Source organism: Podarcis filfolensis (genome assembly GCF_964270895.1).
Source record: "Podarcis filfolensis genome assembly, chromosome: 10".
NCBI lineage: Eukaryota > Metazoa > Chordata > Lepidosauria > Squamata > Lacertidae > Podarcis > Podarcis filfolensis.
Genome location: NC_139612.1, coordinates 75,006,894 through 75,128,789, shown reverse-complemented (window position 1 = coordinate 75,128,789; position 121,896 = coordinate 75,006,894). Strand labels below are relative to the sequence as shown.

At 46.6% G+C, this 121,896-nt stretch overlaps 6 protein-coding genes across 8 annotated transcripts in view; 4 read left to right on the top strand and 2 right to left on the bottom strand.

Annotated features, from left to right (window-relative positions):
• Nucleotides 1-598: 598 nt before the first annotated feature.
• LOC310742953 (uncharacterized protein) lies at nucleotides 599-85,498 on the top strand. Of its 2 annotated transcripts, none has more exons than XM_083572904.1 (8): nucleotides 599-778; nucleotides 1,707-1,879; nucleotides 3,402-3,540; nucleotides 4,678-5,056; nucleotides 5,142-6,348; nucleotides 58,047-58,482; nucleotides 83,335-84,357; nucleotides 85,315-85,498. In XM_083572904.1, the coding sequence occupies exons 5-7, from the start codon at nucleotides 5,191-5,193 to the stop codon at nucleotides 83,433-83,435; spliced, it is 1,695 nt and encodes a 564-aa protein (XP_083429030.1). In that variant the 5' UTR covers nucleotides 599-778; nucleotides 1,707-1,879; nucleotides 3,402-3,540; nucleotides 4,678-5,056; nucleotides 5,142-5,190; the 3' UTR covers nucleotides 83,436-84,357; nucleotides 85,315-85,498. The 2 variants fall into 2 exon arrangements, with proteins under 2 accessions (XP_083429030.1, XP_083429029.1); XM_083572903.1 differs by having other exon boundaries at nucleotides 1,707-1,884.
• Nucleotides 12,351-14,131, bottom strand: LOC310744071 (uncharacterized protein; the record flags this gene model as incomplete). The annotated part of the gene is made up of 3 exons (XM_083574814.1): nucleotides 12,351-12,561; nucleotides 12,593-13,643; nucleotides 14,128-14,131. 3 exons carry the CDS (start codon nucleotides 14,129-14,131, stop codon nucleotides 12,480-12,482), a joined length of 1,137 nt encoding a protein of 378 aa, XP_083430940.1. The 3' UTR covers nucleotides 12,351-12,479.
• Nucleotides 13,640-60,867, bottom strand: LOC310742938 (uncharacterized protein). The gene is made up of 6 exons (XM_083572821.1): nucleotides 60,802-60,867; nucleotides 18,073-18,503; nucleotides 17,793-17,874; nucleotides 17,466-17,548; nucleotides 16,585-16,711; nucleotides 13,640-15,293 (listed from the first exon to the last, which is right to left on the bottom strand). The coding sequence occupies exons 2-6, from the start codon at nucleotides 18,484-18,486 to the stop codon at nucleotides 14,131-14,133; spliced, it is 1,869 nt and encodes a 622-aa protein (XP_083428947.1). The 5' UTR covers nucleotides 18,487-18,503; nucleotides 60,802-60,867; the 3' UTR covers nucleotides 13,640-14,130.
• LOC310744070 (uncharacterized protein) lies at nucleotides 42,653-78,293 on the top strand (the record flags this gene model as incomplete). Its single annotated transcript, XM_083574813.1, has 4 exons — nucleotides 42,653-42,794; nucleotides 68,061-69,189; nucleotides 74,550-74,635; nucleotides 78,279-78,293. The coding sequence occupies exons 2-4, from the start codon at nucleotides 68,211-68,213 to the stop codon at nucleotides 78,291-78,293; spliced, it is 1,080 nt and encodes a 359-aa protein (XP_083430939.1). The 5' UTR covers nucleotides 42,653-42,794; nucleotides 68,061-68,210.
• Nucleotides 85,499-102,947: 17,449 nt separating the features above from the next.
• The window catches only part of LOC310743013 (uncharacterized protein), a 151,532-nt gene continuing 132,583 nt past the window's right edge, over nucleotides 102,948-121,896 (top strand). Inside the window, exon 1 of one of the 2 annotated variants that reach the window (XM_083573048.1) lies at nucleotides 102,948-103,108. The gene's annotated coding sequence lies outside the window, so the exon portion shown is untranslated. The remainder of the gene's footprint in view (nucleotides 103,109-121,896) is intronic. The other variant, XM_083573047.1, reaches the window with a different exon arrangement.
• The window catches only part of LOC310744092 (uncharacterized protein), a gene marked incomplete at its 3' end in the record, with an annotated part of 7,482 nt that continues 3,212 nt past the window's right edge, over nucleotides 117,627-121,896 (top strand). The window contains exons 1-4 of the mRNA XM_083574834.1: nucleotides 117,627-117,796; nucleotides 118,719-118,891; nucleotides 120,435-120,573; nucleotides 121,720-121,896. The exon at nucleotides 121,720-121,896 is cut by the window's right edge and continues 202 nt beyond it. The remainder of the gene's footprint in view (nucleotides 117,797-118,718; nucleotides 118,892-120,434; nucleotides 120,574-121,719) is intronic.

The window sequence follows — 121,896 nt, the reverse complement described above, 5'->3', positions numbered from 1 at the left end:
CAGGTGGGAGTCCTGTGGCGACAGTCTTCAATCAAGACCAAGCCTACTGGCTGCTCTTTTGCTCTGCTCTTCCTGGCTGGTCTCCTTGTTTCTTGTCCAGGGGATCCCTCAGATTTCTCCCTTAACACATGGAATCCGCTTCTGGCTCCAATTCTATAGGCTGCTTTGCTGAGCCTCTTGGCTGTTGTGCATGGACGGGGCCTGTGTCCACGGTCCTTGTCCTGGCCTTAGTCAGAGGCTGGGGTGGGGAGCTGGGATTTGGGGGGAGTCATTTAGCTGCCCCCCCATTCCTGGTTTGAACAGCGCAAAGACCTAAAACACGGAGGGATCTAAGCTCGTGGGGTGGGGGAGGGGAGGGTGTTGCAATGCAAACCTTGTAGGCGGGACGGGACCCACTTGGCAGCTGGATCTCTGGGATCAGCCCCTCCCCCGCTCTCCTGATCCAGAAGGAAGGGGGGAGGGGTAAACCTTCCTCCCCCCCTCAATTATTTCCCTCCCCTCCCGGCACATCCTCCTCTCACCCCGCCCCCACCATCCCAAATCCCTCCCCCAATACATTGCTCCTCCTCCTCCTCCTCCAATCCGGCTTCGCTCCGGAAATGAGGGGGGGAGCCCCCCTCCCAACCTGCCTGCTTCTCCCGCAAGTGGAGCTTCCACTCCGGATTGCTGCTCTGCCCCGTAGCTCTGGGGGGGCGCTTTCGGAAAGGGCAGGGAGGAGGCAGGGGACCCCCCCCCCGTGGATGTTGCAGGAAAGGAGAATCGGAGCGAGGACAAAGAGGTAAAGGGGCGGCGGGGGGCGGAGAGGGGAGAAAAGGACCCAGAGACCCGGCCAGCTCCCCCAAGCGCCTTCCGTGGGGCCGGGATCCCGGCACGCGGGCTGCGAAGGGGCGGAGATGGGGCGCCCACCCACGAGGACTCCCTGGCCCCGTTCCCCCCGCGCAGGCATCCCTGGGGCGCGGAGAGAAGCCAGGATAGAGACCCCCCCTGTCTTTCCCCGGCTCGTCTTGGGGGGGGCAGTAGGGGCGGAGAGATGGGTCGCGCCTGGCGAGGGGTGAGCCAAGAGGGCGTCTGGATGCAGGGGAGACTCCGGGAGAAAGAGAGGGGGTCATGGAAGTGGGGGGAGAAGGGAGGGGGCATCCCCGAGGCAGGGAAGCGCAGCATTGGCAGGGTGGGTGGGTGGGGGGATAGGAAGACCAGTCTTGCGGGGGCGGGGCGTCTCCATCGTGGCTTCCTCGGGGAATCTCCGGAGGGGCCGCCTTGGCTTCTCCCTCCCGCCCAGCAATCGACACCCCCCTTCAAGGCGACCAGAGAGGGATCCCTGGAAAGTGGGGGGTCCTGTCCCCCCACCCCTTCCGTCCTACAAGCTCCATCCTCTTCCCACCCCATAATCCCCTGCCCTGTCCAGACACAGCCATTCTGCCCAGTTCAACCATTGTTCCCCTGGAGAGGAGAGGAAATCCTGAGAGGAAGAGGGGAGGCGGGAGGCCTTCTCAGAAGCGGCTCTTGGTTTCCGAGATCCCACCCAGGAAGCAGCCAGAAACCTTTTCCTCTCTCTCAGCCTTCCATCTTTATTGTCTTTTCCGCTGAGGATGAGGATAATGTACACCTGTCATCAGAAACAGGGGTGCAGAGTCCATGGAATGGCTCTCAGGGCTGATATAGAAGTTGCACCTCAAAAGCATTTCTGTTCCTCTTATTCTTTGTAGGCAATGTCAGAGTGACTGACAAGCTGAGATACAACCCATCAGCACCTGATGACAGCGACTGCATGAATCTTCCCAGTCAAAGGGCCCATTTTCATGATAGACAGTGCCTGGGGCTGGAGGCTCTACACGCAGGGTGTGCCTGTGCAGGCCAAAGACTGCCAGTATTAGCACAGGTGAGGTGTGTGACCTCCCCAAATTTACAGACTGTATGTGAATGAGAGTTTGTGGGTGGGATTGTAGTTTATGGCAACCCTGTGATTTTCTCCACCCATAACATTTCGTGAGCTGATATGGCAGTACAAATTACAAAAATCTACAAAAACTAAAAAATAAATAAATCACATGATAATAATAATAATAATAATAGTACAGTGGTACCTCGGATTAAGAACTGAATTCGTTCTGGAGGTTCGTTCTTAACCTGAAACTGTTCTTAACCTGTGGTACCACTTTAGCTAATGGGGCCTCCTGCTGCCGCTGTCCGATTTCTGTTCTCATCCTGAAGCAAAGTGCTTAACAAAAGGTACTATTTCTGGGTTAGCAGACACTGTAACCTGAAGCATCTGTAACACGAAGTACCACTGTAAAAGTTATAGTATTCATCTTTCCCCCCAGCCACTCTGGGCAGGTTAACAGTACATATAGGTAAAGGTAAAGGGACCCCTGACCGTTAGGTCCAGTCGTGACCGACTCTGAGGTTGCAGCGCTCATCTCGCTTTATTGACCAAGGGAGCCGGTGTGCAGCTTCCAGGTCATGTGGCCAGCATGAGTAAGCCGCTTCTGGCGAACCAGAGCAGTGCACAGAAACGCCGCTTACCTTCCCGCCGGAGCGGTACCTATTTATCTACCTGCACTTTGACGTGCTTTCGAACTGCTAAGTTGGCAGGAGCAGGGACCAAGCAACAGGAGCTCATCCCGTCACGGGGATTCGAACCGCCGACCTTCTGATCGACAAGAACTAGGCTCTGTGGTTTAACCCACAATGCCACCCGCGTCCCTACAGTACATATACAAGACAGTAAAACATCCAAAAATTAAAAACCTCCTGATACAGCTGTCTTCTAAATGTCAGATGGTTGCCTACTTCCTTGCCCTCTGAAGGGAGGGCATTCCATGGGGCAGGAGGCCCTCTGCCTGGTTCCCTGGAACTTCACTTCTAACAGCAAGGGAAGCAGCAGAAGACCCTCGGAGGCGGACCTCCCTGTCCGGACTGAACGATGGGGGTGAAGATGCTCCTTCAGGTCCACAGGGCCGAGGCTGTTGAGGGCTTTGGGTTGCAGATCTTGCTCCTCCATAATGATCGATGTATAGTTAGCAGAGTAGGAGAAAACATTCAGAGGCAGAAAGAAAATAATTCAGCTAATAAATTTATTACTGAAAACAGAGAAGCATAACAGGATCCAAAAAAATAGGAAAAATGTAACTCACAGTAAAACCCTGACTTAGCATACCAAAACAGCACTCAAGTAAGAAACAGCCAAGCAGAGTAGTGTAATAGCAGAATATGAAGTGGGAGCAGGCGCATTTCAATACTGCAATTTATATATAATTCAATGTCAGAGTAATCCTGGGACTAGATAACAAGCCTCCAGGTGGACGTGCCCCACCTGCCCTTCACGTTCCTCTTCCGCACGGGCACAATCTGCCTTCTGGACTGTGGGATTCACGGTTGTTCTCCTCCTCTCTATCCACCAGGGCTTGACTTCAGGTGCAGCAGAATTCCCCAGCCCCCCAAGGATTTGAGACCCATCAGCTTTCCTCACCTGGTTTAGCCGGCCGGGTGAAGCCATTGCTTGAACCCCTGTTGCATGCTGACAGCTTCTGGAAGCCACAGGTGAGAGCTGAGTGCAGGGGGGGGACCAAGGGTGGAAAAATGACCCCAGAAGGTGTAGGACATGTCCCCCACCCAAGGAATTACTGCACCCCAACAGCCCATGACATCTAGATGCAGGTAGGGAGCTGTGTTGGTCTGACACAGTTGAAATAAAAAATTAAAAAATAGTCCAGTAGCACCTTAGAGACCAACTAAGATTGTCCTGAGTATAAGCTTTCGTCTGCATGCACACTTCTTCAGATACACTGACACAGATGTCACCAGACCCTTGTATATCGTGGGAGGGTGGAGTGGGGTTTTTCTCAGAAGGGTACTCCTACTACCATCTCCCACTGCCCAACACTATATGAAGTGTGCATGCACACAAAAGCTAGAACCAACTTAGTTGGTCTCTAAGGTGCTACTGGACTATTTTTTTACTTTTTTACTTCAACTGTGTCAGACTAATATGGCTACCTACCATTAACTACAGTTATCTCCTTGCCTTGAATATCCTGCTTTTCAGTGCCAGATTAGGATAGTCCTGTGTCAGAAGACAAACAGAGGATCAGGCAGCCCATCATTATTATAAGGAGCAATGGGGGTGGGTGTTTCTGTCTAGGATTCCCATGTGCCAGCTGCTTTCCTTCTGCTTCTCCTGCTCTCTCCATGCAATGTGAGGCATGTAGACAGAGGTCCATCTCCAAGAACAGGAGGTTCCCTGAGCACCCATTCAGCTGACCCCAAGCACCAAGCCTTGTCACTAGTTCTCTGACTTACCCAGACCACAGTCCCTGGAAAAGATGTAGACCTGGGTCTCACATAATCGTCCGTATGGACCTCCTGAGGCCAATGGCACTGTGCAGGTGATTCATTAAGAGATTTGAGGCGGAAACGGGGTCAACCACTTGATTTCAAAGGATTTCCCACAGGACAACAGTATTCCAAGGTCATGCAGTGTTATTAAAGATGAGTTGGGATTATGAAAGGTTGTTGATGCATTACTACCATTTGACATCATACCATTTACATTTCCTAAAAATTGGGAATATCGGTAGGACATAGGAGAATGTAGGAGATGTTGAAATAAGAGAAGGTGCTAATGGCGGTTGATGTGTCCTTTTCCCCCCTATGTTCTCTTTCCTGAAACCCAAACAGGATTTCCTTTCTGCCCACTCTAAAAAAGGTGATGGAGAAGACAGAATTGCAGGGGACAGGACACCTTTCGTTTCATTAGGAATAGCCATTAAAATGTGTGAAATGTGGAATATGCTTCACTGAATGAGCACACATAGTTCACATCAACGAACACAAAAAAGAAAGAACCCATTTAAAAGTATGGAGTGCGGAAAGAGCTCTTTCAATGCAAAACTTAGAACACACCAGCGGACTCACAAAGAGAGAAAATCTTTTAAGTGCAGGGAGTGTGGGAAGAACTTCAGTCAGTGTGTAAACCTTAAATTGCACAAACGGACTCACACAGGGGAGAAACCATTTAAATGTATCGAGTGTGGAAAGAGCTTTAGTGATAATGGAAGCTTTAGATCACATCAACGGACTCACACAGGGGAGAAACCATTTAAATGTGTGCAGTGTGGGAAGTGCTTCAGTTTCAGTGCAAGCCTTAGGACACATCAACGGACTCACACTGGGGAGAAACCATATGAATGTATGGAGTGTGGAAAGAGCTTTAATGATAGTGGAAACCTTAGAAGACATCAACGGACTCACACTGGGGAGAAACCATTTAAATGCATGGAGTGTGGAAAGAGCTTTAGTGAAAATGGAAGCCTTAGGAACCATCAACGGACTCACACAGGGGAGAAACCATTTAAATGCATGGAGTGTGGAAAGAGCTTCAGTTATAGTGGAAAGCTTAGATCACATCAACGGACTCACACAGGGGAGAAACCATATGAATGTATGGAGTGTGGAAAGAGCTTTAGTGAATATGGAAGCCTTAGAAGACATCAACGGACTCACACAGGGGAGAAACCATTTACATGCATGGAGTGTGGAAAGAGCTTCAATCAGAGTGGAGAGCTTAGATCACACCAACGGACTCACACAGGGGAGAAACCATATAAATGTATGGAGTGTGGAAGGTGTTTTCGTGATAGTGGAAGCCTTCAATCACATCAACGGGCTCACACAGGGGAGAAACCATTTCAATGTATGGAGTGTGGAAAGTGTTTTCGTGATCGTGGAAGCCTTAGATCACATCAACGGGCTCACACAGGGGAGAAACCATTTCAATGTAAGGAGTGTGGAAAGAGTTTTAGTGATAGTGGAAGCCTTAGATCACATCAACAGACTCACACAGGGGAGAAACCATATAAATGTATAGAGTGTGGAAAGAGTTTCCGTTGTAATACAAGCCTTAGATCACATCAACGGACACACACAGGGGAGAAACCATTTCAATGTATGGAGTGTGAAAAGAGTTTTAGTAATAGTGGAAGCCTTAGAAGACATCAACAGACTCACACAGGGGTGAAACCATATAAATGTATGGAGTGTGGAAAGAGCTTCAGTCAGAATGCAGACCTTAAAAAACATCAACGGATTCACACAGGGGAGAAACCATTTAAATGTATCAAGTGTGGAAAGAGCTATAGTATTAGTGGAAGCCTTAGATACCATCAACAGACTCACACAGGGGAGAAACCATATAAATGTATAGAGTGTGGAAAGAGTTTCCGTTGTAATACAAGCCTTAGAACACATCAACGGACACACACAGGGGAGAAACCATTTCAATGTATGGAGTGTGAAAAGAGTTTTAGTAATAGTGGAAGCCTTAGAACACATCAACAGACTCACACAGGGGTGAAACCATTTAAATGTATGGAATGTGGAAAGAGCTTCAGTCAGAATGCAGACCTTAAAAAACATCAATGGACTCACACAGGGGAGAAACCATTTAAATGCATAAATTGTGGAAAGAGCTTCAGTTATAGTCGAACACTTAAAAAACATCAACAGACTCACAGTGTGGAAAGAGTTTCCAGTGTAATACAAGCCTTAGATCACATCAACGGACTCATACAGGAGAGAAACCATTTACATGTGTGGAGTGTGGAAAGAGCTTCAGTGATAGTGGAAACCTGAGAATACATCAACAGACTCACATAGGTAAGAAACCATTTAAATGTATGGAATGTGGAAAGACCTTTGGTGATAATGAAAAGCTTAGAACACATCAACGGACACACACACGGGAGAAACCATTTCAATGTATGGAGTGTGAAAAGAGTTTTAGTAATAGTGGATGTCTTAGGAAACATCAACAGACTCCATTTCAGTGTATGGAGTACAGTAAATACTTCATTCAAAGTGGAAATCTAAGAAAACATCAGCAACACACAGGGGAGAAACGATTTAAAGGTATGGACTGTGGAAGGAGCTTCAGTCAGAGTGGAACCCTTGATTTATGTCAACAAACTCACACAAAAGACAAACCATATAAATATCAGGAAAGTAGATATAGGTTCACTCTTAGTGGAAGTTCAAAATCAACAGACTCACGGACAGGAAGAACTTTAAGAGTTGAAATCCTTCAAGCCATCAACAAACTCAGAGAGGGGAAGCAGTTTAAATGAAAAGACTGCAAAAAGTGCTTTATTTATAATGGAGTGATTAAGGAATATCTAGGGACTCTCACATGGGAGAACCCATTTAGATGTATGGAGTGTGGGACGTCTTCCTCTCAGAGTCCACTCTGAGCAATGAACTCAGTAGGAAATCATTCCTAAAAGCATGAGGTATATGTGAAGTTCTGGTGTTTATATGTAAAACATTATAATAATGAAATAAGGCAACATGTTCCCGACAAGTGTGTGCGCATAAGTGCATGCGTAGGCTGGAATTTGAACTGCTGAGGCTGGGAGGTTTGCAAAAGAAAACAAGGTGCAGGATGTCCAGTGGTAGCTGGCCAAGGGGATTGCTTGCAACTGAGACAGGAGGGTGCTTGGGTATGAAGGTCTCGCTGGACATGACTTTATAAGGGGATATGAAATTCTGTTAAGAAGCTCACTGGTACAATTAATGAGAACAAACCAACTTCGTATGAAACGTGAATAGGGCGCTGTCTTTGCTCTGTAATCTTTTGACTCAGGCATGGTTCCACACCACTCTCCCCCAAAACAATGATTTCTTTCTGAGGTCTCAGGTGATCCCAACTGGAGATGAGAATGTTGTGTGAGATGCACATGAAGAAGTTTCTCTGGTGATGCTTCAATCTAAGGGGTTTTGTTTTTCAAGCTCAGAATCTTAACTACTGAGCCTTGGAAGAAGTACGCTTGCAAATGATTATTGGGTAGTGAAGGTGTGGGGTGTAAAATTGTATTGCAGTCAAATGCAACATTCCTACAAGGCACATGCTGGGGAATGCTTGTGTCACTCAGGAGAAGACTTGCTAGTTCCTCCTGAGCTGGGACAGACTTCCTCTGCATGGCACTTCATGTAGGTGTGGCCTGTTCTTGGACAGAGGAGCACACGGCCTCCATGTTCTGCTCTTCTTCTTCTCCTTTTTGTGTTCCTACAAGTTAGGAAGAAGTGACTGCTCAGTTGCAGTCACTTGAGATTATTTCCCTTATGGGATAGTTCATGTCGATATATATAGAGTTATGTAACTTAAGTCTGCCTTCAGGGATCTTATTGTGAACTGGATGATTGTAAGTAAACTAGTTTTATGTTAACTTTAATCAGATAGTCGTGTCTATTCTTTTAGGAGGGATAGAAAAAGGGATCTTACCAGGAATCCTAAATAGTGAGGCTCACACGAGCCTGCAACTAGCTAACTGCTGTGTAATTTGAAAGAGGGATTGTTTAACAACTCTGCTAAGTTATAGAACTTGCCGACGCAAGTTAGGAAGGATGTCATAAAAGAATATATCCTCTCCTGCCTCCCTAAACATTCCCACAGAAAGAGCCTGGGGTTGGGTGTCACCTCGCCTTGGAGCGAGCGACCAGCAGGGATGCCTCTGAGCTGCCTCCGTGTGTTATGCTCAGCCCACGGTTCCCCATACAGACATCTCTGGCAATGGTTGCTGACGAGGGCTTACTGCCCATGCTGCCTTGTTTTGAATAGGATGGTGGGCAGTCCTCTGACAACTCACAGAGCTGTTTTCAGGATCTGGAGGGCAAGGACTGATGTAGTGTAGCAGTTAAAGTGTGAGATGTGAGTCAAACTCCTCTTCCTGCAACCTCACCTCTTCGTATGCATGGGGATTATAACACTGGACAGCCTTGCAGGGCCGTTGTTTAGATTACTGAGATAATATATGTTATATTTTGTAATGCTTTAAATGTGCTACATAAATGCTAAAGTATTCTTAAGTAAAGATGAGTATTGGTTGGTGCAGAGTGAAAGGGCCGAGAGGCAGAGCCAATAGAAGAAGACGAGATCCAACGAGTAATAAAAGAATCAAAAACCCAGGACCGGATGGATTTCCGGCAAAATATTATCCAAAAACTAAATCGAACCCTGATTGCACCCTTGAAAGAAGTACTGAACAGCATTTTAAGGAGGGGAGAAGTACCTGGCAGGTCAGGCTCAGAGGGAGGAGAGGAGGGGGCCAGGAGACCCAGAGGAGGCCGGCTGCTGAAGCATCCACAGAGACCCCCCCTCCTGCTGCGACCAGCTCCCCTCTCCCCTGGTCTCCTAGAGCACACAGGGAAACCCGGTTCAGACCCCATGAGCCTGTACATATTAAGGGGGGGGTTGTCCCAACATGCATCACTTTGATCTCATTGAGAATGAACTGTAATTACTGCCCATCCACTCCGTTTGGAGAGCTCTTTTTGGAGCTCCTTGCAATCGCTCTTTGTTTGAACTGTGGGGTGTGAAACACAGAGCAGTCAAATACAACATTCCTAGAGTGGACATAAAAGGGGATGTCTGGACCAGCCAGTCAGAACTTCCTGTTTCCTCCTGGGCTGGGACAAACTTCCTCTACATGTGACCAGAGGTGGGCGTGACCTCACCTGTGCAGGTAACAACATAGCACAGGGGAGGCAGCCATCTCTCTCTCTGACTCCATTCCTCAAAGAAGCAACATCTCCTTAGCCTGAGATGCTCTCTTGGCTTCAAGAGAGGACAAAGGAACTATTTCCTTATGGGATAGATTCCAGGTGTATATATTTTGTAACCTAAGTCTGCCTTCTGGGATCCTTCTGTGATCAGAATGTGAGTAAACTCTTTTATATACTTTTATTTTTTAAAAAAATATTTTTATTAGCAATTTAACAACATATCCAAACATATCATATTCATTATTTACCGCCTCTCTCCTCAAACCCCCCTCCCCTCCCCCAAAGACTTCCCTCAGCTCACCTTCCAATTATCAGCACAGGTTCTAATAAGTGTCCACCCACCATGAGGCAGAATTTCATTAGTGCCCCACAAGCTTCCTGCGCTTTAAGTTTTGCAGCCTCCAGGTGCCCCTTCCAGAAAAGTGTCTCAGTGAAAGGGACTCCCAGGGATCCGAAGGAGTGTATTGAACCAGGTTATTCATTGCTCCAAACTTTGGACTTCTGTCTGTCCGCTGGGAGAGGCTGGCCTGCCCCTTTTTAAGGGCAACTTCCTTCCCTCTGCTCCAGAATGAGGGCAGCATACATAGCTCACAGCCCCCTCTTAAATCCCGTCAACTATAAAAAAAGCAACCACTATCAAATACTTGACAATCCTAGACAGCATCTTAAAAAGCAGAGACCTCACCTTGCCAACAAAGGTCCGCATAGTTAAAGCCATGGTTTTCCCAGTAGTGATGTATGGAAGTGAGAGCTGGACCATAAAGAAGGCTGATCGCCAAAGAATGGATGCTTTGAATTATGGTGCTGGAGAAGACTCTTGAGAGTCCCATGGACTGCGAGAAGATCCAACCTCTCCATTCAGAAGGAAATCAGCCCTGAGTGCTCACTGGAAGGACAGATCGTGGAGCTGAGGCTCCAAGACTTTGGCCACCTCATGAGAAGAGAAGACTCCCTGGAAAAGACCCTGATGTTGGGAAAGATGGAGGGCACAAGGAGAAGGGGACGACAGAGGCAAGATGGTTGGACAGTGTTCTCGAAGCTACCAGCATGAATTTGACCAAACTGTGGGAGGCAGTGGAAGACAGGAGTGCCTGGCGTGCTCTGGTCCAGGGGGTCACGAAGAGGCGGGCACCACTAAACGACTAAACAACAACATCAAGTACTTTAAAAATCAGCACCTAGACTGTTTCAGTAAATGCCTGGGGACCTAAAACAGATGTGAATGGGCAGCGCAAATCAGAGCGCATTGTGTGTGTGCAACTTGCAAGAGGGCAGAGGGACAGAGTCTCTGCTTCACGCCCCTCTCTGCTCTCCTCCTCCTCTCTTTGACTTCCCACATTTATGTGGAAATGCTACAGGTCCACCTCATAGGGAGGTTGTAAAAACAGCAGAGTTGGTTTTTATGAAGCACTTTGAACTCTCCGAGTGCCCTCTAGTTTATCTCCCCACGTTGAGCCCCCACCTCCTTTGCTCAGAGGGGCTCTGGCCCTGCCCCCCATCCCTGGGCCACTTTCCCGTTTCATTCAAGGTGCACGGCTAGGAGATGGATCTTCTGCCAAACTCCCCTTTATTCCTGTTGCCACCACGGAGAACTCTTCAACACTTCACCCCAAACATAACAAAGAAGGAAGTGTGCATCGATTCATTAAACTGATTTATTTAAAAAATAGACATAAACATGTGGTTTCAAATGTTCTCTTTTCTTTTCTTTTTCTTTTGAAACTTTGCTACAGCTGCAACAACGGGGATTATAATGCTGTTTCTCTACTACAGGTCTAACCAGCCCTGCTCCACAATTGCCACCACTGTCCCATTCCATTCCACCCTCCAATGGTGGCAGCCAACCATCTTGGCTGCAAGTCCCAGAAGACGGGCTCTCTCCTTAGAGACCTTTTCCACCTAGCCTGGGAGGGGAGAGCCTGGATTGACTCCAGCTGCAAAAGCTGAGGCTGCTGAACAGACTCTTGAATTTGGGGTTTTTTTTCGGGGGTTGCTGCTGTTGGTATTTTGTTTTTATATTTTAGATCTTGTGATTTATGGGGAAATTGTTCAGTTCAATTGCTCGATCCCAGCATTCCAAACTCCAAACTACCCCTATCACCATCTAGCATTTCCTAAAATTTACTCTTCTACTGTAATTAAATAATTACCATTATTATATTAATGTCATTGATACATGCGTATAAAACTTTAAATACAAACACCAAGACATTGCACTGAAACTTTCGGTAAATGCGCATGCATGCACTTTCCAAGAGTCTCCTTCGAGAGCCAGTGGGGTGCAGTGCTTAAGAGTTTTGGACTAGGAACTGGGAGACCTGGGTTCCAATTTCCACTCAGTCACTGGGTGATGGCTTCACAGCCCAACCTACCTCACAGGGTTGTTGTCAGGATTAAACGATGAGGGGGAGAACGACTTAAGACCACACTGAGCTTCTTGAAGAAACAGGTGGTATAGAAAGGCATCCAATAAATTTCGCTAAGAAGAAAGGTAAGATTCTGCTCTTAGGCAAGACGAATCAGGTGCACAAATATAAGATGGGACATACCAGGCTTGTCAGTAGTACATATGGAAAAGACCTGGGGTCTTAGTGGACCACAAGACTAACATGAGTCAACACCAGCGAAATAGGCTGTTATTCTAGGCTGTGTCCAAAGACGTCAAGTGTCCAGATCAAGAAAAGTAATAGCCCGACTTTCTTCTGCCTTGTTCAGACCACACCTGGAGTCCTGTGTCCAGTTCTGGGTGCCCCAACTTAAGAAGGATTTTAACAAGCTGGAAGGGGTGCAGAGGGGGGTGAGCAAGACAATTAAGCGTTGGGAAACCAAGCCTTCTGAGGAACAGGAAGGACTATCATGTGGAAGCTTGAACAAGCTTGTTTTCACCGGCTCTGGAGGCTGGCACCCAAATCAATGGCTTCAAATTAGAGACGCCCTTGGTAGCTTGTGTACTCTCCTTCCTTGGAGGTTTGTAAGGAGAAGTTTGAAGGCAGTATGTCATAGAAGCTTTAGTTGAGAGTCCTGCAGTGGACTAGACGACCCAGAAGTCTCCTGCAGGTCTAAAATTCTATGATTCTCCCCTGTATGAACTCTTTGATGGGCCATGAGCTTGGTCCTCTTACCGAAGCTCTTTCCACATTCCAAGCACTGATATGGTTTCTCACCACTGTGAATTCTTTGGTGGGAAGTGAGGTTGTCCTTCCGGGTGAAGCTCTTCCCACATTCCAAGCACTGATAGGGTTTCTCCCCAGTGTGGGTTCTTTGATGGGCCATGAGGTTGGTCCTCTTACTGAAGCTCTTTCCACATTCCAAGCACTGATATGGTTTCTCACCACTGTGAATTCTTTGGTGGGAAGTGAGGTTGGTCCTCTTACTGAAGTTCTTCCCACATTCCAAGCACTGATATGGTTTCTCCCCAGTGTGGATTCTTTGGTGGGATGTGAGATGGGCTTTCTGGCAGAAACTCTTTCCACATTTCACACATTGATAGGGTTTCTCACCACTGTGAATTCTTTGGTGAGCCATGAGCTTGGTCCTCTTACCAAAGCTCTTTCCACATTCCAAGCACTGATAAGGTTTCTCCCCTGTGTGAATTCTTTGGTGGGAAGTGAGACTTTGCTTCTGGTTGAAGCTCTTCCCACATTCCAAGCAGTGATATGGTTTCTCCCCTGTGTGAATTCTTTCATGGCAAGTTAGATTGGCCCTTTGGCTGAAACTCTTTCCACAATCCAAGCATTGATAGGGTTTCTCACCACTGTGAGTTCGTCCATGGGCCATGAGCTTGGTCCTCTTACCAAAGCCCTTTCCACATTCCAAGCACTGATAGGGTTTCTCACCACTGTGAATTCTTTGATGGGAAGGGAGACTTTGCTTATGACTGAAGCTCTTTCCACATTCCAAGCACTTATAGGGTTTCTCCCCTGTGTGAATTCTTTGGTGGGAAGTGAGGTTGACTTTCTGGCGGAAACTCTTCCCACATTCCAAGCACTTATACGGTTTCTCCCCTGTGTGAATTCTTTGGTGGGAAGTGAGGTTGACTTTCTGGCGGAAACTCTTCCCACATTCTGAGCAGTGATAGGGTTTCTCCCCTGTGTGAATTCTTTGGTGGGAAGTGAGGTTGACTTTCTGGCGGAAATTCTTTCCACATTCCAAGCACTGATATGGTTTCTCTCCTGTGTGAATTCTTTGGTGGGAAGTGAGATCGGCTCTCTGGCAGAAACTCTTTCCACAATCCAAGCATCGATAGGGTTTCTCCCCGGTATGAATGCTTTGATGGGAAGGGAGACTTTGCTTATGACTGAAGCTCTTCCCACATTCCAAGCACTTATAGGGTTTCTCCCCTGTGTGAATTCTTTGGTGAGAAGTGAGATTGGCTCTCTGTAGGAAACTCTTTCCACATTCCAAGCACTTATAGGGTTTCTCCCCTGTGTGAATTCTTTGGTGGGAAGTGAGATTGGCTCTCTGGCAGAAACTCTTTCCACATTCTAAGCATTGATATGGTTTCTCATCACTGTGAATTCTTTGGTGGGAAGTGAGACTTTGCTTCTGGGTGAAGCTCTTCCCACAATTCACACATTAATAGGGTTTCTCCCCAATATGAATTTTTTGGTGGGAAGTAAGACCAGCGCTCACAGTGAAGCTCTTCCCACATTCCAAGCACTGATATGGTTTCTCCCCTTTGTGAATTCTTTGGTGAGAAGTGAGATCGGCTCTCTGTAGGAAACTCTTTCCACAATCCAAGCATCGATAGGGTTTCTTCCTGGTATGAATGCTTTGATGGGTAGTGAGATGGGCCCTGAGACTGAAGTTCTTTCCACATTCCAAGCACTGATAGGGTTTTTCACCTGTGTGAATTCTTTGGTGGGAACTGAGACTGGCTCTCTGGGAGAAACTCTTTCCACATTCCGAGCACTGATAGGGTTTCTCACCACTGTGAATTCTTTGGTGGGAAGTGAGACTTTGCTTCCGACTGAAGCTCTTCCCACATTCCATGCATTGATAAGGTTTTTCACCACTGTGAATTCTTTGATGGGAAGTGAGACTTGCCTTTTGGGTGAAGCCCTTTCCACAATTCACACACTGATATGGTTTCTCCCCGGTATGAATTCTTTGGTGGGAAGTGAGATGGGAGCTCACAGTGAAACTCTTCCCACATTCTGAGCACTGATAGGGTTTCTCACCACTGTGAATCCTTTGATGGACCGTGAGAGTCGTCCTGTGATTGAAGCTCCGCCCACATTCCGAGCACTGATAGGGTTTCTCACCTGTATGAATTATTTGATGGGCTGTGAGATGGGTTCTCTGACTGAAGCTCTTTCCACACTCTCGGCATTCAAATGGCTTCTCCCTCCTGTGAATTCTCTGGTGTTTACGGAAGGTTTTGCTTGTATTAAAGCTTTTCCTACATTCCAAGCACTGATAGGGTTTCTTGCCTGTATGAATTATTTCATGCGAAATGAGATGTGCACTCTTACTGAAGCTCTTTCCACATTCCAAGCATTTCAGTGGGTCTTCCCCTGTGGGAATTATTTCTTGTGAAGTGAGGCTTTCATTCCAACAGAAAGTTTTCCCCCATTCAGAGAACTGAGAGGGTTTCTTCCCAATAGCATTTCTTTGGTGGGTAGTCGAATGGGAGCTGTGACTGAAGCTCTCTCCACACTCCAAGAGTGGCAATGGCTTCTCCACTGTGTGCATTCTGTCATGGGCATCCTCGCTCTCAATTTCCAAATCATCACCACCTGCAATGAAGAAATGGATTAGAGCTGCAGGAAGAAATGGAGTGCCACTGTATTGAATATTGATCTCTAACCCTTGTGATAGAGGAAGAATTCCATGCATCAACACTGCTGACCACACACTAGAGGTGGTCAGTGTTAGAAACAGAGATAGGACAGCTAGAACATAAAGAGGACCTTAAACCTAGGTTATGGGCTCAAAAATGGAATGTCCATATGCACTCTCTTATGACAAAAATACAAAGCTGAAAAGGAATGAATAGCAGCTAAAATAATATGTTCATTTTTCACATGGTCTAGTCCTTCCCCTGCCCACCCCTCTGAGTTTTTAAGAAGGTCTCTCCTTCAGTCTTCAGAGAGTAGCTGGAACTGGGGAGGCAGAAAAAGGTCCTCCTTTCCTTCCACTCTGCAGTTTTAATCCGAAATCTTAGGTTGTGCGATCAGAGCTCGGAAACTGCTCGTGTCTATGACATTCCCTGTTGCAAAATGCGCCTAGCACCATGCGAGTTTCAGACACTGGAGGTGGTGGATGATTGTGTCTACCTAAGAAACCAACAACCTCTTCATTGATGCTGACCTGGACAAGTGTACTGGCGAGGCAGTTCCGGCAACGGCTCACCTCTCCAAAAGAGTACAGTGGTACCTCTGGTTAAGAACTTAATTCGTTCTGGGGGTCTGTTCTTAACCTGAAACTGTTCTTAACCTGAGGTATCACTTTAGCTAATGAGGCCTCCCGTTGACGCCGTGCCGCTGCTGCATGATTTCTGTTCTCATCCTGAAGCAAAGTTCTTAACCCGAGGTACTATTTCTGGGTCAGCGTAGTCTGTAACCTGAAGCGTCTGGAACCCAAGGGACCACTGTATGGGAGAATGGGATGCTAACCATTCAATACCAAGATGAAGGTCTACTAGGACTGTGTGTTGAGCAAGCTGCTTTGTGAAGTGAATTGTGAACAATTACAACCATCAGAAAAACCCCTCAATGCCTTCCACAAGCTCTGTGTCAGGAAGATTTTGGGCAATACAAGGCAGGACAGTGTCAAACAAAGATGTGCTTTCCTAACCTCAAATTCCCAGCATGTTCCCATTCCATTCTCAGCAAGGTCTATGCTGGCTTGATCATGTCCAAGGTCAAAACAGTCGATAGACCTCCATTTAAGGTGAGTTTAAGGGGTATTATAATCCCAGGTGCTGCAAGTGGCCCTGTAGAGCTCCCTCAAAACCAGGGAGGCTTATCACAGAGAGAGATGCATGGAATTTCCGAAGAGAGATTATGATGCACAAGGGAGCCTTACTGAGAGAGGCCACGATCCCACAATTCTCCTCCATGACTTCCTTATGCAGAGCTCTCTGGTCATGATCCAGCAACGCCCATTCCTCATCTGTGAAATGAACAGCGACATCTTCAAAGCACACTGGACCCTAAGAGAGAAAGGGAAAGATCCTCTTTAGACAGCACTAAGGTTGTCTGCTACACATTGCTCTGTTTCTTTCTGCTCATTAAATGGTGTTTTGTTTCAATGGGATCGTCCTGCTGCACATTTTAATTGTGGGTGCTCTTTTTAATGTCTTAGTGGAATTCTTTTCTTGTGTGATTTAGTGATGGACATTAATCTTAGTATAAATGGGTAGAATCCCACATTGTGTTCTTAAAATCCTTCTGTCTGTGCCAGATGGAAGGATCCCCTCTCTGCTCCCCATGTTCTGTTCTTGGGGTGGGGGTGGGGGAGACCCTTCTGATGCCCTAAAGACAACTTCCAGAAGTGCACTGGGGGAATGGAGGGAGGAGAAGGTGGGGAAACCCCATTGTGCAACTGATGTAACAGGATAGGTGAATCCCGGGAACTGTTTTTTAGGCCTGGTGAACTAACTACTTAGAAGTCTATTTTAGCATTCAATGATAACTCTAGAAATAAAATGACAATGACTTATGAATCATCCTATTGACCTTCAGAAGGTGAGTTAAGGCAAGGTGGCTGTTCCTTATTCTCAGCCCATTAAGCTTCTCGAATGGCATTCCCAGCCTCTTGGCTTCTGTCTAGGCTGCCCTTGACAAAGACGCCTTAAGAGAAGCTTGGACAGAAGCCAAGAGGAGGAGAGAGATTCCTTGGGGGCCAGAGGCACCCTGGCTGCCCCACCCCTCAGCCCCCTTTCCCAGAGGGCTCCCTCCCTCTACCTGAGCTGCTTCCACAGCCGTTGCTTCTCCTTCCCCACCAGGAATAGATGGAAGAGGAGGTCTTGCTGGCATCATCTGGTCACCTGCAAGAGACAGAGGTAAGTGGGAAGCCAGGAGTGCAGCTGCTCTTCAAAAAGTCTCACCTTCTGAGTGCATCTGGACATTTGGACCCATTTCATAATTTAGTTGGGTTAAAAAATACATCTCCCTCCTTGGTGCTCTTGGCCCCAAGTTTCTCCCCCCCCCCAAAAAAAGAGGAAAACAACCCATGGATTTGTTTTGATATCCACAGAAAGGAACCAAATGGAGAACGGACTCCTTCCTTACCCAGCAGCCTCTCTCTGGTGTTCAACCGAGTCCTTTTGGTCTCAGAGGAATCTGGGCCCATTTCTGCAAACAGATCCTGTCTCTGAAATAGCAACAAATATTCAAAACAGAAACTATGAAGAAGAGTTAGAAAAGGAATGACAGGCAAAAACTGAAGGGCAATCTGATAGCATTGAATGGCTGCTTTCCAAAAAAGGATGGTATATTAACAGAGAATTTTCAGATATTGTCACTCACGTTCGGAGCCCCTTTGGAGTATCTAGATGAAAGTCTCTCTCACCTGCTGCTCTGCCTGCTTTCTCTCCTCCGCCTGACTCAGTAGGAAACCTTCGGCCAGGGCCACCGCCTGGGAACTGCTCTCCGCTCCACATTCCCTCACCCAGCTCTCCATCTCCAGTGGAAGGACAGCCAGGAACTGCTCCAAGATCACCAGGTCCAGCATCTCAGCTTTCGTGTGCCTTTCTGGCTTCAGCCATTGATGGTAAAGGTGGTAGAGTCGGCTGCAAACCTCTCGAGGTCCTTTGGCCTCCTGGAAGCAGAACTGCCTCAATTGCTGGCTCTGCACCTCTGAGCGGAGAGTGTCCTCCTCACCCAGGATCTTCTGCACAGTTTTTCCCCAGAATCCCCCACTGCTCCCGGTTCTGATGGCATGGCCTCTTCCTGCTTCAGGGCCAGCTGAGTCTTGCTCATCCATCTGTGCTCTCAGGAAGCCTCCAAGAGAGATGAAGGAACCCCTTGATCTTCTGTCAAGTTCTGTCTGTCTGAATTAGAGATACTTGCAAATTCTACAAAGCAAATACATCACTCTGTTACAAAACTGACATATTGCCTGGAAGAGAAAAATATTCCGTGAGGAAGTATGTATGAGTATTGGAAGAGCCAGCTCTGGACTGCACCACAACCCAGACTCTTGAGGTTTCTTTAGAAAGGAGAAGGAAAACGTATTTTTCGCTCCATAAAATGCACCAGAGCATAAGGCGCACCTAGTTTTTAGAAGGGGATGCAAGAAAAAAAATATTTTTAAAGGGAGCTCTGAGCAGAGCCTGTATGCATCCCAGGCTCTGCTCAGTGCTCCCTTTCACGAGTCGCGTGGAGCGTGTGTGGGGCGCTTGCAGGCTTTTCCCCAGGAGGGAGAAGCCCCCAAGAGCCGCACACATGCTCCACGCGGCTAGTGAAAGGGAGTGTGGCTCTTGGGAGCTTTTCCAGGAGGTGGGGGAAGGGACTGAGGGGCTGCCCTCTGTCCCTTCCCCCACCTCCCACAAAAGCCAGCAAGAGCCACACGCTCATTAAAGGGTGCACGGCTTCTGCGGGCTTTTCTACGAGGAGGGAGAAGGGACTGACTGGCCACGTCAGTCCCTCCTCCCTCCTCGGGGAAAAGCCTGCAAGAGCCGGGCGGAGCGTATGTGCGGCTCTTGGGGGTGTTTTCTGCCTGCCTCCCGCCTGCATTCCCTCCATAAGACGCACACACATTTCCCCTTTTTAGGAGGGAAAAAGTGTGTCTTATGGAGAGAAAAATACGGTAAGTCTCCAGCCCTCCTAGAGGGAAAGTGACCATGCAAAATGTGCAGGGAACTGCTGGTCTTTCTGAGAGATGAATCAGCCTGGTTGCTGCTGCCTTTCAGAGTTTTCAATCAAGGAATGAAGTCAGAACTGTGATTGACAAGTGACTCATTTGTACTGAGTGTTATCTGAGCATTGGGTTATGGTGGAGGTCCTAACTCAGGACTCCTCAAGAGTTGTCTCCTGCCCAACCCCATTCAGAGCACATTTATTCCCTTATCTGGCTAACTTCTGAGGGCCAAATGACATGTGGGTGGGGTCAAAGGACAACAACACTCGAAAGCAAATAAAGTGGGACTCGCCTTTCTAAGCGTGTAATGTGTTTTCAAGTGTTCTTATTGCTGTTTTTTAAATTTTGTAATCTGCTCTTGGAAATTCGGGTGATGGGCAGGGAACAAGCAATAATGATGATGATGTTACATTGCTTAACATGCCCCCTCCCCAGTGATGAATACTTGAGGGCACTCCTGGGTCCATCATGGTCGCTTGAGGCTCAGGTGCCCATGTCCAGCTCAGGCTAGTTCCCCACCCCACAGACCTTCTGGGACAGAGAGGACATGGCCCTGGTCCTTCCTGCTCTGCACCAGATGGGATGGTTGCAACGCTCTCTGTGTGGAACTGCCCTTGAAGGTGACTCGGGAACTGGCCCAAAATGCAGCAGCCAGATGATTGGCTGGGCTGCCTCTCTTTATGAATGGCATTTCTCTCCCACCTCCTTGTCCAAGGAGATCAAGGTGGCATCCATGGGTCTACCCCTCCCCACTGAGTCCCCCCACAACAAACACATTGGATTCCTGTTTTAAAACAGTTGCACTGGTTGTTTCCTTTCCAGCAGGACCTCTCCTGCTCTCAATGCCTTGGCTTGTGAGACCTCCAGTGGTGCTTTCATGGAACTATAGAAGTGGATGGCACCCCAAGGATCATCTAGCTCAACCCCAGGCAATCTCAGAGGCCACGCTTGCATCTGGAGGAACTGAGCACTGGAGGAGAAAATGGGCCCTGCAGGATCAGGCCAGAGGCCTCCCTCCTATAGAGGAGACAGAGAAGAGGAGCCACCCATTGCCCTCTCCTCCTCCTACTCCACGGATTGGCCTCCTCCTCTTTTAACGCCACCTTTATTGGTGGCCTCTGCCTCTTGTGGGAGGGAGTTCCACAGGTTTTACTCTGTCCTGCAAGAGGAAACGCTTTCTCTTCTCTGCCTTCCTTCCTTCCTTCCTTCCTTCCTTCCTTGCACCAGTGAGGTTTTAGGGACCAGGGTATATTTCATGTCCGAATGTTTCCATCCGCGGACAACCTCTGTCATAAAAGGGGACTGATCCATACATCTGAATGGGGTTTCTCTGCATGCATTTCCCCACTCCTGGACCCAAGGGGTCAGCAGCGCATCCATGCAAAGGAAGCGCAGAGCTGCCGCCCTCCTGCAACCCTCCGCGCCCTGACTTGCCCCCCTCTTGCCATGCAGCGCTGGGACCCCCGCTCTCCCCATGGGCCCTATCCTGGGAGAGAGGAGACTCACCGGATCCCAGCAGGTGCCTCCAGGCAGCCTCTGCAGAGCCGAACCAACGGGACCCCCACACGCCCGACTTCTTGCAGGAAAGGGAGGGATTGGGCTTTCGCTCTGGAGGACCCTGCCCCCCCCCCCGTCTTACTTTCCTGTCTAGGAATCTAACTCGATTCCGTTTAACCCTTGGCAAGCCGAGCGCACCCAACTCACGCCTCTCCCTCTCTCGAGAGCCGGAGAATCGCGCAGCAATTGCATCCCGAGAAGGCGGAGCAGGAGAGGTTTATGGATTACTTCCGGCAAGGGATACATTCAGTTTTGGACCGCAGCTGAACAGCTGGCCCCCTAACAGCTGGTCCCTGAACACGGGTCCTAAGAAATCTTCACTGGCTCCCGGTCCGTTTCTGAGCACCATTCAAAGTGTTGGTGCTGACCTTGAAAGCCCCAAATGGTCTCAGCCCGAGGAAAACATTTCCGCAAAAAGATCAAAACATGTAGCCGCAGGTGATACAATAGGAGCCTTTCGGCAAATGGCCTTTGCAACTCAACTCACTGGGTGGTAACAAAGTATACACATTTGCCTCTTTTCAACGGATGCTTTCGCTTAGCCCCGTTTCCTCAATGAATCCACCCATTTCAGTAAAACCTGAGCTGAAATAGTAAGGAAAGCAAAAGAGGAGCCCTGTCTGACCCCCGTCAGCCTCCAGACTCCCCCAGTCACGCGGCAGGAGATTCTTCCTGAGCCCCCCCCCTCCGTGAGGTGGGTATGACATCATGGATGATCCAGTGATGATCCACATGATCCAAGCAGACTTGTCCAAAGAGCAGATCTCTAGGCCTGAATGAAACGGGTCTGCGATGATGGATTCGGGGGTCAAGAAATCCACCCTTTCCAATGCTATCTCAGGCTGGCCAGGAAAAGGCAGGGAGCAGGAATCGTCAGGCATCCCGGTTGACAGACAGACTTGTCATGTTGCCAAAACATGGAGTCTGAGCTGATTTCCATGTACAACTCATTTTGTGGCGCAACCGGGGATGTTTTCTACTCCACCCCCCTTTGTCAGCCCCACTTCCCCTTTGAAAGGATTTGCTGTGGCCACTTTGAAAACTTTGGTGTCTGTTGTTGTTGCTGCAGGTAATAGTCTTGTGGTGGCGAAGCTTTTCATTGGATCTGTAGTAACACATCTGTAGAAGTGATATCCTGTAAGGGGCAGGACTTAAAGACAGAGTTAGAAGGGGCAAAAAGGCAAAAAAGGATGTCCTTCAATTTACGTGGGAAGCTGCAAATAATAAAAATCTTAGCGGATTAAGCATTTTATTCATTCCAATATTATTATCACATTTCCATATAATTACTGTTATTATCTGCCAAGTTTGTTTGCTTTCCTTCACTTAGTTTGGCTGTGGAAGAAACGAAGGGACAAAACCTTTGTTAATTTGAACACAATTGGCAAGTTATTAAACTTTTTGCTTATGTGGGTCCGAGTTCACGTATCCTGTTTTAAAGGGAGAAACAAAATTTTTTCTTTCTTTCTTTGAAAATCTCTGTCAGGAATGCTGTTCCTATAATGCACACAAAGCCTGTTGTAAAAGTTAAATCCTGTGGGGGGGGGACTAGTCAAGAGTGGAACTCACAGTGGGAGCGTTTTGATGTTTACCTGTGAAAAGAATTTGGCATGTTAAGATTTGGAACCTGGAAAGCTCTTGACTTTTGATGGGCTAGGTTTTTGTTTTGTTGTTGTTGTTTTTTTTTTTTTTTTGTTTTTTTTTACCCTTTTGTCTTCCGTAGCCCCTGGGGCAAAAGACACATTAAGGGTAATTTCCCTCAATGGTTCCAAGTTTTACATAAGGAAATTTGGATAAGTTTCTCCCTGCAGCCCAAGCTCTCGAAACCTCCTCTTCCCCCTTACAGTTCCCCCCTTCTTCCTCTCTCTCTTTTGTGTGTGTGTGTGTGTTTTTTTTTTTTTTTTAAGCTGATCTAGCCTCTGTGCATGTACAGAGTTCATGTCTCAGTAAACCTTTTATACTATTGAAAATGTTGAATCTTTTGGCTAAATTACCATTTGAATAAGGGAAGGTGAGGGTAAGGAGTAGATTTTAAAATAGGGTTAGATTTTAAAACAAAAAAGAGAAACTCAGCAATTCAAGTATTCACCAAAGCTAGCAATTGTAGCCCAAGCAAAGGGACTGCTTCCTTTATGTACAGGAAAGGGCTAATATCCCTCTGGCCATTCGCGGAACAATGCCACGCCCTTATATATGGGGGAAAATGGCCAGAGAGTCAAAATTCATAGGATTTATTTTATTTATTTATTTTTTAATATTCTCAGTCATTTCAGCCTTACCATTTGCAGACAAAATATATTTTTTTTTTTCTGCCCTTTATTTACAGGATTGGTCAAGGCGCATATGTATTTTTATGTGCTTAAACTTTGAATTGACTTTGAAGTCTGATTTTTAAATAGTAGACAAAATGATAAACACTTTAATCACTCAAATGCTTGATATTACCAGTTGTGCTTCAAAACCATCAAGGCTTCACCTCTCACCTTTTAAAACTAAAGAGCAAAGCTAGGCTGAATTTCAACTACATCACCACACCAGAATTTAAGAATTACCCTCCAATGCTTGCAGACACATGTCCCTTCCACACAGCCACAAATTGGGAGAGTTGAAAGAGACCCTGGGGTCATCTAGTCCAACCCTCCAAAATATAGGGTTCACAGCAAGATTTCACAGCAAGATTTGTACTATCAAAGAGACATACCCATTTAAGTACAGATTTACAACTGAGAAAGGAAACATCTATGCTCCTATCATGTACTAATGAAGAGGAAAATAAAAGTACCCAACTTTACACAGAACCCTTTTAGCAGATCTTGAGATAGCTTGAGGGAGTTTACTTCCTTAGACTAAAGAATGCAAGTTCCTAGTGAAATGATATTTAAAGGAAGATTGAAGTGAACAGTTTTTTTTTTCTCTAAGATAGGGAGAGGATCTTTTATTAAGCATAGTTAAAACAGCCATAGATTGGATTTAAAGGGAATACAAAAGTGAACAATTTTTTTTTTCTGAACTTGCAGAGGAATAGTAAGCCTAATTTAGATTTTTTTTATTTTTTTTTTTAAATAACCACACATAGGAAAGTGAGATGCAGGGTACCTTAGGAAAGATTGCTCCCCCCCCCCTCTTTGCAGTTTCCTTTAAAGGAAGCTTACTCGGGAGTAAATTTACCTGGCACAGAAGTAAGAAGGGAGAAAAAAACTGAAAGAGACAGAATGGAACAAGGGGGGGCATTTTCTGAGAAAAGAGGCCAGGAAGTCTTATAGAGACTGATATCAGGAGCCTTACAATAACTCTTCTGTCCAACCAAATCAAAGTTAAAACTGGACTCACATATTTTTCTTAGAAGGAACACCATACTTTCATAGGCATATGCTTGATGAAATACATACACTGCATTTTAGCTTGAGAGAGCAATTGTGCTCAACTAGGCTTTTGCAGCAGAAACATTAGGTTAACTTCACATTCCAAAATAGACTGGAACACAGGTGTACTCACAAACTCAAAAGTTACAACAAAACATCATTTACCATTAGACTTAAAATCACCCTCCTCACTTAAACTAGAGGAAGGAGGTGGGGTAATCCTCCTTCCAGAACACAAGTAGCACGTATACAGGATTTTACCACTTGGGAGGAAAACTCTCTTTTAGAGCTTCTCTCAAAGAACAAACATTTGCATACTTCATTCTCCATTTTGTCTTGTTTCAGGTTGACAAGGCCCAACATGGCTTCCTTAGATTTAAAATTTTGAAGCAAGCTTGCAATTTTAAAAACTATGTGCATTTAAGAACAGTCTGTGGATGCCGAAGCCAATGTAAACACAAACCCTTTAAATATTTCTAGATCTTTGAGTACATCTCTTATTCATTTTTTTTTTTTTTTTTAAGAAACTAAGTTCTCTAATGTGTGGGCTCTCAGGCTGGGCTGTTATTATATCTACTGCCTTCTGAGCACCATTAAGTTTACGGTTTCATGTTTAGTTTTAGGTTATAGTTTAACAACACAAATTTGATATGTTCAGCTCTCCCTAAGGGTTCACACCCTGATTGTGTTGAAGGATCCCTGAGGTGGCCCAGGTGGTGGGCCTAAGCTACCCACTAAAAGTTACAACGGTCTCGTACTTTGTACTTGAAAGACCATTTTGCCCCTTTATTTTATTTTATTTTTCCAACTGGAGATGACAAGCTGGAGGGGCATATTAGAATCCTCTCTGGGGCAAAAAGGCTTCATGGAAGCTTTGTTGCCAGGAGGAGTCCAGCTAGGGTGTTTTAGTGAGCTCCCATTTCCCTCTAGTATAAAGGACAGAAAAGGACAGAAAGAATGGACACACAAGGGGGAAGACAAAGAGGGGGGAAAGGGTAGAAAGAAGAAAATAATATTCTTTCAGTATTTAAGGTACCTTTGATTATCTCTTTAACTCAATTCCTGCCTATCAACGAACCGCAAATAACTTATCATCTATAAAACCTCAAACATCAGCCTTAAAACCACGGGTCTCTCTCTCTACCCGCTACACAACCACGGATCCTGAAATTCTGCCTCAGTACTGCTTACACAACTAGTCCTAGTGTGGGGCCCCAATTCCCCCTCTACCACCCACGACAGCCTCCTGCCTAGCCTTTGAGACTAAGTTCGGACCCCTACTGAACGCCTGCGCAATGCCGTGCCAGATCGGGGTCCGAGAAAACACCCAAGGTTTGAAAGGAAGCAAATGACCTTGCGTTAAAATACTTTTGAAAAGACGCCTCTGGACGACTCCGAGAGAGGGACGTCAGAGAAAACAGTAAAGAGCCACGCTTTCCCGGACTCAATTCCAAGACGGAAAACGGGGGAGAAAAGGGGACAGAATAAGACGTCCCTGGACGACTCCGAGAGGTAACGCCGGAAAACAGTAAAAGTACCACAATTTCCCGGCCACGTTCCGAAAAAGAAATTGGGGGAGAAAAGGGAAAGTTTTAGACGTACCCGGACGACTCCGAGGGGTAATCGTCTGACAGTAAAGTTCCGCGATCTCCCTGGCCACACTCCGAGGGGGAAAATCGGGGGAGAAAAGGGGAGAGTTTAAGACGTACCCGGACGACTCCGAGGGGTAATCGTCAGAAATGAAAGAAGGAAAGTCTGGCTGTCGTGGGGACGCTGCTTCTTCCACCCCCCTCCCAATGTATTTACTTCAAACCATACTCACGTTCGAAGATGTCCCCCGCAGATCCCGGGATCCTTTCCCTTTAGCCGGCTTGACCTTGCCTTTGCTCCCCCTGGCTGGGCTTTTGGTGACGATTGATTACCGCCCACAAAGAGGAGGCAGGGAGAGGAAGAAGGATCCCTGGGCTAAGGTTGCCCAGTGGCGCCCGATCCCCTCTATCTCCCTCCTCACCTTCGCAGGAGAACCAAGTGTCCCTGAGCATGGTCGCCAAACTGTTGCCGGAAATATCCGAGGGCTCCCTTGGACAAAAAGTAAAGACACCAACCAGGATAACTTGGAGCAAAACAGCAGCCTGTAGGCTTGGCCTTTATTGAACTGTTGCAACAGGGTGTTCCCCTCACTTGCAAGAGAGAGGAAAGACCCAGAAAAATAGTGTGCAAGGTCTTATAAAACTTTTTTGAAATTCCCCTCCTCTAGGTCAAGCCCACCCCCAGAAACATCATGCATACATTACAGAAAGGAGGGGTTGAGGGAGGAGTTGGTGGTAACCTGAGTGTCTTGTCACCTGGCTAGTTCCTCCTTTCCCCCCTCCCCATGAGTCACTTCCAGGAGACAAAGGGGAGTTTGCAGTTTCCTGCCCCCAGAGGGAAGATCTGATCATTGTCCTTTGTTTCTGTTCATGCTGAATCCACTCCCATATGCAACTTCTTTGTGATCTTGATTGTCTTCTGTCTGGGATCATCAGGGTTGGCATAGCAACTGGGCAGGGCTCCTGTGGATGTGCTGAGACGGTGAAGGGATTATGGCTGACCAGGACCAAGGCACCCCCCTTTGATAGTTCTTGTCATATGGAGTAAAATAAAATGGAACAGTGCAAATCCGATGTATGGTTGATTTTCTATGAATTTATAACAGAAATGTGGCGAATGTAGTGTGTGAGTGTGTGTGTGTGTGAAGTTTGTACAAACAGAGTGATTGGGGTGGGGGGGGTTCCTGCTACACTGTGACGGGGGCGTCGATTATTTGAGGATGTACAAATTGCAACGCGCTTTAGTTCTGGGCTGCTTCACTCCTCGCATGGGGGGGGGGGGTGCTCTGCGCGCAAACAGATCAACAGCTGCCTTGCTTTCTTCCTGGCCCCATTGTGTTACCTCTGACGGAGACACAAAGGAAGAATTTTACCTGGGTGTGCAAAAAGCAAAGCCACTTTTTTTCCCTAACACAGGAGTCACAAAGCCTAACCCGCTGTTCAGTGTGCACCAATACCTAAAACCTGGAATGGATCTAAGATCATGGCGTGGGGGGCGGGGGGAGGGAAGGATTTTCAGTGTAAACATTGTAGGGGGGGCCGCACTTTGCAGCTGGATTGCCGGGATCAGCCCCTTCCTCGCTCTCCTCGTCCCCAGAAGGAAGAAGGAAGGGGGAAACCTTCCTCTCCTTCGCCCCCCTCAATTCCTCCCCTCCCGGTACATCCTCCTCTCACCCCGCCCCCACAACCCTCAACCCCTCCCCCCGTATGTCGCACCTCTTCCTCCTCCTCCCATCCGGCTTCTGTTTCCGGAATGAGCGGAGAGAGCCCCCCTCCCAACCTGCCTGCTTCTCCCGGACGTGGAGCTTTTGGGCCGGATTGCTGCTCTGCGGCGTAGCTCGGGGGGGGGCGCTTTTCGGAAAAGGGAAGAGGGGCGGCAGGGGACCCCCCGTGGATGTTGCAGGAAAGGAAAGGAGAATCGGGAGCGAGAACAAAGAGGTAAAGGGGTCACGGGGGGGGGAGAGGGGAGAAAAGGACCCAGAGACCCCCTCCAGCTCCCCCAAGCGCCTTCCGTGGGGTCTGGATCCCTGCGCGCGTGCTGCGAAGGGGGCTTTCCTTGGCCCCTTGGGTGCCTTGGCAGCGGCGGACATGGGGAATCTACGCAGGGGGTCCCCACGAGGACCCCCATTGCCCGTTTCCCCCGCGCAGGCATTCCTGGGGTCCTGTGGGCTCCGCACGGATAAAGCCAGGCCATGAAAGGGTTAACGGGCGTGAGGGACGCCTGGATAGAGACCCCCCGTCCCTAATCTGCTCGTCTTGGGCTGGACCCTCAGGATGGAAAGATGGGGGATGAGGGCTGAGGGCTGAGCCGCGCCAAGGGGGGCCTCTGGGTGCAGGGGAGACTCTGGGACAGAGGGAGGGAGTCGAGGAAGTGGGGAGGGGGAGCATCCCTGGGGCAGGGAAGGGCAGCACTGGTGGGGGGAGAGAGGAAGACCAGTCTTTGGGGACACGTCTCCATGGTGGCGCCTGCGGGGATTTTCTGGAGGGGCCGCCTAGGCTTCACCCTCCCACCCAGGAATCGGCCACCCCTTCAAGGCGACCAGAGAGGGATCCCTGAAAAGTGGGGGGTCCAGTCCCCCCACCCCTCCTTCCTGTAACCTCCATCCTCTTCCCACCTCATAAGCCCCCATAAGCCCCTGCCCTGTCCAGGAAGAGAGGAGGGGAGAGGCCTTCTCAGAAGCAGCTCTTCGTTTCCGCAATCCCACCCAGGAAGCAGCCAGAAACCTTTTCCTCTCTCTCAGGCTTCCATCTTAAGTTTCTCTTCCACTGCCTGGTTCCAGTACAAAGAAAAGACAGTAAAACATCAGACATTAAAAACCTCCCGATAGAGGGTTGCCTTCAGCTGTCTTCTAAATGTCAGAATGTTTTTTTTTTAATTTTTTTTTAATAAAATTTTTATTGGTTTTTCAACATATAATATAAAACAATACAAAAGACAAACACAAACAAACAAACATATAAACATGTATAATTTCATAAGTTTTTCATGTACCCAATTTCAGCGACTTCCCCATGCCTCCCTTTTCTGCATCCCTGTTTTGAACTTTTTTTCCAGCAACCCCTGGTCCCAATTACTTATTTAGTTCCTTTCTGTAACCTCTTTCTTTCCTATCCAATCATTTATCGCTGCAAATCTGTTATGCTTTACCCATGACATTTTAACACTCAATAATTTTACAAATTTTTTTAAGATAAAGTTTAAATTTCTTCCAATCTTCTTCCGCCGTCTCTTTCCCTTGGTCACGGATTCTGCTTGTCATCTCTGCTAATCCCATATACTCGATCACCTTCGTCTGCCACTCTTCCAGAGTGGGTAGTTCTTGTGTCTTCCAATACTTTGCTAGTAGAACTCTCGCTGCTGTTGTAGCATACATAAAGAACATCCTATCTTTCTTTGACACCAATTGGCCTACCATGCCCAGGAGAAAAGCCTCTTTTTTTTAATGAAAGGTACACTTAAGCACCTTCTTAATTTCATTATATATCATTTCCCAGAAGACCTTAATCCTTGGGCACGTCCACCAAAGGTGATAGAAAGTGCCTTCAGTTTCATTACATTTCCAACATTTATTATTGGGCAAATGGTAAATTTTTGCAAGCTTGACTGGGGTCATGTACCACCTATAAATCATTTTCATAATATTCTCTCTTAAGGCATTACATGCCGTAAATTTTATACCGGTGGTCCATAACTGTTCCCAGTCAGCAAACATAATGTCATGACGAATGTCCTGTGCCCATTTAATCATAGCTGATTTAACCATTTCATCCTGTGTATTCCATTTCAGCAGCAAGTTGTACATTCTAGACAGGTTCTTCCTATTGGGTTCTAACAGTTCTGTTTCTAACTTTGACTTCTCCACCTGGAAGCCGATTTTCCTATCCTGTTTGAAAACTTCATTTATCTGGTAAAAATGTAGCCAATCTCTTACTTTAAACTTCATTTTCTCATAACTCTGTAATTTCACATTTCCACCTTCTTGTTCTACAATTTCCCAATATTTTGGCCATTTAGATTCCATATTAAGTTTTTTAACTTCCTTAGCCTCCATTGGTGACAACCACCTAGGGGTTTTATTTTCCAACACATCTTTATAACGAATCCAAACATTATATAATGCTTTCCTAACAATATGGTTTTTGAAACTTTTGTGGATTTTTACCTTGTCATACCAGATATATCCATGCCAACCAAATCTATTATTGAACCCTTCTAGGTCCAAAATGTCTGTGTTCTCAAGAAGTAGCCAATCTTTCAACCAGCAAAAAGCTGCTGCTTCATAGTAAAGTTTTAAATCCGGCAGGGCAAACCCCCCTCTTTCTTTTGCATCAGTTAATATCTTAAATTTTATTCTGGGCTTTTTGCCCTGCCAGACAAATCTCGATATATCTTTCTGCCACTTCTTGAAACAGTCCATTCTGTCCACAATCTGCAATGTTTGAAACAAAAACAACATTCTTGGCAAAACATTCATCTTAATAACAGCAATTCTACCTAACAAGGAAAGTCTCAAATTTGACCATATTTCCAAATCTTTCTTAATTTCTGTCCAGCATTTCTCATAGTTATCTTTAAATAAGTTCACATTCTTAGTTGTTAGATTAACCCCTAGATATTTCACCTTATTTGCTAACATTAATCCAGTTTCACTCTGAAACTTCTCTCTTTCTTCCACCGTTAAGTTCTTTCCCAATACCTTTGTTTTTTGTTTATTTAACTTAAAACCTGCCACTGGACCAAAAACTTGTATTATCTCCAAAACTTTTTTCGTACTAGTGTCTGGCTCTTGCAGAGTTAAAACTAGATCATCTGCAAACGCTTTCAACTTGTATTGTTTAGCTCCGACCTGAATCCCTTTTACCAGCTGGTCTAAATGTCAGAATGTTGCCCATTTCCTCGCCCTCTGCCTGTTTCCCTGTAACTTCGCATCTCGCGGGGGGGGGGGGGATCAGCAGAAGACCTCCGAAGGACCACCTCCCTGTCCAGATTGAGCGATTTTGGGGGAGATGCTCCTTCAGGTCTACAGGGCCGAGGCTGTTGAGGGCTTTAGGTTGCAGATCTTGCTGCTCCATAACGATCTCATTCAGCAAATAAATTTATTACTGAAGGCAAAGAAGCATAACAGGATCCAAAAAATAGCAAAAACTTAACTTACGTAAAACCCTAACTCAGCATACCAAAACAGCACTCAAGTATGAATCACACAAGCAGAGTAGAGAAATAGCAGACTAGGAAGTGGGACCAGGTGCCTTTCGGCCTTGTAATTTATATTCTATTAAATGTCAGAGTAACCTTGGGACTGGATAACAAGCCTGGCTCACTCCAGTTTAAACCAGCTTCATCTGGTTCCCCAAAACAAGAAAGGTTCTTCATAACCTCATCGCAACTTATCCCACCACCAGCTCTCAGCAGAAAGGAAACTGCCAAGTTTCAGGAAGCCTGTATTAGATCAATATTTTTCTATGCCTGGAAAATGCAACCATGACAATTTAAAGATCAGCACTAACAATTTGAATTGTGCTTGAAAATGTGCTGGGAGCCAGGAAAGATCCTTTAGGAGCAGTGATATGTGGTCTCGGTGGCTGCTCCCATTCAGTTGCAGTTTTGGGTAACCTTCTAAGGTAGCCCCATGTAGACCACATAGCAGTAGTCCAAGCCGGAAACAACCAGAGCATGCACCACTCTGGCGAGACAGTGTGCGGGGAAGGAGGGTCTCAGCCTGTGTTCCAGATGGAGCTGCTAGACAGCTGCCCTGGACACAGAATTGAGCTGCGCCTCCATGGTCAGCTGTGAGTCCAAAATGACCACTAGGCTGTGCACCTGGTCCTTTAGGGCCATAGTTACCCCATTCAGGACCAGGGGGTCCCCCACACCTGCCCACCCCTTGTTCCCCAGGGACAGTACTTCTGTCTTGTCAGGATTCAACCTCAATCTGTTAGCCGCCACCCATCCTCAAACCACCTCCAGGCACCAACACAGGGCATTCACCACCTTCACTGGTTCCAATTTAAATGAGAAGAAGAGCTGGGTATCACCCACATACTGGTGAACACCCAGCCCAAAACCCCTGATGATCTCTCCCACCAGCTTCATATAGATATTAAAAAGCATGGGGGAGAGGACGGAGCCCTGAGGCACCCCACAAGTGAGAGCCCAGGGGTCTGAACACCCATGCCCCAACATCAATTTCTGGACATGGCCCAGGAGGAAGGAGCGGAACCACTGCATAACCATTTCCCCAGCTCTCCTCGAGGGTCCAGAAGGACACCATGGCCAAAGATCTCCAAAGCCACTGAGAGATCTAGCAGAACCAGGAAATAGCTTTCCCCTCAGACTCTAGCGCATCCGAGATTATCAACGAGCACAACCAGGGCAGTTTCTGTTGCATGATGAGGCCTAAATCCCAATTGGAAGGATAATGGTGGCAGAAGCTTTCCTGGTCCTGCACCCCCAAAAGCTCCAGGCACAAGACTTTCATTAGCTTTGAAGGGGCCATCGGATACTTGGTGGCCTTTTCTTCAAAAGACAAATATTCTGAATACTTTTTAATTGATGTACGATGTAAATAGTGCTTCTGTTTTACATATTCCACATTGGAGAGATTCTGATACACAGATCTGAGTTCATCGCTCCCCCTGAAACTGATGTGTTAGCAGCACTACAAGCCTGGGTAGTGTGTTTGGGGGCCCTGGGCTGCCTAGACAACAAGACACCCTTCTCAGCCTTGCTTATATGGTCCCAAGGAAAGCAGAGCAGTACGTTAGGCACCAGCTTGGCTGCAAGAGTGGCTGGAAGGAGGTGTGCAGGACACCATGTAACTATCTTAGAGACTCCACTCTGGATTTGTGTAGGTTTTCCTCCATAGCCTTTTCTTCTTCTGAAGATAACTCACGAGGCAGCAAAGTATTACGACCAGAGTTTTCCTTCTCGATGGGCTTCCTTCCCTGGTTGACGAGCCCCATCTGCCCTTCACTTTCCTCTGCAGCAGGGGCAGAATCTGCTTTCTTGACTGTGGGATTCACTGTTGTTCTCATCCTCTCCATCCACCAGGGCCTGCCTTCACCTGCAGCAGAATTCCCTAATAAACCAAGGATTTGAGACCCATCAGCTATCCTCACCTGGTTTAGCCGGCCGATTGAAGCCGTTCCTGGGATTGTGGCCTCTGTTGCATGCTGACAGCTTCTGGAAGCCACAGGTGAGAGCTGAGTGCAGGGTGGGGACCAATGGTGGATAAATTACCCCATAAGGTGCATGACATTTCCCCCACCAAAGGAACTACCGCTCCCCTAACACCCCATGACATCGTATGATTATGATATTTAAGACAGAACAGGAACAAATTCATGTCCCCAGAAATAACACAACCTCAGTCCATTAGTGAATCAATACTACATTTTCAAGGTACTACATATTCCACTAAGTACAGTTTATCATTTGGCCTTGAATATCCTGCTTTTCTGTGTCATTTTAGGATAGTCCTGCATCAGAAGATGGGCACGAGATCAGACAGGACATCATTCTTTAAAAAATCAAGCTGCTTTATGAACATTTGTTGAGGATTTTGATAGTTGCTCATGAATTATTATCATTTGATGACATTGCAACTCCACTTCCTAAAAAATGGGAACATGGGTAGGAGTTGAGGGAATGAAGGAGACATTGAAATAGGAGAAGGTGCTAATGGAACTTGATTTGTTCTCTTTCCCTTAGTTCTCTTCCTTGAAACCAAAACAGGATTCCCTTTCCTCCCACTCTGAAGAAGGAGATGGAGAAGGCAGTCAGAACTCCAGGGGATGGGTCACCTCCCCCCCGCCATTAGGAATAGAAATTAAAATGTGTGAAATGTGGACTATGTTCATTGAATGAGCACACATAGTTCACATCAATGACCTCCAACAGGGGAGAAACCATTTAAAGGTATGGAGTGTGGCAAACGTTTCACTCATAGTGGAAACCTTAGAACACATCAACGGACTCACACAGGGGAGAAACCATTTAAATGCCTGGAGTGCGGAAAGACCTTTACTGGTAATGGAAACCTTAGAAGACATCAACGGACTCACACAGGGGAGAAACCATTTAAATGCCTGGAGTGCGGAAAGACCTTTACTGGTAATGGAAACCTTAGAACACATCAACGGACTCACACAGGGGAGAAACCATTTAAATGCCTGGAGTGCGGAAAGTGCTTCAGTAGTAATGGATACTTTAAATTACACCAGTGGATTCACACAGGGGAGAAACCATATAAATGTATAGAGTGCGGAATGAGCTTCGGTGATAATGGAAGCCTTAGAACACATCAACGGACTCACACAGGGGAGAAACCATATAAATGTATAGAGTGCGGAATGAGCTTTAGTGATAATGGAAGCCTTAGAAGACATCAATGGACTCACACAGGGGAGAAACCATATAAATGTATAGAGTGTGGAAAGAGCTTTAGTGATAATGGAAAACTTAGAAGACATCAACGGACTCACACAGGGGAGAAACCATATAAATGTATAGAGTGTGGAAAGAGCTTTAGTGATAATGGAAACCTTAGAGGACATCAATGGACTCACACAGGGGAGAAACCATTTAAATGCCTGGAGTGTGGAAAGTGCTTCAGTAGTAATGGATACTTTAAATTACACCAGCGGACTCACACAGGGGAGAAACCATATAAATGTATAGAGTGCGGAATGAGCTTTAGTGATAATGGAAGCCTTAGAACACATCAACGGACTCACACAGGGGAGAAACCATATAAATGTATAGAGTGCGGAATGAGCTTTAGTGATAATGGAAGCCTTAGAAGACATCAACGGACTCACACAGGGGAGAAACCATATAAATGTATAGAGTGTGGAAAGAGCTTTAGTGTTAATGGAAGCCTTAGAACACATCAACGGACTCACACAGGGGAGAAACCATATAAATGTATAGAGTGCGGAATGAGCTTTAGTGATAATGGAAACCTTAGAACACATCAACGGACTCACACAGGGGAGAAACCATTTAAATGCATGGAGTGTGGAAAGAGCTTCAGTCAGAATGCAGACCTTAAAAAACATCAACGGACTCACACAGGGGAGAAACCATATAAATGTATAGAGTGTGGAAAGTGCTTCAGTAGTAATGGATGCTTTAAATTACACCAGCGGACTCACACAGGGGAGAAACCATATAAATGTATAGAGTGTGGAAAGAGCTTTAGTTATAGTGGAAACCTTAGGGAACATCAACGGACTCACACAGGGGAGAAATCATTTAAATGCATGGAGTGTGAAAAGAGCTTCAGTCAGAGAGGAACCCTTAGAAGACATCAACGGACTCACACAGGGGAGAAACCATATAAATGTATAGAGTGTGGAAAGAGCTTTAGTGTTAATGGAAGCCTTAGAAGACATCAACGGACTCACACAGGTGAGAAACCATATAAATGTATAGATTGTGGAAAGTGCTTCAGTAGTAATGGATACTTTAAATTACACCAGCGGACTCACACAGGGGAGAAACCATATAAATGTATAGAGTGTGGAAAGAGCTTCAGTCAGAGTGGACACCTTAGAAGACATCAGCAGACACACAGCGGAGAAACCATTTAAATGTATGGACTGTGGAAGGAGCTTCAGTCAGAGAGGAACCCTTGATTTATGTCAACAAACTCACACAAAACACAAACCTTATAAATATCAGGAAAGTAGATAGAGGTTGAGTCCTAGTGGAAATTCTAAATCAACAGACTCACGGACAGGAAGAACATTAGGAATTGAAACCCTTCAAACCATCCACAAACTCAGAGAGGAGAAGCAGTTTAAATGAAAAGATTGCAAAAGTGCTTTATTTACAATGGAGTGTTTAAGGAACATCCAGGGACTCTCACATGGAAGATCCCATTTTGGTGTCTGGAGTGTGGGACATCTTCCTCTCAGAGTCCACTCTTTTCTTCACAGAAATGAACTCGGCAGGAAATCAGTCTTGAACACATTTTGTGTATGTGAAGTTCTGGTATTTATGTGTAAAACTGTATAGTAATGAAATATTGAAGGCAATGTCAAACAATGTGATTATAATCTAAGATGTAAAGTACCTTTCAATAGAGAAGGGGTGAGGGTTTATCTGGATTGCTGGTGGTCAGTGAGGATTAAAGCTGGGCGACATATTGTTCCAAACTGGTTTCTAGACCACATCGTGATAACCTTTCAAAAACAACTGATATGGCAACACACCACAGATCACAGTGTGTGTTTCTGGGATGCCCATTTGCCTGGAAGCAGCCGGCAGAAAGCTTTCCTTTGTGAAGCCCCTGAATATGCCGAGTTGCTGACTTCCCTCCCAGAAGACAGGAAGCGAAAGACACACATCCATTGCCCTGTCTCCTTCCAGCCTCTTTCCTCCCTTGCTCCCTTCTGCCGGTTTGTGTGCCTGACTTAGATATCCTGTGTGCTCTATTTCTTTACGGCTGAAACTGGATTTCCTCTCAGGAGCTAAGTTTTGTGCCTCACTGGGGACCCAGTGAGAACTGTATGCTTTGAAAGCTCAGTAAATTATTACCGAAGAAGTCCTGCTGCTTCTCTGTGTGTTTTTGACCTGAGTGTGGGACTTGCTCTACACGTGGCCCCTACTCTCCTCCTGTCCTGGAGTTGCTTTACTCAAGCATGCAAGACGGGTGCATCTGTGTGCACTCAAAAGCAAATAAAGTAGGACTCGCCTTTCTATGAGAGTACAGTGGTACCTTGCGTTACAGACGCTTCAGGTTACAGACTCTGCTAACCCAGAAATAGTACTTCGGGTTAAGAACTTTGCTTCAGGATGAGAAGAGAAATCGTGCTCCGGCGGTGTGGCAGCAGCAGGAGGCCTCATTAGCTAAAGTGGTGCCTCGGGTGGGGTGCTGTCTTGCTTTGGACATGAGGGAGAGCAGAGATGATTCCTTGGTCCTGATGTGTGCTGAATAAACTGCTTGTAAATCTGCTCACATATGCCTCTCCAGCCACTTCTCTTGTGCCTTTACTCTGCTGAGTGTGCATGCCCGGCTTCTGAAGCTCAGCTTGCAGTTTCATGCTGATCCAAGGGCTGGAGATCGCCCAGCACAGCTGGGGGGCTGCCATTAGCCCCCAATTCCTTGGCTGCATCCCAACACTAAGCACTGGAGGAGAAAATGAGCCCTGCAGGATCAGGCCAGAGGGCTCCCTCCTAGAGGGGAGACAGAGCAGAGGAGCCACCCATCACCCTGTCCTCCTCCTCCTCCACCACAGATTGGCCTCCTCCTCTTTTAAACCACCTTGATTGGTGGCCTCTGCCTCTTGTGGGAGGGAGTTCCACAGGTTTTATTCTGCCCTGCTAGAGGAAGTGCTTTCTCTTCTCTGCCTGCCTTCCTTCCTTCCTTCCTTCCTTCCTTCCTTGCACCAGTGAGGTTTTAGGGACCAGGGTATATTTCATGTCTGAATGTTTCCATCTGCGGACAACCTCGACTTCTTGCAGGAAAGGGAGGGATTGGGCTTTCGCTCTGGAGGACCCTGCCCCCCCCCCCCGTCTTACTTTCCTGTCTAGGAATCTAACTCGATTCCGTTTAACCCTTGGCAAGCCGAGCTCACTCAACTCACGCCTCTCCCTCTCCCGAGAGCAGGAGCATCGCGCTGCAATGGCATCCAGAGAAGGCGGAGGACGAGAGGCTTATGGATTACTTCCGGCAACGGATACATTCAGTTTTGGACAGCAGCTGAACAGCTGGCCCCTGAACACGGGTCCTAAGAAATCCTCACTGGCTCTAGATCCGTTTCTGATCACCATTCAAAGTGTTGGTGCTGACCTTGAAAGCCCTAAATGGTCTCAGCCCGACGAAAACATTTCCGCAAAAAGATCAAAACATGTAGCCGCAGGTGATACAATAGGAGCCTTTCTGCAAATGGCCTTTGCAACTCAACTCACTGGGTGGTAACAAAGTATACACATTTGCCTCTTTGCAATGTAGCCCCGTTTCCTCAATGAATCCACCCGTTTCTTGATGAAATAGAACTTCTGCCAGGAAAACCTGAGCTGAAATAGTAAGGAGAGCAAAACAGCAGCCCTGTCTGACCCCCGTCAGCCTCCAGACTCCCCCAGTCACGCGGCAGGAGATTCTTCCTGAGCCCCCCCCCCTCCGTGAGATGGGTATGACATCATGGATGATCCAGTGATGATCCATATGACCCATTGATGATCCACATGATCCAAGCAGACTGGGCCAAAGAGCAGGTCTCTAGGCCTGAATGAAACGGGTCTGCGATGATGGATTCTGGAGTCAAGAAATCCGCCCTTTCCAGTGATCTCTCAGGCTGGCCAGGAAAAGGCAGGGAGCAGGAATCGCCAGGCATCCCGGTTGACAGACAGACTTGTCATGTTGCCAAAACATGGAGCCTGAGCTGATTTCCATGTACAACTCACTTTGTGGCGCAACCAGGGATGTTTTTGGGGTGCTCTCTCTGTGACGGGGGGGCGATTATCTGAGGGTGTCCAAATTGCAACGCGCTTTAGTTCTGGGCTGCTTCACTCCTCGCATGGGGGGGGGGGCTCTGCGCGCAAACAGATCAACAGCTGCCTTGCTTTCTTCCTGGCCTCATTGTGTCGCCTCTGAGGGAGACACAAGGGAAGAATTGTGTTGGGGTGTGTGTGTGTGTGTGCAAAAGCCCAAGCCCTATTTTCCCCGTAACACAGGAGTCACAGAGTCCAACCCGCTGCTCAATGTGCACAAATACCAAAAACATGGAATGGATCTAAAATCATGGCGTGGGTGAGGGGGAGGGAAGGATTTTGCAATGTAAACATTGTAGGGGGGGACCCCACTTTGCAGCTGGATTGCCTGGATCAGCCCCTCCCGCGCTCTCCTAGTAAGAGGGGAGGGGAAAAACAATTCTTTCCCTCGCTTCCCGTCACAACCTGCTTTCACGCCGCCCCCAAACCCTCAAACACCCCCCCCCCCGGTATGTTGCACCTTTTCCTTCTGCTCCTCCTCCCCGCAATCCGGCTTCTGTTTCTGGAATGAGGGGAGAGAGCCCCCCCTCTCAAACTGCTTGCTTCGTCCGCAAGTGGAGCTTCTACGCCGGATTGCTGCTCTGCTCCATAGCTCTAGGGGCGCGCGCTTTTGGAAAGGGAAGGAGGGGCGGCAGGACCCCCCCCTCCGTGGATGTTGCAGGAAAGGAAAGGAGAATCGGGAGCGGGGACAAAGAGGTAAAGGGGTCGCGGGGGGAGGGGAGAGAAGGACCCAGAGACCCCTCCAGCTCCCCCAAGCGCCTTCCGTGGGGCCTGGATCCCTGCGCGCGTGCTGCGAAGGGGGCTTTCCTTGGCCCCTTGGCTGCCTTGGCGGGGGGGGGCATGCACCACCCATTCAGGGGATCCCAACCGAAGAGCCCTCGCCCCATTTCCCCCGCGCAGGCATCCCTGGGGCGCTGTGGGTTCCGCGCGGAGAGAGGTGGGCCATGAAAGGGTTAATGGGAGTGAGGGACGCCTGGATAGAGAACCCCCGTCCCTCCCCTGCTCGTCTTGGGGGGCCCTTCTGGACGGAGAGATGGAGGCGCAGGGCGAGCGGTGAGCCGCGCCAAGGGGCCTCTGGGTGCAGGGGAGACTCTGGGACAGAGGGAGGGAATCGAGGAAGTGGGGAGGGGGAACATCCCTGGGGCAGGGAAGGGCAGCAATCCGGGGGGGGGGGAGAGCTAGGTAGACCAGTCTTTGGGGACACGTCTCCATCTTGGCGCCGGTGGGGATTGTCTTGGCTTCTCCCTCCCACCCAATTATCGGCCACCCCTTCAAGGCAACCAGAGGGATCACTGGAAAGTGGGGGGTCGTGTCCCCCCTCCCATTCCTTCCTGCAAACTCCATCCTCTTACTGCCCCATAAGCCCCTGCCCTGTGCAGACGCAGCGCTTCTGCCCAGTCCAACCATTGTTCCCCTGGAGAGGAGAGGAAACATTAAACATTAAAATCCTCCTGATACAGGGCTGCCTTCAGCTGTCTTCTAAATGTCAGTATGTTGCCCATTTCCTTACCCTCTGCCTAATTCCATGTACCCTCGCTTCTCGCCGGGAAGGAACCAGCAGAAGACCCTCAGAAGAGGACCTCAGTGTCCAGACTAAACCATGGGGGTGGAGACGGTCCTTCAGGGCAGAGGCTGTTGAGGGCTTTAGGTTACAGATCTTGCTCCTCCATAATGACCTCAAGAGCAAGTTTGACGTAAAATTTTTGAGTAGTAAAAAACCCTCAGAGGCAGCAAAAATTTTATTCAGCAAATAAATTCATTACTGAATGCAAACAAGCCTAACAGGATCCAAAACATAGCAAAGACCTAACTTAAATAAAAACCTAACTTGGCATACCAAAGCAGCACTCAAGTAAATAAAAAGAATTGTCCAGTAGCTCCTTAGAGACCAACTAAGATTGTCCTGGGTATAACCTTTGGTGTGCATGCAAACTTCTTCAGATACACTGAAAGTCCCCAGACCCTTATGTATAGTGGGAGGGTGGGGTGGGGGTTTTCTCAAAAGCGTAGTAGGAGATGGGTATGGTAAAGCTGTTGACGACTGTTAATGACTGCAATTAGTCCTACAGGAAAAAGCATGGGATAGTATGCATACTAACTAGCTTTAGTATGTGTAATGAGACAAGAATCCAATATCTCTATTCAGACCAGGTCTCTCCAGAGTTTTCAGTTTATTAATAAGTTGTAATTCAGCAACTTCTCTTTCAAGTCTATTTCTGAAATTCTTTTTTCATTAATTTTGACTGCGTCAGACAACACGGCTACCTGCCTGAATCTAGCACTCAAGTAAGACGCACACAAGCAGAGTATTGAAATAGCAGAATAGGAAGTGGGACCAGGCGCCTTTCAATACTGCAATTTATAAACAATTCAGTGTCAGAGTAACATTGGGATGGGATAACAAGCCTGGCTCACTCCAGTTTAAACCAAAATCAAGGAAGGTTCAGCATAGTCTCATAACAACTGATCCCACCACCTGCTCTCAGCAGAAAGGAAACTCCCTTATCAGCTAAAATGTTCCAGGTAGAGAAAACTCCAGCTTTGAATCACACAGAGTAGAACCTTCTTGAAGCAATAAACCAGGAATGATCTGTCTACATTAGATCAATACTATTCTATGCCTGAAAAATGCAACTATGTCACTTTAAAGGTCAGCACCAACAGTGTGAATTATGACTGGAAATGCCCTAGGAGCCAGGGAAGATCCTTTAGGACCAGTGATATGTGGTCTCGGCGGCTGCTCCGAGTTATTAGTCTAGCTGCCCCATTCTGGATTAGTTGCAGTTTCTGAGTCACCTTCAAAGGTAGCCCTACGTAGAGCACATTGCAGTAGTCCAAACTGGAGATAACCAGAGCATGCACCACTCTGGTGAGACAGTCCGAGGGCAGGGAGGGTCTCATCTGGTGTACCAGATGGAGCTGGCAGACAGAACTGACCTGTGCCTCCATGGACAGCTGTGAGTCCAAAATGACCCCCAGGCTGTGCACCTGGTCCTTTAGGGCAGGCATCCCCAACCTTCGGCCCTCCAGATGTTTTGGACTACAATTCCCATCATCCCTGATCACTGGTCCTGTTAGCAAGGGATCATGGGAGTTGTAGGCCAAAACATCTGGAGGGCCGCAGGTTGAGGGTGCCTGCTTTAGGGCCACAGTTACCCCATTCAGGACCAGGGAATCCTCCACATCTGACTGTCCTCCAGGGACAGTACTTCTGTCTTGTCAGGATTCAACCACAGCCGCCACCCATCCTCAAACCACCTCCAGGCACCAACACACGGCATTCACCACCTTCACTGGTTCCGATTTAAATGAGAAGAACCACATACTGGTGAACACCCAACCCAAAACCCCTGATGATCTCTCCCAGTGGCTTCATATAGATATTAAAAAGCATGGGGGAGAGGACAGAGCCCTGAGGCTCCCCATAAGTGAGCACCCAGGGGTCAGAACACTCATCCCCCAACACCACTTTCTGGACATGGCCCAGGAGGAAGGAGGGGAACCACTGCACAGCTGTGCCCCCAGCTCCCCTAGAGGGTCCAGAAGGATACAATGGTCAAAGGTCTTCAAAGCCGCTGAGAGATCCAGCAGAACCAGGAAACAGCTTTCCCCTCAGACTCTAGCCCATCAGAGATCATCAAGCAGCACAACCAGGACAGTTTCTGTTGCATGATGAGGCCTGAATCCCAACTGGAAGGATCATGGTGGCAGAAGCTTTCCTGGTCCTGCAGCCCACAAAAGCCCCAGCCACAATACATTTATAAGCTTTCAAGTGGCCACATGATACATGGTGGTCTTTTCTTCAAAAAACAAATATTTTGAATACTTTTACAGTGCTGTATGATGTAAGTGGCATTTCTGTTTCCCTTGTTCCACATTGGAGAGATATTGATACACAGGTCTGAGCTCATTTCTCCGCCTGAAACTGCTGTGTTAGCAGCAATGGAAGCCTGGGGAAAGTGTTGTGGGGTCCTGGGCTGCCTAGACAACAAGACCCCCTTCTCAGCAGAGCAGTACGTTAGGCACCAGCTCGGCTGCAGGAGTTGCTGGCAGGAGGTGTGCAGGGCACTATCCAAGCATCTTAGAGACTCCACTCAAGATTTGTGTAAGTTTTCCTGCATAGCCTTTTCTTCTCCTGAAGATAAGTCATAAGGCAGCAAAGGATTAGGATCAGAGTTTTCCTTCTCGATGGGCTCCCTTCCCTTTCCGCTGCAGGATGTGCAGAATCTGTCTTCTTGACTGTGGGATTCACTGTCGTTCTCATCCTCTCCATCCACCAGCGTATTTCTTCACCTGCAACAGAATTCCCCAACCCACCAAGAATTTGAGACCCATCAGCTATCCTCACCTGGTTTTGCCAGCCGGTTGAAGCCATTCCTGGGATTGTGGGCCCTGTTGAATGCTGACAGCTTCTGGAAGCCACAGGTGAGAGCTGAGTGCAGGGTGGAGACCAATGGTGGATAGATTACCCGAGAAGGTGCATGACATTTCCCCCACCAAAGGTACCGCCTCTCCTCTAACACCCCAAGACATCCTCTAATTATGATATTTAAGACAGATCAGGAATAAATTCATGTCTCCATAAATAACACAACTTCAGGCCATTAATGAATCAATATTACCTATTCAAGGATGAAGTTTCCATTAAGTACACTTATCTATTTTCCTTGAATATCCAGCTTTGTCAGTGCCAGATTAGGATAGTCCTCTGTCAGAAGACAAGCACAGGATCAGGCAGCACATCATCATTATAAAGAACCATTGGGGTGGGTGTTTCCGCCTGGGATTCCCATGTGCCATCTGCTTTCCTTCTGCTTCTCCTGCTCTCTCCATGCAATGTGAGGCATGTAGACAGAGGTCCATCTCCAAGAACAGGAGCTTCCCTGAGCACCCATTCAGCTGATCCCAAGCACCAAGCCTTGTCACTAGTTCTCTGACTGACCCAGACCACAGTCCCTGGAAGAGATGAAGGCCTGGGTCTCCCAAAATAGTCCATATGGACCTCCTGAGGTCAGTGGGACTGTGCAGGTGATTCATGAAGATCTAGAGATGGAAATGGGGGCAACCACTTGATTTGAAAGGCAATCCCACAGGACAACAGTATTCCAAGATCATGCTGTGTTCTTAAAGATGATTGAGGATTATGAAAGTTTGCTGATGCATTACTATCATTAGACATCATACCATTTTCATTTCCTAAAAATTGGGAACATGGGTAGGACATGGGAGAATGTAGGAGATGTTGAAATAAGAGAATGTGCTAATGGCGGTTGATGTGTCCTTTCCCCCCCTGTGTTCTCTTTCTTAAAACCCAAACAGGATTTGCTTTCTGTCCACTCTGAAAAAGGTGATGGAGAAGACAGAATTGCAGGGGACAGGGCACCGTTCGTTTCATTAGGAATAGCCATTAAAATGTGTGAAATGTGGAATATGCTTCACTGAATGAGCACACATAGTTCACATCAACGAACACAAAAAAGAAAGAACCCCAAAAAACACAAAAAAGAAAGAAGGTATGTAATGCGGAAAGAGCTTCTCTTTCATTGCAAAACTTAGAACACACCAGCAGACTCACACAGAGAGAAAATGTTTTAAGTGCAGGGAGTGTGGGAAGAACTTCAGTCAGAGTGGAAACCTTAAATTGCACAAACGGACTCACACAGGGGAGAAACCGTTTCAGTATATGGAGTGTGAAAAGAGCTTTAGCGATAGTGGAAGCCTTAGGAACCATCAACTGACTCACACAGGGGAGAAACCATTTAAATGCATGGAGTGTGGAAAGAGCTTTAGTGAAAATGGAAGCCTTAGTGTAATGGGAAATGGTGTTGCTCATGCGTAAAACTCCAAACCGCTCCAAGCAGGTTATATAGCTCAAACTTTCCCTGGTTTGACAGCGCCTTGCAAACGCGACTGTCTTAATCACTGCCAGTATCCGTCAGTGGGCGTTTCCTGAACTTCTTCCAACATAAAAATTCCTTGACCCCCAATCTCCGCCTAGCTTCTCTGCGCGGAAGCCTTCTGCGCAGAGTAGGCGTGCCAAGCGGAGGTCCTGCGCTCTCCCCACTGATCTCACTGGAAGAGTCTCGGAGCCTTCCCTCCGAAGTACTCTCAGCCTCCCCTTTCTTCCTGGTGTCACCTTGGTTTCCTTCCCCAGCGGAAGCTCTCCCTCTCTCCTTGCTGGTTCCCTCCCCTGCATCCTCGGAGCGACTTCCCTCTCCGTTGATCTCTGATGTCAGTTCCCTGACAGCTTCTAAACAAAGTAATCCATAAAGATCAAGCTGGCTTTTTACCGGGGAGACAGCTGAAAGATAATGTGAGAATGGTATTAGATATTATCGAATGTTTAGAAAACAGAATTGATAAACAAGCAGTGTTGATTTTTATCGACGCGGAGAAAGCATTTGATGTCTCCTGGCAATTTATGAAAAAGAATTTAAAAATAATGGGAATAGGAGAGGAATTTATGAAGGGTGTAGAAGCAATATATCACAATCAAACAGCCAAACTCATTATAAATAATAATGTTTTGGAGATTTTTGATATCTCAAAAGGGACGAGACAGGGGTGTCTTCTATTCCCCCTGTTGTTTTTAACTGTACTAGAGGTACTCAACAAGACCATGAGAGAAAATCCAGAAATTAAAGGGATTAAGGTTGGACATAAAGATTTTAAAATAAAAGCGTTTGCGGATGATATAGTATTAACTTTGGAAGATCCAAAGAAAAGCTTAAAAGAGGCACTACAAAAAATAGAAGAATTTGGCAAAGTAGCAGGGTTTAAACTTAATAAGAACAAGACTAAAATGTTAGTGAAAAACATAAGCAAAGAAGAAACAGAAGAACTGCAACAAGAGACAGGAATCACAGCGGCTAACAAAGTCAAATATCTGGGAATATGGTTGACAGCAAAAAACATAAATCTATATAAAGATAACTATGACACCACATGGAGAGAAATTAAGAAAGACTTGGATATCTGGAATAGACTGAGACTCTCTTTTTTTAGGGAGAATATCAGTGATTAAAATGAATGTCTTACCTAGAATGCTATTCTTATTCCAAACAGTACCAGTGATCAAAGGGTTGAAACAATGTAAAGAATGGCAGAAAATATTGGCAAGATTTGTCTGGCAGGGAAAGAGACCAAGAATAAAAAAGAAGATCTTAGTGGACAAAAAAGAAAGAGGTGGCTTTTCCTTGCCAGACATGATTCTTTATTATGAAGCAGCTTGCTTAATATGGATAAGAGATTGGATAAAACTAGAGATTACGGACCTTCTAGATTTAGAAGGATTTGACAACAGGTACGGGTGGCACTCGTACCTGTGGTATGGTAAAGCAAAAGTCCACAGGGGTTTCTTAAATCTTATAATTAGAGGACCCATATATGATGTTTGGGTAAGAAATAAAAATTTGTTAGAAAAGAAAACCCCCTGGTGGATCTCACCAACTGACGTATTAATTACAAAAAAAACTAATATGGAAGGAAAGAGAGCTACTTATGAAGAGTTTGTTATGAAAACGGAGCAGGGGATTAAGTTAAAGACGTATGAAGAAATAAAGAACCTATTGACAGGGTGGTTACAACACCACCAAGTTAATGAGATACTAAAAAAGGATTTAAAAAGGTTGGGATTTGAGGAAAAGAAATCAAAATTTCAAATCGATATTATAGAAGGTAGCAACAAACTTTTGTCCAAAATGTATGACTTATTACTGGACTGGTTTACTAAAGATGATTAAGCTAATCGTGCGTTCTAAATTTAGACCGCTTTTATTATTATTATTTATTTTTTAATTTTTTATTGGTTTTTTCCACACATAATACAAGACAATACAACACAATACAAGACATACAAACATGTAAACACGTATAATTTCTTGACCTTTCTTTTCTTGAGCCTTCTTTCAGCGACTTCCCCATACCTCCCCTTTCTGCATCCCTGTTATCAATCTTTTCAGCATCCCCTAATTTCAATATAACACTTTCTTTAGGTCTTATTTCTCATATCCAATTGCTAATCGCTGCAATTCTATTTTGCGTTACCCAAAACATTTTAGCATTCATTAATTTTACAACAGTTCTTAAGATAGATTTTAAACTTCTTCCAATCTTCTTCCACCGTCTCTTTCCCTTGGTCACGGATTCTGCCGGTCATCTCAGCCAGTCCCATATAGTCTATTACCTTAGTCTGCCATTCTTCCAGTGTGGGTAGTTCTTGTGTCTTCCAATACTTTGCTAATAGTACTCTTGCTGCTGTTGTAGCGTACATAAAGAACGTCCTGTCTTTCCTTGACACCAATTGGCCTACCATGCCCAGGAGAAAGGCCTCTGGTTTCTTCACGAAAGTGCATTTAAGCACCTTTTTCATTTCATTATAAATCATTTCCCAGAATACCTTGATCCTTGGGCACGTCCACCAAAGGTGGTAGAAGGTACCTTCAGTTTCCTTACATTTCCAACATTTATTATCGGGCGTGTGATAAATTTTTGCAAGCTTGACTGGGGTCATGTACCACCTATAAATCATTTTCATAATGTTCTCTCTCAAGGCATTACATGCCGTGAACTTTATACCGGTGGTCCATAACTGTTCCCAGTCGGCAAACATAATGTTATGACCAATGTCTTGTGCCCATTTAATCATAGCTGATTTAACCGTCTCGTCCTGTGTATTCCATTTCAACAGCAAGTTATACATTCTTGACAAATTCTTAGTATTGGGTTCCAATAGCTCTGTTTCTAATTTTGACCTCTCCACCTGGAAGCCAATTTTCCTGTCCTGTTTGAAGACTTCATTTATCTGATAATAATGAAGCCAATCTCTTACTTTTAACTTCAATTTCTCATAGCTCTGCAATTTCACTTTTCCCTCCTCCTGTTCTATAATTTCCCAGTACTTTGGCCATTTGGATTCCATATTAAGTTTTTTCACTTCCTTAGCTTCCATTGGTGACAGCCACCTGGGGGTTTTGTTTTCCAACAAATCTTTATATCGAGTCCAAACCTTGTACAATGCTTTCCTAACAATGTGGTTCTTAAAACCTTGATGAATTTTTACCTTGTCGTACCATATATATGCATGCCAGCCAAATCTGTTGTTAAACCCTTCCAAATCCAAAATGTCTGTGTTTTCAAGAAGCAGCCAGCTTTTCAGCCAGCAAAACGCCGCTGATTCATAGTACTGGTTTACTAAAGATGAGGAGGTAAAAGAAGCCATGATTAAGTGGGCCATGGATTTTGGATATAATATAGAATATAGCATGGCGTGAATTATGGAATGTCAATATGAAGTTTACGGCGTGTACGGCCTTACAGGAAAATATGTGGGAAATGATATATAGGTGGTACCTCACGCCGGTAAAATTGGCAAAGATGTATAGAATAAAAAATAGGAAGTGTTGGAAGTGTGGTGAGGCAGAAGGAGACTTATATCATATGTGGTGGGTTTGTGGGAAAGTGAAGGGTTTTTGGGAATCAATATATAATGAGCTTAAAAAAATCTTTAAGTACGTGGACTTCCTGTTGAGCGCGAACCTGTCCCAAGTGGGAATCTTCCCGGCTGGGAGATTCCGTGCTTTTTGAGGAAAAAAGGGGTGCTGCAGGGCGCAGTAGCCCCCCAAAATACCCTCAGTGGAGAACATTGAGGGTCCGGTTCCCGGCAAGCCAATTTGCAAATTGCCTGGCCGTCAGGTAGCCCTGTAAGGGTGAAGAGTACGGCGGAGAGAGAAGCAGGCAGAGGGAAGCCATTAACTATCCTCTAAAAAGCGTAGCCCTGAACTTGCAAGGGAAGCGACCGACACTCAAGCTTAAGAAATTCGGACCTAATTGGGATAGAATTCGGAAGTTCAAGGCTAAAGGAAGGTTTCGGAGCAAAAAGAATTAAATGTGGAGTTCAGCTGTATCTGCAATTGAAAACAGACGCAGAACTGTCAGCAGAGCGGGAGCAAGCTGTGTGAGTAATGGCTAGCGGTCGTTGCCGCTTTCTCCTCTAAAACTTCTAAGCTAAGAAAATAGCTAAGAACTAGCAGTAAGATAAAAAAGAAACAGAAGAGGAAGCAGAGGGACGTTTGACTGTTATTTTTGGCAAATCTTCGGTGTGTTGGTGGGGGAAAGAAAGAGACAAGATTAGAAGGAATTCTTAGTTTCACTTTTAATAAAGAACTGTGCAACTGGATGTAAGGACTTCCGTCGCCACTGTTACATTGCTATACTCTGGAAAAATACCAGCAACGTTTTTGGAGAAGTGAATATTTTAACGGATAAAAGGGGAAGTTTTATGCTCTGTAATAGATTATAATAATCTGACTTTTGAAATTGAACAATGCCACAGGTTTTAAGGGTTGATGGTGAGCGTCAAAATTAACTTCTAAAAAAACACTCCCCCCACTCCCCCTTTCCCCCCCTTCCTTCCCTTGTCGTTGGAGTATAACACCATTGCAGAAGCTTCGTAGAGTGGTTTTAACGAATGGATAAGGCTGGTAACTGATTGAGATCGTTCCTCAGAAGAATCCTGCTCTGGATATAATTTTTTGTTTTTGTTTCCCTTTTTCTTTTTTTGTGGGACTTATTTTATGGTTTTCTGCTACTTCTTTCCTTGGACTAATCTGGGATTGGAGAGTTTGAAGACTACATTGGATTATAATTGGAGTATAATTAAAATCTAAAATAACTGGCAATAACAAAACTGAGAAAATATATTATTTTTTACTTTTTTATGGTTTGGTCCTTTTCTTCCCCTGTTGCATTTTATTTTCGAAATGACGGATTGGAATTAGCCTAAGTGGTGGCAAGAAGATTTTCGTCTTTCTATCGTCTCTTCATTAATGAAAAGTTTTAAAACCTTGGCAAAAATTTGAAATTTGAGGACTGTGAATTAGTGAATTCTCCTAACAAAAAGGCTAAAAGTAGTATCACAATTATATTCTCTCTTTTGGGATTTTTTAAGATAATAAGAGTATCTCCATTGGGTTATATTTTATTTTTATTCTGGCCATTTATTTTGTGATGTAGGAAATACCTGAGTTGATATATTGATCGGAGGAGTTCGGTGTTAGTTTTTATATGTTATTGGGTTTTGCTAAATATTGTATTGGGCCTTATATACTGCTTGTGCTAATTTTGGTGCATTAATTAACTTTGGTAGGAGTGTGAAGAGACTAAAAAATATGTCGCACCAGCAGAAAAAAACAAGTGCAAGGGCGACACCGGCAGATAGGAGAAGCTCAAAACAAGAGTCAGATTTTAAGGGAGAAATGTTGAAAATGTTTGGAGAAATTAAAAATGATATAAAGCAGAGTGAAAAAAAATTAGAGGCCAAATTAGAACAAATGGACAAAAGGATTGGAAAAATGGACAAAAAAAATGATGAAACAGTAAATGAATTAAAGGGACAATTGAAAGATGTGACTAAGAGAACACAAACGTTGGAGGAGGGGATGAAGAGGACAAAACAGGAAATGAGGGAAGTGAGGAGATAAGAGGAGAAAATAAAGGTAGAAATGTCAAAGATTAATAAAACACAAGAAGAAGTCTTGGATGCGATTGCTATGAATGAACTGAGGCAGCGGGAGACTAATTTGAGGTTGAGAGACGTACTAGAGATGCAGGGTGAAAATATTAAAGAGAGACTGATTGCAGAAATAGCACAATGGTTAGAACTTCAACCAGAGGAGGTAGCTATGACAGTGCAAAATGCATTTAGAATGAAGGCAAGAACAACTAAGACAAGGAAATCTCCGGGAGACTGTCTAATTATATTCAAGGACAGAGAAATGAGAAATATGATCTTGCAGAAGAACAGAGAGAAAAGATTGAATATCGATGGGAATTATATAATTATTTTTAAAGATATACCGATCAGACTGTTGAAACTGAGAGATCCATATAAACCATTGGTGCAAATTTTATAGAAGAACAAAATAGAATACAAGTGGAAATTTCCAGAGGAGATCTCTTTTTTCTATAAAAGTAAGAAACACAAACACACAAGCCCAAAGGAAGCAAGCAAGTTTCTGAGAAGATACAAGGAATTAAGACCAGAAGAGGAAGAAATAAGAGGTGCAGCAGCAGGAGCAGGAGCTACGGGGGAAAGTGGATTGGGAGAGGGGGAAGAAGAAGATGGAAGAAACACAGAAGAAGAAGAAGAAGTACAAGAAGAAAGATTATAAAATTTTAAATAAAATTTAATTAATTAGGATACCAAGATGGCGTTAAAATTATGGAATTGGAATATTAATGGGATGAACGATAGGAAAAAACGGAATAAAATTGAACAATACCTAAAAAAGGAAAATTTGGATATAATATGTTTACAAGAGACACATGTGGCGAGAAGACATAGAAGAGTTTTGATCAACAAAAGACTAGGAAATGAATTTATATCGTCAGACAAAAACAAAAAGAGAGGGGTGGTATTGTATAAAATTGAAATAAAATTGAAGCTCAGCAAATTTTCAAAGATGAAGAAGGAAGAATAATTGCAATCCAGATCAAGTGGCAAGGTGAAAAAATAATAACAGTCGGGATCTATGCACCAAATGGAAACAAGACTGATTTTTATAAAGATTTGGAAGAGAAACTGTTTGATTATATGGACCAAAAGATTATAATAATGGGAGATATAAATGGAGTAGTGTCAATGGAAATGGATAGACTGAGAGCATCAGGAATGAGTAAAGAGGGAAAACTACCCAAGACTTTTTTCTCGATGATTAAGAATTGTAACTTAATAGACATTTGGCGACTGAGACATCCACTTGACAAACTGTTTACGTTTTATTCAGAATCGAATCAGTCAATGTCGCGAATCTATCAAATATGGGTATCTAATGAATTAACTCCAAGAATCATGCAAGTTGAAATTCAACCAAGAGTGATCTCAGATCATAATCCAATCAAATGTGAAATTAGAGGTTATGAAGAAATACTCCATCATTCATATGGAGAATTAATGACTACCTTCTAGATGATCAAATTTTTTTAGAGGGGGCACAAAAGAAGCTGGTGGAGTATTTTATGAACAATTGTAATAAGGGTACAAAAATGAATGTTGTGAGGGATGCCAGCAAGGCGGTGATGAGAGGATTTTTTATCCAACAGAATTCAATAAAAAATAAAAGCAGAGAGAAAGGCAAGAAAGAAATTTTAAGACAAATAATGGACAATGAACAAAAATTAATTGAGAAACCAGACAATTTGAAAATAAAACAGAATATAAAACTCTGCAAACACAATTTGCTATGATAATAAATAAAGAAGTGGAGTGGAATATAAAAAAAGGAACTTTGAATTTGCAAATAAATCAGGCAAATGGCTGGCATGGCAAATTAAGAAAAGAAAGGAACAGAATACAATAAATAAAATCATCATAGAAGGAGAAGAGATAGTTAATCCAAAAGGTATCAGAAAAGGATTCTTGGACTTTTACAGACATTTATATAATAGTAAAGAGAAAAATAACATGAGAAAAATAGAAAGATTCTTAAAAGAAAAAAAGGTGCAGAAGATCCCGACAGAAAAGAAAGAAAGGCTGAACGCCCCTATAGAAATGGAAGAGATTAAAGAAGCCATAAAAGAGTTGAAAAAACGGAAAGCTCCAGGACCAGATGGATTTACAGCAAGTTATTATAAAGAAATGAGGCACATCCTGTCTACACCGCTGAGAGAAGTCGTGAACAATATTCTTCAGGATAGAGAAATGCCGGAGACGTGGAAAGAAGCTTTTATTACACTAGTTCCAAAACAAGACTCTGATTTGACTCAAGTTACCGTATTTTTCGCACCATAGGACGCACTTTTTCCCTCCTAAAAAGCAAGGGAAAATGTGTGTGCGTCCTATGGAGCGAATGCAGGGGGGAGGCAGGCGGGAAAAGTCCCCAAGAGCCGCACACAAGCTTCGTGCGCTTTTGCGGGCTTTTCCCCAGGAGGGAGAAGAGACTGACTGGCCGCATCAGTCCCTTCTCCCTCCTCAGGGAAAAGCCCCCAAGAGCGGCGCCCTCTTTAAAGGCTGCGCGGCTCCTGCGGGCTTTTCTACGAGGTGGGGGAATCCTCCCACCTCCCAGAAAAGCCAGGAGAAGCCGCGCAGCCCCGTTAAAGAGCGCGCGGCTTCTGCGGAAGGTGGGGGAAGCTGCAGTAGATTCCCTCCTCCCGGGCTCCCTTTGAAGCGGCAATGTGGGATGGGAGCAGATTACACTCGTGTAAGCAGCTCCTCTCCCACTTTCCTGCTTCAAAACAACTACGGAGGAGGGAAGGAAGGGGACCATGGATCCTCTGCTAGTGAATGCAGCGGATTCCCTCCTCCCGGGCTCCCTTTGAAGCAGCAAAGTGGGAGGGGAGCAGCTTACACTTGTGTAAGCAGCTCCTCTCCTACTTTCCTGCTTCAAAGCAATCACGGAGGAGGGAAGGAAAGGGACCGTGGATCCTCCACTGCTTGCGGCTGCAGCGGATTCCCTCCTCCTGGGCTCCCTTTGAAGCAGGAAAGTTGGAGGGGAGCAGCTTACACTCGTGTAAGCAGCTCCTCTTCCACTTTCCTGCTTCAAAGTGGAGGGAATCCACTGCAGTTGCGAGCAGAGGATCCATGGCTCTGCTTCCTTCCCTCGAAGCAGGGTGTGGGGGTGCAGGGGGAAAGACGGCAGGAAATAGATGCTGGGCAGGAAGACACAACCACACTTTGACCACTGAAAGTCCACCCCAGATTTCCACTGAGACGGCCAGGCTAATCTCGATGGCCATAAGTCAGACTCAGCATTATTAACTGGACTTAGATAAGCCATGGTTCCCCTTCCTACCCTCCTCTGAGGCTCGATTTAAAGCAGCAAAGCGGACAGGAGCCACCTGCTTTGCTGCTTTAAATAGTTTAGTGCAACATTTGATTCAGAATATTTTTTCCCGTATTTTCCTCCTCTAAAAACTAGGTGCGCCCTATGGTCAGGTGCGCCCTATGGAGCGAAAAATACGGTAAAAATTACAGGCCTATCTCATTGCTAAATACAGACTACAAAATTTTTGCAAGTATCTTAGCGAAGAGGTTGAAAAAGATATTACAAGAAATTATTCATAAAGACCAGGCGGGTTTCCTTCCTGGCAGACAGATGAAAGATAATATAAGGAATATAATTAATTTGTTAGAATATCTGACAGCCAAGAATGAGAAACAAGCTGCATTAATATTTGTGGATGCAAAAAAGGCCTTTGATAACATTTCTTTGGACTTTATGTTAAAAAAATTAGAATATATGGAAGTGGGGAAAGAATTCTTTAATGGAATAAAAGCGATATATACTGAACAAAGAACGAAGCTTATTGTAAACAACATGACTACAGAAGAATTAAAAATATCAAAAGGTACGAGACAAGGATGCCCTCTCTCACCATTGTTATTCATAATGGTTCTGGAAATTTTCTTAAATTCAATAAGGAGAAATGAAGCAATAAAAGGTGTGTCAGCAGGCCGGAATGAGTATAAAGTAAAAGCCTTTGCTGATGATCTGGTAATAACAGTGGAAGAACCGCTGGAAAGTGCAAAAGTAGTTTTGGAAGAAGTTGAACAATTTGGTCAAGTGGCAGGGTTTATATTAAATAAGAAAAAAACCAAAATACTTACAAAAAATATGGAACAAGGTATGATAGAAACAATGCAACAACAAATAGGGATAGAAGTGGTGAAAAAAGTTAAATATTTGGGAATCTGGTTAACCCTTAAGAATCTTGATTTGTTTCAGAATAACTATGAGCCAGGTGGAAGGGAATAAAGAAAGATCTAGAGGTGTGGGGTCGAATGAAGTTATCTTTTTGGGGGAGAATTTCAACGATTAAGATGAGCGTGCTGCCAAAGATGTTGTTTTTGTTTCAGACAATTCCAATAATCAAGGGGACAGTGATCTTTAAAGAATGGCAAAGAGCAATTTCAAGATATATCTGGCAGGGTAAGAAGCCAAGAATTCAGTTTAAGTTATTAACGGATGCGAAAGAAAGAGGAGGCTTCGCCCTGCCAGACTTGAAATTATATTATGAAACTTCATGTCTCTGTTGGTTGAAGGAATGGATAAAGTTAAAAAAGACTGATTTGTTAGATTTAGAAGGTTTTGATAACAGATTTGGCTGGCACCCATATTTATGGTATAAGAAGAAAAAAATCCATAAAGGTTTCGAAAACCACATCTTTAGAAGATCTCTCATAGAAATATGGGAGAGGTATAAAAGTTTATTAGAACCAAGAATTCCCCACTGGCTATCTCCGTTAGAAGTTATGAGTCTTAAGAAAGTCAATTTAAGGTGGAACTGGATTACATATAAAGAATTGATAGTAAAAGAAGGAGGAAAATGGAAAATGAAACCTTATGAAGATGTGAAGGAGCATGTATATGATTGGTTGCATTATTATCAGGTTAATGAAATGTTTAAAAAGGATTTTAAAGAAAGAGGTTTTGATGAAAAAGAATCAAAATTTCAAATGGAAATAATAAATAATGAGTACAAAAATTTATCTAAAATGTATAAAATGTTGCTGGAATGGTATACAAAAGACGAGGAAGTTAAATCGGTTATGATACACTGGGCCAGAGATTTGGGTCATAATATACAGTTCAATGACTGGATAAAATTATGGAATGAAAATATAAAATTTACGGCATGCACTGCGTTAAAGGAAAATGTGATGAAAATGGTTTATAGATGGTATATTACACCCGTAAAATTGGCAAAAATGTATAAAACATGTAATAAGTGTTGGAAATGTAAAGAAAAAGAGGGAACATTTTACCATATGTGGTGGGATTGCAAGAAGGTGAAGGGTTTCTGGGAATTGATATATAATGAGTTGAAAAAGATGTTGAAATATACATTTGTTAAGAAACCAGAGGCTTTTCTTTTAGGAATAGTAGGAAATGAGATAAATAGAAAGGACTGTAAACTTTTCCAATATGCAGTAACTGCAGCAAGAATACTACTGGCTGGCCCAAAAATGGAAACAGGAACAACTACCGACGTTAGAAGAATGGAGAATGAAACTGATGGACTATGCAGAACTAGATAAACTAACGGGGAAGATCAGATATCTACGAGACCAAAAGTTTATTGAAGATTGGGGAAAATTTTCATATTATTTGAAATGTATATGTGATGAGCAAACAACGCTAGTGGGATTTCAAGAAGCTCTGTGAATGTTTGAGGAATATTGTGTAGAAGAAAAATAAGAGGGTGAAGGTATATAAATTGCAATATAAAAATTAGGAAATGTGTAATTAAAAAATTGAATAATGGATGATTGTTAGAGAGGCTGAAGGAAGTCCAAAAGAGAAAATATGTGATAAATTTTGATTGGATATTATAAATGTATGTTGGAAAATCAATAAAAAATATTTATAATAAATAAATAAATAAGTACAAAAAATATTTTCTAAAAAAACCTGAAGATTTTATTGGGATTGAAAGGGAAGGAAATTAAAAAGAAGGATAAAAATCTTTTCTTGTACGCCATGACAGCAACTAGAACTATGTTGGCCCAGAACTGGAAAACTGATACTCTACCTACAATCATGGAATGGCAGACCAAAATGATGAATTACGCAGAATTGGCTAGATTGTCGGGGAAAATACGGGACCAAGATGAAAAGAAGTTTGTTGAAAATTGGAGTAAATATTTGGTATATGTAAGAGAAAATGGTAAAACTTTAAAGACACTGGCAGGGTTGGAGTAACTCTAACGGCATAAGACAAAATAGTATTAAATAGAATACGCGATGTTATAATTATATGATACTTACCGAAGAGATGAAGGGAAGTCCGAAGCTCGGCAGAGCTTAAGGCTTAGGTGGATGAATAAATGTATAATGAGTGTATGTATTCTATTTGTATGTGTAATAATGAAAATCAGTAAAAACTGATTAAAAAAGAGAGAGAGAGATAGAGGTGGATGGAGGATTATGATGCCGAGGATGGGGAATGTCCAAAGGAACGATGAACCAGAAAAAAGGGGGACCTCTTCATGGACAGAGAGCAGCTGCCTTTCCTGTGAGGAAACAATTAATTTGGAAAGGCTGTATTCCAAGATCATGCTGCGCTATTAAAAATGAGTGAGGATTATGAAAGGTGGTGATGCATTACTATCATTTGACATCATTGCATCTTCATTTCCTAAAAACTGGGAACATGGGTAGGAGGTGGGGGAATATAGGAAATGTTGAAATAAGAAAAGCTGCTAATGGCATTTGATGTGTTCTCTTTCCCTTTCTTCTCTTCCTTGAAACCAAAATAGGATTGCCTTTCCGCCCATTCTGAAGGTGATACAGAAGACAGTCAGAATTCTGGGAGATGGGGAACCTTTCGTTTCATTAGGAATAGCCATTAAAAAGTGTGAAATGTGGAATATGCTTCACTGAATGAGCACACATATCTCACATCAATAAACTCAAACAGGGGAGAAACCATTTAAAGGTATGGAGTGTGGAAAGAGCTTCAGTCGAAGTGATGAACTTGGAATACATCAACAGACTCACACAGGGCAGAAATTATTTAAATTCAGGGAGTGTGGGAAGAACTTCAGTCATAGGGGAAACTTAACTTTACATCAACGGACTCACACAGGGGAGAACCCATTTAAATGCCTGGAGTGCGGAAAGAGTTTTAGTGAGAATGGAACACTTAGAAGACATCAACAAACTCACACAGCGGAGAAAACATTTAAATGTATCGAGCGTGGAAAGAGTTTCAATTCCAAGGCAACCCTTAGATCACATCAACAAACTCACACAGGGGAGAAACCATTTAAATGTATGGAGTGTGGAAAGAGCTTCAGTCAGAATAGATATGTTAAAATGCACCAGAGGATTCACACAGGGGAGAAACCATATAAATGTATCGAGTGTCAAAAGAGTTTTAGTGATAGTGGAAGCCTTAGAAGACATCAACGGACTCACATAGGGGAGAAACCATTTCAGTGTATGGAGTGTGAAATGAGCTTTAGTGAAAGTGGAAGCCTTAGAAGACATCAACGGACTCACACAGGGGAGAAACCATTTAAATGCATGGAATGTGGAAAGAGCTTCAGTTTCAATGCAACCCTTAGAAGACATCAACAAACTCACACAGGGGAGAAACCATTTAAATGCATGGAATGTGGAAAGAGCTTCAGTTTCAATGCAACCCTTAGAAGACATCAACTGGCTGACACAGGGGGAAAACCATTTAAATGCATTGAGTGCGGAAAGTGCTTCAGTCAGAATGGAAACCTTAAAACACATCTACAGATTCACACAGGGGAGAAACCATATAAATGTTTGGAGTGTGGAAAGAGCTTCAGTTTCAATGGAAAACTTAGAAGACATCAACAGACTCACACGGGGGAGAAACCATTTAAATGCCTGGAGTGCAGAAAGAGCTTTAGTGATAAGGCAACACTTAGAAGACATCAACGGACTCACACAGGAGAGAAACCATTTAAATGTTTGGAGTGCGGAAAGAGATTTAGTGAAAATGGAACACTTAGAACACATCAACGGACTCACACAGGGGAGAAACCATTTAAATGCCTGGAGTGCGGAAAGAGCTTCAGTCAGAATGGAAGCCTTAAAACACATCTACAGATTCACACAGGGGAGAAACCATATAAATGTTTGGAGTGTGGAAAGAGCTTCAGTTTCAATGGAAACTTTAGAACACATCAACGGACTCACACAGGGGAGAAACCATTTAAATGTATGGAGTGCGGAAAGAGCTTTAGTGATAATGGAAAACTTAGAAGACATCAACAGACTCACACAGGAGAGAAACCATTTAAATGTATGGAGTGTGGAAAGAGCTTCAGTTTCAATGCAGCCCTTCAAAGCCATCAACGGACTCACACAGGGGAGAAACCATTTAAATGTATGGAGTGTGGAAGGAGCTTCAGTCAGAGTGGACAGCTCAATATACATCAACCGATTCACACAGGGGAGAAACCATTTAAATGTTTGGAGTGCGGAAAGAGCTTTAATGATAATGGAACACTTAGAAGACATCAACGGACTCACACAGGGGAGAAACCATATAAATGCATGGAGTGCGGAAAGAGCTTCAGTCAGAATGGAAATCTTAGAAAACATCAGCAGACACACAGGGCAGAAACCATTTAAATGTATGGACTGTGGAAGCAGCTTCAGTCAGAGAGGAACCCTTGATTTATGTCAACAAACTCACACAAAAGACAAACCTTATAAATATGAGGAAAGTAGATAGAGGTTCAGTCCTAGTGGAAATTCTACATCAACAGACTTACGGACAGGAAGAACTTTAGGAGTTGAAACCCTTCAAACCATCAACAACCTCAAAGAGAAGAAGCAGTTTAAATGAAACGATTGCAAAAAGTGCTTTATTTATAAAGGAGTGTTTATCTGGATTTCTGGTGGTCAGTGAGGATTAGGGCCAGGCGATATATTGTTCCAAACTGGTTTCTAGACCACGTCATGATAACCTTTCAAAAACAATTGATACGGCAACATACCAAGAATCACAGTGTGTGTTTCTGTGATGCCCATTTGCCTGGAAGCTTTTCTTCGTGAAGCCCCTGCAGATGCCGAGTTGCTGACTTCCATCCCAGACGACAGGAAGCGACACACACACATCCATTGCCCTGTGTCGTTCCAGCCTCTTTCCTCCCTTGCTCCCTTCTGCCGGTGTGTGTGCCTGACTTAGGTATCCTGTGTGCTGTATGATTTTACTGCTGAAACTGGATTTGCTCTCAGGCGCTAAGTTTTGTGCCTCACTGGGGACCCAGTGAGAACTGTATGCTTTGAAAGCTCAGTAAACTATTACTGAAGAAGTCCTGCTGCTTCTCTGTGTGTTTTTGACCTGAGTGTGGGACTTGCTCTACACGTGGCCCCTACTCTCCTCCTGCCCTGGAGTTGCTTTACTCAAGCATGCAAGACGGGTGCGTCTGTGTGCACTCAAAAGCAAATAAAGTAGGAGTCGCCTTTCTATGAGAGTACAGTGGTACCTTGGGTTACAGACGCTTCAGGTTACAGACGCTTCAGGTTACAGACACTTCAGGTTACAGACTCTACTAACCCAGAAATAGTACTTTGGGTTAAGAACTTTGCTTCAGGATGAGAACAGAAATCGCACGGTGGCAGCAGGAGGCCCCATTAGCTAAAGTGGTGTCTAGGTTAAGAACAGTTTCAGGTCAAGAACAGACTTCCGGAAGGGATTAAGTTCTTAACCTGAGGTACCACTGTAATGTGTTTTCAACTGTTTTATTGGTTTTTTTAAATTTTGTAATCTGCTCTAGGAGATTTGGATTACAGACAGGGAACTAACAGTAATGATGATGATGATGATGATGATGATGATGAAGAAGTTATATTGCTTAACATGCCCCCTCCCCAGTCATGAATACCTGAGGGCACTCCTGGGTCCATCATCCATTGAGGCCCATGTCCAGCTCAGGCTACTTCCCCACCCCACAGACCTTTTGGGACAGAGAGGACATGGCCCTGGTCCTCCCTGCTCTGCACCAGATGGGATGGTTGCAACGCTCTCTGTGTGGAACTGCCCTTGAAGGCGACTTGGGAACTGGTCCAAAATGCAGCAGCCAGATGATTGGCTGGGCTGCCTCTCTTTATGAATGGCATTTCTCTCCCACCTCCTTGTCCAAGGAGATCAAGGTGGCATCCATGGGTCTACCCCTCCCCACTGAGTCCCCCCACAACTAACACATTGGATTCCTGTTTTAAAACAGTTGCACTGGTTGTTTCCTTTCCAGCAGGACCTCTCCTGCTCTCAATGCCTTGGCTTGTGAGACCTCCAGTGGTGCTTTCATAGAACTATAGAAGTGGATGACACCCCAAGGATCATCTAGCTCAACCCCAAGCAATCTCAGAGGCCACGCTTGCATCTGGACACACACTAAGCACTGGAGGAGAAAATGAGCACTGCAGGATCAGGCCATAGGGCTGCCCCATAGAGCAGAGGAACCCCCCCCATCGCCCTCTCCTCCTCCTCCACGGATTGGTCTCCTCCTCTTTTAAGGCCACCTTGATTGGTGGCCTCCCTGGCTCTTGTGGGAGGCAGTTCCACAGGTTTTACTCTGCCCTGCAAGAGGAAGCGCTTTCTCTTCTCTGCCCCCCTTCCTTCCTTCCTTCCTTCCTTCCTTCCTTCCTTCCTTCCTTCCTTGCACAGGTGAGTTTTTAGGGACCAGGGTAAATTTCATGTCCGAATGTTTCCATCCGCCTACAACCTCTGTTATACAAGGGGACTGATCCATACATCTGAATGGGCTTTATTTGCATGCATTTCCCCACTCCTGGATCCAAGGGGTCAGCAGTGCATCCATGCAAAGCAAGAGCAGAGCTGCCGCCCTCCTGCGACCCTCCGCGCCCTGACTTGCCCCCCTCTTGCCATGCAGCACTGGGACCCCCGCTCTCCCCATGGGCCCTATCCTGGGAGAGAGGAGACTCACCGGATCCCAGCAGGCGCCCCCAGGCAGCCTCTGCAGAGCCGAACCAACGGGACCCCCACACGCCCGACTTCTTGCAGGAAAGGGAGGGGTTAGGCTTTCGCTCTGGAGGACCCTGCCCCCCCTTTTACTTTCCTCTCTAGGAATCTAGCTCGTTTCTGTTTAACCCTTGGCAAGCCGAGCGCACCCAACTCACGCCTCTCCCTCTCTCGAGAGCCGGAGCATCGCGCACCAATAGCATCCCGAGAAGGCGGAGCAGGAGAGGTTTATGGATTACTTCCGGCAAGGGATACCTTCAGTTTTGGACAGCAGCTGAACGGCCCCCTAACAGCTGGCCCCTGAAGACGGGTCCTAAGAAATCTTCACTGGCTCCCGGTCCGTTTCCGAGCGAGCACCATTCAAAGTGCTGGCGCTGACCTTGAAAGCTCTAAATGGTCTCAGCCCAGAAGAAGGGAAGGAGCGTCTCCACGTCCATCGCTCAGCGCGGACACTGAGGTCCAGCTCCGATGGCCTTCTTGTAGCAAGGATTTTAAGGTACCTGTGACCCACTCAAATTGTGTCCAAGAATTGACAGATGCAGCAGTAGAGAAAAAGAAAGTGATATTTATTGCTAAGCAATAATTGACCCAGTGGAATCGTTTCCAGGGACTGGGCGTCTTAGCTCTAGCGCCCTGAGGCTTTATACCTGAGTACATACATCATAGATCATGACATAATCAAATACAATCGCACACGGCAGCAAAAATAAAACCAATGAGCGAATTCAAGCCTTGCCCCCTGATCATGTAAAGAGTTCCCTCCCAACTTCTGTTTTCTTCAGTCTGAACATTAGTCCGACCTTTCCCCTAATAAAAAGGAGAAAGGAACTGTATTCGGCCCTTACGCTCTCCTACGCAACATCTGCCAAACAGGGACATTTTGCGGTTAGCATCTTCCTGTTTTTAGCTGCTCAGGACCCTGTCTGGACAGGAGGAAAATGCCAGCACAGCAGATTTATTGCTTCCCCCCTTATGTTAGCGAGACATTGAAAAGAACAAGGGGAGAGAACTGGGGCAGAGTTCATTTTGGATTTTTCAAATCTAAGCATTTTGCCCTAAGCTTTGCAGAAGCCTTCATGATTCAAACATGGTTTATATAAAAAGCATTACGTATAAGGATGTATGGTTATATATGGTTATATATGGCTAACTAATTATATGGAAAGCATAAGGGTAAAATTCCTCCAGGTGGTCCTGCTTCATTCTGGCAGGTCCCTCATTGCGAGAAGTGAGGTTACAGAGGGCCTTCTCGGTTGTCATGACTGCCCTGTGGAACGCTCTCCCACCAGATGTCAAGGAGACGAACCTCCATAAACGCCTGAAAGCAGCTCCGTATCGGGAAGCTTTTAATATTTCATGTTGGGTTATCTTTTCTTCTATTCTTTGGGAAGCTGCCCAGAGTGGCTGGAGCAATCCAGTTTGATGGGTGGGGTACAAAAAAAGTTGTTGTTGTTGTTGTTGTTCGACACCCAGCTTTTGATAGGGCTGCTTCGTTCTGTGCTTTTGGACTCCTAGGTGGGCTTATGGTTCTGGTGCTTGTGGATCTCATGGGATTTAATGTCATGCCATTATAAATGCACGGGGATAAGCGCATTTACAGAGACACATTTCCACAAACCACCAAAACTCCGGCATGTAGCCGCAGGTGATACAATAGGAGCCTTTCTTCAAATGGCCTTTGCAACACAACTCACTGGGTGGTTACAAAGTAGACACATTTGCCTCTTTTCAACGTAGCCCCGTTTCCTCAATGAATCCACCCATTTCGTGATGAAATGTAACTTCTGCCAGGAAAACCTGAGCTGAAATAGGAAGGAGAGCAAAACAGCAGCCCTGTCTGACCCCAGTCACGTGGCAGGAGATTCTTCCTGAGCCCCCGCCCCCTCCGTGAGATGGGTATGACATCATGGATGATCCATATGATCCATTGATGATCCAAGCAGACTGGGCCAAAGAGCAGATCTCTAGGCCTGAATGAAACGGGTCTGCGGTGATGGATTCTGGAGTCAAGAAATGCGCCCTTTCCAGTGATCTCTCAGGCTGGCCGGGAAAAGGCAGGGAGCAGGAATCGCCAGGCATCCCGACGGACAGACTTGTAACGTTGCCCAAACACGAACTCGGAGTCTGATCTGATTTCCATGCAGAACTCATTTTGTGACTTCGCTGTTGGATTGTCGGGATCAGCCCCTCCCCCCTCTTCTGATCCCAGAAGGAAGACCGGGCGGGGGATTTCCTCTCCTCCTTCCCCCCCCCCACCCGCTCAACACTTTCCCTCCCCTCCCGGCACATCCTTCTCTCATCCCGCCCACACAATCCCAGATCCCGCCCCCAATACATTGCTCCTCCTCCTCCTCCTCCTCCTCCAATCCGGCTTCGCTCCGGAAATGAGGGGGGAGCCCCCCTCCCAACCTGCCTGCTTCTCCCGCAAGTGGAGCTTCCACTCCGGATTGCTGCTCTATCCCGTAGATCTAGGGGGGGGGCGCTTTCGGAAAGGGGAGGAGGATGGGAAGAGGAGGATCCCCGCCCAACGTGGATGTTGCAGGAAAGAAATGAGACTCGGAGCGAGGACAAAGAGGTAAAGGGGTCGCGGGGGGGGGAGGGGGAGAAAAGGACCCAGAGACCCCGCCAGCTCCCCAGAGCGCCTTTCGTGGGCCCCGTCGGCAGGGCCTGGAACCCTGCACGCCCCTTTTCTCGGCCCCTTAGGCGCCTTGACAGGGGCGGGCATGGGACCCCCACCCAGGGAGTCCCCATGAGGACCCCATCGCCCCGTGTCCCCCGCGCAGGCATCCCCGGAGCGCTGGGGGCTCCGCGCAGAGAGAGTTGGGCCACGAAAGGGTTAATCGGCACGAGGGATAGAGACCCCCGTCCCTCCCCTGCTTGTCTTGGGGGGGCGCCTCCAGCTGGAGAGATGGGGGCGCAGGGTGTGGGGTGAGCAGAGCCAAGGGAGCCTCTGGATGCAGGGTAGACTCAGGAGAGAGGGAGGGGGTCAAGGAAGTGGGGGGAGGGAGGGGAGCATCCCTGGGACAGGGAAGGGCAGCATTGGCGGGGGGGGGGGAGAGATAGGAAGGAGAGTCTGGGTAGGGCGTCTCCATCATGACGCCCACGATGAATCTCCGGAGGTGCCGCCTTGACTTCTCCCTCCTGCCAGGAATGCCCCCCCAAGGCGACCAGAGAGGGATCCCTGGAAAGTGGGGGGTCCAGTCCCCCCACCCCTTCCTTCCTGCAGTCTCCATCCTCTTCCCACCCCATAAGCCCCCATAAGCCCCTGCCCTGTCCAGACAATGATTCTGCCCAGTCCAACCACTGGTCCCCTGGAGAGGAAATCCCGAGAGGAAGAGGGGAGGGGAGAGGCCTTCTCGGAAGTGGCTCTTTGTTTCCACAATCCCACCCAGGAAGCAGCCAGAAACCTTTTCCTCTCTCTCAGCCTTCCATCTTTATTGTCTTTTCCACTTCCTGGTTCACTGAGGATGAGGATAATGTACACCTGTCCTCAGAAACGGGCGCAGAGTCCATGAAATAGAAGTTGCACCTCAAAACATTTCTGTTCCTCTTATTCTTTGTAGGCAATGTCAGAGTGACTGACAAGCTGAGATACAATCCTTCAGCATCCGACGACAACGACTACATGAATCTTCCTAGTCAAAGGACCCATTTTCATGATAGACAGTGCCTGGGGCTGGAGGCTCTACACACAGGGTTTGCCTGTGCAGGCCAAAGACTGCCAGTATTAGCACAGGTGAGGTGTGTGACCTCCCCAAATTTACAGAATGTATATGAATGAGATTTCCTGGGTGGGATTATAGTTTATGGCAACCCTGTGATTTTCTCCACCCATAACATTTTATGAGCTGATATAGCAGTATGAGCTCCAAAATAACTTTTAAAAACCCCACAAGACCATCATCATCATCATCGCATTTATACCCCCAGGCCTTAGCTTGCCTCCCCATGATCTAAAGAAAACACCAGCTTTGAATCATACAGAGTAAAACTACCAGAACCTTCTTGAACAAGTAGGTTAGGAATTATCGCTATACATTACATCTGTACTTTTCTATGCCTGAAAAATGCAACCATGACACAGTGGGAATGTTCAGGGATGCAGGAGAGGATATATTGTTTGATTATATCCTTTCCAACTTGTGCTAACAAGTTGTACAATTTAGCAGAGTAACATTCCCCTTTTTAAACTTACAGCGGATGCATTTGCTCAGGCTCGCTAAAGCCTCTAAAATAAGTTTCCTTGGTAATTTCCCCTTTAGTCCCTCATAAAAAGATAGACACGACACAGTCTTCTATAAAAGTATAAAAAGAGTTTACTCACACATTCTGTTCACAAATGGATCCCAGAAGGCAGACTTAAGTTACAAAAGTTACATACACCTGGAAACTATCCCATAAGGAGACAGCCCAAGAAAGCATCTTAGGCTAAGCAGATGTTGCTTCTTCGACGAATGTAGTCAGAGAGAGAGTGGCTGACCAGTCCTGCTCTTTTGTTACCTGGGCAGGTGAGTTCGCGCCCACCTCTAGTCACATGCAGAAGAAGTCTGTCCCAGCCTAGGAGAAACCGGAAGTTCTGACTGGCTGCTCCAGACATCCCCTTTTATTTCCACTCTAGGGATGTTGTACTTGACTGCTCTTGTGTTTCACATCCCACAGACACTTTAAAAGTCAGCACCAACAGTTTGAATTGTGCTCGGAAATGCGCTGGGAGCCAGGGGAGATACTTTAGAAATAATGTTATGTGGTCTTAGTGGCTGCTCCCAGTAACTAGTCTAGCTCCCCCATTCTGGATTAGTTATAGCTTCAGAGTCACCTTCAAAGGTAGCCCCATGTAGAGCAGCTGGCAGTACTCCAAGCAGGAGATAACCAGAGCATGCACCACTCTGGCCAGACAGTCTGCAGGCTACTTGGGTCTCATCCTGTGTACCAGATGGAGCTGCCAGACAGCTGCCCTGGACACAGAATTGATCTGCGCCTCCATGCACAGCTGGGAGTCCAAAATGACCCCCAGGCTGCACACCTGGTCCTTCAGGGGCACAGTTATCCCATCAGGACCAGGAATGCCCCCATCCTCCCCCAGGGACAGTATTTCTGTCTTGTCAGGATTCAGCCTCAATGTGTTGGCCGCCATCCATCCTCCAACCAGCTACAGACAGCCACACACGGCATTCACCATCTTCACTAGTTCCAATTTGAAAGAGAAGAAGAGCTGGGCATCATCCACATACTGGTGAACACCCAACCCAACCCCCCTGATGATCTCTCCCAGTGGCTGCATATAGATAGTAAAAAGCATAGGGGAGAGGATGGAGCCCTGGGGCACCCCACAAGTAAGCATCCAGGGGTCTGAACACCACTCTCTGGACATGGCCCAGGAGGAAGGAGGGGAACCACTGCATAACAGGGCCCCCAGCTCCCCTAGAGGGTCCAGAAGGACACCATGGCCAAAGGTCTCCAAAGCCGCTAAGAGATCCAGCAGAACCAGGAAAGAGCTTTCCTCTCAATATCTATCCCATTGGAGATAATCAGCCAGGGCAGTTCAAGTCCCATGATGAGGCCTGAGTCCCCATTGGAAGGATCAGGGTGGCAGGAGCTTTCCTGGTCCTGCACCCCCAAAAGCTTCCGCCACAATACTTTCTTTAGCTTTCAAGGGGCCACCGGATACTTTGTCTTTTCAAATACTTTTACAGGGACGTATGATGTAAACAGCACTTCTGCTTTCCTTGTTCCACATCGGAGAGACTTTGATAAACAGGTTTGAGCTCGTTTCTGCGCTTGAAACCACTGTGTTAGCAGCACTGCAAGCATAGGCAGTGTGTTTGGGGGTCCTGGGCTGTCTATACAACAAGACCCCCTTCTCAGCCTGGCTGATATGGTCCCAAGGAAAGCAGAGCAGTATGTTTGGCACCAGCTTGGCTGCAGGAGTTGAATGAAGAAGGTGTGCAGGACACCATCCAACCATCTTAGAGACTCCACTCTGGATTTGTGTAGGTTTTCCTCCATAGCCTTTTCTTCCCCTGAACATAGCTCAAGAGGCAGTGAAAGTTTAGGAGCAGAGTTTTCCTTCTCGATGGGATTCCTTCCCCGGTTGACGATCCCATCGGCCCTTCACTTTTCTCTGCAGCATGGGCAGAATCTGGATTGTGGGATTCACTGTTCTACTCCTCTCCATCCACCAGGGTCTGCCTTCACCTGCAGCAGAAATCCCCAACCCACCAAGGATTTGAGACCCATCAACTATCCTCGCCTGGTTTTGCCGGTCAGTTGAAGCGATTCCTGGGATTGTGGCCCCTGTTGCATGCTGACATCTTCTGGAAGCCACAGGTGAGAGCTGAGTGCAGGGTGGGGACCAATGATGGATAAATTACCACATAAGGTGCATGACATGACCCCCACCAAAGGTACCCAGATATTTGAGACAGATAAGGAATAAATTCACGTCTCTGGAAATATCACATCAGGCCATCAATGAATCAACACTACATATTCAAGGATGAAGGGATAAGTACAGTTATCCCTTTGCCTTGAATATCCAGCTTTGTCAGTGCCAGATTAGGGTAGTCTTGTGTCAGAAGAGGGGCTTGAGATCAGGCAGCACATCATCATTATAAAGAACCATTGGGATTCCCATTTGCCATCTTCTTTCCTTCTGCTTCTCCTGCTCTCTCAATGCAATGTGAGGCATGTAGAGGGAGGTCCATCTCCAAGAACAGGAGCTTCCCTGAGCACCCATTCAGCTGACCCCAAGCACCAAGCCTTGTCACTAATTCTCTGACTGACCCAGACCACAGTCCCTGGAGAAGATGTAGACCTGGGTCTCACATAATAGTCCACTTGGACCTCCTGTGGCCAATGGGACTGTGCAGGTGATTCATAAACATCTAGAGGTGGATGGAGGATTATGATGCAGAGGATGGGGAATGTCCAAAGGAACGATGGAGCGGAGAAAGAGAGGGCCTGTTCACGGACAGAGAGCAGCTGCCTTTTCTGTGAGGAAACAATGGATTTGAAAAGGCTGTATTCCGAGATCATGCTGCTTTATTAACGGTGATTGAGGATTATGAAAGGTGGTGATGCATTACTATCATTTGATGACATTGCTTTTTCATTTCCAAAAAATTGGGAACATGGGTAGGACATGGGAGAATGTAGGAGATGTTGAAGCTAATGGCGCTTGATGTGTTCTCTTTCCCTTTGTTCTCTTTCTTGTAACCCAAACAGGATTTCCTTTCCTCCCACTCTGAGGAAGGTGATGGAGAAGACATTCAGAATTCCAGGGGATGGGGCACCTTTCATTTCATTAGGAATAGAAATTAAAATGTGTGAAATGTGGGATATGCTTCATTGAATGAGCACACATAGCTCACATCAATGACTCCAAGAGGGGAGAAAACATTTAAAGGTATGGAGAGTGGGAAAAGTTTCACTGATAGTAGAAAACTTAGAACGCATCAGCGGACTCACATGGACAAGAAAGGATTCCAATGCAGGGAGTGTGGGAAGAACTTTAGTCTAAGAGGACTCCTCAATATACACCAGCGGACTCACACAGGGGAAAAACCATTTAAATGCATGGAGTGCGGGAAAAGCTTCCGTCAGAGTGGACACTTAAGTGCACATCTACGGATTCACACGGGTGAAAAACCTTTTAAATGCAGGGAGTGCGGAAAGAGCTTTAGTAAGAGTGGACACTTAAGTTCACATCAACGGACTCACACGGGTGAAAAACCATATAAATGTATGGAGTGTGGAAAGAGCTTCAGTAAGAGTGGGCACCTCAATAAACATCATCAGACTCACACAGGGGAGAAACCATATGAATGCAGGGAGTGTGGGAAGAGCTTCAGTCGGAATGGAGAACTTAAATTACACCAGCGAACTCACACTGGTGAAAAACCATATAAATGTATGGAGTGTGGCAAGAGCTTCAGTCAGAGTGGGCACCGCAATATGCATCAACGGACTCACACAGGGGAGAAACCATTTCAATGCATGGAGTGCGGAAAGAGCTTTAGTGAAAATGGAGCCCTTAGAAGACATCAACGGACTCACACAGGGGAGAAACCATTTAAATGTATTGAGTGCGGAAAGAGCTTCAGTCAGAATGGAGACCTTAAAAAACATCAACGGATTCACACAGGGGAGAAACCATATAAATGTATGGAATGTGGAAGAAGCTTCAGTTACGATGCAGGACTTAGATCACATCAACAGACACACACAGAGGAGAAACCATATGGATGCATGGAGTGCGGAAAGAGCTTTAGTGAAAATGGAGCCCTTAGATCACATCAACAGACTCACACAGGGGGAAAACCATTTAAATGCATTGAGTGTGGAAAGAGCTTCAGTCGAAATGGATACCTTAGAATACATCAACGGACTCACACAGGGGAGAAACCATTTAAATGCTTGGAATGCGGAAAGAGCTTCAGTTACGATTCAGGCCATAGAAGACATCAATTGACTCACACAGGCAGGGGGGAAACCATTTAAATGTATTGAGTGCAGAAAGAGCTTCAGTCAGAATGGAGACCTTAAAACACATCAATGGACACACACAGGAGAGAAACCATATAAATGTATGGAGTGTGGAAAGAGCTTCAGTCAGAGTGGACACCTCAATATACATCAACGGACTCACACAGGGGAGAAACCATATAAATGTGTGGAGTGTGGGAAGTGCTTCAGTTTCAATGCAATGCTTAGAAGACATCAACGGACTCACACAGGGGGGAAACCATTTAAATGCATTGAGTGCAGAAAGAGCTTCAGTCAGAATGGAGACCTTAAATTACACCAGCGGACTCACACAGGGGAGAAACCGTTTAAATGCATGAAGTGCGGAAAAAGCTTCAGTCAAAGTGGAAATCTTAGAAAACATCAGCAGACACACAGGGAAGAAACCATTTAAATGTATGGCATGTGGAAGGAGCTTCAGTCGGAGTGGAACCCTTGATATACATCAACAAACTCACACAAAAGACAAACCACATAAACGTCAGGAAAGTATATTGAGGCTCAGTCCTTGTGGAAGTCCTACATCAACAGACTCGTGGCCAGGAAGAACTTTACCAGTTGACACCCTACATACTATCAATAACTTTAAATGGAAGGATTGCAGAAAGTGCTTTAGCTATAATGTAATGTTTAAGAAACATGAAGGGACCTTCAAAGGGGAGAACCCATTTATATGTATGGAGTGAGGGACGTGTTCCTCTCAGAGTTCACTCTTCTTCACGGCAATGAACTCAGAGGAAATCTGTCTTCCTGATTCAGGGCCAGCTGAGTCTGTTTCTCTTGTCATTTTCTCGTAGCTGGGTAATTCCCCTCTAATCTGCTCCGTGACTGTGTCTCTCCCTCCTTCTGAGACCACTGGAAACGAAGGGGATGTCTTTCCCCCCTCCAGCTCCTCTTCTGAGGAAAGATGATCGGCCTGAGAATGGATTCCCCCCTTAAGGTGAGGGACCTCAATGGAGTCCCTTCATTAGAAATGGACAGGACAGAAAGGGGCAGAATATCTAGAAAAGGGAGACCACCACATACATTTTTTCAAATGGTGGACAGCTTAAACCTAAGGGATGCATGGAGAGACAAAAATCGACTGGAGAAACAGTTCACACTCTTTTCAGAAGCCTAACAATCGTCAGGGAGAATTTATGCAATCTAGATCTCAAATAATTTAATAATAGAAATTTAAAAAAACAGAGATTCACCCAAATACAATAACAGATCATAATCCAGTGATATTAGAATTAGAAAATAAACAAAAGGGTAAAAAAAGATGGCGATTAAATGAGAATTTATTAAACGATGAAAATCTGGTGATTAAAGCACAAGAATTGTTGAAATAATTCTTTGAAATCAATAAATCACAAGACACTGATATAAGAATAATTTGGGATGCCAGTAAAGCATTTCTTAGAGGCTTCTATATCCAGCAAAATGCAGGGGAAAAGAGAGCTTATGAGAGGAACTTAGAGCAGTTAAGAGAAGAAATAGCGAGCAATGAAAAAATACTAGTGAAGGAACCAAAAAATAAAAAGGTAGCACCAAAAATCAAGTTATTACAAACACAATTCTCGTAGTTGTTAAGCATTGAAATCCAAAATAACATAAGATGGATGAAACAGAGATCCTTTGAATTTGCAAATAGGCCCAGCAAAATACTGCCATGGCAACTGAAGAAGAGACAGAGAGATTAATAGATAAAATCAAAGACGGCGAGAAAACGAGAAGAAATAAGTGTTTTATCAACCACTTCAAAAATTTATGTAATATAGGCAAGGAAACAGAAGAAGATATAAAAAATTATCTGCAGGGGAAAGACTTACCCAGAGTGGGAATAGAAAAAAATGCATACCTAAATGCCCCAGTTTCTATGATGGAAGTACAGGAGGCTATTTCCAAAGCGAAGTTGCGGAAGTTGCTGGGCCCGGATGCCCTTACTGCCTTGCATTTTAAAAAAATGGAGGAAGTAGTGGCTACTCCGCTGAAAGTACTCATAAATAAAATAATGGCGGAAGGAAGAATCCCGGAGTCATGGCAATTAGCACATATAACAGTAAACCCTAAACAAGACAAGAACAAAGAGAATATAAATAATGATAGACCAATATCTTTACTTAATAATGACTACAAGATATATGCGGACATATTGGCCCAGAGATTAAAAACAGTGTTGAACGAAGTCATTAGCCAAGATCAGACAGGATTCTTACCGGGAAGGAAGATGAGCAATAATGTGAGACTTGTGATTGATGCTATTGAATATCTTGACTGGAACCCAGGGAAGAAGGCTGCATCTGTTTTTGTGGGTGCTGAGAAAGCCTTTGATAAGGTATCCTGGAGGTTTGTGGAGAAGATAATTGAAAAGATGGAATTGGGAACAAGGATATCAACTGGATTAAGAGCAATTTATCAAGACCAAAAGGTAAATTTAATAATGAATGGGGAGATGACTGAATACTTTAAAATAGAAAGGGGGACAAGACAAGGGTGTCCCCTATCTCCCTTGTTATTTATTTTAATATTGGAGGTACTAAATCAAGTTATCAGGTCAGAGGAGGAGATTAGAGGTATAACACTAGGAAGAGTCGAATATAGAATAAGAGCATTTGCCGATGATATGATTGTAATAGTAGAAGAACCAACAGGAAGTATAAGCAAGTTGCTGAGAAAGATGGAGGAATTTGGCAAGGTGGCAGGATTTAGGATAAAGAAAGAAAAAACTAAGGTGGTGGTTAAGAATATGGACGAACAGAGCAAAAAGAATTTGGAGCAATGAAAAATATCAATTTGTTTGAAGATAATTATAATAAGACCTGGAAAGAAGTTAAAAATCAATTAGAGATTTGGTAAAGGTTAAAGTTATCAATAAGGAGGTGAATTTCAGTGATTAAAATGAATATCCTGCCAAAGTTAATGTTTCTTTTTCAAATGCTAACGATAATAGGCAAAGTTGATTGCTTTGAGAAATGGAGAAAATGATTTAAGATTTCGTTTACCAGAGGCTTTTCGTTAGGCCTAATATCTAATGACATCCCCAGAGAGAAGAAAAATGTATTCCTTTAGGCAACTGCAGTGGCCAGAATACTGATCGCAAAGAATTGGAAGGGGGAGAAAACTCATCATTATTAGAATGGCAAAACAAACTGCGAGTTTGTAGAAATGGGAAAATTGACGGCACTTGTTAGAGGCCACTCAAATCAGAGAATAATCAAGGAGTGGGATGGTGTGAAGGAATACATGGAAAAACATTGTTCCGGAATTGAAATAGGAATAGATAATGGGTAAAACATGCAGGGGTAAGCAAGAAAAGAGCAATAGAATTAATTGAATAATTATTAAACTATAACAACACAACAAGATGGAAGAAGTAAAATACTGAGATCACACATGGGTGAAGGAGAGTGGGGGGGCCTGTGGGAATCTATAATATTATTTATAATATAATTTTTTTAATTGTGTTTCATTTACATATAGCAAAAGGAAGCCTAGAGTGATTGTGTATATTTTAATTTAGGTAATCTATGTAATAGGTTTAGGGACGCGGGTGGCGCTGTGGGTTAAACCACAGAGCGTAGGACTTGCCGATCAGAAGGTCGGCGGTTCGAATCCCCGCAACGGGGTGAGCTCCCGTTTCTCGGTCCCTGCTCCTGCCCACCTAGCAGTTCGAAAGCACGTCAAAGTGCAAGCAGATAAATAGGTACTGCTCTGGCGGGAAGGTAAACGGCGTTTCCGTGCGCTGCTCTGGTTCGCCAGAAGCGGCTTAGTCATGCTGGCCACATGACCCGGAAGCTATACGCCGGCTCCCTCGGCCAATAAAGTGAGATGAGCGCCGCAACCCCAGAGTCATCCACAGCTGGACCTAATGGTCAGGGGTCCCTTTTCCTTTACCTATGTAATAAGCTTATGTTAAAATACGAATATGGATTTTGAATTTGATGCTTGTACTTTGTTTCTTTTTGGGTTTGAGATTAAAAAAAGGAGGAGGAGTGGGGAAAAGGAGAATATTCAGCTTCAGACCATTCCCTGACAAAACACATTGCCCTGTGGCCTTCCTGCCTCTTTCCTCCCTTGCTCCCTTCTGCCGGTGTGTCTGCCTGACTTAGGTATCCTGTGTGCTGTATTTTTTTACGGCTGAAACTGATTCGCTCTCATGAGCAAAGTTTTGTGCCTCACTGGGGACCCAGTGAGAACTGTATGCTTTGAAAGCTCAGTAAACTATTACTGAAGAAGTCCTGCTGCCTCTGTGTGTGTTTTTGACCTCAGTGTGGGACTTGCTCTGCACGTGGCCCCTACTCTGCTGCTACTTGGCTCATGGCCTGGAGTTGCTCTACTCAAGCATGCAAGACGGTGCGTCTGCATGTGACTGTGGTTTTTTGCACTGTTATGGAAATGACAAGTGGGACCCACATCTTTAAAGTTGTTGCAATGTTACAAATCATCAAACCTTTATTGGCATCACTTACAAACATTCAGAATAAGTAGGCCAGTGCGATCTCGTCGCCATTTCAACAGTACAGTCATTTGCCAAAGGGAAGAAGAGGCAAGCAATCTATTTCATCTCTCCAGCAAGGGCAGGATCCTGTAGCCTACTTCGGTGACAAAAAATCAAATAGAGGAACTTAGCTACTGTCTTGGGGAGCTCCTGGTCTCTCCCCTGGAATAAGAAGCGTACAACCTCCTTCTCTGGTTTCCAGGTTGGAATGCATAGGTGGTCTAAAAATTGTTGGCGGAGATCATCATAGATTTTACATTTAAGGGCCATGTGAGCTAGAGTTTCCACCAGGTGGGCATCGCATGGGCAGATCCTATCTCCTTCTGCCAAACCCACAAACCTGCCCCAAAGGAGGTTAGAAGGATTAGACTTGAACCTAGGCAGAGAAAAAGCCCTTTTTTCTTGCGGGTTAAACAAAAATTGTAAATAATTAAGGTTAAATTCCTGCACCCTAGAGAGTCGAAAATAAAGAGGGGACCATGTTTTTTCCGCAGCTGAGATTAGTTCCTGGAGATCTATGTCCCACAGCCTAGTTTTTAACATGGCCTTGGCTACTGGGAAAGCCATGATGACAATGTTGCAAATATTATGCCTGAATGTATCCTTTTGACTTGACAGCTCAGGGAAGATACCTAGCTTTATAAATTTGTAGAAAATCCATACTTTAACTGACTCTCCTCATTCCAATGCCATTTTGATCCTTAAAGAAAGGGGAATTTGGGCTCCACCTCCCTCCGTGAACCAAGAAGCAGAAAATCAGATCGGCAGTGTCAAGCGCTCGTCCTACACTCGAGTAAGATCCTGGTAGAGACACATGCCCGACTGGCATGTTCTCTCCCTCCTGGTCATTCATTTGGGAGCTTCAAAAGCTTCACAGCGACTGATGCCAACAGACATCGGCACACTTAGGGATCTGCAGAGTGTTTGCAGTTTGCGTAACAGAGCTCAGCAACTCAGCATTTTGGCTAATCTACTTTATTTACATATAAACACACACGGAGCACTGCAACATGGCTCCCTCTCTCTCTAGCATCAGACAGCAAAGAGAGAGAACAAAGGACAATAGTCTCACTTCACGGAACACAGGAACACCAACATCCTGTCTCCGTCACTTCCCACTTGGTGGAGTCAAAACATACACCGTCATGTGAAAGACAACAATCCCATGACTGCAATCACGGAGCAGGAATTCTAACAGGCAGCAGGAACAGGGCATCCCGGCATAATCCCCCAAGCGTAAGAGCACAGACACGGCCCCCCACCCAGGGAGTGACCAGGGGGGCAGCAAGAGACATCCGCAGAGGTAGCTGAGCAAGTCAGGTGTTCTGAAAGCCCATCTCCAGACCAGTCCTGAGGGCAAGGAGATGTCAAGAGTTTTATTGTTCTTCCGGTGATGGGGAGTTAAGAGGTGTTGGGGAAGGTGTCTGATAAAGAGACCTAATGTTGGACTTGTGTCACCCTTGTAGACCCCTCCCCCTTTGTGACATGCTAGTGATGTAGTGATGATGTCTCAGTGATGCTGCTCCAAGTGTATTCTGGGGGAAAGAGGGAAGTTTTAAAAGAGGGGGGTCACCCCTTACTCGGGGTTCTTACTCCTGTGGGGACTTGTTGCATAACAATAAGGATCATGGTCTACTGACCGCTGTTTTGTTGGAGCTTCCTTCTTTTACTGACCACATGGACCCGTGGGGGAGCAGCACCCCGACGAGCTTGGCTGTTGAGTCGTCTGTCACCCCAGAATTTTTCATTACCAATAATGATCTTTTAAAATGTTTATATTTTTTGTTGTCTGCCACACTCCAAAAAAATTCACCATCTTTTCTATCCCCAGCTCTGCTATCTGTCTCTACTCATTTTTCTTCTGTTGTCTCATATTTTTACCAACGATTTATTTCAATTTTTATTCAATTTAACACCTGCGACTTGGCCAAATTGATTAATCTTGTTGAACACCGTTGGTATACTTTCCAGTGGGCTTCTACCATTATTACCAGGTTGTTTGCAAATGCCTTAAGTTCATATGATCTTCATCCCACTGTAATAATAATAATAATAATAATAATAATAATAATAATAATAATATTTATTTGTATCCCACTCTCCCTGGCCAAAGCCGGGCTCAGAGCGGCTAACAACAGGTAAAAATAGCCCAGTGTACAGAAAATTGCACAGTCAATTAATTTAAATACATTCTAGAATCAATTCAGAATCAAATTAATGGCAACCATCGGGTTAGGGTTCTATGAAGATTACAGAAGGAGAGGGGGGGTCGGACTGTGCATTGGCGAAAGGCCAGGCAGAACAGCTCCGTCTTGTAGGCCCTGCAAAAAGATATATTGATGATGCTGTGAGAACTCAATTCCCCGATATGGTGGGAAAGTTTTAAATGTCAATGTCGCCCCCTGCTCTGGTATCACTTGCTGTTGTTGAACCTGTTGCACAACAATAAAGAATCTCAGTCTACTGACTGCTGTTTTGCTCCAAATTGCTTTGCTGGAATTTCCTTCTTTGACTGACCGCACGGACCCGCAGGGGACTTGGACCCTGATGAGCTGAGCTGTTGAGTAGACTCTCAACCCAGAATTTTCCTTATCAAAACCTTTCTGCAAATGGCCTTTGCAACACAACTCCCTGGATGGTTACAAAGTAGACACATTTGCCTCTTTGCAACTGATGCTTTCGCTTAGCCCCGTTTCCTCAATGAATCCACCCATTTCTGGATGAAATAGAACTTCTGCCAGGAAAACCTGAGCTGAAATAGGAAGGAGAGCAAAACAGCAGCCCTGTCTGACCCCCGTCAGCCTCCAGACGCCCCCAGTCACGTGGCAGGAGATTCTTCCTGAGCCCCCCCCCATCAGTGATGATCCAGATATGATCCACTGATGATCCATATGATCCATTGATGATCCAAGCAGACTGGTCCAAAGAGCAGATCTCTATGCCTGAATGAAAGGGGTCTGCGGTGATGGATTCTGGAGTCAAGAAATCCGCCCTTTCCAGTGATCTCTCCGGCTGGCCAGGAAAAGGCAGGGAGCAGGAATCGCCAGGCATCCCGACGGACAGACTTGTAACGTTGCCCAAACACGAACTCGGAGTCTGATCTGATTTCCATGCAGAACTCATTTTGTGACTTCGCTGTTGGATTGTCGGGATCAGCCCCTCCCCCCTCTTCTGATCCCAGAAGGAAGACCGTGCGGGGGGGGATTTCCTCTCCTCCTTTCCCCCCCCCACCCGCTCAACACTTTCCCTCCCCTCCCGGCACATCCTTCTCTCATCCCGCCCACACAAGCCCAGATCCCGCCCCCAATACATTGCTGCTCCTCCTCCTCCAATCCGGCTTCGCTCCGGAAATGAGGGGGGAGCCCCCCTCCCAACCTGCCTGCTTCTCCCGCAAGTGAAGCGTCCACTCCGGATTGCTGCTCTATCCCGTAGATCTAGGGGGGGGGGCGCTTTCGGAAAGGGGAGGAGGATGGGAAGAGGAGGATCCCCGCCCAACGTGGATGTTGCAGGAAAGAAATGAGAATCGGAGCGAGGACAAAGAGGTAAAGGGGTCGCGGGGGTAGGAGGGGGAGAAAAGGACCCAGAGACCCCGCCAGCTCCCCAAAGCGCCTTCCGTGGGGCCTGGATCCCGGCACGCCTGCAGCCAAGGGGCGGAGATGGGGCGCCCACCCACGAGGACTCCCTGGGGCGCGGAGAAGCGGGCCAAGAAAGGGTTAAGGGGTGCGGGAGGCGCCTGGATAGAGACCCCCCCTGTCCCTCCACGGCTCGTCTTGGGGGGCGATAGGGACGGAGAGATGGGGGGGCGCATGGCGAGGGGTGAGCCAAGGGGGCCTCTGGGTGCAGGGGAGACCCCGGGAAAGAGGAAGGGAGTCGGGGAAGTAGGGGGGAGCATTCCCGGGGCAGGGAAGGGCAGCACTGGGGGGGGGGGAGATAGTCTGGGGGGGCGTCTCCCTCGTGGCTTACTCGGGGACTCTCCGGAGGGGCCGCCTTGGCTTCTCCCTCCCGCCCAGCAATCGACCCCCCCCTTCAAGGCGACCAGAGAGGGATCCCTGGAAAGTGGGGGTCCTGTCCCCCCACCCCTTCCTTCCTGCAATCTCCATCCTCTTCCCACCGCATAAGCCCCTGCCCTGTCCAGACGCAGCGATTCTGCCCAGTCCAACCACTGGTCCCCTGGAGAGGAGAGGAAATCCCGAGAGGAAGAGAGGAGGGGAGAGGCCTTCTCGGAAGCGGCTCTTGGTTTCCGCAATCCCACCCAGGAAGCAGCCAGAAACCTTTTCCTCTCTCTCAGGCTTCCATCTTTATTGTCTTTTTCACTGAGGGTGATGATAATGTACACCTGTCATCAGAAACAGGGGTGCAGAGTCCATGGAATGGCTCTCAGGATCGATACAGAAGTTGCACCTCAAAAGCATTTCTGTTCCTTTTATTCTTGGTAGGCAAATTCAGAGTGACTGACAAGCTGAGATACAATCCTTCAGCATCTGATGACAGTGATTGCATGAATCTTCCCAGTCAAAGGACCCATTTTCATGATAGACAGTGCCTGTGGCTGGAGGCTCTACACACCAGGTGTGCCTGTGCAGGCCAAAGACTGCCAGTATTAGCACAGGTGAGATGTATGACACCCCCCCCCCCAGATTTACATACTGTATATAAATGAGAGTTTGTGGGTGGGATTATAGTTTACAGCAACCATGTGATTTTCTCCACCCATGACATTTTGTGAGCTGATATTGCAGTACAAATTCCAAAATAACTACAAAAAATCACATGATAATAATAATAGTACAGTGGTACCTCGGGTTAAGAACTGAATTTGTTCTGCAGGTCCGTTCTTAACCTGAAACTGTTCTTAACCTGAAGCACCACTTTAGCTAATGGGGCCTCCTGCTGCCGCCGTGCAATTTCTGTTCTCATCCTGAAGCAAAGTTCTTAACAAAAGGTACTATTTCTGGGTTAGCAGAGACTGTAACCTGAAGCGTCTGTAACACGAGGTACCACAGTAGAAGTTATAGTATTCGTCTTTTCCCCCAGCCACTCTGGGCAGCTTAGAGTACATATAGGTAAAGGTATAGGGACCCCTGACCCTTAGGTCCAGTCGTGGCCGACTTTGGGGTTACGGCGCTCATTTCGCTTTATTGGACGAGGGAGCCAGCATGATTGAGCTGCTTCTGGCGAACCAGAACAGTGCACGGAAATGCCGTTTACCTTCCCAATAGTACAGTACATATAAAAGACAGTAAAACATCAAACATTACAAACCTCCTGATACAGCTGTCTTCTAAATGTCAGATGGTTGCCTGTTTCCTTGCCCTCTGAAGGGAGGGCATTCCATGGGGCAGGAGGCCCTCTGCCTGGTTCCCTGGAACTTCACTTCTAACAGCAAGGGAACCAGCAGAAGACCCTCGGAGGCGGACCTCCCTGTCTGGACTGAACGATGGGGGTCAAGATGCTCCTTTAGGTCCACAGGGCCAAGGCAGGGGCCCAAACAGCACTCAAGTAAGAAACAGACAAGCAGAGTAGAGTAATAGCAGAATATGAAGTGGGAGCAGGCACATTTCAATACTGTAATTTATATATAATTCAATGTCAGAGTAACCCTGGGACTAGATAACAAGCCTCCAAGTGGACGTGCCCCACCTGCCCTTCACGTTCCTCTTCCGCACGGGCAGAATCTGCCTTCTGGACTGTGGGATTCACGGTTGTTCTCCTCCTCTCCATCCACCAGGGCTTGACTTCAGGTCCAGCAGACTTCCCCAGCCCCCCAAGGATTTGAGACCCATCCGCTTTCCTCACCTGGTTTAGCCGGCCGGTTGAAGCCGTTGCTTGAAGCCCTGTTGCATGCTGACAGCTTCTGGAAGCCACAGGTGAGAGCTGAGTGCAGGGTGGGGACCAAGGGTGGAAAAATGACCCCAGAAGGTGCAGGACATGTCCCCCACCAAAGGAACTACTGCTCCCCAACAGCCCATGACATCTAGATTCAGGTAGGTAGCCGTGTTGCTCTGACGCACTTGAAATAAAAAATTAAAAAATAGTCCAGTAGCACCTTAGGGACCAGCTAATTTTGTTCTAGGTATAAGCTTCGGTGTGCATGCACACTTCTTCAGATACACTGACACAGATGTCACCAGACCCTTGTATATCGTGGGAGGGTGGGGTGGGGTTTTTCTCAGAAAGGTACTCCTACTACCATCTCCCACTACCCTTCCCTATATGAAGAAGTGTGCAAGCACATGAAGTGTGCAAGCACTTGGTCCCTAAGGTGCTGTTGCTGTTGTTGTTTTTTTAGTCGATTAGTCGTGTCCGCCTCTTCGTGACCCCCTGGACCAGAGCACGCCAGGCCCTCCTGTCTTCCACTGCCTCCCGCAGTTTGGTCAAACTCATGCTGGTAGCTTCGAGAACACTGTCCAACCATCTCATCCTCTGTCATCCCCTTCTCCTTGTGCCCTCCATCTTTCCCAACATCAGGGTCTTTTCCAGGGAGTCTTCTCTTCTCATGAGGTGGCCAAAGTATCAGAGTCTCAGCTTCAGGATCTGTCCTTCCAGTGAGCACTCAGGGCTGATTTCCTTCAGAATGGAGAGGTTTGATCTTCTTGCAGTCCATGGGACTCTCAAGAGTCTCCTCCAGCACCAGAATTCAAAAGCATCAATTCTTTGGCAATCAGCCTTCTTTATGGTCCAGCTCTCACTTCCATACATCACTGCTGGGAAAACCAGAGCTTGAACTATACAGACCTTTGTTAGCAAGGTGATGTCTCTGCTTTTTAAGATGCTGTCTAGGTTTGTCATTACTTTTCACCCAAGAACCTAAGTTGCTACTGGACTATTTTTGTTAATTTTTTACTTCGACTGTGTCAGACCAATATGGCTACGTACTATTAAGTACAGTTATCTCCTTGCCCTGAATATCCTGCTTTTCAGTGCCAGATTAGGATAGTCCTCTGTCAGAAGACAAGCACAGGATCAGGCAGCACATCATCATTATAAAGAAGCATTGGGGTGGGTGTTTCCGCCTGGGATTCCCATTTGCCAGCTGCTTTCCTTCTGCTTCTCCTGCTGTCTCCATGCAATGTGAGCCACGTAGACAGAGGTCCATCTCCAAGAACAGGAGCTTCCCTGAGCACCCATTCAGCTGACCCCAAGCACCAAGCCTTGTCACTAGTTCTCTGACTGACCCAGACCACAGTCCCTGGAAGAAATGAAGGCCTGGGTCTCCCAAAATGGTCCATATGGACCTCCTGAGGTCAGTGGGACTGTGGAGGTGATTAATGAAGATCTAGAGGTGGAAATGGGGGCAACCACTTGATTTGAAATGCAGTCCCACAGGACAACGGTATTCCAAGATCATGCTGTGTTATTAAAGATGATTTAGTGTTATGAAAGGTTGCTGATGCATTACTATCATTCGACATCATACCATTTTCAGTTTCTAAAAATTGGGAACATGGGTAGGACACGGGAGAATGTAGGAGATGTTGAAATAGGAGAAGGTGCTAATGGCGGTTGATGTGTCCTTTTCCCCCCTATGCTCTCTTTCCTGAAACCCAAGCAGGATTTCCTTTCTGCCCACTCTGAAAAAGGTGATGGAGAAGACAGAATTGCAGGGGACAGGGCACCTTTTGTTTCATTAGGTATAGCCATTAAAATGTGTGAAATGTGGAATATGCTTCACTGAATGAGCACACATAGTTCACATCAACGAACACAAGAAGGAAAGAATACATTTAAAGGTATGGAGTGCGGAAAGAGCTTCTCTTTCAATGCAAAACTTAGAACACACCAGCGGACTCACAGAGAGAGAAAACGTTTTACGTGCAGGGAGTGTGGGAAGAACTTCAGTAAGAGTGGAAACCTTAAATTGCACAAACAGACTCACACAGGGGAGAAACCATTTAAATGTATCGAGTGTGGAAAGAGCTTCAGTCAGAGTGGACACCTTAGACAACATCAACGGACTCACACAGGGGAGAAACCATTCAAATGTGTGCAGTGTGGGAAGTGCTTCAGTTTCAGTGCAAGCCTTAGATCACATCAACGGAATCACACAGGGGTGAAACCATATGAATGTATGGAGTGTGGAAAAGTCTTCACTCAGAGTGGACACCTCAAAACACATCAACGAACACACACAGGGGAGAAAGCATTTGAATGCATGGAGTGCGGAAAAGTCTTCAGTCAGAGTGGAAACCTCAAAATGCATCAACGGACTCACACAGGGGAGAATCCATTTAAATGCATGGAGTGTGGAACGAGCTTTCGTCATAGTGGAAGCCTTAGACAACATGAACGGACTCACACAGGGGAGAAACCATATAGATGCACTGAGTGTGGAAAGAGCTTTAGTGTTAGTGGAAGCCTTAGAGAACATCAACGGACTCACACAGGGGAGAAACCATTTAAATGCATGGAGTGTGGAAAGGACTTCAGTAAAAGTTCACACCTTAGATCACATCAACAGACTCACACAGGGGAGAAACCATATAAATGCATGGAGTGTGGAAAGAGCTTTAATAATAGTGGAAACCTTAGAAGACATCAACGGACTCACACAGGGGAGAAACCATATAAATGCATGGAGTGTGGAAAGAGCTTTGGTGAAAATGGAAGCCTTAGAAGACATCAACAGACTCACACAGGGGAGAAACCATATCAATGTATGGAGTGTGGAAAGGGCTTTGGTGAAAATGGAAGCCTTAGAAGACATCAACGGACTCACACAGGGGAGAAACCATATCAATGTATGGAGTGTGGAAAGAGCTTCAATTTCAATGCAACCCTTAGAATACATCAACGGACTCACACAGGGGAGAAACCATTTAAATGCATGGAGTGTGAAAAGAGCTTTAGTGTTAGTGGAAGCCTTAGATCACATCAACGGACTCACACAGGGAGAAACCATTTAAATGCATGGAGTGTGGAAGGAGCTTTAGTGATAGTGGAAGCCTTAGAGAACATCAACGGACTCACACAGGGGAGAAACCATTTAAATGTATGGAGTGTGGCAAGGACTTCAGTCGGAGAACACACCTTAGACAACATCAACGGACTCACACAGGGGAGAAACCATTTAAATGCATGGAGTGTGGAAGGAGCTTTAGTGATAGTGGAAGCCTTAGAGAACATCAACGGACTCACACAGGGGAGAAACCATTTAAATGTATGGAGTGTGGCAAGGACTTCAGTCGGAGTACACACCTTAGAAAACATCAACGGACTCACACAGGGGAGAAACCATATAAATGTATCAAGTGTGGAAACAGCTTTAGTAATAGTGGAAACCTTAGAAGACATCAACGGACTCACACAGGGGAGAAACCTTTTTAAATGTATGAAATGGGGAAAGAGCTTCAGTTATAGTGGAAACCTGAGAAGACATCAACATGCTCACATCGGTAAGAAACAATTTAAATGTATGGAGTGTGGAAAGAGCTTTAGTGATAATGGAAAACTTAGAACACATCAACGGACTCAGACGGGAGAAACCATTTAAAGGTATGGACTGTAAAAGGAGCTTCAGTCAGAGTGGAACCCTTGATTTATGTCAACAAACTCAAACAAAAGACAAACCATATAAATATCAGGAAAGTAGATAGAGGTTCACTGTTAGTGGAAGTTCAGAATCAACAGACTTATGGACAGGAAGAACTTTAACAGTTGACGTCCTTCAAACCATCACAAACTCAAAGAGGAGAAGCAGTTTATATGAAAAGACTGCAAAAAGTGCTTTATTTATAAGGAGTATTTAAGGAACATCAAGGGACTCTCACATGAGAGAACCCATTTAGATGTATGGAGTGTGGGACGTCTTCCTCTCAGAGTCCACTCTGATCAATAAACTCAGCCGGAAATCATTCCTAAAAGCATGAGGTATATGTGAAGTTCTGGTGTTTATATGTAAAACTGCATAATAATGAAATAATGAAGGCAACATCTCACAATAGTGAGTATAATTTTAGATGAAAGTACCTTTGGTTTTTGCACCAAACTCTGTCACCCGCCCCCCCACCGCATGATCTCCAAGCCCTGCTTCTTCACCAGAATGTCATCGCTGCCTCCTGCCCTGCACGTTCTGAAGAAAACTTGGAATACTGAAATTGAATGGGAGATTTTCCCCCAAGCCTAATTTCAAGAGGGGGAAGGAGGGCCTGCAGGTACCAGGGAAGTCTCCTGGGGGGCTCATCTTCACTCATGAACCCCATGGGGCAACCCCAGAACTCCTGCTCATTCTGGGGTTTGAGGAAGATAGTATTTTTCCATAGTCCCAGAAGTTTTGATTCAATCATGCTACTCAGGAGTTTTCCTACCAGAGGACCACAGTGCTGTGGCTGTTGTTGTTGTCATGGACTGGTTGGTGAGGGGGGGGGAGGCACCAGTTGGGGGACCCACAAGGGCAGAAGGCTCAGAGCCCAGGGACGGGTGGGGGGATGAGCCGAAAGAGGGAGAAAGGGGAGCAGACCGGAAGGGGAGATGTTGCAAGCTGAGGAGGAAACAGGGTTTGGTGAGCTGGAAGAGTCTGTGGCAGAGAGCAGTTCAGACTCAGAGGGAGGAGAGTGTTAGGATATTTCCGTTCCACCTTAAAAGGGAGCAGGGTGTTTGTATAACAGCCTGCGCATGTCCTGTCTCACAGGATGTTTATGTTGTCTGTTCCTTTCGTTTTCGGCTGTTTGCCTGAGCAGTCGGAGCAGACGGTCATGTCTTCTTTTGTTCTGACCTACGCTGAATAAACTGAAAATATGCTGTCCTGCTGTGCAACTTTTGCTGTGTGAATTCTGCTGTTAGAGTGTGCACAAAGCCTGAGGCTTTGTGTTGCTAAATTGCTGGTACTGCGTGACTACGGGAGGTCGATGGATCGTCCGGCAAGGAGCTCGCGGGCTCAGATGGACTTTATCTCCCTGGCAGTATCCCAATATTGGGAGACCCAGAGAAGGCCGTCAGCTGAGGCATCCATAGAGATTCCCCCTCCTGCTGCAACCAGCTCCCCTCTCCCCTGGTCTAGAGCACACAGGGAAATCCACTTCAGACCCCATGAGCCTGTACATGATATTAACAGGTGTTTGGTTTTTTGTCCCAACATGCATCCCTTTAATCTTATTGATAATGAACTGTATTTTCTGCCCATTCACCCTGTATGGAGAAGGCCCTTTGGAGCTCCTTGCAATCTCTCTTTGTTTGAACAACCCTGGACAATTTGCTGCCATCAGCAAACTTTGCCCCCTCCCTGCTCCCTCCTAAGTCTAGATCATTTATGAACAAGTTGAAAAGCCACAGGTCCCAATACTGATCTTGAGGGGACTCCGCTTTCTGCTCCTCTCCATTCAGAGAACTGTCAGTTTACTCTCTTGGTGTTTCAGAAGGAGGGCTGCCTTCCTGGTGGTGGGATGGTGATGAGCCGAAAGAGGGAGAAAGGGGAGCAGAATGGGAGGGGAAGTGTTGCAAGCTGAGGAGGAAACAGGGTTTGGGGAGCAGGAAGAGGCTGGGGCAGAGAGCAGTTCAGGCTCAGAGGGAGGAGAGGAGGGGGCCAGGAGACCCAGAGGAGGCCGGCTGCTGAAGCATCCATGGAGACTCCCCCCCCCTGCTGCGACCAGCACATGCCTCTGAGTCTGGCGGTTAGAACTCTTAGAATGTGGGGATCCCATTTTTCAACCAAAGCCAAAACCCGCCAGCCTTTTCCCAGGTCTTTCCTGACCTGACAGTCGTTCGTCTTCTCTACGAAGGACGCTACAAAGTCCTTCTCCCTCCCTTTATTTACCATGGGATCCCAGCAACCTTTTCTGCCTCTTACACTCTAGGGAAGAGAGTCCCTTTCCATTGGACGCCTGGCAGCCCAGTGCCAAATCCGGCTGCTCCAGAGAGAACGGAAAGGAACTGTAAACGCCCTTGCGCTCTGACGCACACCAGTCACTTCCTCCCGGATCTTGGTGCTGTGGGTGCAGCTGCATTTACGAGAAAAAGAGAAATTGGAAAGTGAGCCCAAGTCCCTTGCTATCCAAAGTGGCCACTTGGACGAGCATTGGGGTATCTTCCTTGGGAAAAAGGGAAAGTTTCAAATCTCAGGTTCCCCGACAGGGAATGAGAGCTTTGATTGGCGTTCTCCCCTTGCAGTTAATTGCCCCTCTAATTGCAGAACCCCAATTCTCCCGTTCTCCCCTCCCCCTCCTCGCTACCTCTTGCCAGGAAGGCTGGGAGTGAAGACCGTAAGCAAAAGAGACAGCAAAGGATGAGAATCTGGGTTGTTGGGTGTTTCAGAGAAATAACAGAGGCCAACCAGAGACTATTGAGAAGCAAAGCAGCTAGTAAGCCTGATCTTTATTGATCTGCTGCAGCAGGGTGCTCCCCTGAGGAGGATCCCAAACGAAGGCGTGCCTGCCCTTATATAGACATTTTAAACTCCCTGCCCTGGAGCTGAAGACCACCCCTCCATACATCACACATACATCACAGAAGGGGTGTAACCCCAGACCACCCCCCACAAACATCATACCTGCATCACAGAAAAGGCGGTCTGCAACAGAAATGTGGATGTTGTCATTTTTCCTGTCTGCCCGGTTATCTGATAATGCCTTATCTGATTCCCTTTCCTGGTAGTCTGGCCATTCCTTTGAGATGGTGATTACCCAATTCCTGAGACAATGGGAAGGTTCCTTCACCCCCTCCCTCCTTGCAGAGAAAACATTTGGTCAGATTGGGAGTCAAAATGGTTTCAGGACGGTCTTCCTGAGCTGCTCCAGACATGTGGTCGACATATCTATGTATGTTCTTTGTTGGTACATTTATGAACATTTATTATATATATAAGACCTTAATTTTTTTATTACATGATTCATCCAGTCCAGCCTTTTGCATGATGAATTCTGTATTTACGTTAAATAAGGAGGGAGAGAATATACAGCCTTGGCGTCCTCCTTTCCCAATTTTGAACCAATCAGTTGTTCCATATCCAGTTCTAACTGTAGCTTCTTGTACACAAAGAGATTTCTCAGGAGACAGATGAGGTGATCAGGCACTCCCATTTCTTTAAGAACTTGATATAGTTTGCTGTGGTTGACACAGTCAAAGTTTGTTGTATAGTCAATGAAGCAGAGGTAAATGTTTTCTAGCTTTCTCCAAAATCCAGCGCATGTTTGCAATTTGGTCTCTGGTACCTCTGAGCCTTCGAAATCCAGCTTGCACTTCTGGGAGTTCTCGGTCCACATACTGCTTAAGCCTGCCTTGTAGCATTTTAAGCATAACCTTGCTAGCGTGTGAAATGAGTGCAATTGTGCGGTAGGTGGAGCATTCTTTGGCACTGCCCTTCTTTGGGATTGGGATTCATGTGTGGCAGGAACCCCCCCCCCCCAATTATTCAGTTTGTACAAACCCGACACACACACACAACACACGCAACACTTCTGTTATAAATTCATAGAAAATCAGCCGTACATCGGATCTTAATATACTGTAAATGAATGGGAGATTTCCCGCCAAGCCTAATTTCAAGAGGTGGAATGAGGAGCTGCAGGTACCAGGGAAATCTCCGGGGGGGGGCATCTTCACTCATGAACCCCTGGGGCAACCCCAGAGCTCCTGCTCATTCTGGGGTTTGAGGAAGATAGTATTTTTCCATAGTCCCAGAAGTTTTGCTTCAATCATGCTTCTCAGGAGTTTTCCTACCAGAGGACCACAGTGCTGTGGCTGCTGTTGTTGTCAAGGACTGGCTGGTGAGGGGGGGGGAGGCACCAGCTGGGGGACCCACAAGGGAAGCAGGCTCAGATCCTGGGGACTGGTGGTTGGATGAGCTGAAATAGGGAGAAAATGGACCAGACCGGAAGGGGAGATTTTGCAAGCTGAGGAGGAAACAGGGTTTGGTGAGCGGGAAGAGTCTGGGGCAGAGAGCAGTTCAGGCTCAGAGGGAGGAGAGGAGGGGGCCAGGAGACCCAGAGGAGGCCGGCTGCTGAAGCTTCCAGGGAGACTCCCCCCCCCCTGCTGCAACCAGCACATGGATTCATGTAATGAATCCTCCCCAAAATGATTTTCTTATTCCAAACAATGCCCATTTTAGGAGAAATGAATTGTTTTAAGGAATGGAAAAGGGAAATATCTACATTTATATGGAGTGGAAAGAAACGGAGAACTAAACACCCGTTATTAACAGATAAAAAGGAGAGAGGAGGTTTTGCATTGCCAGATTTGCAATTCTATCATGCGGAGGCAGGATTGGTTCGAATAAAAGACCTTACATTTTTTATTACAGGATTCATCCAGCCCAGCCTTTCGCATGATGAATTCTGCATTTACGTTAAATAAGCAAGGAGACAATATACCGTCCTCCTTCTTGTTCCACATAAAGATTTCTCAGGAGACAGATGAGGTGATCAGGCACTCCCATTTCTTTAAGAACTCGCCATAGTTTGCTGTGCCCAACACAGTCAAAGGATGTTCTGTAGTCTCCATAATCCAGCGCATGTTTGCAATTTGGTCTCTGGTACCTCTGAGCCTTCGAAATCTTCTGGGAGTTCTCGGTCCACATACTGCTTAAGTATTCTTTGGCACTGCCCTTCTTTGGGATTGGGATTCATATGTGGCAGGAAACCCCCCCCCCCCAATCACTCAGTTTGTACGAACACAACACACACACACTCACACTCACACACAACCTGTTGGTTTCTATTTCCCTGTTCTATTTCCAGCAACTGCAGTCACAAGACAATTGTGTACAGAGTTACTGTTGGGTTCCCACGTGAATGGGAGACTGGATGTGACGTACACTGGTTTCCTGTTTTTCACTGTTCTCTCGGTTTCTTTGTGTCGAGAGAGTTGCTTCTCTGCTCTCACAGAAGCAGGTTGCATGTTTGTATGCTCTCAGCATAGCTTGTAAATAAAGTCAGCATGTGGCACATTACCTGCTTATCCTTCTGCTGTGTGACGACGCTCTGCTTGGGCTCAAGATAAGACGAGCCTGTATCAGCTTCAGATGGGCCGAAGCTGGTCAAAATCTCACACGACATACGCAATGCTTCTGTTATAAATTCATAGAAAATCAGCCGTACATCGGATCTGCACCGTTCCACTTTTATTTTGCACCATGAGCGAAGGACTATCAAAGGGGGGAGACTTGGCACAAGGCAGCCAACCTGTCCGCAGCGTACCCTACCCAGTTGGCATGCCAACCTTGATGGTCCTGGACAGAAGATCATTCCACTCACAAAGGACCTGCAAATGGAAGTGGTTTCAGTACGGACTGAAACACAGGACAGTGACCAGCCCTTCCCTCCGGGGGCAGGAAACAGTGAACTCCCCTTTGTCCTCAGGAATGGAATCATGGGGAGGGGAAAGAAGGAACCGGACAGGTGAGAAGACCCTCAGGTTACCACCACAACTCCTCCTCCTTCAGAGAAGTCACACGTCTCTGAGGTCTCTCAGCCCCACTCACCTCACAGAGTGTTTGTTGGGGGGGAGGAAGGGAAAGGAGAATGTTAGCCGCTTTGAGACTCCTGAAGGGGAGTGATAAAGCAGGATACCAAATCCAAACTCTTCTTCTTCTCCCTGAGCCCCTCCTCTTTGTGATGTGTCATTGATGTGGTCATGATGTAGTCCTGGGGGTGTAGCATGGGGGATTAGCAGCTAATAAAAGTTGAGGTCTTCTTTTGTTCGGAGCTTCCATCTTGTTCCACCTGGTGGCAGGTGGGAGTCCTGTGGCGACAGTCTTCAATCAAGACCTACTGGCTGCTCTTTTGCTCTGCTCTTCCTGGCTGGTCTCCTTGTTTCTTGTCCAAGGGATCCCTCAGATTTTGGAATCCGCTTCTGGCTCCAATTGTATCGGCTGCTTTTCTGAGCCTCTTGGCTGTTGTGCATGGACGGGGCCTGTGTCCACGGTCATTGTCCTGGCCTTAGTCAGAGGTTGGGGTGGGGAGTTGGGATTTGGGGGGAGTCGTTTAGCTGCCCCCCCCCGTTCCTGCTTTGAACAGCACCAAGACCTAAAACACGGAGGGATCTAAGCTCGTGAGGTGGGGGAGGGGAGCATGTTGCAATGCAAACCTTGTAGGAGGGACGGGACCCACTTTGCAGCTGGATCTCCGGGATCAGCCCCTCCCCCGCTCTCCTGATCCCAGAAGGAAGAGGGGAGGGGGGAACCTTCTCCTCCCCCCTCAATTCTTTCCCTCCCCTCCCGGCACCTCCTCCTCTCACCCCGCCCCCACAACCCCAGATCCCGCCCCCAAACATCCCACCCCTTCCTCCTCCTCCTCCAATCCGGCTTCTGCTCCGGGAATGGGGGGGGAGCCCCCCTCCCAACCTCCCTTCTTCTCCCGCAAGTGGAGCTTCCACTCCGGATTGCTGCTCCGCCCCACAGCTCTAGGGGAGCGCTTTCGGAAAGGGGAGGGAGGAGGCAGAGGACCCCCCCCCCCGTGGATGTTGCAGGAAAGGAGAATCGGGAGCGAGGACAAAGAGGTAAATGGGTCACGGGGGGGGGGGAAGGGGGAGAAAAGGACCCAGAGACCCCTCCAGCTCCCCCAAGCGCCTTCCGTGGGGCCTGGATCCTGCACGCGTGCTGCCAAGGGGCGGAGATGCGGCGCCCACCCACGAGGACTCCCTGGCCCCGTTTCCCCCGCGCAGGCATCCCTGGGGCGCGGAGAGAAGCCAGGATAGAGACCCCCCTGTCCCCCCTTGCTCGTCTTGGGGGGCAAAAGGGGCGGAGAGATGGGTCGCGCCTGGCGAGGGGTGAGCCAAGGGGGCGTCTGGGTGCAGGGGAGACTCCGGGAGAGACGAAGGGGACCAAGGGGGGGAGAGAGCACCCCTGGGGCAAAGAAGCACAGCATGGGGGGGAGATAGGAGGACCAGTCTTTGGAGAAAAGTCTCCATCGTGGCTTCCTTGGGAAATCTCGGGGTGGGCGCCTTGGCTTCTCCCTCCCGCCCAGGAATCGACCCCCCCCTTCAAGGCGACCAGGGAGGGATCCCTGGAAAGTGGGGGGTCCAGTCCCCCCACCCCTCCTTCCTGCAAGCTCCATCCTCTTCCCACCCCATGAGCCCCCATAAGCCCCTGCCCAGTCCAGCCATTGGTCCCCTGGAGAGGAGAGGAAATCCCGAGAGGAAGAGGGGAGGGGGGAGGCCTTCTCAGAAGCGGCTCTTGGTTTCCGCAATCCCACCCAGGAAGCAGCCAGAAACCTTTTCCTCTCCCTCAGGATTCCATCTTTATTGTCTTTTCCACTGTGTATGAGGATAATGTACACCTGTCATCAGAAACAGGGGTGCAGAGTCCATGGAATGGCTCTCAGGATCGATACAGAAGTTGCACCTCAAAAGCATTTCTGTTCCTCTTACTCTTTGTAGGCAATGTCAGAGTGACTGACAAGCTGAGATACAATCCATCATCATCCGATGACAGTGACTGCCTGAATCTTCCCAGTCAAAGGACCCATTTTCAGGATAGACAGTGCCTGTGGCTGGAGGCTCTACACACCGGGTGTGCCTGTGCAGGCCAAAGACTGCCAGTATTAGCACAGGTGAGGTGTGTGACATCCCCAAATTTACAGACTGTATGTGAATGAGAGTTTGTGGGTGGGATTATAGTTTACGGCAACCCTGTGATTTTCTCCACCCATAACATTTCGTGAGCTGATATTGCAGTACAAATTCCAAATTAACAGCAAAAAATCACATGATAAAAATAATAGTGCAGTGGTACCTCGGGTTAAGAACTGAATTCTTTCTGGAGGTCCATTCTTAACCTGAAACTGTTCTTAACCTGTGGTACCACTTTAGCTAATGGGGCCTCCTGCTGCCACCATGCGATTTCTGTTCTCATCCTGAAACAAAGTTCTTAACAAAAGGTACTATTTCTGGGTTAGCAGAGTCTGTAACCTTCTAACTGGGTTAGAAGTGTCTGTAACACAAGGTACCACTGTAGAAGTTCTAGTATTAGTATCTTCCCCCAGCCACTCTGGGCAGCTTACAGTACATAAAGGTAAAGGGACCCCTGACCATTAGGTCCAGTCGTGGCCGACTCTGGGGTTACGGCGCTCATCTCGCTTTATTGCCCAAGGGAGGCAGCGTACAGCTTCCGGGTCATGTGACCAGCATGACTAAGCTGCTTCTGGCGAACCAGAGCAGCTCACGGAAAGGCCGTTTACCTTCCCGACAGTACAGTACATATACAAGACAGTAAAACATCCAACATTAAAAACCTCCTGATACAGCTGTCTTCTAAATGTCAGATAGTTGCCTGTTTCCTTGCCCTCTGAAGGGAGGGCATTCCATGGGGCAGGAGGCCCTCTGCCTGGTTCCCTGGAACTTCACTTCTAACAGCAAGGGAACCAGCAGAAGACCCTCGGAGGCGGACCTCCCTGTCCGGACTGAGCGATGGGGGTGAAGATGCTCCTTGAGGTCCACAGGGCCGAGGCTGTTGAGGGCTTGAAGTTGCAGATCTTGCTCCTCCATAATGATCGATGTATAGTTAGCAGAGTAGGAGAAAACACTCAGAGGCAGCAAAAAAATAATTCAGTTGAGAAATTTATTACTGAAGACAGATAAGCATAACAGGATCCAAAAAATATCAAAAATGTAACTCACAGTAAAACCCTGACTTAGCAAACCAAAACAGCACTCAAGTAAGAAACACACAAGCAGAGTAGATTAATATCAGAATATGAAGTGGGAGCAGGCGCATTTCAATACTGCAATTTATATATAATTCAATGTCAGAAATCATGCTGTGTTATTAAAGATGATTGAGCATTATGAAAGGTTCCTGATGCATTACTACCATTTGACATCATACCATTTTCATTTCCTAAAAATTGGGAACACGGGGAGGACATGGGAGAACGTAGCAGATGTTGAAATAAGAGAAGGTGCTAATGGCGGTTTTTTCCCCCTGTGTTCTCTTTCCTGAAACCCAAACAGGATTTCCTTTCTGCCCACTCTGAAAAAGGTGATGGAGAAGACAGAATTGCAGGGGACAGGACACCTTTCGTTTCATTAGGAATAGCCATTAAAATGTGTAAAATGTGGAATATGCTTCACTGAATGAGCACACATAGTTCACATCAACAAACACAAAAAGGAAAGAACCCATTTAAAAGGTATGGAGTGCGGAAACAGCTTCTCTTTCAATACAAAACTTAGAACACACCAGCGGACTCACAGAGAGAGAAAACATTTTAAGTACAGGGAGTGTGGGAAGAACTTCAGTCAGAGTGGAAACCTTAAATTGCACAAACGGACTCACACAGGGGAGAAACCATATGAATGTATGGAGTGTGGAAAGAACTTTAAAAATAGTGGAAGCCTTAGTAAACATCAACAGATTCACACAGGTGAGAAACCATTTAAATGTATGGAGTGTGGAAAGGACTTCAGTCAGAATGGAAACCTTAGATCCCATCAACGGACTCACACAGGGGAGAAACCATTTAAATGCATGGAGTGTGGAAAGGACTTCAGTCAGAATGGACACCTTAGATACCATCAAAGGACTCACACAGGTGAGAAACCATTTAAATGTATGGAGTGTGGAAAGGACTTCAGTCGGAATGGATTCCTTAGATCCCATCAACGGACTCACACAGGGGAGAAAGCATTTCAATGTATGGAGTGTGGAAAGGACTTCAGTCAGAATGGACACCTTAGATCCCATCAACGGACTCACACAGGTGAGAAACCATTTAAATGCATGGAGTGTGGAAAGGACTTCAGTCAGAATGGACACCTTAGATCCCATCAAAGGACTCACACAGGTGAGAAACCATTTAAATGTATGGAGTGTGGAAAGGACTTCAGTCAGAATGGATTCCTTAGATCCCATCAACGGACTCACACAGGGGAGAAACCATTTCAATGTATGGAGTGTGGAAAGAGCTTTAGTGAAAATGGAAGCCTTAGGAACCATCAACGGACTCACACAGGTGAGAAACCATTTAAATGTATGGAGTGTGGAAAGGACTTCAGTCGGAATGGAAACCTTAGATCCCATCAACGGACTCACACAGGGGAGAAACCATTTAAATGCATGGAGTGTGGAAAGAGCTTCAGTTTCAGTGAAAGCCTTAGACAACATCAACGGACTCACACAGGGGAGAAACCATATAAATGTATCGAGTGTGGAAAGAGCTTTAGTAATAGTGGAAGCCTTAGACAACATCAACGGACTCACACAGGGGTGAAACCATTTAAATGTATGGAGTGTGGAAAGAGCTTCCGTTTTAGTGGAAACCTGAGAAGACATCAACAGGCTCACATCGGTATGAAATGATTTAAATGTATGGATTGTGGAAATAGCTTCAATCGGAGTGCACACCTTAGAAATCATCAACGGACTCACACAGGGGAGAAACCATATAAATGTATCGAGTGTGGGAAGAGCTTTAGTGAAAATGGAAGCCTTAGAAATCATCAATGGACTCACACAGGGGAGAAACCATTTAAATGCATGGAGTGTGGAAAGAGCTTCAGTCAGAGTGAAACCCTTGATTTTTGTCAACAAACTCACACAAAAGACAAACCATATAAATATCAGGAAAGTAGATAGAGGTTCACTCTTAGTGGAAGTTCAAAATCAACAGACATATGGACAGAAAGAACTTTAAGAGTTGAAACCCTTCAAACCATCAACAACCTCAAAGAGGAGAAGCAGTTTAAATGAAAAGACTGCAAAAAGTGCTTTATTTATAACGGAGTTATCAAGGAACACCCAGAATTTTTGATTCAGTCATGTACTCAGGAGTTTTCCCACCAGAGGACCACAGTGCTGTAGCTGCTGCTGTTGTCATGGACTGGCTGGTGAGGGGGGGGGGAGGCACCAGTTGGGGGACCCACAAGGGAAGAAGACTCAGAGCCTGGGGACTGGTGGGGGGATGAGCCAAAAGAGGGAGAAAGGGGAGCAGACCGGAAGGGGAGATTTTGCAAGCTGAGGAGGAAACAGGGTTTGGTGAGCTGGAAGAGTCTGTGGCAGAGAGCAGTTCAGACTCAGAGGGAGGAGAGGAGGCGGCCAGGAGGAAGCCGGATGCTGAAGCTTCCAGGGAGATTCCCCCTCCTGCTGCGACCAGCTCCCCTCTCCCCTGGTCTAGAGCACACAAGGAAATCCAGTTCAGACCCCATGAGCCTGTACATGATATTAAGAGGTGTTTGGTTTTTTGTCCCAACATGCATCATTTTAATCTTATTGATAATGAACTGTATTTTCTGCCCATTCACCCCGTATGGAGAAGTCTTTATGGAGCTCCTTGCAATCTTTCTTTGTTTGAACAACCCTGGACAATCTGCTGCCATCAGTAAACTGCCCCCTCCCTGCTCCCTCATAAGTTTAGATCATTTATGAACAAGTTGAAAAGCCACAGGTCCCAATACTGATCTTGAGGGGACTCCGCTTTCTGCTCCTCTCCATTCAAAGAACTTTCTGTTTACTCTCTTGGTGTTTCTGAAGGAGGGCTGCCTTCCTGGTGGTGGGATGGCAATGAGCCGAAAGAGGGAGAAAAGGGAGCAGACCAGAAGGGGAGATATTGCAAGCTGAGGAGGAAACAGGGTTTGGTGAGCAGGAAGAGTCTGGGGCAGAGAGCAGTTCAGGCTTGGAGGGAGGAGAGGAGGGGGCCAGGAGACCCAGAGGAGGCCGGCTGCTGAAGCATCCATGGAGACTCCCCCCCCCCTGCTGCGACCAGCACATGCCTTTGCATCTGGCGGTTAGAACTCTTAGAATGTGCGGATCCCATTTTTCAACCAAAACCAAAACCCGCTAGCCTTTTCCCAGGTCTTTTCTGACCTGGCAGTCGTTCGTCTTCTCTACGAAGGACTCTACAAAGCCCTTCTCCCTCTTTATCCCATGGGGTCCCAGCAACCTTTTCTGCTTCTAGGGAAAAGAGTCCCTTTCCACTGGACGCCTGGCAGCCCAGCGCCAAATCCGGCTGCTCCAGAGAGAACGGAAAGGAACTGTAAACGCCCTTGCGCTCTGACGCACACCAGTCACTTCCTTCCGGATCTTGGTGCTGCCGGTGCAGCTGCATTTACGAGAAAAAGAGAAATTGGAAACCGAGCCCAAGTCCCTTGCTATCCAAACTGGCCACTTGGACCAGTCTTGGGGCATCTTCCTTGGGAAAAAGGTAAAGTTTCAGATCTCAGGTTCCCCGACAGGGAATGAGAGCTTTGATTGGGGTTCTCCCCTTGCAGTTCATTGCCTCTCTAATTGCAGAACCCCAATTCTCCCGTTCTCCCCTCCCCCTCCTCGCTACCTCTTGCCAGGAAGGCTGGGAGTGAAGACCGTAAGCAAAAGAGACAGCAAAGGATGAGAATCTGGGTTGCTGGGTGTTTCAGAGAATCCCTCCCACAATCTTCTCCATTCCTAGACTCACGTCCGCATGCGCTGCTCCTGGCCATCCCAGGGCCTTTTACTAGATTAATTTATGGCCGGCCTGGGGCTGAAAATAAACTACCAAAAAACTAAATTACTGACAAAAAGCCTCACAATGGAATAAAAAAAAGAACTTCAAGGAGAAACAGGCCTGGAAATTAAAAATAAGGTTAACTACCTACTGATCTGGATTTCAAATAAAAGTTTAAATTTATATGAGGATAATTCTAGTAAAGTATGGAAAGAATTTTTTTTAAAAAAATATGGAAACCTGGACCAAACTCCACCTCTTGGTTGTGAAAATGAATATCCTCCCCAAAATGATTTTCTTATTCCAAACAATGCCCATTTTAGGAGGAATGAATTGTTTTAAGGAGTGGAAAAAGGAAATATCTAGATTAATATGGAGTGGAAAGAAACCAAGAATTAAACACCAGTTATTAACAGATAAAAAGGAGAGAGGTGGTTTTGCATTGCCAGATTTGGAATTCTACCATGCGGCGGCAGGATTGGTTTGGATAAAAGACTGGATTACACTAAAAGATACGGACCTATTAGACTTGGAAGGCCACGAGAATCGGTCTGGATTCCATGCTTCCTTAATATACGAAAAAGTGAAGGTCCACAGGGGATTTTTGAGCCATGTGATAAGAAAATCGTGATATAAAATCTGGAATAAATATAAAGGACTACTTGAGCCAAAAATACCCTGGTGGACATCAACAAGAGAAGCCATATACGCATGTTAGAATAGTTACAGCTAGCAAAACTGACGGGAAGAGTTAGAGGAGTATTGAACCAGAAAATACTTGGAGAATGGAGAATATTTAAGGATTCTATAAGATCATATTGTGCCAACCACACCATATTAGCAGAACTTGAGTGATACCTGTAAACACAACAAATACTGTTTGTGGAGTAGACCGGAACAACATTAAAGAATATAAAACTTGGTGAGGGGGGGGGGGGACAACGGCAGTATAAACAGTACAATGAGAATGAACGGAAGCCTCATTTTGTCACAAGTCTTTTTTATTTAATTAGGAAGTTTAAGTTTTTTATGCACTTAAATCTGCTTTTTCTTCTTTGTTTTTCTGTATTTTCTTCTTTCCTTTTTTCTTCATTGTTTTTTCTTTAATTTTCTTTTTTTGCAGTATGAGATGGCAAATTCTTTATATATGTGTGTAATTTAAATCAATAAAGATTATATTAAAAAATAAGTCAACTTGTGGCTGGCCTGATCAAGCGTTGCTTCCTCTGGTTAGCCCCGCTGGAACTCCAGTTCTTTCCAGACCCTGGGGTCACTAGAGGACTGGTGGCTCCTCCTGGCAAATGGCCTGGTGCGCGCTGGATCACCAGTCCTTCCTTGCCCCCCTTGAATCCCATCTGGGGTGCCATCTGTTGTAAAAAAAAGCTGCCCTTCTTCCCTTATGGGGGACACAAGAGCCCCTCATAGAGTCCCTTGTAGGTTCTCCATCGGTAGGAGAAAACAACAGAGGCAACCAGAGACTATTGAGAAGCAAAGTAGCTAGTAAGCCTGATCTTGATTGATCTGCTGCAACAGGGTGCTCCCCTGAGGAGAACCCCCAACTAAGGTGTGCCTGCCCTTATATAGACATTTTAAATTCCCTGCCCTGGAGCTCCAGACCACCCCTCCATACATCATACATACATCACAGAAGGGGTGTAACCCCAGACCACCCCCCACAAACATCATACCTACATCACAGAAAAGGAGGTCTGCAACAGAAATGTGAATGTTGTTGTTTTTCCTGTCTGCCTGGTTATCTGATAATGCCTTATCTGATTCCCTTTCCTGGTAGTCTGGCCCTTCCTTTGAGATGGTGATTTCCCAATTCCTGAGACAATGGGAAGGTTCCCTCACCCGCTCCCTCCTTGCAGAGAAAATATTTGGTCAGTTTGGGAGTCAGAATGGTTTCAGGACGGTCTTCCTGAGCTGCTCCAGACATGTGGTCCACATATCTATGTATGTGCTTGGTTGGTACATTTATGAACATTTATTATATATACAAGACATTGTTATGGAAAATCTAGGTGCGAGGCTGCTCTGCCACCCATCTTGTCGGACTGAGTCCGCGGTTCCCTGCGGAACAAAAGGAGCGCAGCCAGAGACTGGAGCAAGTTGGAGAAGATCCACGTTTATTGCGCAACAGGTTCAAGGCAAGATTGAACCCCGAGGATGGGGTGACATGAACTTTTAAAACTTCCCACCATTACCCCAGATACAGTTCATTTTTTTTAAAGATATTTATTAGAGTTTTACAAAAAACAAAGGTTCACAGAATAAAAGAAAAACCAAGAAAAATAAAAAATTCAAAAATACATAAAGAAGAGAAAAAAGGAAAATACAAAAAACAAATCCATTTTTTGATTTTTTAAGCTCATTTGCTTGTTTCCTTGACCTCCTCACACCTCCCCTTTTTGCATTCCCATTTACATAATCAATTCAGCAAATCCTTACCCTCTTTCATTTATCTTAACTCTATATCCTAACATATTATGACTCTATCTTTTCATCCATTTATCAATTCATTTTTGCATATTCTTATTAACTTTTGTTGCTGAATACCACTTATTGCCAATCCGAACATATTTTTAACATTCATTAATTTTACAATATTTCTGAAGATAGTCTTTAAATTTCTTCCAGTCTTCCTCCACCACCTCTTCTCCCAAGTCTCGGATTCTGCCAGTCATTTCCGCCCCCAGATACAGTTCAAAGGCATCATCACTACATCATTGCTACATCACAATTACATCAGAAAAGGGGTGGGTTACACGGGATTAACATATGGAGGAGGGAGGGGGAAACATGCAGAGTTGGAACATGTATTGAAAGGCACGTTCTGAGTACCGGTGGTAAGAGAACAATGGGGTCTTAGTTTGCATAGTCTGTCACCCGGCCGAGCCTGGAGGAAGGGCTAGACTGGGTGATTTGGCATCAATGAGGTCTTTCCTGGGTGTACGTGACCGTGACCTCCCGCTTGAGGGATTATGGAAGGTACTGGGCAGTCTTGAAGTCCTGAGGAAATGGAGCAGTTTGGCATTGAAAGCAAGAGAATCGGTGGTACGGGTGATTTTGTATGAATTTTTATATTTTTTTAGCCCTTTGAAACAGTGGCAGCTCATTTGGGAAACGAATTGCTACATTGTATCAATTTTGATGGGCTTAGCAAGGATATGAGGTGTCAGTCCATTCTTCTCAGAGCAGGGAGCTGTCAACAGCTTGTCAGAAGGTAAAGGAGGCCTGCAAGACCAAATGCATTGTGCTGATTGGCTGGAGGCTGCGTTGGGTGCAGGCTGATTGGTCAGGACGCTCCCGTAGGCAAATAGTCTGTTCATTCATAAAATACGCTCCTCGCTCCTCTGGTCTACCCAGGGAAAGGACACTTTATTTTGGGGCTTGGGTTTTGCGTGGTGCTTAGTGCAAAACGGTGAGGGGGCTGAGGGGTCCTTGTAGGGCCGGGCGCCCTTGAGGTCATCGCCTCGAACCCTCTGAAGGCTTCTGGGAAGGGGGTTGACAAACATGCCCCCCCTTCCGTATCAACCTTAATTTTTTTATTGCAGGATTCATCCATTCCAGCCTTTCGCATGATGAATTCTGCATCTACGTTAAATAAGCAGGGAGACAATTTAAAGCCTTGTCATACTCCTTTCCCAATTTTGAACCAATCAGTTGTTCCATATCCAGTTCTAACTGTAGCTTCTTGTCCCACATAGAGATTTTTCAAGAGACAGATGAGGTGATCAGGCACTCCCATTCCTTTAAGAACTTGCCATCGTTTGCTGTGGTCGACACAGTCAAAGGCTTTTGCATAGTCAATGAAGCAGAAGTAGATGTCTTTCTGGAACTCTCTAGCTTTCTCCATAATCCAGCGCATGTTTGCAATTTGGTCTCTGGTTCCTCTGCCCCTTCGAAATCCAGCTTGCACTTCTGGGAGTTCTTGGTCCACATACTGCTTAAGCCTGCCTTGTAGCATTTTAAGCATAACCTTGCTAGTGTGTGAAATGGGCGCAATTGGACGATAGGTGGAGCATTCTTTGGCACTGCCCTTCTTTGGGATTGGGATTCATGTGTTGCAGGAAACACATGAACTCCTCTTTGTCCTCAGGAATATAATCATGGGGAGAGGAAAGGAGCAACCGGGCAGGTGACAAGAAGAAGAAGAAGAGTTCGGATTTGATACCCCTCTATATCACTACCTGAAGGAGTCTCAAAGCGGCTAGCATTCGCCTTTCCCTTCCTCCCCCACAGCAAACACTCTGTGAGGTGAGTGGGGCTGAGAGACTTCAGAGAAGTGTGACTGGCCCAAGGTCACCCATCAGCTGCATGTTGATACGGAAGGAAGGGGGGGCATGCATCTCTTTTCCCTCCGCAGGTCACCAGAGGGTCCGAGGCGATGACCTCAAGGGCACCCAGCCCTATACAGCCCCCTCAGCCCCCACACTGTTACACAAGCACCACACTCTACCCCAAGCCCCATAAATAAAGCGCCTTTCCCTTCCTATGCGGGCGAAATAAGCCGAACTCTTAGGCTTCCTTGCCGCCCTATCTTTACTGTGGGTAGACCGTACAAAGTTATATCCCCATTCATTTCAATGGCTGCGTTCTATCCAAACAGAACCATGCATTCGTTTTGCAGAGCTAGCTCAGCGAGCTCTTGCACGCCTCATTTAACCTCTTGACAAGCTGCTGATGGCTCCCCGCTGGGAGAACAATGGAACCGAAACTGGTGAACTCGTAAAAGTGTCAAATCTTGCAACAATGTATCCATTTTGTTTCCAACTTCAATTACCAATATAGAATGAACTAAAAATCCTTAAAAATTCGTATAAAATCAACGGTAACTCCGATCTCCTTGGTTTTGGTGTCGATCGACTCAGTCTCCTCAGGACTCCATGACACCTCCCCTGCCTCCATAATCCCTCAAGCGAAATGTCACGTACTCAGGAAGACCCTAATCCGGTCAAATCGCTCTGCCCGGCCTTTCATCCGGGCAGTGCCAGGTGGCAGACTTTACATATTCGAACTATTGTCTTCTCATCACCGGTACTCAGGAAATGTTTATCTGCGCATATCTCCAGCTATGCATATTCCCCCTCCCTCCTCTGTATGTTAATCCAGTGTAACCCAACCTCTCTTTAATGTATTCATGATGTCATCTGTGTAACCCAACCTCTCTTTAATGTATTCATGATGTCATCTGTGTAACCCAACCTCTCTTTAATGTATTCATGATGTCATCTGTGTAACCCAACCTCTCTTTAATGTATTCTTTAATGTATTCTTTAATGTATTCTTTAATGTACTCTTTAATGTATTCTTTAATGTTTAGCCTGGAGAAGAGGAGGTTAAGGGGTGATATGATAGCCATGTTCAAATATATAAAAGGATGTCACATAGAGGAGGGAGAAAGGTTGTTTTCTGCTGCTCCAGAGAAGCGGACACGGAGCAATGGATCCAAACTACAAGAAAGAAGATTCCACCTAAACATTAGGAAGAACTTCCTGACAGTAAGAGCTGTTCGACAGTGGAATTTGCTGTCAAGGAGTGTGGTGGAGTCTCCTTCTTTGGAGGTCTTTAAGCAGAGGCTTGACAACCATATGTCAGGAGTGCTCTGATGGTGTTTCCTGCTTGGCAGGGGGTTGGACTCGATGGCCCTTGTGGTCTCTTCCAACTCTATGATTCTATGATTCTATGATTCTATGATTCTATTCATGTTGTAGCTATGATGTATTTTGCACTGCATTATGGGACATGGAGGGAAGTTTCAAAAGCTCATGTCACCCCTTTCTCACTGTTCAGTCTCGCCTTGAACCTGTTGTGCAATGAACTTGGATCTTCTGCAGCTTGCTCCTGTCTCCAGCTGAGCTCATTTTTCCTCCGCAGGGACCCGCGGACTTAGTCCGACGAGCTGGGTGGCTGAGCAGCCTCGCACCCAGATTTTACCGTAACAATGTGGAGGAGCAAAGACGCAAACCCGGTTCCCCAGATTACGAGTCCACCGCTCTTAACCACTACACCCCACTGGCTCTCAACAAGACTCTCAGGTTACCACCACAACTCCTCCCTCAACCCCTCCTCTTTGTGATGTGTCAAAGATGTAGTCATGATGTAGTATTGGGGGTGTTGCATGGGGGATTAGCAGCTAATAAAAGTTGGGGTCTTCTTTTGTTGGGGGCTTCCATCTTGTTCCACCTGGGGGCAGGTGGGAGTCCTGTGGCAACAGTCTTCAATCAAGACCTACTGGCTGCTCTTTTGCTCTGCTCTTCCTTGCTGGTCTTCTTGTTTCTTGTCCAAGGGATCCCTCAGATTTTGGAATCCGCTTCTGGCTCCAATTGTATCGGCTGCTTTTCTGAGCCTCTTGGCTGTTGTGCCTGGACGGGGCCTGTGTCCACAGTCATTGTCCTGGCCTGAGTCAGAGGCTGGGGTGGGGAGCTGGGATTTGGGGGGAGTCGTTTAGCTGCCCCCCTCCATTTCTGGTTTGAACAGCACCAAGACCTAAAACACGGAGGGATCTAAGCTCGTGGGGTGGGGTGGGGGAGGATGTTGCACTTGTGGGGGGGGACCTCTCTTTGCAGCTGGATCTCCAGGATCAGCCCCTCCCCCGCTCTTCTGATCCAGAAGGAAGACGGTGGAGGGGAAACCTTCCTCTCCCCCCTCAATTCTTTCCCTCCCCTCCCGGCACCTCCTCCTCTCACCCCGCCCCCACAAACCCAGATCCCGCCCCCAAACGTCCCACCCCTTCCTCCTCCTCCTCCAATCCGGCTCTTCTGTCCCAGGAATGGGGGGGGTGAGCCCCCTCCCACCCTGCCTTCTTCTCCAGGACGTGGAGCTTCCACTCCGGATTGCTGCTCTGCCCCGTAGATCTAGGGGGGGCGGCTTTCGATGCTGCAGGAAAGGAAAGGAGAATCGGGAGCGAGGACAAAGAGGTAAAGGGGTCGCGGGGGGGAGAGGGGAGAAAAGGACCCAGAGACCCCTCCAGCTCCCCCAAGCGCCTTCCGTGGGGCCTGGATCCTGCACGCGTGCTGCGAAGGGGGCTTTCCTCGCAGGGCGGACCCCTCACCCGTTTCCCAAGGCTCCGCGCGGCCCATGAAAAGGTTAAGGGGCGCGAGAGACGCCTGGATAGAGACCCCCCTGTCCCTCCCTTGCTCCTGTCGGGGGGGCTGCGAATGGAGAGGTGTGGCGCGCAGGGCGTGGGGTGACCCGAGCCAAGGGGGCCTTTGGGTGCAGGGGAGACTCCGGGAGAGAGGGAGGGGGTCAAGGACGTGGGGGGAGAAGGGAGGGGGCATCCCCGAGGCAGGGAAGCGCAGCATTGGCAGGGTGGGTGGGGGGGAGATAGGAAGACCAGTCTTGCGGGGGCGGGGCGTCTCCATCGTGGCTTCTTCGGGGAATCTCTGGAGGGGCCGCCTTGGCTTCTCCCTCCCACCCAGGAATCGGCCCCCCTTCAAGGCGACCAGAGAAGGATCCCTGGAAAGTGGGGGTCCTATCCCCCCACCCCTCCTTCCTGCAAGCTCCATCCTCTTCCCACCCCATGAGCCCCCATAAGCCCCTGCCCTGTCCAGACCCAGGGATTCTGCCCAGTCCAGCCATTGGTCCCCTGGAGAGGAGAGGAAATCCCGAGAGGAAGAGGGGAGGCGGGAGGCCTTCTCAGAAGCGGCTCTTGGTTTCCGCAATCCCACCCAGGAAGCAGCCAGAAACCTTTTCCTCTCTCTCAGGCTTCCATCTTTAATGTCTTTTCCACTGAGGATGAGGATAATGTACACCTGTCATCAGAAACAGGGGTGCAGAGTCCATGGAATGGCTCTCAGGATTGATACGGAAGTTGCACCTCAAAAGCATTTCTGTTCCTCTTACTCTTTGTAGGCAGTGTCAGAGTGACTGACAAGCTGAGATACAATCCTTCAGCATCTGATGACAGCGACTCCATGAATCTTCCCAGTCAAAGGACCCATTTTCAGGATAGACAGTGCCTGGGGCTGGAGGCTCTACACGCAGGGTTTGCCTATGCAGGCCAAAGACTGCCAGTATTAGCACAGGCAAAGTGTGTGACCTCCCCAAATTTACAGACTGTGTGGGAATGAGAGTTTGTGGGTGGGATTATACTTTACGGCAACCTGTGATTTTCTCCACCCACAACATTTCGTGAGCTGATATTGCAGTAAAAATTCCAAAATAACTACAAAAAATCACACGATAATAATGATAGTACAGTGGTACCTCAGGTTAAGAACTGAATCCGTTCTGGAGGTCCATTCTTAACCTGAAACTGTTCTTAACCTGTGGTACCACTTTAGCTAATGGGGCCTCCTGCTGCCGCTGCGCGATTTCTGTTCTCATCCTGAAGCAAAGTTCTTAACCCAAGGTACTATTTCTGGGTTAGCAGACTCTGTAACCTGAAGCGTCTGTAACCTGAGGTACCACTCTAGAAGTTCTAGTACTAGTATTTTCCCCCAGCTGCTCTGGGCAGCTTACAGTACATATAGGTAAAGGTAAAGGACCCCTATGGGATGCAGGTGGCGCTGTGGGTAAAACCTCAGTGCCTAGGGCTTGCCGAACACATGGTCGGCGGTTCGAATCCCCGCGGCAGGGTGAGCTCCCGTCTTCGGTCCCAGCTCCTGCCCACCTAGCAGTTCGACAGCACCCTTAAGTGCAAGTAGATAAATAGGTACCGCTTTATAGCGGGAAGGTAAACAGCGTTTCCGTGTGCTGCGCTGGTGCTGGCTCGCCAGAGCAGCTTCGTCACGCTGGCCACGTGATCCGGAAGTGTCTCCGGACAGCGCTGGCCCCCAGCCTCTTAAGTGAGATGGGCGCACAACCCTAGAGTTGGACACGACTGGCCCGTACGGGCAGGGGTACCTTTACTAAAGGGACGCCTTACCATTAGGTCCAGTCGTGGCCGACTCTGGGGTTGCGGCGCTCATCTCGCTTTATTGGCCGAGGGAGCCGGTGTACAACTTCCAGGTCATGTGGCCAGCATGACTAAGCCGCTTCTGGCGAACCACAGCAGCGCACGGAAACACCGTTTACCTTCCCGCCGGAGCGGGACCTATTTATCTACTTGCACTTTGACGTGATTTCAAACTGCTAGGTTGGCAGGAGCAGGGACCGAGCAACGGGAGCTCACCCCGTTGTGGGGATTCGAACTGCCGGCCTTCTGAATGGCAAGGCCTATGCTCTGTGGTTTAAACCACAATGCCACCCGCGTCCCTACAGTACATATACAAGACAGTAAAACATCAAACATTAAAAACCTCCTGATACAGCTGTCTTCTAAATGTCAGATGGTTGCCTACTTCCTTGGCCTCGGAAGGGAGGGCATTCCATGGGGCAGGAGGCCCTCTGCCTGGTTCTATGGAACTTCACTTGTGACAGCAAGGGAACCAGCAGAAGACCCTCGGAGGCGGACCTCCCTGTCCGGACTGAACGATGGGGGTGAAGATGCTCCGTCAGGTCCATAGGGCCGAGGCTGTTGAGGGCTTGAGGTTGCAGATCTTGCTCCTCCATAATGATCGATGTATAGTTAGCAGAGTAGGAGAAAACACAGAGGCAGCAAAGCTTAGAAATTTATTACTGAAGACACATAAGCATAACAGGATCCCAAAAATAGCAAAAATGTAACTCACAGTAAAACCCTGACTTAGCTTTCCAAAAGAGCACTCAAGTAAGAAGCAGACAAGCAGAGTAGAGTAATAGCAGAATAGGAAGTGGGAGCAGGCGCATTTCAATACTGTAATTTATATATAATTCAAGGTCAGAGTAACCCTGGGACTAGATAACAAGCCTCCAGGTGGACGTGCCCCACCTGCCCTTCACGTTCCTCTTCCACACGGGCAGAATCTGCCTTCTGGACTGTGGGATTCACGGTTGTTCTCCTCCTCTCTATCCACCAGGGCTTGACTTCAGGTGCAGCAGAATTCCCCAGTCCCCCAAGGATTTGAGACCCATCAGCTTTCCTCACCTGGTTTAGCCGGCCGGTTGAAGCCGTTGCTTGAAGCCCTGTTGCATGCTGACAGCTTCTGGAAGCCACAGGTGAGAGCTGAGGGCAGGGTGGGGACCAAGGGTGGAAAAATGACCCCAGAAGGTGTAGGACATGTTCCCCACCAAAGGAACTACTTATCCCCAACACCCCATGACATCTAGATTCAGGTAGGTAGCCGTATTGGTCTGACACAGTTGAAATAAAAAATTTAAAAAGAGTCCAATAGCACCTTAGAGACCAACTAGGTTTGTTCTAGGTATAAGCTTTTGTGTGCATGCACACTTCTTCAGATCCACTGACACAGATGTCACCAGACCCTTGTATATCGTGGGAGGATGGAGTGGGGTTTTTCTCAGAAGGGTACTCCTACTACGATCTCCCACTACCCTTCACTATATGAAGAAGTGTGCATGCACACAAAAGCTTATACCTAGAACAAAATTAGTTGCTCCCTAAGGTGCTGCTGCTGTTGTTGTTTAGTCGTTTAATCGTGACCGACTCTTTGTGACCCCATGGACCAGAGCACGCCAGGCACTCCTGTCTTCCACTGCCTCCCTCATGCTGGTAGCTTCGAGAACACTGTCCAACCATCTCGTCCTCTGTCGTCCCCTTCTCCTTGTGCCCTCAATCTTTCCCAGCATCAGGGTCTTTTCCAGGGAGTCTTCTCTTCTCTTGAGGTGGCCAAAGTATTGGAGCCTCAGCTTCAGGATCTGTCCTTCCAGTGAGCACTCAGGGCTGATTTCCTTAAGAATGGAGAGGTTTGATCTTCTTGCAGCCCATGGGACTCTCAAGAATCTCATCCAGCACCAGAATTCAAAAGCACCAATTATTCAGTGATCAGCCTTCTTTATGGTCTAGCTCTCACTTCCATACATCACTACTGGGAAATCCATAGCTTTAACTATACGGACGTTTGCCGGCAAGGTGATGTCTCTGCATTTTAAGATGCTGTCTAGGTTTCTCATTGCTTTTCTCCCAAGATCCTAAGGTGCTGCTGGACTATTTTTATTATTTTTTTACTTCAGCTGTGTCAGACCAATATGGCTACCTACCATGAAGTACAGTTATCTCCTTGCCTTGAATATCCTGCTTTTCAGTGCGAGATTAGGATAGTCCTCTGTCAGAAGACAAGCAGAGGATCAAGCAGCGCATCATTATTATAAGGAGCAATGGGGGTGGGTGTTTCCGCCTGGGATTCCCATGTGCCAGCTGCTTTCCTTCTGCTTCTCCTGCTCTCTCCATGCAATCTGAGGCATGTAGACAGAGGTCCATCTCCAAGAACAGGAGCTTCCCTGAGCACCCATTCAGCTGACCCCAAGCACCAAGCCTTGTCACTAGTTCTCTGACTGACCCAGACCACAGTCCCTAAAAAAGATGAAGGCCTGGGTCTCCCAAAATGGTCTATATGGACCTCCTGAGGTCAGCGGGACTGTGCAGGTGATTCATGAAGATCTAGAGGTGGAAATGGGGGCAACCACTTGATTTGAAAGGCAGTCCCACAGGACAACGGTATTCCAAGATCATGCTGTGTTATTAAAGATGATTTAGGGTTATGAAAGGTTGCTGATGCATTACTATCATTCGACATCATACCATTTTCATTTCCTAAAAAGTGGGAACATGGGGAGGACATGGGAGAATGTAGGAGATGTTGAAATAAGAGAAGGTGCTAATGGTGGTTGATGTGTCCTTTTCCCCCTATGTTCTCTTTCCTGAAACCCAAACTGAAAAAGGTGATGGAGAAGACAGAATTGCAGGGGACAAGGCACCTTTCATTTCATTAGGAATAGCCATTAAAATGTGTGAAATGTGGAATATGCTTCACTGAATGAGCACACATAGTTCACATCAACGAACACAAAAAGGAAAGAAACCATTTAAAGGTATGGAGTGCGGAAAGAGCTTCTGTTTCAATGCAAAACTTAGAACACACCAGCGGACTCACACAGAGAGAAAATGTTTTACATGCAGGGAGTGTGGGAAGAACTTCAGTCAGAGTGGACATCTTAAATTGCACAAACTGACTCACACCGGGGAGAAACCATTTAAATGTATCGAGTGTGGAAAGAGCTTCCGTTGTAATACAAGCCTTAGATCACATCAACGGACTCATACAGGGGAGAAACCATATAAATGTATTGAGTGTGAAAAGAGTTTTAGCGATAGTGGAAACCTAAGAAGACATCAACGGACCCACACAGGGGAGAAACCATTTAAATGCATGGAGTGTGGAAAGAGCTTTAGTCAGAGTGAAAGCCTTAGATCACATCAACGGACTCACACAGGGGAGAAACCATTTAAATGCATAGAGTGTGGAAAGAGCTTTAGTCAGAGTGGACACCTTAAAATACATCAACGGACACACACAGGGGAGAAACCATTTGAATGCATGGAGTGCGGAAAGAGCTTTAATGAAAGTGGAAGCCTTAGAAGACATCAACGGACTCATACAGGGGAGAAACCATATAAATGTATCGAGTGTGGAAACAGCTTTAGTAAAAGTGGAAGCCTTAGACAACATCAACGGACTCATACAGGGGAGAAACCATATAAATGTATCGAGTGTGGAAACAGCTTTATTCAAAGTGGAAACCTTAGACAACATCAACGGACTCACACAGGGGAGAAACCATATAAATGTATCGAGTGTGGAAACAGCTTTAGTCAAAGTGGAAACCTTAGACAACATCAACGGACTCACACAGGGATGAAACCATATAAATGTGTGGAGTGTGGAAAAAGCTTTAGTGATAGTGGAAGCCTTAGACAACATCAACAGACTCATACAGGGGAGAAACCATATGAATGTATCGAGTGTGGAAACAGCTTTAGTAGAAGTGGAAACCTTAGACAACATCAACGGATTCACACAGGGATGAAACCATATAAATGTATCGAGTGTGGAAAGAGCTTCAGTCAGAGTGGAGACTTTAGGAACCATCAACGGACTCACACAGGGGAGAAACCATTTAAATGTGTGGAGTGTGGGAAGTGCTTCAGTCAGAGTGGAAATCTTAGAAAACATCAGCGGACACACACGGGAGAAACCATTTAAAGGTATGGACTGTGGAAGGAGCTTCAGTCAGAGTGGAATCCTTGATTTATGTCAACAAACTCACACAAAGGAGAAACCATATAAATATCAGGAAAGTAGATGGAGGTTCACTCTTAGTGGAAGTTCAGAATCAACAGACTCATGGACAGGAAGAACTTTAAGAATTGAAACCCTTCAAACCATCAACAAACTCAGGAGAATCAGTTTGAATGAAAAGACTGCAGAAAGTGATTTATTTATAATGGAGTATTTAAGGAACAGGGACGCGGGTGGCGCTGTGGGTTAAACCACAGAGCCTAGGACTTGCCGGTCAGAAGGTCGGCGGTTCGAATCCCCACGACGGGGTGAGCTCCCGTTGCTCAGTCCCAGCTCCTGCCAACCTAGCAGTTCAAAAGCACGTCAAAGTGCAAATAGATAAATAGGTACCGCTCCAGCGGGAAGGTAAACGGTGTTTCCGTGCGCTGCTCTGGTTCACCAGAAGCGGCTTAGTCATGCTGGCCACATGACTCGGAAGCTGTGCGCCGGCTCCCTCGGCCAGTAAAGCAAGATGAGCGCCACAATCCCAGAGTCGGTCACGACTGGACCTAATGGTCATAGAATCATAGAATCATAGAATCATAGAGTTGGAAGAGGCCACAAGGGCCATCGAGTCCAACCCCCTGCCAAGCAGGAAACACCATCAGAGCACTCCTGACATATGGTTGTCAAGCCTCTGCTTAAAGACCTCCAAAGAAGGAGACTCCACCACACTCCTTGGCAGCAAATTCCACTGTCGAACAGCTCTTACTGTCAGGAAGTTCTTCCTAATGTTTAGGTGGAATCTTCTTTCTTGTAGTTTGGATCCATTGCTCCGTGTCCGCTTCTCTGGAGCAGCAGAAAACAACCTTTCTCCCTCCTCTATGTGACATCCTTTTATATATTTGAACATGGCTATCATATCACCCCTTAACCTCCTCTTCTCCAGGCTAAACATGCCCAGCTCCCTTAGCCGTTCCTCATAAGGCATCGTTTCCAGGCCTTTGACCATGTTGGTTGCCCTCCTCTGGACACGTTCCAGTTTGTCAATCTCCTTCTTGAACTGTGGTGCCCACAACTGGACACAGTACTCCAGGTGAGGTCTGACCAGAGCAGAATACAGTGGCACTATTACTTCCCTTGATCTAGATGCTATACTCCTATTGATGCAGCCCAGAATTGCATTGGCTTTTTTAGCTGCCGCGTCACACTGTTGGCTCATGTCAAGTTTGTGGTCAACCAAGACTCCTAGATCCTTTTCACATGTAGTGCTCTCAAGCCAGGTGTCACCCATCTTGTATTTGTGCCTCTCATTTTTTTTGCCCAAGTGCAATACTTTACATTTCTCCCTGTTAAAATTCATCTTGTTTGTTTTGGCCCAGTTCTCTAATCTGTCAAGGTCGTTTTGAAGTGTGATCCTGTCCTCTGGGGTGTTAGCCACCCCTCCCAGTTTGGTGTCATCTGCAAATTTGATCAGGATGCCCTTGAGTCCATCATCCAAGTCATTGATAAAGATGTTGAATAAGACCGGGCCCAAGAAGAACCCTGTGGCACCCCACTAGTCACTCTTCTCCAGGATGAAGAGGAACCATTGATGAGCACCCTTTGGGTTCGGTCAGTCAGCCAGTTACAAATCCACTGAGTGGTAACATAGTCAAGACCGCATTTTACCAGCTTCTTTACAAGAATATCATGGGGCACCTTGTCAAATGCCTTGCTGAAATCAAGGTAGGCTACATCCACTGCGTTCCCTTCATCTACCAGGCTTGTAATTCTGTCAAAAAACGAGATCAGGTTAGTCTGACATGACTTATTTTTCAGAAATCCATGCTGACTATTGGTGATCACAGCATTCCTTTCTAGGTGCTCACAGACTGTTTGCTTAATGATCCACTCCAGAATCTTCCCTGGTATTGATGTCAGACTGACTGGGCGGTAATTATTTGGGTCCTCTCTTTTCCCCTTTTTGAAAATAGGGACAACATTTGCCCTCCTCCAGTCTGCCGGGACTTCGCCTGTTCTCCAGGAATTCTCAAAGATGACTGCCAGTGGTTCTGAAATCACATCTGCCAGTTCTTTTAATACTCTTGGATGCAGTTCATCTGGCCCTGGAGACTTGAATACATCTAGACTAGCCAAGTATTCTTGTACTATCTCCTTAGTTATTCTGGGCTGTGTTTCCTCTGCTGAATCATTTGCTCCAAATTCTTCAGGTTGGGCATTGTTTTCTTTATCGGAGAAGACTGAGGCAAAGAAGGCATTGAGGAGTTCAGCCCTTTCTGTGTCCCCTGTTTGCATTTCACCATCTTCTCCTCTGAGTGACCCCACTGTTTCTTTGTTCTTCCTTTTGCTACGAACATACCCATAAAAGCCTTTTTTGTTGCTTTTAACCTCTCTAGCAAGCCTGAGTTCATTCTGTGCTTTAGCTTTTCTGACTTTGTGTCTACATGTGCTGGCTATTTGTTTGAATTCCTCTTTGGTGGTTTCCCCCCTTTTCCATTTTTTGTACACATCCTTTTTTAATCTTAACTCAGTTAAAAGTTCTTTAGATAGCCACCCTGGCTTCTTTAGGCACCTTCAATGTTTCCGTCTCATTGGTATTGCCTGAAGTTGTGCTTTTACTATCTCCCTCTTAACAAACTCCCAGCCATCATGAACTCCCTTTCCTTTTACTATTACTGTCCATGGGATCTCACCCAGCACTTCCCTAAGTTTTATGAAGTCGGCTTTCTTAAAGTCAAGAAATTGAGTCCTAGTATGCTTGGCTGCTCCTTTCCGCTGTATAGTAAACTTCAGAAGAGCATGATCACTCGCGCCTAATGATCCTTCCACTTCTACCCCACTAACCAGGTCCTCAACATTGGTTAGGACCAGATCTAAAATGGCTGTTCCTCTTGTTGCTTCTCCCACTTTCTGGACAATGAAGTTGTCTGCAAGGCCAGTGAGGAATCTGTTTGACCTTATGCTCTTGGCTGAGTTTGACATCCAACAAATATCCGGGTAATTGAAGTCCCCCATTACTACTATCTCCCTTCCTTTTGCATGCTTGGCCATCTGTTCCAGGAAGGCATCATCTATGTCCTCCGTTTGGCTTGGGGATCTATAGTAAACTCCCACAATGAGGTCACTGTTATTCTTCTCTCCCTTAATTTTGACCCAAATGCTCTCACATTGGCTTTGAGGTTCTAAATCTTGGATCTCTTCACAGGTATACACATCCCTGACATATAACGCCACTCCTCCTCCTTTCTTGTCTGGTCTGTTTCTCTGAAATAGATTGTATCCCTCCATTATTACATTCCAATCGTGGGACTTATCCCACCAGGTTTCAGTGATTCCTATTATGTCATATTTAGTTTGCTGTACCAAGAGCTCAAGCTCATCTTGTTTATTTCCCATACTTTGCGCATTAGTGTACAGACATTGAAGTCCATTAATCATTCCCCCGTGTCTCTTATTTAAGGATTTTTTCCTCCCACCACTAGGTCTGCGTGCTGTTTGCTCCATTCGATCTATGACATGGTCAGGGGTCCCTTTACCTTTACCTTTATTTAAGGAACATCTAGGGACTCTCACATGGGAGAACCCATTTAGATGTATGGAGTGTGGGACGTCTTCCTCTCAGAGTCCACTCTGAGCAATGAACTCAGCAGGAAATCATTCCTAAAAGCATGAGGTATATGTGAAGTTCTGGTGTTTATATGTAAAACTGTCTAATAATGAAATAATGAAGGCAGCATCTCATAATGGTGAGTATAATTTTAGATGAAAGTACTTTTGGTTTTTGCACCAAACTCTGTCACCCCCCCCCACCGCATGATCTCCCAGCACTGCTTCTTCACCAGAACTTCATCGCTGCCTCCTGCCCTGCGCGTTCTGAAGAAAACTTGAAATACTGAAATTGAATGGGAGATTTCCCCCAAGCCTAATTTCAAGAGGGGGAAGGAGGGGCTGCAGGGTCCAGGGAAGTCTCCTGGGGGGGGGCTATCTTCACTCATGAACCCCATGGGGCAACCCCAGAGTTCCTGCTTATTCTAGGGTTTGGGAAAGAGAGTATTTTTCCATAGTCCCAGAAGTTTTTATTCACTCATGCTACTCGGGAGTTTTCCTACCAGAGGACCACAGTGCTGTGGCTGCTGTTGTTGTCATGGACTGGCTGGTGAGGGGGGGGGGAGGCACCAGCTGGGGGACCCACAAGGGAAGAAGGCTCAGAGCCCAGGGACTGGTGGTTGGATGAGCCGAAAGAGGGAGAAAATGGAGCAGACCGGAAGGGGAGATGTTGTAAGCTGAGGAGGAAACAGGGTTTAGTGAGCGGGAAGAGTCTGGGGCAGAGAGCAGTTCAGGCTCAGAGGGAGGAGAGGAGGGGGCCAGGAGACCCAGAGGAGGCCGGCTGCTGAAGCATCCAGGGAGACTCCCCCTCCTGCTGCGACCAGCTCCCCTCTCCCCTGGTCTAGAGCACACAGGGAAATCCAGTTCAGACCCCATGAGCCTGTACATGATATTAAGATGGTGTGTCCCCCACACACATACACATGCACCACTTTAATCTCATTGACAATGAGCTGTATTTTCTGTCCATTCACTCCCTTTGAAGAAGTCCTTTTGGAGCTCCTTGCATTCTCTCTCTGTTTGAACAACCCTGGACATTTTGCTGCCATCAGCAAACTTTGCCCCCTCCCTGCTCTCTCATAAGTTTAGATCATTTATGAACAAGTTGAAAAGCCACAGGTCCCAATACTGATCTTGAGGGGACTCCGCTTTCTGCTCCTCTCCATTCAAAGAACTTTCTGTTTACTCTCTTGGTGTTTCTGAAGGAGGGCTGCCTTCCTGGTGGTGGGGTGGCGATGAGCCGAAAGAGGGAGAAAAGGGAGCAGACCAGAAGGGGAGATATTGCAAGCTGAGGAGGAAACAGGGTTTGGTGAGCAGGAAGAGTCTGGGGCAGAGAGCAGTTCAGGCTTGGAGGGAGGAGAGGAGGGGGCCAGGAGACCCAGAGGAGGCCGGCTGCTGAAGCATCCAGGGAGACCCCCCCCTCCTGCTGCGACCAGCGCATGCCTTTGAGTCTGGCGGTTAGAACTCTTAGAATGTGGGGATCCCATTTTTCAACCAAAGCAAAAACCCGCCAGCCTTTTCCCAGGTCTTTCCTGTCCTGACAGTCATTCGTCTTCTCTACGAAGGACGCTACAAAGTCTTTCTCCCTCCCTTTATTTACCATGGGGTCCCAGCAACCTTTTCTGCCTCTTACACTCTAGGGAAAAGAGTCCCTTTCCATTGGACGACTGGCAGCCCAGTGCCAAATCCGGCTGCTCCAGAGAGAACGGAAGGGAACTGTAAACGCCCTTGCGCTCTGACGCACACCAGTCACTTCCTTCCGGATCCTGGTGCTGCCGGTGCAGCTGCATTTACGAGAAAAAGAGAAATTGGAAACCGAGCCCAAGTCCCTTGCTATCCAAAGTGGCCATTGGACCAGTCTTGGAGCATCTTCCTTGGGAAAAAGGTAAAGTTTCAGATCTCAGGTTCCCCGACAGGGAATGAGAGCTTTGATTGGGGTTCTCCCCTTGCAGTTCATTGCCTCTCTAATTGCAGAACCCCAATTCTCCCGTCCTCCCCTCCCCCTCCTCGCTACCTCTTGCCAGGAAGGCTGGGAGTGAAGACCGTAAGCAAAAGAGACAGCAAAGGATGAGAATCTGGGTTGCTGGGTGTTTCAGAGAATCCCGCCCACAATCTTCTCCATTCCTAGAATCACGTCCGCATGCGCTGCTCCTGGCCATCCCAGGGTCTTTTACTAGATTAATTTATGGCCGGCCTGGGGCTGAAAATAAACTTCCTAAAAACTAAATTACTGACAAAAAGCCTCACAATGGAAGAAAAAAAAACTTCAAGAAAAAACAGGCCTGGAAATTAAAAATAAGGTTAAATACCTAGGGATCTGGATTTCAAATAAAAGTTTAAATGTATATGAGGATGATTCTAGTAAAGTATGGAAATAAATTTATTTTAAAATATATGGAAACCTGGACCAAACTCCATCTCTCACTGTGGGGAAGAGTCTTGGTTGTGAAAATGAATATCCTCCCCAAAATGATTTTCTTATTCCAAACAATGCCCATCTTAGGAGAAATGAATTGTTTTAAGGAATGGAAAAGGGAAATATCTAGATTTATATGGAGTGGAAAGAAACCAAGAATTAAACACCCGTTATTAACAGATCAAAAGGAGAGAGGAGGTTTTGCATTGCCAGATTTGCAATTCTATCATGCGGAGGCAGGATTGGTTCGAATAAAAGACCTTACATTTTTTATTACAGGATTCATCCAGCCCAGCCTTTTGCATGATGAATTCTGCATTTATGTTAAATAAGCAAGGGGACAATATACCGTCCTCCTTCTTGTTCCACATAAAGATTTCTCAGGAGACAGATGAGGTGATCAGGCACTCCCATTTCTTTAAGAACTCGCCATAGTTTGCTGTGCCCAACACAGTCAAAGGATGTTCTGTAGTCTCCATAATCCAGCACATGTTTGCAATTTGGTCTCTGGTACCTCTGACCCTTCGAAATCCAGCTTGCACTTCTGGGAGTTCTCGGTCCACATACTGCTTAAGCCTGCCTTGTAGCATCTTAAGCATAACCTTGCTAGCCTGTGAAATGAGCACAATTGTGTGGTAATTGGCGCATTCTTTGCACTGCCCTTCTTTGGGGTTGGGATTCATATGTGGCAGGAACCCCCCCCCCCCAATCACTCAGTTTGTACAAACACAACACACTCACACTCACACTCACACACGACATGTTGGTTTCTATTTCCCTCACTGAGCAGCAACTGCAGTCACAAGACATTGTTTTGCATTCCACGGTCAGAGTTACTGTTGGGTTCCCACGTGAATGGGAGACTGGATGTGACGTACACTGGTTTCCTGTTTTTCACTGTTCTCTCGGTTTCTTTGTGTCGAGAGAGTTGCTTCTCTGCTCTCACAGAGGCAGGATGCATGTTTGTATGCTCTCAGCATAGCTTGTAAATAAAGTCAGCATGTGGCACATTACCTGCTTATACTTCTGCTGTGTGACGACCGAGCCTGTATCAGCTTCAGATGGGCCGAAGCTGGTCAAAATCTCACACGACATACGCACTGCTTCTGTTATAAATTCATAGAAAATCAGCCGTACATCGGATCTGCACCGTTCCACTTTTATTTTGCACCATGAGCGAAGGACTATCAAAGGGGGGAGACTTGGCACAAGGCAGCCAACACGTCCGCAGCGAGCCCGTCCCAGTTGGCATGCCAACCTTGATGGTCCTGGACAGAAGATCATTCCACTCACAAAGGACCTGCAAATGGAAGTGGATTCAGTACAGACTGAAACACAGGACAGTGACCAGCCCTTCCCTCCGGGGGCAGAAAACAGTGAACTCCCCTTTGTCCTCAGGAATGTAATCATGGGGGAGGGGAAAGAAGGAACCGGACAGGTGAGAAGACCCTCAGGTTACCACCACAACTCCTCCTCCTTCAGAGAAGTCACACTTCTCTGAGGTCTCTCAGCCCCACTCACCTCACAGAGTGTTTGTTGGGGGGGAGGAAGGGAAAGGAGAATGTTAGCCACTTTGAGACTCCTGAAGGGGAGTGATAAAGCAGGATACCAAATCCAAACTCTTCTTCTCCTCCCTGAACCCCTCCTCTTTGTGATGTGTCAATGATGTGGTCATGATGTAGTCCTGGGGGTGTAGCATGGGGGATTAGCAGCTAATAAAAGTTGAGGTCTTTTGTTGGGGGCTTCCATCTTGTTCCACCTGGTGGCAGGTGGGAGTCCTGTGGTGACAGTCTTCAATCAAGACCAAGCCTACTGGCTGCTCTTTTGCTCTGCTCTTCCTGGCTGGTCTCCTTGTTTCTTGTCCAGGGGATCCCTCAGATTTCTCCCTTAACACATGGAATCCGCTTCTGGCTCCAATTCTATAGGCTGCTTTGCTGAGCCTCTTGGCTGCTGTGCATGGACGAGGGCCTGTGTCCACGGTCCTTGTCCTGGCCTGAGTCAGAGGCTGGGGTGGGGAGCTGGGATTTGGGGGGAGTCATTTAGCTGCCCCCCCATTCCTGGTTTGAACAGCGCAAAGACCTAAAACACGGAGGGATCTAAGCTCGTGGGGTGGGGGAGGGGAGGGTGTTGCAATGCAAACCTTGTAGGCGGGACGGGACCCACTTGGCAGCTGGATCTCTGGGATCAGCCCCTCCCCCGCTCTCCTGATCCAGAAGGAAGGGGGGAGGGGTAAACCTTCCTCCCCCCCTCAATTATTTCCCTCCCCTCCCGGCACATCCTCCTCTCACCCCGCCCCCACCATCCCAAATCCCTCCCCCAATACATTGCTCCTCCTCCTCCTCCTCCAATCCGGCTTCGCTCCGGAAATGAGGGGGGGAGCCCCCCTCCCAACCTGCCTGCTTCTCCCGCAAGTGGAGCTTCCACTCCGGATTGCTGCTCTGCCCCGTAGCTCTGGGGGGGCGCTTTCGGAAAGGGCAGGGAGGAGGCAGGGGACCCCCCCCGTGGATGTTGCAGGAAAGGAGAATCGGAGCGAGGACAAAGAGGTAAAGGGGCGGCGGGGGGCGGAGAGGGGAGAAAAGGACCCAGAGACCCGGCCAGCTCCCCCAAGCGCCTTCCGTGGGGCCGGGATCCCGGCACGCGGGCTGCGAAGGGGCGGAGATGGGGCGCCCACCCACGAGGACTCCCTGGTCCCGTTCCCCCCACGCAGGCATCCCTGGGGCGCGGAGAGAAGCCAGGATAGAGACCCCCCCTGTCTTTCCCCGGCTCGTCTTGGGGGGGGGCAGTAGGGGCGGAGAGATGGGTCGCGCCTGGCGAGGGGTGAGCCAAGAGGGCGTCTGGATGCAGGGGAGACTCCGGGAGAAAGAGAGGGGGTCATGGAAGTGGGGGGAGAAGGGAGGGGGCATCCTCGAGTCAGGGAAGCGCAGCATTGGCGGGGGGGGGGGAGGGCGATAGGAAGACCAGTCTTTAGGGGGGGCGTCTCCCTCGTGGCTTCCTTGGGGACTCTCCGGAGGGGCCGCCTTGGCTTCTCCCTCCCGCACAGCAATCGACCCCCCCTTCAAGGCGACCAGAGAGGGATCCCTGGAAAGTGGGGGTCCTGTCCCCCCACCCCTTCCTTCCTGCAAGCTCCATCCTCTTCCCACCCCATAAGCCCCTGCCCTGTCCAGACACAGCGATTCTGCCCAGTCCAACCTCTGGTCCCCTGGAGAGGAGAGGAAATCCCGAGAGGAAGAGGGGAGGGGGGAGGCCTTCTCAGAAGCGGCTCTTGGTTTCCGCAATCCCACCCAGGAAGCAGCCAGAAACCTTTTCCTCTCTCTCAGCCTTCCATCTTTATTGTCTTTTCCACTGAGGGTGAGGATAATGTACACCTGTCATCAGAAACAGGGGTGCAGAGTCCATGGAATGGCTCTCAGGATTGATACAGAAGTTGCACCTCAAAAGCATTTCTGTTCCTCTTATTCTTTGTAGGCAATGTCAGAGTGACTGACAAGCTGAGATACAATCCTTCAGCATCCGATGACAGCGATTGCATGAATCTTCCCAGTCAAAGGACCCATTTTCATGATAGACAGTGCCTGGGGCTGGAGGCTCTACACACCGGGTGTGCCTGTGCAGGCCAAAGACTGCCAGTATCAGCACAGGTGAGGTGTGTGACCTCCCCAAATTTACAGACTGTATGTGAATGAGAGTTTGTGGGTGGGATTATCGTTTACGGCAACCCTGTGATTTTCTCCAACCATAACATTTCGTGAGCTGATATGGCAGTACAAATTACAAAAATCTACAAAAACTAAAAAATAAATAAATCACATGATAATAATAATAATAATAATAATAATAATAATAATAATAATAATAGTACAGTGGTACCTCGGATTAAGAACTGAATTCGTTCTGGAGGTCCGTTCTTAACCTGAAACTGTTCTTAACCTGTGGTACCACTTTAGCTAATGGGGCCTCCTGCTGCCGCTGTCCGATTTCTGTTCTCATCCTGAAGCAAAGTGCTTAACAAAAGGTACTATTTCTGGGTTAGCAGAGACTGTAACCTGAAGCATCTGTAACACGAAGTACCACTGTAAAAGTTATAGTATTCATCTTTCCCCCCAGCCACTCTGGGCAGCTTAACAGTACATATAGGTAAAGGTAAAGGGACCCCTGACCATTAGGTCCAGTCGTGACCGACTCTGAGGTTGCAGCGCTCATCTCGCTTTATTGACCAAGGCAGCCGGTGTGCAGCTTCCAGGTCATGTGGCCAGCATGAGTAAGCCGCTTCTGGCGAACCAGAGCAGTGCACAGAAACGCCGTTTACCTTCCCGCCGGAGCGGTACCTATTTATCTACCTGCACTTTGACGTGCTTTCGAACTGCTAAGTTGGCAGGAGCTGGGACCGAGAAACGGGAGCTCACCCCATCGCGGGGATTCGAACCGCCGACCTTCTGATCAGCAAGAACTAGGCTCTGTGGTTTAACCCACAATGCCACCCGCGTCCCTACAGTACATATACAAGACAGTAAAACATCAAACATTACAAACCTCCTGATACAGCTGTCTTCTAAATGTCAGATGGTTGCCTACTTCCTTGCCCTCGGAAGGGAGGGCATTCCATGGGGCAGGAGGCCCTCTGCCTGGTTCCCTGGAACTTCACTTCTAACAGCAAGGGAACCAGCAGAAGACCCTCGGAGGCGGACCTCCCTGTCCGGACTGAACGATGGGGGTGAAGATGCTCCGTCAGGTCCACAGGGCCGAGGCTGTTGAGGGCTTGAGGTTGCAGATCTTGCTCCTCCATAATGATCAATGTATAGTTAGCAGAGTAGGAGAAAACATTCAGAGGCAGAAAGAAAATAATTCAGCTGATAAATTTATTACTGAAGACAGATAAGCATAACAGGACCCAAAATTAGCAAAAATGTAACTCACAGTAAAACCCTGACTTAGCATTCCAAAACAGCACTCAAGTAAGAAACAGACAAACAGAGTAGAGTAATAGCAGAATATGAAGTGGGAGCAGGCGCATTTCAGTACTGCAATTTATATATAATTCAATGTCAGAGTAACCCTGGGACTAGATAACAAGCCTCCAGGTGGACGTGCCCCACCTGCCCTTCACTTTCCTCTTCCGCACGGGCAGAATCTGCCTTCTGGACTGTGGGATTCACGGTTGTTCTCCTCCTCTCCATCCACCAGGGCTTGACTTCAGGTGCAGCAGAATTCCCCAGCCCCCCAAGGATTTGAGACCCATCAGCTTTCCTCACATGGTTTAGCCGGCCGGGTGAAGCCATTGCTTGAACCCCTGTTGCATGCTGACAGCTTCTGGAAGCCACAGGTGAGAGCTGAGTGCAGGGGGGGGGGACCAAGGGTGGAAAAATGACCCCAGAAGGTGCAGGACATGTTCCACCCAAGGAATTACTGCACCCCAACAGCCCATGACATCTAGATGCAGGTAGGGAGCCGTGTTGGTCTGACGCAGTTGAAATAAAAAATTAAAAAATAGTCCAGTGGCACCTTAGAGACCAACTAAGATTGTCCTGAGTATAAGCTTTCGTCTGCATGCACACTTCTTCAGATACACTGACACAGATGTCACCAGACCCTTGTATATCATGGGAGGGTGGAGTGGGGTTTTTCTCAGAAGGGTACTCCTACTACCATCTCCCACTGCCCATCACTATATGAAGAAGTGTGCATGCACACAAAAGCTTATACCTAGAACCAACTTAGTTGGTCTCTAAGGTGCTACTGGACTATTTTTTTACTTTTTTACTTCAACTGTGTCAGACTAATATGGCTACCTACCATTACCTACAGTTATCTCCTTGCCTTGAATATCCTGCTTTTCAGTGCCAGATTAGGATAGTCCTGTGTCAGAAGACAAACAGAGGATCAGGCAGCCCATCATTATTATAAGGAGCAATGGGGGTGGGTGTTTCTGTCTAGGATTCCCATTTGCCAGCTGCTTTCCTTCTGCTTCTCCTGCTCTCCATGCAATGTGAGGCATGTAAACAGAGGTCCTTCTTTTGCAAGAACAGGAGGTTCCCTGAGCACCCATTCAGCTGACCCCAAGCACCAACCCTTGTCACTAGTTCTCTGACTTACCCAGACCACAGTCCCTGGAAAAGATGTAGACCTGGGTCTCACATAATCGTCCGTATGGACCTCCTAAGACCAATGGCACTGTGCAGGTGATTCATTAAGAGATTGAGGCGGAAACAGGGTCAACCACTTGATTTCAAAGGATTTCCCACAGGACAACAGTATTCCAAGGTCATGCAGTGTTATTAAAGATGAGTTAGGATTATGAAAGGTTGTTGATGCATTACTACCATTTGACATCATACCATTTACATTTCCTAAAAATTGGGAATATCGGTAGGACATAGGAGAATGTAGGAGATGTTGAAATAAGAGAAGGTGCTAATGGCGGTTGATGTGCCCTTTTTTTCCTGTGTTCTCTTTCCTGAAACCCAAACAGGATTTCCTTTCTGCCCACTCTGAAAAAGGTGATGGAGAAGACAGAATTGCAGGGGACAGGACACCTTTCGTTTCATTAGGAATAGCCATTAAAATGTGTGAAATGTGGAATATGCTTCACTGAATGAGCACACATAGTTCACATCAACGAACACAAAAAAGAAAGAACCCATTTAAA

Coding starts and splice junctions, on each gene's coding strand:
- LOC310742953 (XM_083572904.1), top strand. CDS start 5,191: ATGGAGTGTGGAAAGAGCTTTAATGATAGTGGAAACCTTAGAAGACAT. Junction 6,349..58,046: donor ATCAACAGACTCACACAGGG/GTGAAACCATTT, acceptor GGACTCACACAG/GGGAGAAACCATTTAAATGT. Junction 58,483..83,334: donor AGGGCAGAAACCATTTAAAT/GTATGGACTGTG, acceptor AACCATTTAAAG/GTATGGACTGTAAAAGGAGC.
- LOC310742938 (XM_083572821.1), bottom strand. CDS start 18,486: ATGGATGAGCAAGACTCAGCTGGCCCTGAAGCAGGAAGAGGCCATGCC. Junction 17,875..18,072: donor GAAAGCAGGCAGAGCAGCAG/GTGAGAGAGACT, acceptor TTGCTATTTCAG/AGACAGGATCTGTTTGCAGA. Junction 17,549..17,792: donor CACCAGAGAGAGGCTGCTGG/GTAAGGAAGGAG, acceptor TGTCTCTTGCAG/GTGACCAGATGATGCCAGCA.